The 144,179-nt window shown below is 41.3% G+C and overlaps 1 protein-coding gene and 1 long non-coding RNA gene across 5 annotated transcripts; both read right to left on the bottom strand.

Annotated features, from left to right (window-relative positions):
- Positions 1-35,226: 35,226 nt before the first annotated feature.
- On the bottom strand, positions 35,227-47,438 carry LOC309575213. Its single transcript, XR_014226596.1, has 3 exons — positions 44,373-47,438; positions 38,306-38,413; positions 35,227-35,908 (listed from the first exon to the last, which is right to left on the bottom strand). It is a non-coding gene; the product is annotated as an uncharacterized lncRNA (long non-coding RNA).
- Positions 47,439-50,340: 2,902 nt separating this feature from the next.
- LOC309574844 (uncharacterized protein) lies at positions 50,341-119,221 on the bottom strand. Of its 4 annotated transcripts, XM_082284774.1 has the most exons (9): positions 119,127-119,221; positions 114,648-114,716; positions 113,996-114,188; positions 109,831-109,911; positions 105,489-105,676; positions 87,216-87,583; positions 84,819-84,948; positions 61,429-61,577; positions 50,341-50,466 (listed from the first exon to the last, which is right to left on the bottom strand). In XM_082284774.1, exons 6-9 carry the CDS (start codon positions 87,276-87,278, stop codon positions 50,434-50,436), a joined length of 375 nt encoding a protein of 124 aa, XP_082140900.1. In that variant the 5' UTR covers positions 87,279-87,583; positions 105,489-105,676; positions 109,831-109,911; positions 113,996-114,188; positions 114,648-114,716; positions 119,127-119,221; the 3' UTR covers positions 50,341-50,433. The 4 variants fall into 4 exon arrangements, with proteins under 4 accessions (XP_082140900.1, XP_082140898.1, XP_082140899.1 ...); XM_082284772.1 differs by lacking the exon at positions 87,216-87,583; XM_082284773.1 differs by lacking the exons at positions 87,216-87,583; positions 119,127-119,221 and adding an exon at positions 118,762-118,835.
- Between the last annotated feature and the right edge of the window lie 24,958 nt (positions 119,222-144,179).

The raw sequence follows: 144,179 nt of genomic DNA, 5'->3' as shown, positions 1-144,179 counted from the left end.
GATGGCAAGTAAATTCTGGTTTAATATAAAAGCCAATTCAACTATTAATCATGATTGCAAATAATTCCTAATGTGGCATGATATCATTTAATTTCCAGAAACCAGAGGAAGTGACAGCATGCATTTTCTTCAACTCACGTAATGATATCACGCAAAGAAGTCCTTTCTAACCATTTCTGTGCACAGGTCATAAATTACCAATCAGACACATAGATCCCCCTTTAATATTTTAAAGTCTCATTTTTGTGTGTTCTTTTCTCTTGTTCATGCTTTGTCTTAACAAATACGCTTGGCCATAATGAAAATAAACTTGCTGAAGTCTCTGTGGCCTGAGACAAGCTATAACACATTTCTGCACCACGGGGTGGGCTCATGGGATACCTACTGAGAAAATGCATCCCCTCTGCGCATGCCCAGACTATTAAAATGAATTGACATGTTAATGCTGACAGGAAAAGAGCACAAGAGAGCTTGCTAAATTACTGCTCAGTCAGGCACTAGGAATTCCTGAGTGGCTAACTCCTGAGCAAAACCTGCAGCAAGGAGACAAGGAGAAGAAAAAAAAAAAGAGAGGAAGAAAGGAGAAGGGGGGAAAAAAGAAGGGGAGAAAAATAAAGTGAGAGAAAAAAAGAAACTTTATTGTCAAATGCAACAAAACAAACAAACACTAAGGGTTTGTCATGTTAGTAATGCACCTACTCATAAATCATATGGATTTTAATCATACCTGCCACCTCAGCCTGCTTCTCCCCTGAGAAATTGTTTTCTTTTTGCTCCCTCCTTCACTCGCTTTCAATTATCTGGAAGCTGTTTCTCCTGTTTATTTATTTATCTAAAGTTCACATACAGTATGCATGCACAAATTTCCTCTGGGGGCCTGAGCCCAGGCAGATCATACAGGGATGCGGTGGAGCGTGGCAGCTAAACATCTCAGATGAATGTACTCAGCCTCCGAAAACCTGCTTTGGACCACGGTGACAAGAGGAGGGGAGGACAGAAAGTAATTAGTGTGTGTACAATGATGGATTATGGCTTAATATTCAGGCATTTCACCTTTGCACTGTTATAGGTAGGCCCACAGATGACAAACGAAGTCTGCATTCTTGCCAGTGAGGGAAAAAATAGAAGGAAAGGGGGGAAAGAAAAGCCCCACGGGATTGTCACTCCTTTAGCCATGTCCTCTGTTCAGTGAATAAATTGCCTTGGTTTTTTTAGTTACCTTTCAGACCTTTTACAGTTTGGAAAATGCCAGATATATGCACATATGCATCCATGAGAAACCTGAGGGGCAGCTGCTCAGTGAATTTCTGACAAGCTGGCACAATATTGTTTTTATGTCTCACAGCTTCTATATGTAACTTTAGTACTACAGAGCAACTCTTTCAAATTTTAAGGAGAGAGTGAACTGCCAGTGACCTTTTCTCAGCTCTGGGAGGTGAGTGTACAGCACAGATCCATCATGAGAGGAAGAGCTTATAGACAACTTTAGGAAAAAGAAAAAAAAAAAAAAACCCACATCATTTTGCAACCCAGGTTGAAGGAAAAATAGATGAGGAGAGTTCAATAAGGAGTTACAACTACAGGTTAAATAGAGTTTTAACTCCAAAAAAGAGTTTAGAGTCTAACTGAAGCTCTGTATGTGTATTAGGACTATGGCAGCTTTTTCAGGAATGTTTGAAACTATAGTTGCTATGCAAGGTATTGCTCAATTAAAGGAACATCTAGACAGCTCTCCTATTTGGAACACTTACAGAAATTAAATGGATCACATGCAGTTTGACATTTTGCAAAATAAAAGAATAATTGGGGCACCTTATTGTTTTCGCCTTTTTAAGAGAAGAATCAAGCTCACACCATGAAGCTCAGCTGGAACCAGGATCTGGAATCTGGGTCTAGATTTCTTCCCCCCACTGCTTTCTCAGAAAACCACTGATGCTCCAGTAAACTCTTGCAACACCTCACACTTCCCACTGGATATTTACTAAACCTCTAGCCTGATATTTTGAAGTAGTCAGAGCTTATTTAGTCAAATTCCTATGAGGGGAGGCAGTTCCCTGCAATGTCATATTCTGCAGCTCAGTATTTCCCTCTGAAGGCCATGACCTGGTTATGGGACAAGTCCTGTGCTTCATGTCCTTTGAAGAAAGACTTTTTGGAGGAATTCAGCTACCTGCCAAGGTGAGGTGTGGGGTGAGAGTGGGTTTCTCAGAGCCCCCACCCTCCACTGCAATGCCAAGGAGCTCACAGACTTTCACACATTTTTTGTTCCTGTGCAAACTCTGAGAAAAACTGAAAACCTTGAGATCAAGGGGTTTCTGGTGTCCTGTGGTACTTCAGCCCTCTCACATTAATCAAGTTCATGCTGTGGTCAGAGCAGATTGTTCACCAACTGGGGAGCCACAAACACTTATGTATGTGCCATCTTTTAAACATTTCAACAGCCCCGTTAAATGTTGTCACATAAGATAAAAATTAACCGTGAAGACACACTTTTTCTCACATTCACTACAGCTGAGCCTGAAACCAAATCCCAGATGTTCCCAACAAAAGCCATCCTGAATCACTACTTTCCAGAAAAGTGTTTTAAAGAAATCCGAGGAGGTGTCCCTTGTCCTGATTTCATGGACACTGCCAGAGGCTGCAGTGGCATTGAGGGACCTTCAGTCCAACCCACCCACATTTAGTCCAACTCAGGACAGCCACTGTCATATGTCTATACAAGAAAAGACTTTGGGGTAACCTAATTGTGGCCTTCCAGTACCTGAAAGGGACCTACAGGAAAGATGGACACTGTTTACAAGGGCCTGGAATGATAGGACAGGGAGGAAAAAAATCAAACTGAAAGAGAGAAGGTTTAGATTAGAGATAGGAAGGAATTCTTCCCTGTGAGGGTGGGGAGGCCCTGGCACAGGTTTGCAGAGAAGCTGTGGCTGCCCAGGATCCCTGGAAGTGTCCAAGGCCAGGTTGGACGGGGCTTGGAGCAAAATGGAATAGTGGGAGGTGTCCCTGTCCAGTGGTGGGGGTGGAACTGGATGAGCAAAGAGTCTGTTTTCCTCTGTCTCTCTGAATCACCTGAGCCAGAACATATCACAGGTGGTTTCCTGTGATCACAACTTGGCTTTGAAATGCCACAAGCACTTTCTGCCTGTGGCTTCTCCCACCTGAAGATCAAAGCCCTGAATGTGCACAGTTCACCCAGAAATGCCATCTTCCATAAATGACACATTGCACATTTGGTACAACCTTCATTTCATTGTGCATTTTCGGTTGCAATCTCAGATATCAAAGAAAGCCAAACTGACAAAAGCCAGCTTGTAAACCCAGCCAAGTGGAGTTTTCCATGGTTCACAGAAATCACCCATAATCGACTTTATTTAAATCTCTGAGTGCATAAAAGGCTGCAGGTTGTCAGAGTGAGACAGAAACATAGCACCATGGAACTGCTTAAGTTGGAAAAGATCTTTAAGATCACTGAGTCCATCCATTCCCCAGCACTGCCAAGGCCACCACTAAACTATGTCCCCAAGTGCCACATCAACACAGCTTTTAGATCCCTCCTGGAATGGGACTCCACCACTGCCCTGGGCAGCCTATTCCAGTGTTTGACCACCTTTACACTAAAGAAGTTTTCCCTAATATCCACCTAAACCTCCCTTGGCACAACTTGAGGACATTTCCTCTTCTGTTCCCATCAGTTGCAGTGAATCCTCCGGGTCTGGTGTCCCCCTGCAGGGATGGAGAGTAGGTCTGAAGGATTTATTTCAGCACAGTAATCACCCACAAACGAACACCCAGAATTAATTGGGACTTAGCTCCACAGATGTTTCTTCAATCTCTTTTTTTATTTTGCTATAAGCTCTTCTAGCAGCTCCCAACATCACCATTTTTGACTGTTTTGTCTTCACGAATCTATAAGGGGTTGTAAGTTATCAGTCACTCAGTCAACCAAATTTTTGCAAAAGAAGCATCTCTAGCAACTAGTCCAGGTATCACCAGCAATAAAATTATGCAGCATGGGACATTTATGAGTTACATGGATTTAGATACAGTAAGAGGACATCACCCTCAATTTTGTGTTACTCCAATGTCAGGAATTAATGCCAGAGTTTTGACAGACCCTAAATTAAAACAAACAACTGACAAAACAGACAAACAAAAAATCAAACAAAATCCCCAAGCTCTTTAGTTTGTTACAGTTTCTCCTAAGCTTGCAGCAATGTGAGTGTTCCTTATGGCTGGGGGGAAAAATTAATAGTTACCATGGAAATTGCCACAAATCTTTTTCTTTCAGCCTCTTTCAAGGTACAGAGCATGTTTATAAAGACACACACAGAATCCACTTTTCATTAAAGAACTTAGGCAGCAACATAACTACATTTTCCCAAGTTTTACAACGTATTTCACAATAATTTGCTCTGCTCTCGTTCTCATTACAGAGGCAATATTAGAATGATAATGACTTACATGCTCTGTCATAGTTTACTACTCTGACCTTTTCAGTATTCTGCCTTTTGAAAGCTTGACAGGGCCACCTCTCCTGCTCAGTTTAACATGGCAGAGAGCTGGGACCAAGGAAAGAAGGGGATAACAGCAATAGACACTCCGACAAATTTTCTTAAGCTTTAAATAACCTTACTGTAACTCATCATTTCTGGGGTGTATTTGAACAGATTTCCTGTCTTTCTCCCAGCACATTGTGTCCCTGGAATTGCACTGGTCATCCAGAGCAGTGACTTACCCGGAATAAGTGCATTGGGGAGTGATAGGTCTACACCCACACTTTACTACTTGAATATCAGTTTGGCCTTTTGAATTATTCATCAGCACAGGAACAAAGTCAGATTTTGGTCCCAGATGACCAGATGTCTCTTTTCTCAGCATGTAGAACTTTTTTGTTGTTTCTTTGAAATGTGTATTGCAGACCCCAGGCCTGTCCCCTTAGACACATGCAGTACTTATTTTGTAGGACAGCAGACGTTTTTCAGCTGAATTTCCTGCTGCCAATTCCCATATAAATCATCAGGAATGTGAAGGGAGCTCCACAGGGCCAGTGCACAACCTGCTGCACAAGTATGGGGTCACAGGTAGACTTGCTTGCATCGAGTGTGTTCCTCCCACCCCTTCATTTCTGAGAGCATAAAGAGTCAGAGAAAGGTCCAAAGAGAGTCATTGCCAACTCTCCTTTCCCTTGTGTACCTTTTTTAATGATACAAAGCCATATCCTTCTTGAAATGAGGGCACAAATGAGTGGGAGCCTCTTAAACCAGTGGAAAGCTTGTGAAGGAGGGAACGGTTGCAGGAACCAAAGAATCACAGAATCGTTTAGGTTGGAAAAGACCTCCAGGATCATCGAGTCCAACCTTAGACCAAACATCACCCTGACAACTAGTCTAGACCACTTAGGTTTCTGGAACACCTCCAGGGGTTCCACCAGCTCTCTGGGTAGCTCCTTCTGATGCTTAATATCCTTTTGAGTGCAGAAATTCTTCCTGATGTCCAACCACGATGTGCACACTGGGACAGGGTTCCTTGTCTCTTGGGATGGTCACTCCCCATCCCAACCTTTTGATGTGCAGCACTGAGGAGCAGCCACACTGACACTAACCTCTGGTTTTTGAGATTCAAAGGGAGCTCTCAGCCTCCTGCTGCTCAACCTGACCTCCCTCAAACACTCCCCTGATGCTGCTCCCTGCCTTCCTACAGCTGAGGTGGGGATCAAGTAACTTTCACATCTCCATCTTACATCTGTCCTCTCCAATATTACTTACAGGTGTTTTGAGAAGACCCACACACACTTCAGGCTGCCTTTTTTTCCCTTTTCCACCGCTCTGAAGTAGGCTGCCCTGTACATTAGATCTGCAATGTTATGCTCCTCGAGTACACCACTTCAATAAAAACCAGGTGTTCTTCCGCTTTCCTGCGGGGTCCTATCCCACTGCCAGGCATGTGCTCTGCAGAACACCCTGACGTGGTGATGGAAGAGTTAATGATCTCCCAGCCTACTGCTTGAGGATTATTTAGCACACCAGGTGCTTGCTGCACTCTCACTGGCGAGGAGAGCATGGGAACAGAGATGAATCAGGGCTGCAGCTGTGTGAGAGAGGAGCCTGGGAGCTGGTGAGACAATCGGGATCTCCCTGGGACCTTCTGCTCTTTACACAAACACAGAGCATGTGCTGAGCCAACCCCAGTGGGCCCCAGCCATCCCAGCACCTGCCTTCGGAGAGTCTCACCTTCCTGGGGAGCACCAGACCCTCAAAGTCCTCAGATTTGTGCAGATGCTCATTACTACCTTTCACCTGTTGCTTGTAAAGCTGCTCTGCTCAAGTACAAAGACTTTCTGGGGCTGTAGGGAATTATAAATTTTGGTTTGACTTTCAGTTCCTCTTATCTTCGCAAGAGTTAGACTTCAAGACACCTAAAAGCTCTTATTGCTCTTCTCGAGTCCTCTTCTCCACGTGCAGCTTCCTCTTTCAGAGAATGGTTTGACTGGAGTTTTTTGGTGGGTTTTGTGTTGGTTTTCTTTTCCTCAAGGATACATAATTTGATACCATAAGTAACTCATATTTTGATTTTTCATTTTACACAAGAGTACAAAATCAGGGGACAACCTGTCACACACAGGAATGCAAGGGAGACCCTCACATGGCACCAGGAAGACTAACTGGAATTGCAAAAGTCACGGGACCAGGTGTATCTGTCTTGGGTACCAACCTCAGGCACAAGAAGCTCAACAGAGAAATGAATCTCAGAACTGTCCCAGGCCAGCGGGACTTCCCATTATCTTTTAATCAGTGGAAAGCTATCCTCAGATCCAGTCCTGTATGGTTTGATCTGTGTAATTCATAATGTAAACAGCAAATAAATCTGTAGGGTTTCAGCCAGCTGGTCAAAGAAAAGAGATTTTTGATAATGAAAGTATTAAAGGAAAACCAATATGGCAAACACATTGTACCACTCCCAGGGAAGGAAGGTTTTGATCCATCTGAGCATCTTTCCTGTGCTTAACTGTATCAGAAAAATCCATAATGATAAACTCTCTATCTCTATAAAAGTTTTGCTCTGCATGAGATAATGGTGTTTTCTCTGGTACATCACCTCTCTGATCCCATGGTGCTAAATGTGATACACACAGTGAAGGCAATGCAGATCGCCATTGCATGAGTGGTCTCGTTATAGACATCTCCATCTACAGCTCCCCTGCCCTGGAGGTAAGAAAAATTATTTCATGTCAATGCATCGGGTGGGAAGGAAGCTACAAGACTTGGAATCATGGACTAGTTTGGGTTTAAAGAAGGGACCTTAAAGCTCATTTCATTCCAATCCCCCCCTGTCATGAGCAGGGTCCCTTCCACTATCCCAGGTTGCTTCAAGCCCCATCCAACCTGGCCTTGGACACTTCCAGGGATGGGACATCATACTTATCTCCTCTCTTTTCTTTTTCTTGCCTGACATATGAAACAAAGAAAAATTAATAATAAAATAAAAAACAAACAAACAAAAAAAAAACCAAAACCCACTCCACTCCAGAGGCAGAAAGAGCAGAAAAGAGAGTGATTGCACAAGTCCCTTGGGATCTGCACTCCATGCAAAGGGCTGTATATACTCATCCCAAGTGCAGCTAAATGACATTTTACATACCCTTCTTTTCCGTATTTGATACCCCAGAACGGAGTCACCCCACTGCCCCCACCTGCTGTGACATCAGCTGGTTTCCCCATCCTGCAGAAGTGAGGGAGGTCCTCCCTGCAGCTACAGCTGGCACTGAAGGAAGCATTCATGGTACATCCTAAGGTAATCCCTGAGTGACTCTTACTACCATGTATCCCATATCCAACTCTTTTTCCTTCTCTGTTCTCTGCTTCATGAGTTTCTTTTCACTTTCCTCAGTGTTTACTGTACTTTGAATAGTTCTGTGGCTACCATCCATAGGAGAACCATGGGAACTGGCAGGCAATGAATGACTGGCATGCAAAAGGGGTTTTTTGGGTTTTTTCTTTCCCCTTCTTCTTCTACTTCTCCTTCTTGAAAACAACCTTGGCGAGCCATCAGATGAAAAAAATCTATTCTTCTGCCAGCTCCTGCCCGGTGCCAGTGTCAGGCTATTTAAAGCTCTCTGAGAAGTGGTTTGGGGGAAGGTAGCACCAAAGCAGCATAGCGAGCTGCATCTTTTCCCTCCATGTAAAAAAACCCCAAAAAACAAAAAAACCAAACCAGAGGTTGCTGAGCTCTCTTTGCTACCAGGCTTGACTTAAGTTAAACATCCAAGCCCCTGACATAAATGTACTCTGTAGGAATCTGTAATAAGGTACTGCAGTTAAAACTAGCAACTGCATTTTCGATGCGAGAGCATAATCCCCATTGTTACTGGGGAGTCTGGATCTTGCCACAACAGAGGGGTTTTTGTTATATTACATGCCTACCAACCAAGTCCTTTTCTTTTATAGCTCCCTACGGTAGGGAAGGGAAAAAGAGTGGATTTAAGTTTCCAGGGAGCTGTCGGCCTTTGTAATAAGGTACATGGCTCACTGCTAGTTCACAAAGGGGGTTAGCACCAGAACCGTGGTGAACCATTCATCCTGCCAGCGAGCTCAGGTGAACGCGGTGCTCGCAGCCAAACAGGAACGCTCAGCCCCATTCACCCGGTGGCTGTGTAATGTACCACAAGCTGAAAGCTGTTCATCGAGCCAGCGGGAAATTCAGGCGTTTAGCAAGCGCTGGAACCGGAGCTGCTGTGATGGATGGTAATATCCAGACCTCTGGAGCTGCACGGCGAGGCCGGGCCAGGAGTGAGCGGGAGGCTGCCACAGCTCTGGAGATCGGCGAGAGCGGCTGGAAGTCACGGGAGGATGGGATGAGGTGTTCTTCCTCTCCTCCTCCCTGGGAAACTGCAAGCAAAAAGAGATGAATTTGATTTATTTCCCATTGTCAGCTTCGGGGAAAAGAGCAAAACTAAGAGCAGAATACACAAACAAAACAAAAGCCTTAACTCTAGGGGGGAAAAAAAGCCTATTCCCAGGGGAGAAATGTGATACTCCCCAGCTTGCCCACTATCAGTACTCTGAGACCCGCTCCCAGCTGCTCTGCATTCTTGGGTTTCATCACTCAAATCTGAATTACAGAAGAGCGTTAACACTGCCCGTGCTGCTCCTGCTGTTCCCCTGGTGCTGCCCCTCAGAGCAGTGCTCAGCCACCACCAGAGCGATGCAGCCGGGACAGGTCAGAGGCCCCCACGGCAGCAGGAGACAAAGAGTCACAGACACCTGGTGGGGCTACCAGGAGAAGTCCAAAACCCAGGGGTCCCAGAGCAAACAAAACAAAATCTAATTTCTAGCAGGATGAAATTATGTCTAAAATTTGCCATATAAGAAGTTACAGCGTTTATCCCTTTGAGCAGTTGGGTGCAGGTGGAGAGCAAATCCACCAGCAGCCCTCTGATCCACCCCAGGAGCTCCGAAGCAATGGGGAGGAGAAATTGTCCCATAAACTGTGGTTAATCAAAACCTTTTATCTTGAGATCATAGAATGGTTTGGGTTGGAAGTGAGCTTAAAGACCATCTCTTTCCAAACCCCCTCCCCATGGGCAGGGATACCTTCCACTAGACCAGGTTTCTCAAAGCTATTTCCAACCTGGCCTTGTTTGGTCACATCCCTCCAGTCACTCTTGACACTTCTGCTTCTTTTGAGAGTCCTTCAAAAATATAAAGATCATAAAAAAAAATAAAGGTTTCTACATATTAGTTTACAGAAAACATGGCACCCTTCCCTGTATTTCCATGACATTTATTATGTGATGAAATCAAATAGCAGGTTAGTTGAGGAAACTGAGGCACTGTTGGATAAAGAGGCTTGCCAAAGAGAAAGGACAAATCACTGTCTACCCATAGAGGGAATTTGGTAGGAGATGACAATCCTCATTTCCACTTTAATGCACTTTACCCCAGCTACACACTGCCCAAAGCCACCGTGGTGCTCAGTACTGTGAGTGCAGCGTGAGCTCTGAGTGCCAGAGCAAGTCCTGTTGATAAAAGGACAACAAACTGCTAAAGCTCTGCCTGAACTTTCTCCCCACCTGCTGCTCTTAAGCCTTTCCCTGAGGACTGGGAAAAGCATCCCTGAAGCTTCAGCGTTCCCTCTTCAGTGATTTGGCATGGCCACCTCCGTCTTCCTGGAGATCCGGTGACGGCTGAGAGGGCCAGGGATCACCCTGACTGCTCATCCCCACTTGACCTTCCTGCCTCTGCTATCACAGCTGTCCATCGTTGCCAGCTCATGACAGCACTTCATGAAAAGGGGACAGCAAGGAAATCAGACAGTGACCCAGAGCTGGCAGGGAGTGGGGGGAGCACAGCTCCCTCTCCAGCCCTGAGCCTTGGCGGTGGAGTGGGATTTGCATAATAATTAACTCCGGTATTCTTGGACAACTCACTTTCTGTGCAACAACTGCAGATGATTCCCCCGTACACCCTTAAAAATCTGTCTAGCTAACAGATCCAAAAATCCAACACCTGTGTGTCAGCACGAACAGCTGTACACTTGCCACCGCTCCTCTTGCTGCAGAGGATGCCACATGCCAGTTGCTTTACTTAGAGCGTGTGGGGAGGCCAATCCATTAGAGAGAGAACACAGCATAATTAAGAAGCAACATGCTTTCTTGTTCCTGCTGCCCTAATTTTTTTTTTTTTTTTAGTTTTTTTTTCCTCCCCCTACTTACTTTGTTTAAACAACTCCATCCACTTTACTCGGCTGATCTTCAGGCCGGCAGGGGTAGTGAACTTGGGAGGCAGGGTCTGTTTTCCCAAGTTCTCACAGCACTCATCAGCTGGCGTGTCAGGGTAGAGAAGCTTCCAGTTGAACTAGTTGTTTTTTTTTCCCCTTTCCCTGAGAAATATCCTCAATAAGAAAGATCTTCTTGGAATAAATAACGGGAGATACAAAGAGTGCAGAATCTAAACACGCGCATTCCGCACGCTGTACGACGGCAACAAATGATTACATCCACCCCGAAACATCCACAGACAGTCGTGTTTGTTTTCATTGCATTCCAGATATCAGTTGCAGTCACTCTCTATATATTTCTTTCTCTCTCTTGCTTTGTGTGTGTGTGCGTCTGTGTTCCCTTTATACACGAAACATTTTGCTAAACTAAGCTTTATCTTCAAAACCTGTGCTCTGTGCGATGCACACTGTGTATAAAAATGAGAGCTAAAAAGGGGGTTTTAAATCCATTTGGAGCCATAACGTGAATTTATCTTCACATGAATAATTTGCACCACTATTCCTAATTTGGCAAGCAGAGAGTGCAGCATAGCTTCACAAGCCATAGTACCTTTGTGCTCTTAATCCTCATGGGGCTACCTATACTTGTCTTTCTGTACATTGGATCACTGCTAGTGGAGGTCTGAAAAGCATCTCCAGCAATCTTTAATTCATGTGATTAAAAATTCAAAAGAAGCCCTTGTACCAGCTGTTAAACTATGTTAGTAAGCTGTAATTCAGAGTTCAAATCCCAGCAAATTGAAGGTTAGGTTAACAGGATCATTCAGTGGAACTGCATTATATCGTAGCAACTGGAACAGTAGGTGGACTGTTTTATACATGCTCATTTGCAGAAGATAAACTAAGGATGAGCAAACTCAGAGAGAGCACTGCAAACCTTGCCTTGGATTTATTTTCCCCCCTTCTCTTTCTGTGACATGAATTTTTTTAGAGCCTGGCAGATGAAACCAACTGTGGGTTTTGTTTAATCTTTGCACAGATAGAAGCAGAATAAAATCAGCATGAAGTGTTTTGTTTAAGATTATCTGGAATCTGAGCAATGCGTTTTTCATCTCTGAGATTAATTAGTTTAAATATTACAAAGGTGAAATGAGTTTGATGGTCTTAAGTCTACTGTTCATTGTCCTTCACCAAATACAGAGAAAGTATATGAGAAAAGAAATCCACCTTATTTAACACAGTTTGATATGATTATTCTTTGCTCAGACTGGTCCCAAGGTAAACTTGCAGAAAGTCTGGAAGAATAAACCTTAAGTGCAAGTAAGACTGAAAGTCTTATGCATGATTACAATTATTATTTATTATTAACACCACAATAGTCATTAGTCTTCAGCTGAGACTGAAATGCTATTGTGGAGAGTGTTGCATAAAAAATTATTTGCTCTACAGTGCTTACAGGCTCTGCAGCTTTACAGAGCTTGCAGGGAGAAGGTGAGAAACAGGATGTAATATCATCTTTAGTTTGCAGATGGGGAATTATGGCACAAAGTGTCTTTCCCAAAACCACACAGGAAGTGTGCAGAGCTAGAAGCTGAATCCTGATCTCCTGGAGGCTTTAACCAAAATACCATCCTTCCTGTCTATTGAAAGAATCACATATTATATAATAGGCTGTAAAGCAGACCTTTAAGGAGCCCAGACTCCCAAACTAGATGTGGTCCTGTGCCTGTGGTATCCAGCAAAACAATTAGCCCATTTAAAATATCCTCATAAAGTCTTGAACTCCATGATCTTAGAGGTGTATTTCAACCTTAGCAATTCTATGACTCACTCTTGTGTTTCTGGTGTTAATGTGGGTTTTGTACAATAGAGAGGAAACTGGAAAAGGAGACAAACCAGTAAGAAAGGCTAGGAAGGGTTGATAACTTGCTCAGGATGGCAGGAGGGAGAGGGGCAGCATCCTTTTGTGGTTACAGGGTGATACTGGGGGACAAAGCTTCCCAATAAAAGCAGTCTGGAAAACTAAGCTTTCAAATTCAGAAGAAAAGATGCTAAAAGAGAAAAAGTGCTGAGGATAAGAGCGTTAGGGGTTCTGGTAGAGGAAAAGGTGAGCTGAAGAAACAGATGAAGAGAAGCTTGGTAGGAAGAAAAGACAGGAGTTTTAGGACTACAGCCCTCCTGTCAAAGCATAGGAATTTTTGCATAAGTTGCAAAGGAATAAAAATTAAAAAAAATATGTTAGCAATTTTTCCTTCTTGCTGTTGGCAAAATACCACCTAGTGAAAGCCCCAACAAACTTTGTTGTCCGTCCAGGGATGTACTGACAGGTTGGAAAAAAGAAGACACCTGCTTATGCATCTTTTGGCTGCGACTCTTACGAACTTTGATCGAGCAGTTCCTTTAAATTTCCCACCTGAGACAGCATTTCTCCTGAAATAACTAGAAGTCCTGGCCATTCTTCCCAATAAAGGTCTTCAAATAAATTTATAAAAACCAAACCAAACCAAACAAACAATTAAAAACTGCTTGTGACCAGCACGATTGCCTGCATGTGGATGATGTGTGGTTGGTTCCTGCCATGAAAACCCTCCAGTGGCAAATCCCTCCCACTGTGGGTCAGATGTCATGTCTATACACATGGCACTCCCCAAACAGTTCTAATGCTACATCAAATACAGTGTTTAAAAATAACTTTGTCTAACCAAGGACTGAGTAAAACTTGTGAAGGACTTGGCCTCATAATTTAGAGTCATCATCATCAACAGGCTTTCACTTGGATAGCACCTTTCATTCAAAGATCTCGGAGCACTTAATTTAATTAAGCCTTTCAACAATGCCATAATGCAGCCAAATGTTATAATAACTGCTTGTAGAGGTTTGAATCTGAGACAAAGAGAGGTTAAACGAGTCTCCCAGTGTCCCAGAACGAATTAATAACATCGCCAAGAAGAGGCTGCAAAGCCTCCCTGCAATCCATGCTGCTTGCCTCCTTTCCCACCCTGATGCACAGACAAGAGTGGGTTTCTTTGCCCACTGGGCTGTGCTGAGGGTGCCTCTGGATTTGCCTCTGCTTCCCGGGGAGCCTGGGAGCAGTCTGTGTGAGAAACAAGCAGTGATTGTTTAGCAGGGTTAGCTGCACCCTGAAAGGGAAGGTTGGTAATGGAAATGTCCTCCCCCGAGAAACAAGATGAGAAAAGGTCTCCCAGTGCTTTCCTTCTCACCACCACTTCCTCTGGGTTACCTTGGGAAGTGGGATTGTTTGCTGTTTTCCCATGGCTGAGAGCTGTGAGATCTTTTATGGTGCTTTAGTGGTCTCTTATAATCTGAGTCCAAAAAGCTTTGTCTGGGAGAGTACAGTCACCTTAGCCCCGTGTGGGGAATTGCCTCAGCCCTGAGGGAGGAACATCCTGTCCTTTTACCGGCAGAAAACACTGCACTCTGACTTTTTCTAGGAGGTCCCTTGCATTCAAACACTGTCTCGTCCTGATTCCCTTAGCCTGGGAGATCTGAGGAGCATACAGGCTGCAGTGGTATGGCTCCAGGCCATACAGCACACACTAAGCATTACCATATGTCACAGAGGCAGCTAGACAAAATCTTCCCTGCAATGCGAAGAGGAGTGCTGGATCCATGCACAACTCCACTAGTTAAGACCAAACAGCAAAAGGTTTTGTAAAACAAAATCGGTTTGGTTTACTGCTGAGCGTCAGCAGCTGCTTTCAAATTTACAAATGCATTTACTTTCTACAGAACATAAATGAAAAGCAATTGATTTCCGAGCTGCCTGCCAAGACCTGAGATGGGGATTTGCTTTTTCCCAGGCATTGCTGCAGGTTTTCAATCACCACAACCCACAGGTGGAGTGACCACTGGAGCACTGGGACATGCAGCTCCCACCCTTCTGGTGAAGGAGAGCTGGATCCCATGGATATGAATTGCACCAATCTCTGCAGGATTTGCCCTTTATTACACCCAGCATTTCCCTGGCATGGAGGGCGTTCAAGATTAAATATTTGGCCCTTTGATTCTGGAACAAGGCAAGGGGCACTGCAGAAGGTGCATCATGCACAGGGAACGTGGGGTCTCATCAGAAAGGCCACATCCCATATTCTCCCAACTCTACAATCTCATGAACACAAATATTTAACGCCCATCCCAGCCCCATATTTATAAAAGGCCATCTGTTATCTGCTTCCCGTGGCTCCAGATAAAGTAATCTCCATGGCAGGACTGATGCCACTCACTACTGACATGATACCTCCAATCTGAGGGTAAGATAGTTATTTGGACTAATTTCCTGGTGGTAAAGCCCTGTGTAATTGAGCAGTGTTGAAAACAAGTGGGGTTAGGCAGAATTACAAACAAGGCCTGCGCTGATGATGGTACCCATTTCACCAGGCCATCTAACCAAAGCCCAAGCTCCAGGAATAATATGATGCTTCAAAACATCGACTTTGTCTTTTAAAAACAAGCCCCTGGTCCTTATTATTGAGAAGTTCAAAATGTGTTTACTGCTGAAAAATCAAAAGACAAAGAACAATTCCAATTGTATTTTTGAAATCTAATTATTTGAAGCATGATCTTGGAATGTTGGGAGCTGAATGCAACAGTGTAAATTACACACAAATTCCTACAAAAAGGAAATGATGTGGGTTTAAATGACAGTATAATGGCTTAAGCTTATTTGTATTAATTAAGCACATCAAAATAATATGTGACTCTTAATACATAAAACAACATTAAAACATAATAGCTGTTTTCTCTTAAAGGTTAAATGGTCTTGGTTCTTTGCATGTGCAAATGAGTGTCATTGTCATTAATTGCCGTCTTCTTGCTTGCTCACATTTCTTGGAAATGCAAGGCTGGGCACTTTTAACATGCAAATTTAGCTTTAAACTCTTTGCCGTGAAAGACCTTCATCTCACTAAGACCCACACAGGTAAAGCAGAGCCTGCAGATGAGCCCTCAGCACTTTGCAGCACCTTGCTCAGCTCACAGGCTCCATGGAATATCTGCAGATATTTTCCTCCTGCGACTGTTCACAGTCCTTATAGCACATAACGAAATTCGCATCTTAAATTTATCTTAATGAGCTGAAATCCACGGCCCTAATTGGTGTACACATGGTGTGGTTTCAGCTATGAGATAAACAATTTACTCCAGTATCAAGGAAACATCGGTTAAGATTTTACGAGGCTCCCAAACATGTTTGATAAACCCACCCTTCTGTTTGTTGCAACAGCCACGGTAAAATAAACTCCCAGCACATCCCGTGGTGGCCAGGCTGAGCTCTTTGTCTCAGCCCTGCTCCCACCCACCGCCCACCAGCCCCACCTCTTCGCACCCAGCTCGGCCAAAACACCGCCCGGCCTTCTACAGGTGTTACATTTTTTGCTCCCCCCAGTGACCAGTTCCACTGCGATTGGACTAAAAGAATATCTCCAAAAGCAATGTGCTGGCATGGCTGAGAACATACATATAAGGCCACTGAGGTCCACACAGCAAGGATTGCACAATAACCCATTAAAATAAACATTTGCAACCGCAGATAGCTGGACTGAAATCCCTGCTCTGATACAAATAACATCTGGACAACTTTTGTATGCATCTTCCAGCATAAAACACCCTTGAGAAAAAATAGAAGGCAAGCTAAAAGACAAAGGACCACTAAAGATTTTATTATGCTATGGGTGTGGTGCCATAAATTTGAGGGGATTCAGGCAAGAGTTGCCAAGCTTGAATTTAAACAGCATGTTGTTTTTAAAAGTTGTAACATTAGTGACGAACAAGTCAGTATTCTTACATAATTAATCCAGTGTGAAATAGAGTGACTGGAAGACATCCAGTGGTTTAAAAATAACTCAATCATCTTTAAGATCCACAATACTATAGGATTTAACATTAAGGCACAGGAAGTGAAGGCATCTTGGTACAGAGCATGCTGTTTTAATTCCACTAAAGCTTTGTGAATTCAGCTTAACTGAGCTCACTGTACAACAGCCCTGTGTCGTGCAAAGCCGGGGAGGTTCCCCTCGAGTGGATCCCAGGTTTAATCACCAGGAGGGAAGCCTCCACCAGAGACAATTGTCTCTAGCTGGAGATGCCATTAAAGAGACAAAAATAGGAGTGCTTTTTTTGCAAAATAGTAACCCTTAACTGGGAAGACTGGGAGAAAAGACAAAGATATGCGGGGAAGGTAATGAGCGTCTTCAGAAGACGTATAATCATGGGTTGGAGTTGAATGGACTTTAACATCCAGGGTTATTCCTTAGTGGTGTTTCCAGCTGGCAATAAACACAAGGGAGTGCAAACCGGAGACACAGCATGAGTGAGGCTCAGTGTAATGATAAAGAAAAACAGCCAAACAAAACCCTCATTCAACCTGAAGTCGCCACTCACATTTGTAAACCGAAGGCCTGATTCTTTGAGTTATTCCCACGAGAATCTCCAGCAAAGCCACCTGTAAAAGTAAGATATGTTATAGTCACTGTTCCTGCAGGCTGGATAAATTCTAGTAAAAGGTTCCCTGGCCAGGAACTAGATTATTTTTAACGTCTCTTCCAATTCAAACTGATCTGTGCCCTTTTGTGTCCAAAACTGGCCCTTCTTGGAGAAGCACTTGACACACTCTGCTCACTCTGAAACCACAGGAGGCACCAAACACTTGTCCCAAGTGAATTTCCATATCTGAAGCATCACAGGCCTGCCCAAAACCCCAAGTCTGCACAAGGATATCATGTTTCCTGCAGCACAGAAGTTGGTGGGGGGCCAGAAGAAGCTAAACCCTTTACTTGAAATCAGTCTCCGGAAAGCTGCTGGGCTGGATGAAGTAAGATCCAACCAATTTTGAACCACGTTTGATGAGTGATGGTGCTGAGCCAGATTTTGTGCCAACTCTCCTATATCTGAGTCTAGTTACAAACACAGAACCTGTGTCACCTGGGACCACAAGCCTGGTACAAGCACCATGTCGTTCTTCCAGGTCTGGCCGGACACCTTGATGACATTTCATTATCCACTGCATCATCCCACTGTGAAAACCTACCAGAACCAGGATTGTTCCAAAGAATATGTGAATTCCCAAAAAAGGAAAATAAAGACTAAATCGATAGATAGAAGGTGACTCCTCCTCAGAAAAGCATTCCCACTTTGCCTGGCTTGACATAGAGGATGAGAGCAAATACATCAAAATTGTAATCTTGAATGATCAAAATAAATCACATACAATTGATTTTGACTAATGTAAAACTAACTGAATACATTTCTGGAAACAGTAGTTATGAATTAATAATAGTGATTAAGATGAATTAAACACACAGACTAAATTCTGCCCTACAACATGCTGACTTCCATGGAAACTGTGCGTGCACTTAGGGGCTGAGTCTAGCAAGTTAATTCTGAATTATTTTTGTCTGTTGATTCAAAGTAGTTTGTTAAAAAGAGTTTATGTGACTAAATAACACGCTGTACCTATCAATGTTTATTGAGCTTTGAATATCATTTGCTCAAATTAACAGTGTATTTGCTTAACTATGCAAAAAGTGGCCTCATGAAACTCATTATTGCAGGACTGCAGCAAGTATTAACTAAATAAAGGTTCAACAAGTGTGACTCCAAACAGTATCTTTATTTCAGTGGATAAGGTCAGATTCCAAGAATCATTAATCCTGTCTCCTGTTTTGCACCTTGTTCCCATTTAGCTGTCATGAAAAGTCCACTCCACAAATTCTCCCTCCACTCTTGTAGTTATTGTCCCAAATCTGACTGAGAAACATCATGACAACTAAAATTTTCTATTTTTGTTATATGTATCTCCTTCTATAAGCCTTCCCTTCTCAAAAATAGATGTATTTATATGTAAACACATATTTTTATATGTATTTCTGCGTGTATATACATGTGAATTTTCTCGTATGTATTTGTCTGTCTCCATAACAGATTAATTTGTTATGACAAACTTGTTCTTGGGCTAGAAACTGTGTGAAATTTAGAGAAATTGAGTAAATTGAAATGCACCGTGTGGCATTTCCTGTGAGGATTTACAGAGACACGTTTAGGGAAGAGGAAAGATCGTCTCAAGCAAGCTCAAGCCCATTGAGTGGAAAAATGGTGTTTAAGACTGGGCATGAGAACAGAAAGAGGGAAAAACTATGGATGTTGAAGTAAATACAAAATAAGCTGCGTTGCCATATGGGTTTCTGGAAGGTAGCATGTGTCAGGTTAACCTGGTATCAGTTCAGATTAATTCTGATGAGAACATCTGCACAGAGGGACTTGTAGGTGAGCAGAGGAGAGCCTGTGTTATCAGAGGAGGTTAAAGGAGCTGGGCATACTCAGCCCAGTAAATCAAAGGTGGAGATGCAATTTCTGTCTATAGATAGACCAGTGGGGTTAAAAGAAGTGGGGAAAAGATTTGTAATTAACCAAATATGAATGGATATCATCTGGCAGTTAATGAACTTTGGGAGAAGCCTGATAAAGGGACCCACAGTGTGAACTCTCCCACAGCTGGCCCACAAGAACATGGGGATGAGGGATGGAAGAAAACAGCAGCCCCAGAGGCTGCTGAAGATGGAGCTTGACCAATCTACACATGGGATTATGAGATGTGAGAGTGACCCAGTGCTCAGAGGATCCCTGCTGATCCCATCTTACTAACTTTTTTAAAATTTAAAGTATGGATCCATGAATTTTTAACATTTACAAAAAAATGCCAAAGTGACAACATTTACCAAGAGTGATGAAATCAAAATTTTCCCATCAAAATATTCCCCCCAAAACAGGGAAGGCTTTGGGGGGATCTAATTGTGACCTGCCAGTACTTGAAGGAAGCCTGCAAGAAAGATGGGGGGAGACTATTTAAGAGTGACAGGACAAGGGGGGGTGGCTTCAAACTGACAGGGAGTAGGTTTAGACTGGATATTGGGAAGGAATTCTTCCCTGTGGGGGTGGGGAGGCCCTGGCACAGGGTGCCCAGAGAAGCTGTGGCTGCCCCTGGATCCCTGGAAGTGTCCAAGGCTGGGCTGGATGGGGCTTGGAGCAACCTGGGGCAGGGGGAGGTGTCCCTGTCCATGGCAGGGAGTTGTAATGAGACAATCTTTAAGGTCCCTTCCAACCCAAACCATTCTATGGTTCTATGATCGCTATAAAATATTTTCTTTTCAGTAGAAAATTCTCTCTTGTATTTGTTTCTAGAGGCTCAAGACAGAAACCAGGATGTCTAGAAGGGATGTAGACATTTATGCTTCATTGCCACTCATTGGCCTTCTTCAGAGAGCTCAGGACATTCTTGGGTCAGGGTCAGTCTTTGTGTTTCTGGTGATTTAGCAGCACTTGATCTCACCTCTCACTAAATCCTGATGACAAACAATGTTGTGTCTCTCTGCTGGATGCTAACAGGAAAACGGGCTGTTTCCTCATCCGAAGGGATGTCCCAGTCCTCCTTTTTGCCACTGACTGGACAAGAACAAGGTCTGGCTCGTGGCAAGGACATTTGGAATTATTTCTTAGAGACTCTAATGGCTCTTCTCTGTATGATCTGAAACAACAGGTTGGGCAAATGTTGCTCCATACTCATAGCTGCTCTTACCTTCGGGCAGCTGGGTGCAGCAGATGCTCTGATTAGTAGACCATATCAGAACTTTTCTGTCAAAATTACTTTTCTAATAGAAAATATCCTCTCCATGAAAAAGAAAACAGTAGTTGGCTTGAAGAGTTTTCTCCCTGTATCGCTAAAATACAGCTTTCTTTTTAACTGGTTAAATTTTTTAAATCAATTTCAGTTTTATCGGCAACTTAAATTGTGAATTTCTAAAAATAAGATATTTTTGGAAATCCTTTCATATGAAAAATGTTGTGGTTTTCAATTTTCATCCAAGAGTTGGATTAATTTCTTTTCTAAAAACAGAAAATATGTAATGGGAAGGGATTTCCACTTTCTAGCCAGCCACGGCTTTTAGTGGTATTATTATAATTAGCTATTTTCATTCCTTTTATGTAGAACCATTCATAAATACCCTAAATTGTAGCAAGAAGTACACACAAGTAATTTTTTAAGGAACAGGGCAATGAAAAGCAGAATCCTATTTTTTTAACAGAAAAAAATAGTAAATTAAAACTTTAGTTTGAGATCAGAACTTGTACACAAGTGAAATTACTGGACAGGGAAGAATATATTAAAAGTAAAGCTTTACAGTGAAATAATGAGCCTGAAAATAACTAAATGCATTTAAATGTTCCCAGTGGTCCCAAATTTGAAAGTTGCTAACATGTAGCAAAAAGTAAGTTAAACTTGGCCTTTGCCCATCAAGATGGTGAGGGTTCTCCCATGCAATTCCTAGATGGATACAAACTGTATCTGACACAGCAGCTTGCTGCTAATTGAGGCTAATGACAAATTAAACAAATTAGAGGCCAATGACAAATTAGAGAGGAACATCCAACATAAAATAATCTGTAATTTTCAAGATTCTGATTTTCGAGACTCTTGGAAACAAAAAAGGATTTGCAACAGCTGTGACCTGGTGCTTGCAAGTAAACCCTCATTTCGTCCCTGTGCCACGGGCAGGGACACCTCCCACTATCCCAGGTTGTTCCAAGCTCCATCCAACCTGGCCTTGGACACTTCCAAGGATGGTGCAGCCCCAGCTTCTCTGAGCAACCTGTGCCAGGGCCTCACTTTTGAGTTAAACTTTTTAGTTAACTTTTGAGTTAAAAATTTCCTCCAAACATCAAACCTAAATCTCCCCTCTTTTAGTTTAAAACTCTTCCCCCTTGTCCTGTCACTATATGCCCTTGTAAAAATTTCTGGAGTAATGAGAGAAGGGGAAAAGTAAAAATGAAAATAGTCCCCAGGATAGAGAGGAAAAAAATTTCCTGGGTACTATATTGCCTTCAACATTTGCAGTGGGAAGACACATGAGTCACCCTGTAGCATCCCCATATACATATTTAATGTTCCGCCCCTAACCTTTGCTGAAATCGGAATGAAGGAAAAAGTTTCAGTCCAACCGTTAATGGGAAAAGTGATTATTTGCCTTTAGAGAAGATACCCACTGAAAAATGATGACATTATGTGCTCTTTACAGGGATGCTGCAGCTTTTATAGATGCTCTTGGTACAATTCATTTCTGGGAACTACATGTGAGAAGGTTTTACCACCATCATTACACAGAAGTGCTATGGCCGGGCTGGGAACCCTGCAGCATCTTTGGGGTTGCATCCCCTAAATGCAGCTGAAGAACAACTGAAGTTAAGCTAAAGGTTTGGTGGTGAGAAGAAATAATAAGATTGCTTCCACCTGGCCTAAAGCGAAAATCTGAGAGCTCTGGGCACCAAAGGTACACGAAGGGAAACAAACTTGGCCTGAGAACTGGGCCCTGGGGTTTGCAGATCAAACCAGCCACTGACACTGCATCAAAAATGTCAGCAGTGTGACACACCTACTGCTCCTGCATGTGCAATCCAATGCTTTGTTTCTCTGAAATAATACAAACACCCTATGTTTGTGAATTATCTAAATCCAGGCTTAAAATTGCATATATGGCTTATATTTAAAACTGCCCAAGAAAGCCATGTAGCTTTCTAAAATGACAACATTTAAAAAAAAACATAACTTGTTCATTAGTTGCTCATATTTAATAACCAGAATAGGGCTTTTTTTCCCTACTTCAACACTGACATTTTTTACACTCTCATTTTTCACTAATACCAAAGTCTAGACTTGCTCAATGCAGCTGAGATGAAATATTTCATGTGATATCTGCTTTTTGGCAGCCATTGGATTTGTGTACCCATCAAAACTTCATCTTCTGAGAAGAGAAAGAATTAAGAAAAAGTCATTTACCCAGTTAATTCTGTAACTATCGATTTCAGTGTAAACCCCTTCCTCTTTATAAGATTAATTTAGTTCTTCCCATGCCCCACAGAAAGATCTTGTGCCCAAAGAAAAGCTGCTATGAAAGGGATACAAATGAATCTACTTAGATAATTGTAATTCCAGTCAGACACTGGCACCACGTAGTTCATGTTTTATCATAAGAGACCAATTTCTAAGATTTAACCATCAGTCTAAACAGAACAAGACAAAATTTCTCCCCCAGTACTGTAAAGAAGGCAGGGTCGACTCCAGTCAACGAGGTTGTACCTGGGACTTGCAAGGTCTTTGAATAAGAGGGAGTTTTTGCACTGTGAGAGTAAAAAAACATCTGTGTCAGTCTAATGGTGTTAGGGTTCAACATGTATTTTTCTATAAGGTGAGGATCTCTTGCCCCTGTGGTCCATCGGTGATGGGTTTGGAAGGGTAACCAAGCCAGCAGCCATGAAACGCTGAGCGCTGCATTACAAACGTCTGCCCTACATTTGAGAAGTAACATCAAACAAGAACCTCACCAGTTTCATGTATTTTTGTAGTGGAATCACAGCAGAAGAATATTCCCCTCCTCTTTTTTCTAATCAAAGACTGATTAATTAATTCTTATTATCTCCATCTCTGTCACAAAGATAGCATGGTGACACTGCCACAAAGCTGTTGTAATTTGCCTCAGGCATGGCTGTAATTTGGTGGTGGTTGAAGTGATCCCTTTTTTTGTGGGTCTTATCACCCCCTGTCCACAAAAAACACTCCCAGACAAGAGCTGCATGCACCGGTAGGGCGGAAATTGGAGGTAAAACCAATATGAGCCTCACTCTGCACAACTTTCAAGTGAGAAGAGCTCAAGAGAACAACTCACAGCCTCAGATATTCCCACAATTGCACCAAAAGCAGCATCTGACCAAGTCAGGAAAGAAACCAGCTCGAAAAAGAAAAAAGCCCTTTTCCCCAGAAATATGTATTCAGGGAGAACTCTGCAGCTGCTGCTATTGGGACAGAGAGAAGAGTGAATAAACTCTCTCTCCCAGCAGACTGCAGAGCAGCTCCCGCTGGAAGGGACCACATGAGGAAACAGTGCTCACCACAGCCCCATCAGGGTGAGCTGGGACAACACCACGACTGTGGGAGGACCAGGACGACTCATTACTGGCAGTATGAGCTGAAAGCATCCATAGACAATTGAAACCACATGGCATGAATCCCCCTCCAACCCCAAGGTTAGTGCCGATCCAGCTTTCAACTCAGCGAGCTACATAAACCAGACGAGGTGCAGCGAACAATGGCTCATGCGGGTGTCCCAGTTTCCACCAACAATGTCAGCCACACTGGTGGTGACTCAATTTGTTTCCATCATATGCTCTTTAGAGTCGCCTCTGGCAGCTTTATTTTTCATTCTCCCTTTCCAAGTGAACGTTATCCAACAGCAGCGGGATGAGTTGGCACTTGGGAAAACGCATACGAAACTCCGTATTCAGATCATACCTCACGATTCCAGGTTTGAGGGTTGCTCCTCCTCCTCCTGACCCTTCTGGCCCAGTTTTGGCATCTAGCTCAGAGCATGACATCTTACCAAACCACTGTTGTGTAAAGCAAAAGAAATCAGCAATACCCATATAAAACATTAACAAAGAAATGGGTAAAAATGGATATTTATCCTCTGTATACATGTACCTGCCTTTTGTATAGAGCTGTACTACATCATCTTTAGTGTAGAAGCAGCAAAGTATTCCGAGGAAATAAATATATATCTGACCTCAGTGAAAAAATTTTCTTTCTCCGTGTAACATACCATAACTTGAAGTTTGCTCTCCCAGCATTATTTGTTTAATAGAAATATTTTCTGTACCACCTTGTTCTGGCAGAAAGTCAGAATTTGCATTTATATGAGGTAGTTTATCAAATATAACATACAGAAGTCTGTTAAGTACACATTGCATTTTGTTTGTGAGAAAATCTGTTTGTATTTAATGTGGTTTTTAAATTAACCTTAATGAAAGCTTCTGAAAATTGTTGTTCTAAGCATTTGAAATATGCAACAAGAACTAGTGGAAGACATAAACATGTTTTCCATTATATGTTATCAGATAGTCCAAAATTACTACAAAAAGAATGTGGGACTATGTTAAATTAGAAAGATAAGCAAGCATTTAGTTAAAAGGCAAAGGTCTTTAGAAGAGTAAAGCATCTGACGGTTAACCCCAACATCTTATGATCTCCTACCAAGAGTAGGACAGCACTCGCAGAATACAGTAGGGTGTTTTAACCGCATCCATGGCTAAGAAGGAACAAAAAAAAGTCATGTTTCACAGAAATCCCGTGGTGGGTGTTTGTTCAGTCACTCTTTAGAGAGTGGTAGCATGGCCATGGCCATTTTTAAAGATCTTACTCAACCAATATCAAATATGTTTTGCCCTCAGTATTTATTATCTTTTGAAAAGAACCAAACATATGAACTTTACAAATGGCCTTATAAAAGAAATAAAAATGTATAATCCCTTCAATTATCAAAACAGCATTTTTTATTGTCCTCTGCTGTCTGCTGATTTAATTTTGTCCTTTGATGGGCTGCTTTCTGTTGATAGTCACAAGGGTAGCTTCATGAAGGACATAATGTAGGGAGAAAACATCCCATTGGTATCATGGCTTCCTTCCCATCTTTTCCTCATATATCCAATTAAATATATTATAAAGAATAAAAGGGTAGTGTGGAAAAATTGCCAAACAAGGACAGACATCAACAAGACATTTAACATATCATGTGAGGAGTGAGGCAAGAGGTACCTAAGTAGCTCGTGGATGAGTTGTTACAATAATCATTCAGAAAACAGCAATAAAACCATCACTGGTAATGATCAAGTAAGGGAAGGAAAATCTGACTAACGACATTGTCTTACTATTCTGGTAACCCTTTGCATAGAGTGAACTCAGTCAAATCAGATTTTAATCAGAGCGATATTTTTCTGGAAACTCTTCCTTCCCAACACATTCTGGCACTTAACCAGTGCTTGAATAACATTCCCACAGCAAGTCCCAAGTCAAGCTTCGTTTTCATAATCAACTTCTCTGGAAAACAGGGAAATCGAGGGGCTTTTCTCAGAACACCATTACCTTCTCTGAGATACAGAAAAAAGGGGTAACACCCAACTAGCAGCCACTATTTTCAAGATGAAAATTTCTAAACTCTAGGTGCTGGAATTATGTTTGAATCTGTCCAACATAAGGGCCACCTCCACTGAGCATCAGAAGCTGCTCTTTGACTTCCTTTCACTTATATTTTCTCACTAAAACATTGGAAAATGGGATCATTTTCCATTTCATTTTGGAGCATAGTATGGGCAGGTGAATCCAGCTGTCATCTAGGTCGTGCAATACTGGAAATCCTGTTTTGGATCACGTCCTCAGTATCTTGTTTAAAGGGAATAATTTCCTATAACTGAGTTACAGATTGCTGTGCTCATATGGTGGTCACAGAACTAGAGCTCTGCTTTGCATTAAAAGTGGAATTTTTAATAGCCAGGGAGGAAAAAGGAGAAAGAACTGAGAAGTTGCAGTATGAACATTTTGCAGTACAGACCAACCCTAAATACCACGCAGGCCCATTGCTTGTCGTGTCCAGGGCTTTGGGGGTTCTTTTCAGTTATATCAGACAAAGGGTGGGTTGGAAAGTTTGGGAGAGCCAGCCTCCCAAAGTCCTCCACCCTTTGGCTTTCCTGAGTTTTCCTGGAGGTTGTTAGCCAGACTTTTACAGCCATGAGAGGCAATAGAAGCTCTTGGATCTTTCAAGTTCCATGTTAAGAGGACAGAAACCCTAAAAGCTCCCACATTTCTTGCTTTTTGGCTTCCTAACTGAGCCTGGAGGGTTTAAAGGGCTTGACTGAGTTTCTCATGTTTGCAAGCTCCACACCGTAGTTGGGATGGGGGATGAACAGAGCTGTTGTGGGAATGCTGAGAAGCCAGACTGGGTGAGGAGAAGACCTCAGAACAATAGCAAAGGGCTTGGGGACATCTTCCGCAAATAAGAAAGCTCTTGGTGTACACCACAGCCACGTTTAGGAAAGTTTTCTGAGCCTTTCCTAAATAGCTAAAGGAGATTCTTTTTAGGCTTTTTTTTTTTTTTTTTTTTTAATTTTATTTTGAGAGCTGGAATGAACAGAATTTGCATAGTCTTCGGACGCTGTGGGGGAACCAAGCTTTTGTGGACAGGCCAAAAGATAATTAAGGCAATTATATACTGCAAAGGAATATGTTGTGCTATTCCTAAAGGAAGACTTTTGGCCAGATAGAACTGATGACAAATATTTATTTTCTTCTTTTGGCATTAATAGTCTTAGTAGGCAGTATTAGGAACACTTATCAGTATTCATATATGGTATTAAGGGTGGCATTTTTATTATGCTTAATGCAGAGTTCTTTCACATGTTAATACAACACCCATTTGTTTTAAGAAGATATTAAATATCTAATGGCAAAGTGTTGAAAATAGGATGAGATTTTGGGCAACTTCGGGAAGACCGGGGGTTGCATCTCTAAAGCCAAACCATGTGAGTTTAATACAATGGGGAAAATTACCTGGGAAAAACACTGGAACTGCAGCGTGATGGCCCGTGGCACAGAAAGGATACAGAGATCTTTGAGCAGGAAGCTATTTGGCAGCCTTTCTGCCTTAGCTGGCGGAGAGCAGCCAGGAGCTGATTTAGTCAGTGGGTAGGAGAGGCAGCTCCCAGTGAAGAGTTGAGAAAGCGAAGGCGGTCCCAGTGAACTATCAAGAAATAGCGATCCGGAGTTATTATGTAACATTAGGGTCAGAACTGGAGATAAGAGGCTGATGCATCACAGCATTAGCAAACAGCCAGTGTTAATATGTTTGCATAGATAAGGCAGATTTGGCGTGGTACACGGGCATAAAAATGAGGAGCCAACACGAGCTGAAACGGAGCTCAGAGCACCACTGCCAAGAGATGTAATTCTTGTCTTCATCTCCTTTGAATATCAAGGTTTATTTAGTTTACAAACATATGGGTTTTCAAAGCTATTACAACTGTGACATCGATTTAGAAGCTACAGACATGCAAGAGGTTAAGATTAGAGCTGGCCAGGAATTTTCTTACAAAACAGAATTTTGCTTTTTAGCCAGGATTAGTTAAGACAACTGAGCCTTACAACATCATCCTGCCAGGTGAAAAAATGACTCACTTGACAAGCACAGTGCTGCTGGGATGAGTCCTTTTAAACTGTGTATTTACATAAACATTTATGGGGTGTTATGATTATTAAGAAAAGATGTGATAGGGAGAATTGCACCTTTCAGTTGCTCAGGCAAGGGGAGGATAGTTTGGGAGCCACTACCTTCCTTTGATTTATTAAAGTGGTGAGGAAACTCTTGCTTCTCTGTACAGCAGGGTGGGTTATGCCTTCATGCCATGCCCTATACCCACTATAACCTGAGGTTTATTAAAAGGGTATCAAAACAGAAGAACAAGTATTTTATATCTGAACTTAATTAAAATTGACATCTAGAAAACAAACAAACAAAAAATAGTAAACAAAGAAAAGCTTGTTTCATAAAAAAATTCTTTACTGGAATAAATGCCCAAATATTAACATAAGAGAATCATAGAATCATTTAGTCTGGAAAAGACCTCCAAGACCCTCAAGCCCAACCTTAATACTACTACTACTAATGATAATGATAATGAACAACACATCTGTCTTTTTAGCACACTAAAGCCCCTGCTACAAAAAGAGAAAAGCAGCAGAATCCTGTGCCAAATCACCACCACATTCTCAATCAAAGAATTTTGAACTTCAGCTCAATTTGCTCAGACGCTGGGGATTATTTGGGCAGAACCTGAGATTACAAATCAAAGAGCACAGAGCAGCACATGTATATGTTCCAGTTATGAAAGCTGCTTAATGATTAAAGTCATCTATGCTAAAAAAAAAAAAAGAAGAAAAAAAAGCAAAACTGATGTTGAGATCTGAAAGTATGTCTGTGGATTGACGGGGCAGAGGTTAAATCCAGATGAGGGTCACTCAAGCCTGGTGTTAGGCTAAATGAGTACAGCATTAATGCTGAAAAATCCTGGCGCTGAGCTCACCACCTGTCTGCTGCAGAAATCCGAGGTTCAGCTCCAACTTGAGGGTTACTTGCATTTACGACACTTATGTGCTGCTAACCAGGGAGGAGGAAGTAGATAAATCTGGCTGTTGTTTCAATTGCTGCTACCATCCTTAAATTACTTTTGTCTGCTGCCTTTTTAAAAGGCACCACTTCTCACTGCAAGTGCAACAGGATGCTTGTACTGTGGAAATATGACAGAGAGCAGTTTCAGTGTAGCAGGGCTTGAAATGGTGAATCCTGTCAGGAAAACAGAGCACAACCTTTCTACTTTTGGGTTTGGTTTTTTTTTTCCTTATACATTTTTCCTTTACATTCTTATTTGCAATTTTCTGCAGGAGAGGTCTGAAAAAGCTAAAGGAGAACTGCAATTTTTCGATCCTGGCAGTGATGACAATGCAAACATTTAGGTCCTGATGTCAACAAGAAAAATGTCTTACTGACTCAGAACTGAGCTTTGTGTAACATCAAAGGGTTAAAATAACCAACACTTAAAGGAAAGAAGCATAGATCACTTACAAGACGTGTTCTATTATTTGCTGAAAACTTGTAGGGCGGATGTAAGCTTGTTATCATTCACCAAAAGATAAAATTTGCTGCAGAAGGTACACACTTTGCAAATGTAGAGCAGCTAATCTCAGACCACTAATAGATTTAACCTTGTATATTCACAGATATTTAAAAGTGTTATGGTTTGAAGGTCAACTCCACTGTCTCCGAGTACAAGGAAAGCAAAGAAAGGAATGAAAATTAGAAAGAATTAATTCTTCAAAAAGTTTTTACAAATCAAAACCCTGCAGTTTCACACTGAGAACAAAAGAAGCATATTAAACACCAAAGTTTATCAAGACAAATTAGGTCCCAGTTTCAAATTTTCTTTAATCTTTTGCATCTGAACGTTTTTTTGCCTCATGCTGTTTTCCCTAGTTAAATGTTAAAATGAATTCTAGCCAATACCATTGACTTCCTCCCTTAAAAATATTGAGACACATAATAAAAAATTAATTACTTCCCCTAATTTCCGTGTGATTCTTTAAAAAGATGTAAAATTCATTTAAAGTAAGTGGCGACTTTGTCTTTGAAGATCACGACAATTAACATGGATCAAAGCTTAGGTTCTGTAACGATGATAGCTTATTAGCATAATGAAATTAACTTAGAGACAAGAATCTTTAATAGGTACAACAAAAACGCTTTAATAATACTTGAAGAAAATTATGTATTTGCTAGAAGTACAACAGTTTCAGACTTTCTATCCAATTAATAAGTTGTTAATTAACTCCTTTTCCAAACAATGTGCACTTTAAGTTAACATCTGCCCATTGGATAACACTTTCCAATGGTATTTTTTTTTTTAATATACTGTAGAACTGCAACACTGTTTTACTGGGAATTCCTTGTAGGACTATTCTTATACTAGGGAAACAGGACCCAAATATAGTAATATGCTTTCTACAGCCAACCAATTAAAAAAAAAAAAAAAAAAGAGAAGGCTTATTTCAAAGATGGGGAGGAGGAATGGGTAATTCCTTAATTCTGGCTGCATTGTTTGTGTGTAGTCTCAGATTTCTTTGCATTTTCAATAGAAATTATTTTCTGCAGTTTCTATTCCCCTGCAAAATGGCTCTCCGCTGATTAGTGCCTTATATAGACCTGATTTGGGAGCAATTTTCATATATTTTTAAAATATCTATTTATAGTTCCATGGTACAAGATTTTACAGTCTTGTTTTATAAGACCATAAATCAATAACTATTGGTTTTGAAGATACGGAGAGGGAAGGTTGGTCACAAAAAGTTAAAATAGAACCTTATATATAAAACCAGTGTTTTCAAAGACTTTGCTTCGTAGTGCAGAATAATAAGGGCTTTCAGCACTTGAATTTTTAATTAAAATGACACACTTTTGTTTTAGGGGCTTCTGCCTATAGAGTGGTGTGGGGATCAAAAATTTCACAGAGCATTTTGCAAGTGGATTTGGAGAACACACGTGACTCTGCACTGCACGGGCTGCTTAGGCCAATGATGGAACAATTAAAGAGGCCTTATTTGAAACAAATGAGTTATTATATTCTGTTGGGTCAAGGATTCATGTTTTAATAAATCCCTAATTACAGTAACTTTTCATTTAATCTGGCAAATTCTAAGCAAGCTAAGAATTTATGAGAGTTGGAATCAGCAATAAAAAATGCCTGTCTGCCATTCTGCTCAGGGCCACACAGGTTGAACTCATTTTGAGGAGCTTGGAAGGCAGGAATGTATCTCCTGAACAGGGCACTGGGACATGGTTACACCTATGTATGTATAAAATAGTATTATGCATGTCTAAAATAATATTGTGCATGTATAAAACAATATTGTAGGTGTATAAAATACACTGTATATTAAACCATGCTTAAAATTGTATACAGAATTATTATGTTATAGTCATTATTAATAATAACCTGGAAAGTCTTCAATCCTTGTTTATTCAGAAATAAAAAAGAAATAACAAGAATCAACCAAATCCCCAGCGCAGCTCAATGCAATGAGAGCATTTTTGAGGTGGGTTATTTTTTTTGCCTTGGCAAACTTTTCTACCACGACCTGTGACTACACAAAGCTTCTTGTGCACCATCCAGCCAAAACTCTTCCAGTCACTACTGGCTGAGCTCAGGATTTCTATTTCTGATCATGTGTGGTGCTGGCCAGGCTCCTCTCAGCTCCTGGTATGTGGCTGTCAGACTACAGGCACCTTTGAAAAAAAAGCAAAATTGAGTCGTAATGAACGTTTCCATGTGAAATTTTTAGATTTTGAATTTTAGCATTAGGATTTGCTGGTCCAACACCACCTTGAGTGCAACTCCCCCAGCCAAAGGCAAACATTGCCTCCCGTAGAACAACACCCTTATGAGAATTAACTAATGAATACCCAGCAAACAAACATAGCACAGGTTTTACCATTCACTGTAACACCTCCTTCTTTGACAACAAGGTGCCACCAATAACTCACATGGAAACTGCATGACAATGGAGAGAAATCGAGGAAACTGCTGTTTTCTGCACACAAACAGGCAGCCCCTCTACCTTTTCAAAGTTTATGGTCTCTTTACTGACCATAAATATGTAAAGTCCTGTGAATTACATCTGTAGCTGGCTGAAATTCCTTTTTGTTGTTGTTTCATTTTGAAAGTTGCTGGGGTGGGTTTGGTTGGTTGGGGGTCTTTTTATTGCAAATCGGAATTGGTCATTTTTCAGAATTTCTCCTAAGTTATCAAAGGCTGAAAATCCTTGTTTAGAAAAAAAATAGAGCAAGAACTCTATTTGTGTGACATCAAAGGGTTAAAAAACCCAACACTTAAAGGAAAAAGGCAGAGATCACTTAGGACACATATTCTATTATTCGTTGAGAACCTGTAGGGTGGATGTAAGTTTATTATCATTCACTCCTCCCTGGGGCCTGAGCTGCCCAGGAGCAATGGGGACAGCACAAAGGATATTGGTTGTGCCTCCATTTACTCAACAGCTTCCAGGTCTACCTTGTTCCCTGGATCTGGGGCAATTCTGCCACCAAAATTGCTGCAGGGATTAGTAATATGAAAAGCAGAAGGTTCTTCTCAGAGGAGACTGACCCAGTCCTGGCAGAATTTGGGGCCATGCCCTAGGGATGTCCTCGTTAGCACCCAGCTGAGCTCTCCACAAACTGAGCTCACCCACTTCCAGCAGAATCTTTCTGAAAACAAAGACACTTCCTTTAAACTCCTGGCTTTTGGCACACCACGGTTTTTTGAGGTAAAACATTTCCAAATTGTAAATCCATCAGATATCTCCCCAGTTCCAAGTTCCTTGGTATCCAAGAAATATGATACAACCTTGGCTGGGAAGTGCAGTCGAAAGAACATCATCACCTATTGCCTTTCCTGCATACTTCCATGGCATACCTATTTTTCCGTGGATTACTCCCAAACTAAGAAAAGTCTCTCTCCTTGCCTCACAAAATCCAGTGTTTAAGCTGTACAAGACACTGAGTGCAGGCCAGAAACATTACAGGTTCTTCTAAATAAGACATTATTATTCTTTACAGGAGGAAAAAAGAGATCAGGCTCATCTCTAAGCTAAGAAATGCACTTACTGTTCCAAATTTTGAGTCAATATTGAGAGTTAGTTTATACATAACTCTCTAGCGGAGATTGATACAATGCCAGAAGATACTAAATTCTCATTTGTAGTGAATGACCACCACACAGAATTGCCAGCTGTGAGTTTCCTTTATGATAACAAAGAGCCTGCCAGGAAAACCCTCGGTACAAAAATGGTGCTGATAAATACATCGATTTAAAGATAACCAGTACAGCACTTCCATTGTTCACACATGGTTTCATTTTTTGGTCAGCAGAACATATTTCCCTTGCCCAGCTTCTCCTTCCAACAAGGTATTTCAGCCTTTTTCCTGCTTTGGAAACAGAAAACTCTATGACTAAATCATGAATACATGATTTAGGTTGGCCTGGCTGGACACACACAAGAGCAGGATTTGGCTGTTGAGAAATGGTGAAGTAGCAGGTTTTTGAAATTATATAATAGCATTCTTCACCCATCCTATTCCAAATTATCTGCCTAGACTTAAAAAAGAAAGGTCTACTTTTTATTGATTATTCCCTTTGAAATATCACCTTTGCCAATCAATGTGGTGTTGTTAGTCCCAGCTTTCTGGGATTTCTTGCAGTTGTGCCCTGGATTTGGGATTCTCTTGATGGCCCTGTTCTTTCAGTGGTGCTGTTCCTGTCTGCTTTCAGAATAATTTCTCTTTCACACTTCATTTGCATGTTTTTCTCACTGCATGGGAAAAAAACCCAAACAAGCACAAGTTTCCTTGTCTCCAGCTTCACAACTGAGCAAAACATATATTCCCTTTCCTTCCCATTCCCCCTACCCTGCTGTAGAGTTGGAAATGTTGCTTCAGACATTCATATGCAGCATTGTGGAAAACCATGAGCAAAAATCCTGGCTGTGAATTGGGAAAGTCTGAGCAGGGGCCCTTTGGATAATGACCTGAAGGCACATTGCTCTAAAAGGACAGAATCTACCCAGGCTTCAGGTAAAGCCGTAATTTCATCTTTTTCAATTCATATTGGTTTAAAGAAGCTTTAAGTTTTACTTGCAGATTTGGATAAGTACCTACTAAATTCCACCTTTTTAAACAGGAATTTTTCTTCAGTACTTTTGCCTTCATTGACAAGGGCTTCTTAAATCTCAAGTGCCCCATGACAGACAAACTGACTCAAAGGAAGAGCTCCGTGGTGGAGTCAGCCCAATTACGATGATTTTACTCACCACTTGCAATTTAACTCTTTCTTCCTGTAAATGTTGCATCACACACTGAAGACTTCAAGGCAGAAATCACTTTAGAAAAGTTACATCACCTGTTTAAGAAAAACAAACAACCTAGAACCTAAGTTATGATGGAGGTGTTCCTGCCTATACCCACAATTGTGCTGTTACCTGCCCCTCCTCTTCCCCTCATGAAGTTGTAGAGCAGGATGAGCCTCCCCTCAGTCTCCTCTCCAGCTGAGCAGATCAAGTGACCTCTTGTGTCTTCCCCTTCTTCTTTCACCGTTTTTGTAGCCCAAATTTGACAGGTTGGGGTTTCAGGGTCCTGCCCAGCAATTTTCATTTGCTACTTGTATTGTACCAGCAAGAAAAGGCAGCAAGAGCCCGCTCCAGGCGCAGCCCTCGCTTCTGAGTTACATCCCAGCCACAACCCACAGCATTGCCCTGCTCCTCTTGGCCCTCATTACTGAGCTCTCAGCATTCTCACCCCTCTTGTCGCCTCTTTAATAAGAAATAAAGTTGTTTGTTTATTTTATACCTATTTAACTTGTCATTTAAGATTTGCAGAATGCCATCAATCTCTGCCTCAGCACGTTGACCTCACTTTAATTGGTGGGGCTCTAAATTCTGCACAGATGTTATTACTGTGAATTTAACTTTATATAGCAAGAAATTCGGGGCTGCCATATGCTGTCTTTTATGAGCTTGCAGTTTGCAATGAATATCCATGACTAATGCTTGTGACCCAGGTAAGCCTGTGATTAGGGAAGGTAAAAAGTTTACCCAACTTTATTGCAGCACTTTCAGTAATTTCACCAACAACTAATGAACACATCTCCCCTGCCTCTGCGTTGGTACAAAAATTGCTTGGCTCTTCTTAATATATCTGTCAACATCTAGAGCCATTCTGGGACTCTCATGAGTCAGCCAAAATTTTCTACATTCATAGATTGCGTATCGGAGGGGATAAGATGATTTCCTCTGATATCCAGCATAAATCAGACATTTTTTATGTTTTTCTAGTGGTTTCTAGTTGTGCTTGGGGGGGTTGGCTTTTTTTTGTTGAATAAACTGAAGCAAAACTTTCTGAAGGATAGTAGGATTTAGCCAGGTGCTAAATCCAGAATTCAAATACATCTATTAAGTCTAGACAGAGGTAGAAAAAACAGAGATACACGGAAAATTGGGAAAAACTTTATGAACTGTGATCTATTGTAAACATCTCAAATTTCTTTCCACCCAAAACAATAGCTTCAGTTTAGTTGAAGCTCCAAGAAAACCTGTTCACTGTTAGTGAACTTATTGGTCTAAAGGCCAGGGAGAAGAAAACATTATTTCAGCTGAAGGGAAAACTGGAGAGAAAAAAAGTAGGAAAAAGAAAAAGCCAGTGGGTTTGAATTAGTCATACATATATTTGCAATGCAAAGTAGGAGAAAGTCTTCAATCAACAGAGAACTGAGGTTGTGGTGCCTCCTCACTGCAGGAATGGAGTCAGGAAAGCAAACTTATCCCAAGATAGAACTCTCCAGGCTTTCAAAAGTGATTATGTGGAGTGCAGCAGCAGGTAGAGGCACCTGTACATCAGAAGTCCTTGCCCAGTCTTATTTCCATGTCTCAGCCTTACTCCTGCTAAACACTTCGCCCAACGATCAGCAAACAATAATAAATTCCTGCTCACTGTCAATAACATTTATCACAACCAGAAGCATAGAAAAAAATCCTAAAAATATGAAGAAATCTGAAGCACTACAAAGTTGAAGTTGCTGGTTAATAAGTAGAAATATGTTTGCAGCAGGTCCTGTGTTCCCAGCAGCTCTGTTCACATCTATGGAGTCAGGTCACGAAACAGGAATTGGAGCGGTGCTCTCATGAGTCACTCTGCTTGGAAACCTTTACATATTAAAAAAAAAAAAAAAAAAAAAAATCCACAATCAAAAAAAGCCCCCATGTGTTAAAAGTATCTCAGCCAAGCATGTTATTTCTCTTAAACATACAACAAAACACAACTGTCTTCAAGGTAAATATCCTCTGTTTTATTACCTTAGGTCACCTTTCAGTGCTGTAATCATGCCATTAGGATTGCAGTTCCTGGCTCCAAAAGAAATAACCACCTAACTATAAAATTCTGGTTTCCCAGTCTATTTTGGGGGGACAACCAGAGTTCAGTGGGTCTGAGCCCCCACCACTGAAACCGATGGCAGTAGGTTCAAGTCTCCTGCTGCATGGTGTATCCCAAGGAGAATATTTTTTTTTCTCAGCTGCAGTTTCTAACAGATGTTCAGGCAGCTCATGTCATTCTTCTGAACTAAATTAGAGAGCTGTGTCAGGAAAAAAGTGTGGACAGTCTGTGTCACCCACAGATGCACCAGCAACATTCCAGCTGGTACCACCAGGGGCTTCTGTGTTTCTGGTGTTTTCTTTTGTAGCCTAAAAAAACTTTGAAATGGGGAAAAGAGGAAGTTTCTTCATTTGCCTTATAGGTGGAAATGAATTTGAAGAGTAAATCATTAAAATCAGTCTTCTACAGGTCTGCATGGGGTCACCAGAGTGACTCCAAGGATCTTAGCTTTTCCTCTGAGACTTTTTACCTTTCTGTGCAATATCCTCCAGGATAAGAGCCCAAACCCTTTGGTTCCAGCCTATTACAGCTAGAACAGGCTGAGAGTGTGGGAATTCCATATTTCATATTTCATAACATATTGTAATGCGTTATGTTTTATTGTCACTACCTCTGGAGCCAGGAAAGTTGCATCTGTCATGAGTAACTTCTGCAAAAAATAGGATAGTGGAGACCAAAGAATAACAAAAAAGATTTCACACTAAGAGGCCCCTCCCTGCAACAACAGCATTCATCAATAATGATAATATCAAGTGGCAGCAAGACACAAGTGTCCTTAAACTACCTTTGTGCATCTCTACACTGTTTTCTTGTCCCATCCTGCAGACAAGGTTTGGATCCTGCCCTCCCAGGTGGTCCAGATGTGTGCAAAAGCTGCATCAACAAGTGTTAGGTAACACGTCCATAGAACAAATCAGCTCAGCACAACCCCAAGAGATGCTCAAAGCTACTTTTAATCCTGGACACGTCAGCTGCTGCTGGGCTTGACAGGCCTGACTTACCATGGATGTGCAGAGTAGGACTCCAGTGGCCCTTAAATAATGAATTTATTCTTTTTTAAGAACAAGATTGCAGGTATACTTCAATCCCCTTTCAAGGTGACTTTTTAGCACTCTGCTGTGTATCTGCTGTGTTTCCTGAGGTCAAATCAGTGGCAGCTTTAATTGCACTTACAAGGAATGCTGCTAAAATGGGCACAGAGTCCTAAACTCAATGTTTTCTTCATTATTTTGCAACTTTGGGAGCCTGCCAACATCGTTGCGAGATTTGGCATGCACTTACCTGGAAAGAATGAGGCTTAATATTTCATTTCAGCTTTGCAAGGTTTCCTCCTCCCGCCAAAAAAAGAGCAAGCAGAAGAATCAGAAACACAGACAAAGGGCAAGGCTGGTCCCTCTGATGTGGGTATAGGCTCTACAAGGTTCTGGAGGGCTCTCCTGGAAATCAAGAGCAGCTCCACCACAAGTGGCTGCACCTTTAGCAGCTGCTCCACCACTCTGCAAATTTGTGTTCATGGGGAATATTCTTACCTCCTCCTTCCTAAGGCTGGATTGGTAGGTCACAGCATCATTAAGGCTGGAAAAGACCTCTAAGATCATCAAGTCCAAAAATTAAGAGGTGAGAGGTTTATCACGCTTGGAGGTGTGAACTGCAAAAGCCAAGCTGAGAGCCTCACCTGCAGCCTTAAAGCTGTGTTTAACTCCTGCTTTAGACCTTTAATATAGAAAATAATCCTCATGCAGCTGTAACTTGGTACTTGGAACGCACAGACTACCTCGTGTTGACAATTTTAATGTAAAATGCTTTGACAGCCTCAAAAAGGAGTGGAAATAAAAGTTACCACAAGAGCTGCTGCCCACCAATACCTTGGCAAGTTAAGGCCAGGTTGGACAGGTTTTGGAGCAACTTGGTTTAGGGGAAGATGTCCCAGCCATGGCAGGCAGGCTGGAACAAGGTGAGCTTTAAGGTTCCTTCCAGCCCAAATCATTCTGCGATTTTGTGAAATCAAGCTTCTGCTTTCCTGGGTTGCTTCAACAAGGATTCAACTCACCCACGTAAAGTGAAGGTTTCCCTTTTGCTGGTTTAAAACAGGGCTTCCACAGGGCTGAGACCCCTCTGGAAATCATGACATTGGAGCTGGGTTTCTCATGGGCCAGGATGGTACTTACGCAGTGAAGGTGCTGCCTGGAACCAGGGTAGTTCCTGAGGATCCTGCCTGGGGTGAGCATCAGGAAAGGGAGACCCACTGCAGTGCCTCCTCCGTTGGGATGCTTCAGCTGTTGAACAGAAGTGTTTTCCTGGTTAGATTCCTGGAGCTGTGCTTCCCCCACCCACAGTGTCCAACTTCCTCCATGCACACTGCAAAGACTCCTTGACTCCTGACTCAAGCTAAAATAATCTAGCAGGCCTACAATTTAAGCACAGCTATGTCAAAACCCTTCTGTGGATCCAGTCTTCCCTCTGCAGCTGCCTCACTGGAAGGATTCAGCTACTTGGGAAATGAAGCACTGTTCACTGGGAATGAGGATGTCAGATACAGCTTCCAAAGGAGCGATGCCTCGGTATATTTTGGTTTCATATTCTTATGTCAATGACACTGGTAGGAAATGGGAAAAGGTAAAAGCTCTGTGAGGCGTGCAAAATGAGCATGGACAAGGAATGGGAGTGTGACAGTAGGGGCCGGCACGGCTGTCACCGGGACCAGCAGAAAACATCCCCTAAGGGCCTGAAGCCCTTCCAGCACTCCCTACTCGAAGAGCTAAATTTTGCTGTTTGCCTCAGCGGCATAAATCGGCAGCATTCTGACTGAATCCCATAAAAGTAAATCAGTGTAAGTGAGGCCAGACCGCGGCCCCACAATCCTGCAGGAGCAACGCCGGGAAAAAGGGCCGGCGATCGCAGCGAGCGGCGGCTCCCGCCACGCTGGTGGCAGAACACGGAGTCAGCCAGGGAGCAGCTGGGAGGCAGCCAGATGGGCAATGAAAGGGGCACAGCCAGCGCCTCAAAAAAATAGGTTTTTAATTGTAGGAAATTTTGCAAGACATAAAATTGAATTATTTTCCTTTTTGCTCCAGCAGCAGAAATGTAAATGCTGCCGTTTGCACAGAGAGGGGTTTTTTAAGTTGTTGTTGAGAGGCTGCGCTTAAAAAGGGGCTGGTATTAATCATCTCTACGTCAGGCAAGTTTAAAGGGGCACATGAGGCAGTTCCTTGGAGGAGCTGATGGACAGGAGTCTATTTTGCTGGCTGGTGTTTTTTTCAGAGAGGGTATCAAATGGGTCCACGTGGCATGAACAGAACATAGCTCCAGATGGGAGAGCAGTTCCCATCTCTTGCAGAGTAAATCTGCTGTTTGAGACTATATTCTATGACTGAAATTTTATACATATGACTTTGTTGGAGCTGGGATCTCTTCCTTTGAAAATGTGCTACAATAATAATTGCATTTACCAGTTGCCAGTCCTTCTCGCGAAACGTGGGGGCTTTTTTTTTCTGTTCGGATTGTGAAATTAATTGTCTCTAGCTAATATAATTAAAAACAAACACTTCGGATTTCAGCAGAGGGAAATGGGAAGGGAGAAAGAGGAAAAAAAAAAAAGAAAAAAAGCAAACTGCAGCCCTGATTTTCTATTGACAACAAGAAAGCTCTGCCATCCCTGAACTGTTTAATTATTGAAATGAACTGTAACAGTACACTGGATTGTTGCCGAGGTCACCGAGTAGTACTGGATGTCAAGAGGAAAGCAGCAGCTCCAAGAGCCCTGCAACGCCCCAGGCTCCGGGTGAAATCCCACACACTTTTTCTCAAGCATTCAGGCTCTGATAGGTAGCCTGATAGCACGGCCGATTTGCTGGTATTACAGAGGTCCGACGGTGCTTGCTTGTTTTAAGACGAGCCAAACTATGCTCTGGTGACCACCGTGACGCTGTGATTCCCATGCCCTATCGCATTCCTCTTTCTCAGATCCCAGGCATTTTTTTTTTCCCCTACGTGCAGTCCAGGATGTAGACAAATGAATTCCAAGTGACCTATGTGGGGGTGGACTCTTTGGAAACAAACAACAAAAATAAGATATCTCCTGTCCTCACTTTTTCATTTGCTCGTTCCCTGGATACAGTTTATTCGTGGCAATGAAATACACATTGTGTCTCTGGAGTTAGATCCAGCAGCAACATCTTTACCACCCCCTAACCTTGGTGCTTTTTTTTTCTCCTTTTTTTTTTTTCTTTTCTTTTCCTGATTTCCTATTTAAGCCTTTACAAAAGACATCTTGTTTAACATTATCTGCTCCTTTGGAAGCCAGGCTGCCCTTTAAAGCCTATCATATCAAGGCTTGCTATTGATTTAAACAATGTTTTTTTACTGGAAAAAGTTTAGGAAACTGGAAGTTTTGTAAAAAATTCTTGTCCATATCTGCACTGGTAAGAGGGTCTGCTGGACAAATAATCACTGTTTGCAGGGAAAGGGAAAAACTTCTTTAGAATCTTTCATAGTGAAGAAAATCCTATAGATACAAAAACTGCTAAAAAGAAATAAAACTGCAGTTGAGGAACAGACAATAAACATTTCAGATTGCTTTATGGCACACTATTACAGGCAACTATCTTGCTTAAGTAGGCATAACATTTTTCACAGTATATATTTAAGGTTTTTTTATGGGGTGGATTAACAGCAGGGAAACATAGCTCTTAAAGGGAGGGGAGAAATAATTTGTGCCACTCCAGTGGCCTGATAGGTCACAAAAATCTTATAAAAATGGCCAGAGAAATGCACTGCATGGTCAGGCAGGAACAGCCTCCAGCCTACCCTGACGCTCGTGTTGTGGACTGCACACAGAGCCCACGAACAACAGAACCTGGGAGTGAGCCCTGGGGTCAGTTCTGGCCCTGCAGGCACTGGGGAGGCTGCACTGGTTTCCAAGAGTGTTGCTGGGACACCTGTGGAAGATGCAGCTCTGCAGTCTGGTGAGAGCAGCACTGGAAAGAGGTTTCTGCTGGGAGACACCGCTCCTCTCCCACCACTGGCACTCTTGGAGCATCCATGAGCCCACTGGCAGCAGCCCCTTGTTCCTGCTGTCAGAGTCAGCCTGCCTTCCTCACCACAGGCCAGCTATCAGGCTGTTTGGGCCACCACAGCCCCCCCATGGACCTCAGCCGTGCTGCAGAGTGGCTCTCAAGGACAGCAAGCTATGCAGCGACATCCCCTTCCAGGCTGCCAACTGCTGCTAGCTTGAAACAATGAAACAAAGAATAATGGGAAAAGAACAGCACTGTGCTGGATTCCCTTTGGCTTCATTAAAATTAGTGACGTCCTTCAGTTCTGGGTGCTCCAGAGCTCTCCTGGCTGTGCACAAAGCAGAGCCCAGAGGGGCAGGATCCTGCCTGGCAGAGGGTTCTCTGCCCCTGACTCCATGGGCTGATGCGGTGGGTTTGCCAGTTCACAGAATCCCAGAAAGGTTTGGGATTGAAAGAAACCTTAAAATCCATCCTATTCCATCCCCTGCCATGGGCAGGGACACCTCCCACTGTCCCAGGGTGCTCCAAGCCCTGTCCAACCTGGCCTTGGGCACTGCCAGGGATCCAGGGGCAGCCACAGCTGCTCTGGGCACCCTATGCCAGGGCCTGCCCACCCTCATAGGCAATAATTCCTTTCTAACATCTAATCTAACCCTGCTCCCTGTCAGTTTAAAACCAAATCCCCCTGGTCCTATCACTCCATGCCCATGTGAAAAGTCATTCTCCAAATATTTAGCTAATTTTTTAGCAGTCCAAAGGAAATGAGAGGAAACTGATTTTTGTTGTTCCCCATGGAGTAACAACTTGCCCTGTTCCCCAGTTTACTTTTACCTCCTTGGAAACAAACACTTTTTACTCCAGATGCTCCCACCAGTGGCTGAGTCCTCATGGGACCTCCTTCACCATCCTGGAATATGCAGAGTTGCCACAGAGGCAGAGGAGCTGATCTCTTTGTAAATTATGTGCACTGAACTAAGCAATTTAACAGTTCATTCCCCCAGGTAGCCACTGACCACTGTATGTCTATCTACTTAATCTGGCAATTAATCTCTGGGAGGCTGGTAGTCATTTTAGATTAACTTTTTAATCATAAAAATTAGTAAGCAACTTCCTTCTGGTTAATTTTTCTTTTTATTTGTTAGTTTTTCCACATATTTCCGGTGGTCATCTCATCTACTAAATTCGTTCATCCTTTTCAATGCATCACTTTGGGAATCAGAGGTGGGGGGAGGAGGGAGAGTTGCTAAGAAATTGGAAAACATTTTACATTTTTTAAGTAGGTAAGATTAAACGTTTGTGCCATAGTTTACAATTATAATAAAATAAATCTAGAAACTATTTCATGTATGAGAGCATGTGCATTAGAAAACATATTTCTGTAACAGATAACCATCTTCTGAACAGTAGAATGCTGGTAATTTGTCAGTTTTTCTTTTAATTAAAACTGTGAATATAGTTCATGCTCTGTTTGATTCAGTGTCAACATTTTGGATGGGGGCTAAAACTGATTTCCTCTTAAATCTCTGCATTTCTCAGGACAACTGATGAAGTGTGCCTTAACATTAAGCTCATGAACCCATGAGGTTTGCCTCTTTCAAGATCAGTAAATCAAGAGATATTAGAGCAACAGCCCTGATAAGACTCAAGACTTCTAACACTTCTGTAAATGCTCTCTTTACCAAAACTGCATCCATTTTTCCTCTCAGACAACCTGTTTTAATTCATTGCATCATTACCAAGCTGGTCCACTGTAAAATGAATTAAAATTACGCTAGTTAGGAATTCAATTCTGAATATTTTTCTCAGTGCAAGCCATGAAACTTTTACACTATTTAATTTTTTTTTTTCTTAACAACAGAAATATCTGCCTGGTGTTTCTCTAAATAATTTTAAAAAATATTTTCTTTTTTGAATTTTCAGTCCTCCTTTCTGGAAATATGGAAACTTGCATGGTCTGTGTTGGAAGGGACCTTAAAGCTCATCCAGTTCCACCCCCTGCCATGGGCAGGGTCAACTTCCACTATCCCAGGGTGTTCCAAGCCCCATCCAACCTGGCCTTGGACATTTCCAGGGATCCAGGGGCAGCCACAGCTTCTCTGGGCACCCTGTGCCAGGCCTCCCCACCCTCACAGACAAGGATTTTTTCCATATATGCAACCTAAATTTCTCCTCTTTCAGTTTGAACCCAGCACTCCTTGTCCTGTCACTACATTCCTGATGCAAAGTCCCAGATCTGGGTGAGTTTGGAGCCCCAGACCTCATTTCTGTTACAGAGAGTGGAAACAACCACCACATTTCTTTAAAACACATCTCACCGTATTTAACTCCAAGCCCCTGCTCCTTCTACCATGCTTATTTTAATAAATACTCATGGCACGCAATAAAATTAAAACATCAGTGAACAAAACAGATCCACATGAATTTTTCCCCAGGGATTAGGAACAGAGAGGAAGCACATCTGGTACAGGAGAGTTGTGTTGCTAACTGTGCTCAACTGCCCCACTGATAGGTGAGTACAGCGATAATCTCATTTATCTGCAATGTACCTGAGTGCTTCTTGGACCAAAACCTGGGGAGGGCAAAGGCAAAGACTAAAAATTGAGAAAGCCCACTCAGAAAAGATGGCAACTTTCAGATGTAATCACCCTGGTAGTGAGGTACTTGATTCCCTGGGAATTACCTCAAGACAAACACGGTGAGAATTACGCTGGAGAGGATGTGAGGAAAAGCACACCATGAGAAAGAGGAGCAGATGCATCTTTTGAGCTCAGTATTCCTCATGCCTCTAACTTCACATGCCCTTTACACAGCCTTCTACTAATTTTTCTACACTGATAATCTATAGAACCTAATTACACAAAGTCTAAAAAAGCTCCTTCTACGAAAGGCATAATGCTGATATCTGAGTCACGAGCACAGTTAATGTAATCTAACACATATTGCGGGAACCTACTGCACACAGATATTACCAATTAGCACATGATTTTAACAATCAACATTCATGCAATTAATAGAACACTTCATATTCCTTCTAATTTTGAGCTCTGCATGAGCATATGTTATCATGACGGAATGTGGGATCATTTATTTATACTGGAAGCAAGGCACCACATAGAAATCAGAGATGCTGAAAGTTAGCCTGAAACTGAAACAGGCTCAGCTTTGCATTGAGGAAAGAATATTATTAGTATGACTTCTAAAAGTTGAACATTTACCTTACCTTCTTGTTGATCCTTGCTGTTGGTGAACTTCTGGAGAGGAAACTGCATCCTGATTACAGTTGGGGACTACAACAATCAGTTCATCAGCAAGCACTTCTCTCTAAAACTGAAAACTATGACTTAAACATCACTCAAAAAAAAGAGTAAACATATACTGCTTAGATATTTAAATATATATATTTTTTTCCAAAGATAACAATAGCTAAGCACCTTGTTTTCCATAACATATTTATTATTTTACTTTGTTGTGAACTGGGAAGAATTACTATACTTACAGGGCAGATGAAGGTTTGAGGCATACAGAGAATAAACCCAGATCCCCACAGCGTTTAGCCACACACTTACTTTGAATTCCATAGGATTTAGGGATTTGATACCTTTAGGATCCAGTCCTGTCTATTTTTCTGGCAGCAGAGGAAGCAGGGAGGCAAATACCTGTTTCCCAGAGTGGTTGCCAGCTTCCCTTACCTGTCTCTCTCTTCTTCCTCCGTGGAGCTGCTATCAGCAAGAAGCAACAAAACCTTACTTTAATTACTGAAGCCATAGATGTGTTACTGGCTCATTAAGGAGACAAGATGCTCAGTGAAGAAGGTGTTTTTTACACGTAGATTGGAAGGACTCACACTGCACTGCTGCAGTGGCTGGAGCTGCTGCATTCCCTGTCTGGCTCTGAGAAGGATAACGTCAAAACACTGGGACTGTGCGAGCCTTCACTCCAGAACATCCTCACATCTCCAGCTGCCTGGTTGCAGACATGTCCCACACATGGTTCCTGCCACTGAACACATTCCTGCAGGCCTTCCCAGCCAAACACACCCTTCAGGAGCTCCCCCTGGCAGCCTGAGTACACACATGTGCCATGCCAGCATCCCACCGTACCGACCGTCCCTTCAGTTTAAGAAGATCTCTCCTCTGATCCTGCTCTCCATATGCTTTGGAGAATGTGACAAGAGTTGCTGTCACCAGGGAGTCCCTTTCCACTTGCAGTGGAAGGTGGTGGCTGTCCCCTCTTTGCCTTTCCACTGGATTAGGAACAGCATTAGATTCCCTTGGGCTTCTGCTTTGGGAAGAGCTCTAAGCCCAGCACGAGGAGGCTGCAGGTGCAGGGAATTCTCTCCAGCAGCAGGTACCAAAGCACCTTAGACTGCAGATGTAGACTCTAAATCATTGTGTCTTTCCCTCTTTCAGGACGAGCTCCTGAGAGAATTTGGTTTACCACACATCTGACATGTACTTATGAACAGGAGAAAAGCAGCCATTCTCTGGGTATAGCTGTATTTCTAAAAAATGTCAGACGAGTATTTATGTCTCCCATTGCTGTCCCCCCCATCGAGGGAGCCTTCACAGAAACATCAACTTTTGGGCTGCTGCTGTTTTAAACAAGAACAGATTACAGCAATCTACAGGTTGTCAAAGAAAAGAGAGATTTCACCTGTGACTGCACCTCTCATGTTTATCTCAAGGGCTCTCCAACCCGGTATTGGTAAAAAAAAGTGGTGAACCCTCTGTGAAAGTCAGTGTCTGGTTGTGCAATATGCACTCTTGGAAAGAAGGATGCAGTTCAGTCAGTCCAGATTTCCATGACGACCAGGGGAGATGCACAATTATATAGACAAACAAGAGGGGGGAAAAAAGGAACCTCTCAAATTCAGTTTGCCCAAGGTAACTTCAGTGCAGATAATAGAGCAGCATGAGTGTCACTGACAGGGAGGCAAACTAAGCATAAAGGTTTCTACGCTGATTAAATACATTAGCAGTGGCCTTCCTGCCAAAAAGAAACCAAGAGATACTTTTTTCCACCAATGTCTTCAGTAAACTTCCATTTTTCTTAACCATTATTTCTATTGAAGGCTTTGCTGCACAAAGAATCCAGGGGGAACAGGAAATCACATAACGGTGCAGGTTGGGGAATTCTCTAAAAATACGTAACCATGGCACCCTTGTCATTACCAATCAAGTATTCTTGATAAAAAGTAAAGTAATTAGCCTTTGAGAGGAGCATAAAGCTAATTAAAAATGACAACTTAGTCATCTCAACAAACAACAGCACAGAACCAGTCCAGAGTTCTAACTATAGCAGCGACGTGATAACCTGACCTGCCACAACCACTTGCCTTCAACCCCTTAAAAGAAACCAGTTTGTGAGAGTGAAACTTTGATAACCTCTTCCTTTGTTGTAAAATTTAGATTTGTCTCATCTACCATCCAATATTTCTGTTTGTTCTCTGAGTTTCTGCATCTTTTTCTAAGACAGTTTTGCCCAACTATCAGAAATTTTTGTAACTGAAATGATGGAAAGTCGTGTAGTCTCCTAAAAGGAGATGACAAAATGTGAAGCATGAACATATGCATTGTCAAAAAAATTCACAAGTTGCAAATGAGTTTAGTCTCATAACAAAGTTGCTTGCTCAGAATTTATAAATAATAACCAGAAACAAAAAGAAACCACTGGTCTCTCACTGAGAGGGCAACTGGGGTTCTGTCCTCTCACAGGTGGTAATGACAAGGTTTTAATTAATTTCTATGGAGCAAGAATGAATCTTTCTTCTTTTCTTGCTCTGCAAAAACCCTTGAGAAGGACACATTATCAGAAAATTATTACAATTACCACCATTTTTCTTAGCAGGTGTGTTTACTCACACTGCAGGTACAGAAGGAAAAAAGTTGCTGTATTTTCGTGGAATCATGGAATGATTTGGTTTGGAAGGAACCATCAAGATCATCCAGTCCCACCCTCTACCAAGGTCAGGGACACCTCCCACTGTCCCAGGTTGCTCCAAGCTCCATCCAGCCTGGCCTTGGACACTTCCAGGGATCCAGGGGCAGCCACAGCTGCTCTGGGCACCCTGTGCCAGGGCCTCTCCACCCTCATACAGAGGATTTCTTCTCAGTATCCTATCTAACACTGCCTCCTGGCAGTGGGAAGCCATTCCCTGTGTCCTGTCCCTCCATCCCTTGTCCCAGGCTCCTCTCCAGCTCTCCTCGAGTGCCTTTAGGCCCTGGAAGGGGCTCTGAGGTTTCCTTTTTGAAATCACCAGATTCTACTAAATATTTCCTAACATAAACGTTTATATTTTATATATATATAATTAAATACATTAACTGCAGCCAGCAACCCATGGCACTACATTCCTTAGAGCTGAGAGCTCATTCTCTTTAAGAATTAGAGTTATGGAATCACAGGATCATTAAGGTTAGAAACAACCTCTGAGTTCATCAAGTCCAACCACTACTCTAACAAAGCTGAAGTGCCCTAACCTAAGGCGTGTGCACACAACAGAGTCTCCACAAAGTTGTGATGCAGCTCCTGAGCTCATACTCACAGATTTAAAAAGGATAAACCGGTACTGTGATGGGCCAAGCCCAAACATTGGCTCCTCAACAGGTCCTGCTGAGTGATGCTGGTACTTCATTACACTGACAGACTTTCCTCAAGCACGCAGGAAATAGAGATTTGATTCTCAAAATAAGGATTGACTGGAATAGCAAAAGAGGTAGAAGAGGTTATGGTTATGTTTTGAGTATCCCACATTAATATTTGACTATAGTTCCAGTTCCTGCTTGCTGGGAAGGTCAGAACAGTGACTTAGAGAAGGCCTGAGGCTGCTGAGACACGACGCAAAAGAAGCACCCCGTGAAACAGAATGATTGTAATGCAATGCAAGAAGTGAAAATTTAAGCTCCTTTGACTTACAGTATATATGAATATGTGAGAGGGTAAAATACTTACAGATGTGTATCTAGACCAAATAAAAAAGCCTTGTAGAGACAGGGAAATATGTATCTTGTGCTGCACCGCTTCCAGTCCTAGGAAAGCTTGAAGTAGGAATAAAATGTTCGCTTATATTCTGAATAAACGTTGGATGAAAAGAAATTCTGAGCAGCCGTGAACTAGATAAAGACCTTGATCCTGCTCTGTAATGCTTGGTAAGACACAGCTCAGGAAGGCCAGCTCTGGCTTAGGAAAGAGAGTCTCCCTAAGCCTCCTCTGCAGCCGATGGAGAGAGGGATCATCCATTCCCGGCTGGAGTAAGCCGGCATCATTCCACTCCAATCCATGGAAGCAGACCAACATATACAGGCTGAACATCTTAGGCTGGGATCCCAAATCTACAGATCTGCACCTCTTAATAATTATTTATATGCCAAACGTAACAACATTGGACAACCTTCCTGAGCCCTGATTTACAAGCTTTTCATTGAAAACATTTTCAGGGTCAAATTCTCCTCCAGTTGAATTCTGTGTTGCAAATTTGGTGCAATTTTGGTTATTCCAGTTTGCTTTTTCAATTCTTTGCAGTGTTTCCTCAAACATGTTTGTAAAGACTTGTGTCTAAAAGAGTTTTAAAGGCCCTAAAGGAAATGCAGTTTCTTTTCATACGCCTACAGGACAAGCAGGTGTTCTGGTCTCAGACTCTTACACGTTATAGGACATCAGGGAAGATAAGAGAAGTGCTGCTTTTCTCTTCCTTTTCTGCTTTCCCCAAGCAAAAAATAAAGTTTTACAGGGATGAGGTAGTTATCTACAACACCTGCAAGGAGCATGCATCTACTTGATCTTTTGACATGCCATTTTCTTGTGTAGGGATGGTGGAGATGAAAATGAGTTATTTTTCTAGTAAGGAAAGGAGAAAATGGTGAAATCTCCACTTACTTGTGTACCTCACTTTAGACCTACAGGCTCTAAACTTAATTCCAACTTTAACCTGGAGAAAGAAATGGAAAAAATTCTCTGTAAGGAACAAGACTGTGTTGGCAGCAGAGTGGATTCAGTGATCTAATAGCTCTTTTTCCAGCTCTGATTTCTTTGCTACTATTAATAAAAAGGGAAGAAAAATGATGGACCACTCCAAACAAATTGTTACCATAAACCAACAGCAAACATCAGAATTGGCCCTTTAAGAGTTGTGTGGAGAGAGGGAGAGGACTAATAACGTACCTTTCCGGGTCCTGGGCTATGTTTATCTCCCATATTTATTTAAAAGCAAATCAAAATACTTTTAAGCAAGTCGGCTGGTTCCAAAATTAGGAACAATTGAACAAAGAGGAATCTGCTAATTCCAGATGGAGTGCATATAGTCCCTTGGCACTTATTACTTACCAAATGTTTCAGAAAGCAAACACATGACCTAAAAGATTTCGTGAGTGTGGGGGTCCTCAAAAAGCTTTTAACAAGTCATGTCTTTCCAACTGTATTTACTTTACCCACACACAAAACTCCACTTCGCTTTCCTTTCGTTTTTTGGGGTTTTTTTAAGGCAGACAATGCTGCCTTTAAAGACTATTTATGGATGATTCAGTTATCCCACAAGGGCAGGAGCTCCAAAGGTGTCTCCTTTGAAAGGCTTCAGCTGTGGAGCATCTGCTGTCTGCGAGGGCCACCTTCCCTGGCAGGCGCAGGTGTTTTCTAAAGTGGGATCGTCCTGCCCAGCGCTGCAGGAAATGGGCACCCACAGATGGTTTCTAATCTCAAAGAGATGCAAGATATTTCACTGTTGTGGTTTTTTTTTTCTTTTAAATCTTGCTCCTTTGCACACCAAAGTTGTCCTCCAGCATCCTGCGAGGGAGTGCCAAGCCACCGTCATGACGCATCTCCAGGCAAATTAATTGAGATTTTTTTTTTTGTATGCATTTCATATTCGTTACTGAGGTGTTTAAAATTAATTTCATAGGAAAATGAGTCTAATGAATGCAACTTGGAATTTTTTAGGGAGTATTATATTCCGTTATTATAATTGTTTCTTCCCCTAATTAAATACTTCGGGGGAAGAATAAAGTAGAAATTCTTGATTTTTGAGGCAGTTAGATGAAAGTCAGTGATTTTTCAGCTGCTCTCCCACCCTAGGAGCACAGAGGTAGCAGTGATATTGCCATTTGTGCCTTTCCCAAGCCTCTGGAGACATCAGCACATAGATCCTTGTAGGCAAAAATCCCACCTGGGTGACGGCTTTGGGAGATCTTCACTTAAGCCTTTCAGTCTGAGAGGGTGAACAGGTTTCACTTCTGTTCTAGGGGGCAATTTTCATAACACAGACTACAAAACTTCAAGATTTCTGCTGTTCATAATTTTCTGCTGGAGGGATGAGCTCGGTCCTGCAAGAGGGGCAAAATCAAAGACAGAAGAAAAAAATATTTAATACACTTTTAATTCTCAATTGAGGTAATTTCTTTTTCTATTCTTGCTTTCAACATGTTTTTTCTATGCATTCTAACATGTGTTTTCTTAAAATCAATCCCATTTTTCTCAAAGGAAAAAGAATCTAAAGGCAGTGAGCTGTGACTAAGAGACTGAAAAGAGAAATAACTTTTCATGACAGTATAAACAGGTAAACGTAATTTAGTCTTGAGTTTTCAATGAGTTATACCTCTTCCCTTTAAGCTTTTTAATCTTTTACTTTTTTTCCCTCTAGCTCTTATTTTGATAACCTTACTTCCAGTTATGCTGCAACCCTTTCCTTTGGGCTTCTATGGTTGTCATTTTTCCATAGCCACCGACTCAGCTCAGAAAGAAACTGAGGGCAAACATTGCTATTTCAATTTGAGTATCTACAAGGCGAAATTTATCTGCTGACAAAGCCTCTCTTTGTTCAGTAACTCTTCTCTAACTGTGTGCAGTGTGATACTCCCTAAAGTTTTCCTACTGTCGGCATTTCCCTGCAAATCCTTAAGCTGCACCAGCAAACCCAGCCGAACACGTTATTTTACATTTTTAACTGAAATGCTTTTTGTTTTTATTTTAATGAATCCCCTAACTCCAAATTTAATTAAACTCATGTTTTTTAATTAATTACCAACAAATGCAAATAAGGCAAACTACACAAACATGTATTCACCGTTCCCTGATAGATACGTGGGTGGGTTATTTTAATCCTGAAGTGTCAGGATTTAAAAATCCGAAAGTCTTGAGGGTTACAACCCAAAAATTCTTTTCATTTTGGGCTTTATGAGAATATCTTAGCAGTGTATGACAGGGAGCTCGTCTGCTTAAAGGAGCAGAAAGCAAACTGCAGGTTCTTTAGCATTACCCGTGTTATTCTTGCTAATCAACGGTGACATTCAGCAGATTTAGGCCTGTGCATGCATTATTACATGCAAAAAGTAGAATACAATAATTTCATAGAATCCCAGTTATGTTCAACTTCCCTAAATGCTGACAAATGTGGATTCATGGAATGCTCTCTCTGGTTATTTAAGTGCAGCTAAACCAGAAATTCTAAATGAAACACGTAAGAGTTCAAGCATCAAACTCAAATGCTCTGAAGCCCAGGAACCTCAAATTTAAGGCATGCAATATAATCATGCTTAAAAATTAGAAACTCTCTCCTGTGAGGACAATACACAGTTGAATTACTTTTTTTAACTATGTAAATATTATTCTCAGGAGCAAATATTTCAAGATCTCATGAAATATTACTCTGAAGGGTTGCTTAGAAATTTCTTAGCTTCTCTGATCGCTTTTTTCAACCTAAACCCTGCAAAAGCAGCCTGTCCCTGATACATGGGATTATTTAAATCATTAAAGCAAGCAGGAATATTTGTTTCTGCTCCCTGCCTAAGCTTGACATGGATGAATTTGGCTGTGTCCACATGTCTAGTTCAGCTCAATCTCACAGTCCCAGGATGACCTGAATCCACACACTGAGATCTCAAGTTTGCTTAAAGCCTGAGCACAGTGCTTGAGCTCTGGCCCTCCTGGATCCCAGCCCAGAGTGCTGGCCCTCTACACCCTGGACACAAAACGAAGCCAGCACTGGAGTGCTCAGAAAGTTCCCTGGATGCTGTATTTTCCCATCAGTCAGCAGGTAAGAGCTGTTTTTCCTACTTGGCAAGGGTCTTTCTTATTTGCAGCAGCACTACACACCTATGGAAAACACATTCTACAAGTGTTTGCAAGCATTCTTGTTTCCACTTCTCTTTATAGTCCCTTTTAGACTACATTTGGAGTTTTATGCATCTGTATATTTATATATTTTATATATTTTCATAAACTTCGGGTTTTTTATACACATACACAACTCTCTGTGTACACATCCATAGAACCTCTTCTACTTCTCCCCATCCAAAAAAGCAGACAGATTTCTCCATTGTTTACCGTGGACTGGAAAGAAGAGATCAAAGGACTGACACTAAACCACCTATATCTCCATAAAGTGTTTTTCCGCCCCAAAAGATGCAAAATGTGAACACACAAATCTGTGGTGCCTCTTTTCCCACAAAAAGGACAAATCAACAATATAAAAGGGAAATTAACAGCTTTGAGACCTGCCCATATAGATAACTTCTGGGCTAGTGGGAGTTTTTCCAGCTCTCTGTCCCTCCACTTGCCCAGATGAAAAATGGGAACAAGCTGCCCCAAATGATCTTGTGCAAAAATTTAATTATGTTTAGCTTATCTAATTGATGTGTTTTGAGGAGCTTGGCTAAAAGATGTCATATGTGCAAGGCTATTTGTTGTGTTTAAAGATATTTGTGCTCCCATCCTTGGGAAAATTCCTCACGTTCCCTGTCCTGCTGCACTTAGAAATGATCCTATCTTGATTATGTTCCAGCTACCCAGTGTCAAAAATAATCAGGAATAGGCAAGATACAGCACAAGAGTGTTCTGCGGAAGGCTGTGAGTCCAGTGGCTCCTCCTTCCCCTCCTTGTCCAGTCTAAACACATGCAATCCTTTGGAAATAATAAATAAATAATTAAACCAGCAGGGCAATGTCCACTCGTCTCCTGAACAGTTCCTGTAACACGATAGTCCATAGGCAGCCATGCAAGATTTATCATCAGAATTTCAAGGCTTGAGAAAGTCCTTAAAATATCCCACATCCCCCCAGACAGCTCTTCCCAAAAATTGAGGAAATAAAGATATTCCCTCTTTTGCTTTTTCCCCGGTTTCCTTCCAGCCCACAGGTCGGTGAGAGGCTCAGGGACCATCAAAACCATCTTCGGCAAGAAGGGGTTTTCCTCCCTTAAGAAATATTGCAAACAGAAGATTCCCATGTTTGAAAGGTCAGAGGAAAAAAACATAATGCACTCATGAAGAGACAACCTCATTAATCCTGTTGTTCTTGGCCCAGTCAATAGAAGAAACATAAATGCTGTCAACACTGCGCTGCTAGATAAAGGATAAAAAGTGGGAATGAAATGTTTTACTGCAAGGACTGCTCTTATGGTTTGAGAACATTTCTGGAAATAACCTGAGCTGAGAAAATGTTCCCTAGGAGGAATACATTCTGTGGGAAACTGTGTGGAAGATAAAGTTTGGTCAGTGACCTTCTCACTATCCTCTAATCACACAGCACACACTGCTCCAAAGAGAAAAAAAGGGATACTGTGAAGCTAGGGACACTTTACCTTCCCCACATTACATGAATTGAAGTGGAAAACACAAGAGCATCATAAATCTCTATTTCATGCTTTCAGATACTGTAGTGAAGTAATAATCCACTGTAACTCACCAGGAAAAAAAAAATGTGACTTTTGGTTTAGGGCACTGCAATAACACCAACTGTGATACACCTTCAGTGAGCATAAAAACAAATGACTGGGAGTTGCTAAAAGGGGAACTTGCCTTTTCATCTGTGCAACATTAGAAATGGAGAAACAGCCTCACATTTCTCAACCAAAAGCAGGAATGACAGAGAGGGGGAAGGCGCCAGGCGAGACCTCTCCTGTGCAGGCAGCTCCCAGGGATGAGACAGAAAAGCTCAGTTTAAATACTCACATGTTAACGCAGCAGCATTCAGATACTGTATCTGCACAGGCAGTGAGAGTAAATATTGGCTTATGTGGTTACTCCTGGGAAGATTAGGGAGACATCAAATATGGATGTCCCCAGCACTCCACACACAGGGAGGGTATTGGAAAATTCCCACCTTTAGATATTTGTGGGGAATATCGCTTTCCCCCTTTTTTTTTATTTTTTATTTGTCCTTTGAAACCAGAATTACTGTAATTACTGTCTCTAAAAGGTGGTTATTTGAAGACTGGTGTTACACGCACGGAAATGTCAAAGCTTTTTTGGTTTCTGCAGCACGAATCTCGGGAATGCAGTGTGATCTTCCTGAAATGGCATTACTGGGGTAATGCCACAGCACAGAAGTTGGGTAAATATTTTCCTTGTGCTCATCAGTTGCTGGCTGTTGACAAATACACTACCTAGAGCAGTAATGCAGGGTAATGATGTCATTACTGGGGGATAAACATCGCAGCTGCCGTGCGTGCCTACAGTTCTTGCAAAAGAGAGCTGAGGAGGGCGAATTAGTTTGTGTACTCCACATCTTTCAAATATTTCACTAATCACCATAGAAATAATTGCAGGAGCAATTGGTGAGCTAATTCAGACACAGGCGAATCTGAAGTGCTCGAGTTCAAAATTACCCTTTTCTTTGAAGAATCCTTAAAGATAAAGAGAGTGGAGCGGACACAATGACATCTCTTTGTGTCTTCGTCCCTTGCTGGTTTCCAATGGGACATGAAACAGCGAGGGTGCAATAAGATAGTCTCTAATTTTCCTTCCATCCATCTGGAAGCAAGAGCTACCAGAAGTCTGACAAGACAGCCTGATCTCCAGCCAGATTTCTAGAAATGTTAAGAAGAGTTCCTTATTCAACAAGCACCTTCAAAACTACTTAACTACCAGAAAGAAAACCTCGGGTGTCTCATCAGCCACCACAATCACTCCTGGAAAAAGACCAAGAAGTGCCCTGCAGAATTCTCCTGCCACCAAACCAGTGTATGTATGTTTGTAACCAAACCTACATACATCAAATGATAGAGATGTATCATCCATACACAAGATAATGCTGTAACTACAGATCAGGAATAAAACCTTTTGGAAAACCTTCAAGAGGTAGGCAGAAAGGAGCAGCATTGTAAAAGATATTCTCTCGAGGCCTTCATTCAAAATAAACTTTTATATTTAAGTGTATTAATTTATGTATTAAGGAGATTCTTCCCTTTGCTTAGAGCTTTCCAAGTATAAACCAGGAACATCTCAGAGATTTGCAGAGGATGGAGGAGCATTTCCAGTGCTTTGGTCAGGTAGATACCAGCTGCAAAATGAGCTCAGGACCACACAGGACCTGCAGAGGCTTTGGGGGTGGTTTATGGCAATAGCAGAGAGTCACCAGCAGAATTTTCTCGCTCCATTTTGTGCAGTGTAACTTAATGGCATTATCGACATCTTCTGTGATATACATTCTGTGATCAGTGCAATTACTGCATGTCATCACCACTGTAAATTTACCCAGCCTGAAACCATTTTAAACTTAAACTGCATACTTAAGAACTACTATCCACCTCCTCTTTGTAAATTAGCTGTATGATTTATCTGTGGGAACCATTTCAAAAAGTATACATTCAGAAATACATATACCACATGATGTCTTTTCCATATGGCATCTCATAATTATTTTGCTGTGTGTGAACATGATGAAAACAGTTTCATAATTCTCTAAGGGTTAGGGTAAATTATTTCAATTAGACATATTTCAGAGCAAACATTACCTTAGGGTTTATTAATAATAGTACCTGAGAAGGAACAGCTGCCTTTTAAGCAGCGAGAGCTGTCAACTTCTCACTGCCCCCCTGTAGCACCCCTTTTGTGACTCTAAAAAAATGGTAGATTTTCTCATGCTTTACCTAAACAGAGAACTTGGCAGCAGAGACCTGGTTGTAATCCTCAGCAAGGGAGCTGGTGGGTGGATTTTTTTCTCTATAAACTCTTGTATAAACCACACCAGTCTCCTGGTATTTATTTTGTGTAATGTTGGAAATCATACACAGATCCAACAGGCCATGTAAAGGAGTTTTGTAACTTCCTGAAACCCTTTCAGGCAAAATCTTTTCTCCAACAGCAGTCCCAGGTTGTCGGGATAATATCATCATTTTTTAAAGGCAAGGTTCCTCAACTATTTGTAATAGGATAGCTTTGAAAAGACAAAATGCGAATCTAAATTAGATCAGCTAATTATTAGGAATTGCTATTGGAATTATTAAAAAGAAAATTAGCTCCATTGTCAGATCACATGGACTGCTTTTACAAGCACAGGGCTAACAGGCAGCTTGCCCTGTGGTTTTGTGTGCTGCGCTCCTCATTTAGCTGCTTTTTTATATTAATGCTGTAAAATGATGTGCATTGATCTTGAATGATCAACTGTGTGGGGATACACCTCTGCTCAGCTCAGCCCACCTGCTTCGATGCTCCACAAAAGTGCATCTCCTTCTTTGCAAGGAATACTTTAATTTAACTCACAAATCCCTAAGAATCCACGTAAACCCCGAAATCTGAAGGGGAAGTGTGCTGAGAGCCAGCCAAGGAACAGGCATGGAAAATCCCTGCCTCTCCTCACCCTCCACAGCATGCAGAGAGATGAGTGAATTGACCCTGAATGCACAGTCACTAAAGCTGGGTTGAAAAAAGGGACAGAGTTACGTCTGTTGGCTGATAAATAATGCAGGTACAATCTCACAGAGGGCTGGTGTGACTGAACACTTGGTACAACCTGTGGGCTGGAGGAAAATTGTGTGGAGCTGCAGCTCTCAGTCGAAGAGTAGGAGGAGAGGGCATCAGCCCTCCCCCCAGTCCTGCTTATCCCAGCCTCCTGCATGGAAGAGAGATGAAAGCACTCAATATGGCAAAAGCAGAAATGTAAACGGAAATACCTCTAGTAAGAGTTAAACTTACTGAGTTTTAAAATCAGTGTGTTGAGAAATCAATTCTCACCTTGGCTGGCAGCCTTTGATCCAGCAATGCTCGTGTGCCTATGGGGAGGGGGATTCTCAGACATTTAGTTTATCAATTCCACCACGAATATATACACAAATATAATAACAAAAAAATAGCACGAAAAGAGAGAAAGAGGATGTATTTACATGCAGAACTGTTGGTATTACACACAGAATCACAGAATGGTTTGGATTGGAAGGGACATTAAACACCATCCAGTCCCACCCCCTCCCACAGGTGAGGACACGCTCCACTAGACCAGGTTGCTCCAAGCCCAATCCAGCCTGGCCTTGAGCACATCCAGGGATGTGCAAACCCATGAAAGCCAATATCCAGGCTATCCAAAATGCTCAGTTATCACCTGGCCAAACATGACTCCTCTACGACACCATTATCATACTTTAATCTTTTCGTCTCAACCACAAGAGGAAAAAAAATTTCCAAACAGAAAAGAAAAATTGATAGGTAAAATAGCATTCAAGCTATAAAATATTTCTTTTTGATTCAGATCCTAGTATTTTTGCCTGGCTCAAGTTCAGGAAGCTCTATAACTTTGCTGAGTAATTTCCAAAGGCCCCTTGCTTGTGTCTTTGCTCAGGAGCACATTCAGCTTTGGAATTGCCACTTTAAATATGATAGAGGCCATTTGCTCCTCTGTCATCTCTGGTGCAGTGAAGTCTGTGGCTTTCTACAGAGATTTTTGCCTGCCCTTTCTCCAGCAGGTCCCAGCCCCACAAGGACCTTCCAGCCTGGGTGCTCCATACTCAAAGGTTCTGGGGCAGACTCTGTGTCCCGCTTCGGTGTGTAGAAACCCATAAGAAGTGAAGGAATGGGAACCCTAATCCTGAGATGTCTTTAATAAATTGAATAAACAAGCTTGTATCTAATGTTTGGACTTTGAAACTGTTATTTAATTTTGGGAAGACTATATTCCCAATCATGGAAACTTCTAATCTCTTTCTCCATGTCATCCAAGGTGGGGACTGACCTCTGACCTTTGCTTTCCTCTCCACTTAATTCCTTTATTTGTTCTCCTTCACTCACTCCATAACCAGAAAATCTGTGTTACAGTTCAAATGCTGCTATACTTTTCAAAATCCCACACTTTCCTGAGTTCAATGCTTTTTGGGCAGCTCTCTGGAAGCAATGAAGCTTTCACACTGGCCCTGTCTGCCAGACCTTTTCTTCCTTAACCATTTGCCAATTCATTGGCTTATTTCAATCCAATTTAATAGAGAGGTAGAAGCTCTGAAGATAATTAAATTCCTGTAACTTCTGCAAACATTGGCAGCTGGAGACAGGTAGGGGATTGAAAAGAGAGCCTCTGCCACAGCAAAAGCTGCAGTCATAGGTTTAGCTTGGATATTAGGAAAAATTTCTTCACCAAAAGGATTGTACAGGCCAGTGGTGGAGTCCCCATCCTCAGAGGGATTTAACAGCCATGTGGATGTGGCACCTGGGGACATGGCCTTGTGGTGGCAGGGCCAGGGAATGGTTGGGCTCAATCATCTTGGAGAGATCTTCCAACCTAAGCCTTTCTAGAAGGCTCTACAGGAGCACTTCTGCTGGCCTAGGCTCAGCCAAGAGACAAATGTGAGACACAGCACCTGGGGGGAAACTGAGGCACTATGGCAAAGGATGGCCATATTCAGATCCATCATATCAAAAATGAAGGATACAAATACTGAATCTGCAGTGGCAATGAGAGTTCAGGAATTCTGCATCTCAGGGTACAATGTTAACTTTGCTCCTCCTTTCCACAAGGGCTGATTCTCAAGTCTTTGTTTCACCTAATTTCTACAGAAGTGTAGAACTGATGTGTTACCTGATACCCAGGGAGGAGAATCTTATTCCAGATTCAGTATCTGTGCATAAAATGTTATCCTTAGCCTGTGGTTTTTGAATCTGAAAGCTAATGACAGCAGCACAGTGAATATTTATAGTTATTCATCTTTACAACCACTTCTGGCATACGACAGGGCTTGTGCTACTCTCATACCTGTTCACAACATCATTGCATGAGTGACTTGGGTATAACCTTGTGCTCAACAGTTGCACAATATCCTTTATTGGCAGTGGGTCTCAGCTGGGAGTCAGGAGACAGACTTCCATCTGTTAGCAAAAGGTTGTGGGACTGTGGAAACTTATCTTTTTTCTTTTTCCTTCTCTGTCCTTTTTTTCCCTCCCACACTTTGCCTTTTTCATTAGTTCGAGCTAAAAGTCCTTGAGCAGAAAGGCCTCTTTTTGCACCAGATATTTGTATGAGCTTATCACATTGGGAGCATTTCTTAGTTCAGGTCCAGATGGGCTATTGCAAAGAAGATAATAACAAGGCTAGCAAATACTGATGTTGTTATATCTGTATGACAACACCACCTTTGAAATGGGAACACTTGTCTGTATACGTTATGAGAAAACATTTTTACTTGCATATTTAGCTGTAACAGCCCCACTGAAGTGCAAACATAAGATCTTAAAAGTACCTCCATCAAAATTAATGGACAGCCTGACAGAGATCAAACTTGTTTTCTGCAAAGAGATTAATAATCTTGTGGCATTTGAGATTTTGCCATGCCTGTCTTGTTTCTGTTTCTCTTGCTCTGAGAGAAAGGCTGGACCTCGCCTGGATGTTGTCTACCACCCACGAGCCTGGCTCAAGACCCATCTATAAATTTCCTTTGCCTTTTGAAGACATGAAATTTTCCTTGACGAAGGTGATTATCAGGTATTAAAGGCTAATCTTATAATAAATTTGTGAATTAGTAAGCTTATTTCTTAACTAGTCAAAAGCAAATCCCTCTTGCTCATACCTTGTTACGCAGGCATCGCGTGCTACCGTATCGCTGGAATTTAATCATTTGTCAGCGTAAAAAAATCCCAAGCGGAGATATTTGCTCACTGAAATGAGCCAGGGTGGCCAGGTTACTCCCCATAATGTGGGGGTTTTGCCAGATTTTTTTTAAAATTGAATCCCAAAGGGCTTTTATTTTGTGTCAATTCATAAAATAAAGTTCTCTTTTATGAGACTGACTTTGCTCATGTGTTGTTAGCCCACTTAATTAAACTCTGAAATGCTTAATTCTTTCTGGGGCCCTAATTCTCTTCTATACAAACATTCCTGTGTGCCCTCAATGAGGGCAAGTCGGCGTAATTCGACACAAATTTCAAAGACCTCCCCAAAGCGTTTGTTTGTGTGTTGGGTGAAGGAGAGGGGAGGGAAAGAGTTGGATCCTGGCTTTGGAATTGCCCTGTTTAGAAGGTGAGAACCATCTGAAACACTTGGACCCACTTCTAATACCCCTGCAGTCTGGAAGCACAGCTTGACTCAGGTCCAGCTGTACCCAAAAGCAGGGATAAATTATGTATGTGAGGGGCTGCAACAGCCTTCACATTAAATATTGATCTGCTGGTGCTGTGCCACACTGCGAGGCCGAGCATCTCCAGATCCACCTGTCTGCTCCACGGTGATGGCCGCTCCCCCAGGAGCAGCTCCGGCGTGGCACACAAAGCCTCTCGTCTGAAATAGGTGGGTCCAGAGCAAATTTCCTGAGCGTAATTTATTCCACACCCTTGCTAGCATAACAAGTGTTCCTCAGCCTCTGTGGATATGTATTCGAGAGGGAGCTGTCTGTCTACATTTGATTTTACATTTCCTTCAGCTGTTTCAGAGATCCATAAGCAAAACCTGGCACCCGGGGACGTTCAAGAGGATGGTGAATTCATAAACAATAAATGGATTACAATCAGACATACCTTAACATTTTAATCTCTGGCAGATAGGGTTTGGATAAGTGCTTTTGGGTGACTCTGTGCAATAGATTTATTCACCTGTGTACATATTTTACTTGACCATATCTGAGCAGAAGGATTGCATGGGGGTGAGGAAACAAAAAGTCTCCTCCAAGGGCGTCCATGTGCACTCTCCCATTGCTGGCCTGGCAGGCAGAGCTACCTTTCAGCCAGATGGAGCACTGGAGCACAGGCAATACCCACAGGCACTGGGCACATCATCCAGCAAGACTAAGGAAAAACCTCTTACGCAGTTGCAGCACATTTTAACCTCAGACTCCTGCAGTGGGGGCCATGCACTGTAGTCTAGGAGACAGATCATGCCCTTGCAAGCCTTCCTTCCTGCATCTTTCCCACAGCCTCTGATATAAAATGGCCTTTTTTCAATCTGGAGGAATTTCTGAAGCCACAAACCACCTCTGACCTCTACGGGTGCTGCTGCCCCAAGAGATTGGCAAACTGCACCCAATATGACCCAGGTTTCAGGCATCAAAAAAAAGATCCTTCCTGAGCTCTCCCTCCCATCCTGCAGCAGCTCTCCTACCTCCAGACGCAGGTCCTCGAGGTACATCAGAAGACTGGAAGCAGATGTCTTCTCCAGCCCACTTGCTTGTCTCATCCACTTGTCAATGTGCTCCTTGTAAAGGTGCTGACGTTTGTTTGAGACATCAAAACTGTAAGACTGAATCAGACCTGTGAAGTATACAAATAACTGTGAGTGTTAAGTAATTTCCCCAACATGAAGTGACTGTAAGCAGTTTTCCCAGCTTTCCAGCATTACATCCAAATTTCTAAGTTATAGTGAGTCATCAAAACCATTTCCAATTATTTTATTAGATGTTCCAAACAAGAATCTGACCAGCTTGACCATGTAAGAAAGCCTGGAAGAGTTAAAGTTGGGAATTTAATAGCCCACTTCAGTTAAACATTTCCAGTTAAGTCACGTATTGAAGTTTTTCCACACCTGAGAACATAGAATCTCTTTGAAAATTACTTAGTAAAGGTTTAGTGTGGCATGCCCATTGACATGGTATTCCAACCAGATGGAAAACTCTTACAAGCTCAGCCTTTACTATATTTTCTGTTTTGTTTTATTTTTCCTAATTGCAACAAAGCCAAGAAGGCACAAAGTTGGAGAAAACAATGCAATAAAAAAATAAGAGAATCATTCCTTCTTATTATTTTCACAGGAAGATTTGGGTTTAACTCTTGGGAGGAGACTCAGCTCAAATGACATTTTCACACAACCAGTACATCCTCTCCTATCTGCTGCACTGAGCTGGGTTCAAAACAGCTGAATAGCAATAACTACCAGGCCAGTTGTGGATCTGACATTCAGAATTAAGCAGATGGCAAGCACAAAAATACAGTCTGGGTTAAATACTGACCACATTTGCCAGAAGCACAGACAGAGAAAGCCCAGCCACATCCAGATCATAGGCAGAGCACATCCAGATCTACCAAAACAGTAAGAGCAGAATTGAGTATAAATTATTCTGTGCTAATAGTACATGGACATCTGACAGTATTTTTCTTTTTATGCTCTTCCTTTTTTTTTTTTTTCCCTTTCAAAAGGATGGAATTTCACTCTGTACTGGACACTTTGGCCAAGAGCTTTTTCCCAAATGGATGCAATCCCCTTTCTGATGTGAGTGCCTAGCACCAGTCTCCTACCATTCCATCCAGACACGCTGCCCCTGCGGCGCTGCCGGGTAGGAGGTGATATTTAAAGCCATGCCAATGGAACACAACAGGGGATAGGCAGAGCACAAGCAACAGAAGGAGGATTTTGCAAGAGCTCGCTAGGTCACGTTAAACTCCTTCTCTGGCCACATCCAGTGTCCAGCCCGTATGTCTGAAGATCTTTGCTGGAAAGCCTTTGTTATTTATTCGGAAATTTACTGTGGCTGTGGCTTAACTCCGTGTTTTGGGGCTGTTCTTTAATTGATATCGTGCACTTCATCCTTCATAAACAACAGGCAAAGGAGGACAGGGAGGCAGGTGATCAATACCAGTGGATGACCCGGGCTCTGTAGGCATGTTACTTATACATCAAAAATTTCTACTGAAGAAGAGAAAGCACAAGCATAAGAGCTGTATTTATGAGGTTAAAAGACTCCTACCTTTGGCTAAGCATCACTAAAAGCCTCATAGAGAAACTTCTTTGTTTCTGGCACAAATAAATATTTATTATTGCACTGGGGAAAAAAGTACCCTCACAAAGCTTAACTATTTTAATAAAAAATTTAATATGTTTGTTTCTTCCAGACAGGAGATAAAAAGCTGTCAGAGAAATAATGGTTTAAATTACAGTGAGATGTTTCCTTGCCTAATCTTTCTCTTTCTTCTTTCCCAAAAATCTATGTAGCATGATCAGAAATTTTATTTTTAGTAAGAAATGTCAAGGAAACACTTTATGGTAAGTAGCTGCTCTCTATTAATTCTTTTGTTATTAAACGTGGGAACATTAATTACCATTAATCATTTTGGCTCTAGTATAGATTTCCCACAATAAATTCTTTAAACACATATACAAACCCTATAATCTAATCAAGTAATTTTCTTCTACCTACTTGGAAGGGAGAAAACAGCAAGACTGTTACTGTTATTTCTATTTTTTTAATTCTGAGGAGGAGGAGGAGAAACTGGCAACGGGACCTCTATAAGAACAGAGAAAAAACCCAATAACTATTCCTACAGACAGTGTATGTGCTACTCAATAATAATCACTCCTTATAAGAGGTAAAGTACCTTAAAAATGTATAGAAATTCAGTAAGGAATTGATTTAGGCAGCTCTAAGTCATCAGAGAAATATATTGCTCTGCAAAAGCAAAGATAATAATAAAACTTTTTTTCCTCAAGAAAATAAAAAGCAATACCCAAATTAATTCTGCAGCAATCAGCACGGTGCTTCCTAATGTAGCTGTAATACAGCCCAAATTTCCAGTGCTGACAATAAAAGCTCACATTTAGTGACATAAACATAAGTTTATTGAACTAAAGACTAAATGTAAAGTTACCAGTACTGGTTGCTGCTGTCAAGGTAGTCACAGGAGCTTGTGCTCTGTTGTTGTTCGCAGGGTAACACTGGGCTGCTGAACTCTTTATAAACCTGCCATCACCAGATTCCCTGATTTTCATACTGGCAGGTGCATTCTTTGAACCACAGCGGGTAATTCTGCACAATAACGTTGTCATTACTCCCCAGAAGCCCTAATTTGAATAAACATGATGAATGAATGCACTGCATTTCTCAGAACAAACAAGCTGCAAGCTCCATCTTAAGCACGAAACCACCGTGTGACTGATTAAGTATGGATGCTGCTTGCCAAATCTCACTTTCACTTTTAAACTTATAATTGTTCTCAGAATGAAGTTTCCATAATGAACAGTTGAAGCCATTTACCTCAAATATTGATTTACAACTGGTGGCCTTACATTAATATGTGTCTCAGCCACTTTGGGCCTTTACCACTAATCAAGGTCTGTGCAGGCAGAGGAGAATAACTCTGTGAGGATTCCCTTCACAGTGACATGATCCACAGCCTGCACTTCAAAGTCCAGAGTCATTCATCCAAAATCCAGCAGCTAAATAATGCCACCACATTCCAGCAGCTCCTCAAGTCCTCTCCTTTCACCTCGTGTTCAACTCTTGAGTCCATCCTTGTACAAGTTTAACAAACAGGTTTCAATCTGTCCACTTGTGCCTTTCCCCACTCCAGACAGCTCCCACTGTTTCTGCCTCGAAGCTTCAGCTTTTCTGCAGCTTCTAATCTCCTCCACAAATTTCCTTTTGTTCCCTAGGACTCTGGTGTCCTTTCAGTCTTCTTTCAAGGTGTTCTAGACACACAATTGTTTAACATAAAACTCAGCCTTCTAAGAAAAGATAGACAAACATTACCTCTTTTTTTTTTTTTCTCTTCCAGAAACTTCCTGAACTGACATAACACTTCACAGATGGGTCAATTCCTATATCATATCCTATTTCCTCTCCTAGATCTGGTGCCTTTACAGACTGCAAACCACTACTTCCAGCAAGCATCTCAAAAGTACTTTTACTTAAGTAACCTGCAGCAGAGGCAGCTGCTGAGCTGCTCCAGGGGTTCTAGACCATCTATGTGCGATGATGCATGGATGTTCCCACACTTTCCTTAATGAAATCCTCTGGAGGGGAAATAATGACGGTAATCCCAGGTTACATAAATTCCTTACTGATGGAAATATGTTGGAGAAGAACAGTTGCTCCAGTAGTTCCCAGAGATGCACAGAAGCTTTGTGGAGAACATCAACAGAGATGCAGCGTGCAACCCTTTTGGACATTGGAGTCCCCATCCCTGGAGGGATCTGACAGCTGTGTGGGTGTGGCACTGGTGACATGGCTTAGTGGTGGCCTTGGCAGTGCTGGGGGAATGGTTGGACTCGATGACCTTAGAGGGCTTTTCCAACCTCAGTATAACAATAAACCCCAAGATTTGCCAAAGCATTGCTGGGAAAACGTGACTTCCCATCTGCTCGGTAGAGAAATCACACCAAGGCCCCTCCAGTAACGCGCTAGAGTGTGGATCTAAAAAGGCAGGAATGTGAAAACCTCCTTTTCACCCCTTCCATCCACCAGCAGAGCTGAGGGTAACCTACTTTCCCCCAGGAGTCCCTGTGCTTTCAAGGAGCACAGGCACAATGACGCGGAGCACACAGCGCTACCTCGCATACATTATTTGATAACATTTTAGCACCCAAGTACCCGGCATCCCACGGCTTTCCCTCCTCCCAGGATGTCACAGAGTTATTGACATTGACAGAACCAGGTTAACAGAGACTAAAGGAGCACTACAAGTTCCTGCCCCTAGCGTGAGGGATTGAATGATTGCTTTTTTCCTTTCTGCCTTTTTTTTTCCCCTGGTGTAAAAGTTCTCAAGCTCTGGACAGCAACAGGTTGCAATGCAGGTTGTTGCTCACCATGCTGAAAATTTTGCACCCTGATCAGGTTGCCTGGACCTCTCTCAAAATGATTGAATAAAGAGGTAAATTCTGAGACAAAATTTCTTCAGCTGTATAAACCCCAGAATTTTTAGAAAAAATAATCTGAGATCACATGGTGTACCTCTGTGATAAGAAAAAAAAAAAAATCCAGATTTTGAAAAGAAATGCAGAGTTTTCTTAATTTGTCAATTTATGCCACAGATAGTGAAAACTAGCCGTGTCTCAATATTATTCAACCATATCCTGAAAAAAAAAGGACTGTGATATTTTCCAGTCCTGCATTTTTAGTAATTTTTAGTCATTTTATTCAAATCTGTTTCACTAGATTATGGTGATTTTCTAGGAAAAAAAGAAAATAAAAAAGAAAACAGAAGTGAAAAATCCAAACATTTTCAGCTTCTGCTGTAGAAGAGACAAAATGCCTGTGACTTAGAGAACCTGTCACGAGTCATAAGCGTAAATAGCACAGTTTTATATCTTCGGGAATAACTTCAAATACACAGAACAGCCCCCTAGTTTTAATCTTATTTTTTCCCTTAATAATTGACCTACATAAGCAACCAAATCCTTGGTACACTTCAGTAGCATAATTTAAATTTCTCTTATGTGTACTGTAGAGTTGTCGTTGAAGTCCCTAACCAATCGTTATGGAAGACTGAGGGCTGGAGTGATGCTTTGGTTGCTGCAGCATTTAGGGGAAAGAAAAAAAAAAAAGAAAGGAGCAAGAAAAAAAAAAAACCCTCTAGAAATGCACAACCTGGTGGAGGTTTCAATCCATTAGCAGCATCGAGCTTGCCAGTTCTGTACTGCAGCATTTGACAAGGCTCTGAGCCAGAGATTAAGGCACGTCTCCTGAGGAGGGAAAAGAACAGGAGCTTCCACACTTCATTAAGGATATGTTTTATTTGCAAACTGCCAACCCACAGAGTGGCACTGACTTTTGGGTCATGGAAAAGGTTGCAGTTGTGCACTTGAGCCGTGCCAAGCTGAGTTGGAGAATACTCTTAAAAAAAGCAAATCAAAGAAAAATGATAAGAAAAAAATAGGGAAATCCACGATTGCAAACCACCTAAAATAGGACTTGAAATGTAACTTGTGCTCCAGTCAGGATTTTCCTCCTCAAAAAAATCGTGCTAAAGCAGGACAAGAGCCCAAAACAACAGGGAACAGTTAACTACAAAATGCATATTCATGCTGTATTTTTTTTTATAATTTAAACATACATTCTCGGATTTATTTCACATTGATGGCTTTAAAGAATGTTAATATCCCTGTAGAATCGAGCCTTATCTCTATTTGATCCTTTGCCAAAGTCTGTACTAACATTCCACAACTGTACACATTTTTTTTGCTGAGCTATTGTTGGTTTTTTTTTCCTGGCTTTTTTTTCAAAATCCAAATAGAAGTATGTAGTTTATATAGTTTAGAGCATAAATCATAAATCACTCATCATAAAGGGCCAGTTCTTGGAGTTTTTGTTTGTTGTTTGCACTGGCAATTTCCCAATCATTTTCACAAGGAACAGCATTTGAATAAAGGCATGGTTGCCAGTAAAGGTAAATTTTCTCTATTCCAGGAAAAAGAGATTTAACAATAGTATTCTGGCTTAGGTTCCAGATTCTCTACACTGACATCAACAGGATAGTTTGCAATGAAAGGTGTTCAGTGGCTAAAGGTAAGAAAAAAGAATGCCCATCACTGGGAAGCTTGCCTAAGAGGTAAATTATACTGCTGGAATATCCATGACCTCTTTCCTTGGATTTGAAAAGTGCCAATAGTGATCACCAAGGAAGCTGTGAGTTGCTCTGCCTGTGCACCCACCTGGTACAGTTGTAAACACCACTACAGCCACTGCAAAAGCCAGCAGAGGAGAAGGTGTAGGTCTACCAAGATCGAAGCTTATGGCTCTGTCTCATTTTCAACGCCTAAAGAAACCAAAGCAATTAATTTTATTTTTAATCTGTAGCTGAAAGAAGACCAGATATGGACAGAAAATGCTTCTGCTCTGTGTCCTTCAATACTTAAGAAAATATGAATTTGATAACCTCTTGTTTCACAGAACAGCAGGAATTTTTAAAGTACTTCAAGCTCAATCACCTCAGCAGAATTTATCCTTTTTTCCCCTTTAAAATGCATGCTGATCTCAGGGTATTTTCATTTCACATGTCCGCACATGGGTTTGCCAACCACAGCTGGTCTCCCCCGATGAGCTTCCTGATCTTCCCCATTTCACCACCTTTAATGATATTTTCAGCTAGAACTGATACTTTCTGTGTAGCCCAAAATGACAGGATGTCATGGGAGCCAAAACTGGTGGCAACGGTAGCACCCTGGCTCAGCCCAGGCAAAGGCTTTGGGAAGCATCTTTAATAAGATCAATGGAATGTTTGCTTTTCCTCTCCTCCGTCAGTCATGCAGAGAAGGGAAAGTCAGCAGCTGCAAAGATATTGGTCCTTTTTGGTCTTCTCCATTCGGGATAACCAAATTTGTGACCTTTGAAGGAACAGTTAAACTATTTGTAAAGCTGAGATAAATACAATTATCAGCCAAAATAAAATGTTCTTCCAGAGAAGAATCATGACATCTCCTTGGTCTTAGGAGCTGAGAGAGAACCAGTGATTGGGAAAAATATCAAAAACTTACAAGAGAGAACTTTTGAACTGTTGGCCAATTTTGCTTTGCTCCTATAAATTTTCTTCACTTGCCATGTTGCTCTTGCATGAAAAGAAAAAAAAGGAGAAACAACTAACAACAAAAACACCAAGCCTATAACCATTAGTTAGCTCTGTGGTGAGGTGTTTGTCTGCCAGCCTGAGGTCAGGAGCAGAGCTGGGATCCCAAGACGGAGGCTTTGTATTATAACATTGTATTCTTGATGCGGTAGTTGAGAGTCAATTACTGTTTCCATTATAAACCCTGTTTTCCAAGGGTTTATACCTCAACAATTTTCATTTTCATCATGCTGAACTTGGCATACGAGCCTTATGGGTTCACAATTTTTAAACAGACCAAATGAGAGTGGCCCATTTTTAGATACAGAGTAGTCAGAAACTGTTTGTCAGTTGGTTTTCATTTTTATTTTTTGAATTTCACAAACTAAACTATAGTTTCACTTTTAAAACTACATTACTTCAGAGAATTAGTCTCTGTGGCTGGGTCTGATACCTCTCAGCACTTCTAAGAAAAGTTTAATTGCATTTTTTGTAAATAAAAAAGCCTGTTGACAAAATTCTCCCTTTAAGAGCTGATTTTCTTTGTGTAATTTCAGATGCTGAGGCTCCCAAGCAATATGTCCCTATGGAGGCTGGAGCACATCAAGCCACTTTTACAGCTCAGAGGTGGATTTTAGCTGAGTAACTTACCTCATTTTGGAAAACTGGGGGCAATGCATCAATTCAGAGGTCAACATCTCCAGTCATAATCTTTCCGGTGACTTCAGAAAGCTTTGGACCTGAGAGACCTGGAGGAATTGTCTCACTCTTTCCCCCACCAATGACTCACGGTTGACTGTGCAATGTGGGCCAGAGGGAAGTCTCTCTCCTGGGCCAGGTGAAACCCAGAACAGAGCCTACCCTTGATAAAGACCAAAATCCAGATGGCCACTGGCTTCTGAGCCCTCCATCTGGGGCTGCGTGTCACTCAGTAATTGCACACAGCAGATGCTAATTGCTTAAAAGCTCCTTCAGCTTAGAAAACTCTCTTTGCCAAGGCCACAACGAATATTTCTCTTTGACTTCAATTTCCATGCATTCCTTCCACCTGAATTTCCTGCATTTTTTTCTATTAATTGAAGATAGCTGGAATCACAGGGCGATGACACAAAAGTTTCACAATTTGGCTGTAGCACTGTTGGACTGACTCACACTCGGTTCATCCCTGTGAACGCCTGTTTCTGGAGAAAACGTTTGTTTCCTCTGAAGTACAAAGAACTCAAAGTTCATTTTTACTAGAAAGGTTTCTGGTATTTTTCCCCAACAGAACTGCTCTATAGTCTAAAAGCAGAGCAGAGTCTGCTCTCTAAGAGCCAGATCTCTACTTTTAAGGTGGCCAGTAAAACCTTCCACTTCTAAAATACAATTCCACTTAATTTGTTTTTACAAATCATTCTTAGAGTACACCGGTAAGATCTGCAAGTTGGATCATACTAATTTTCTTCGCTGGGAAAATGAATCACAGCAAAGTTGTGACTCACCCAGAACCGCACAGAGGATCAGGGTCAGAGACAGGAGGAGAACAAACATTCCAATTCCCACTACCGTGGATTGCTTTCCCAACACAGAAACTGAGAAGAAATCAATTAGATTCTAATCCAAACTTTGCTGTTGGTAATCGATTTCAGTAAGTTTGAGGACAAACCCCTATTTCTCACTCATTCTGGAGGAAGCCACCCGATTTTGTCACCTCTCCTTACATCCCCCATCACAGCAAGGTGAGGCATCAAAGCAGTAGACAACACCAAGCTTCATCACCAGTGCAGTTGACATCATATTGTCAGGTCAATACAATTTTTCCTACATGTAATTGACGGGATGTATTTCAGGGATGGAATGCAGAGTTTTGGGCTGCCATCTTCCCTTTCACCGTCCTGTACGATCGCCATGGGCTGTATGTGCAGAGTGCTTGCCCAGATCATGTTTTTCTGAACACCGACAAGAACAACTTTCTTGAAAGCTATCAAAGGCATCCTCATTATCCTTTATGGGCTGTGTAGAAAATGTCTCCACTATTAGACATTTAACTGGAGTGCAGCAGAATGATTTTGCTGGCCCCCTCCAGTTCTTTGGGTAAAAAGCTCTGTTCATAATCAGTTTCTGCTTTTTTTAATGACCCTCAAGAGTTCCCTTCTGGTACACTTCAGTTCCCTTTCTAGTGTCCCATTGATTTTACAGACTTTAGGAACTTGCTCTTAACCTTCTGCTTTTTCCCTGGATCACTGCTGAATGATTAGGCACTACACAGCCTTTTGTTACCCAGTACACTGAGAGTGATATCTGGAGAATTAAAACACCAGTTACAATAACATTTGCTGGGGAAAGAGACTGTTCTTCTCTCAGGGCTATTGACCCCATTTATGTACATGATTTTCTAAGAGGACAAGAATGACTTCAGACTCAGAGAAAAAATACAGGACGATCTGCTTGAGCACAAGATTGAAATCCACTCAAGAGCCTATGCTCATACTGTGAATTTTAGCAGCAGAAGTGGAAGCATTTTGTGTAGGGAAGGGTAGGCTAGAGCCTGGAATATGGTGGGCAGTGTGCAAGAATAAAATATAAGAGATTAAAGAAAAGGATTTTAAAGGATTTTCCAACTAAAGTGTTTCCAGTTATCTGATTTGATTCACATGGAGCCACAGCAGTGCCAAAAATGCATGCTTGTTGGGTTTTTTTTTGAAGTTGGAGAAGTCTGAGAATTACTTCTTAAAACATGCCAGGTAAATTCAAAGAGAAGGATGCTTGGTGCAAGGACATCCTCCTAACCACAGAATAGCAGTGCCACAGGCTGTGATTAAATGTGCTGTTCCTCCCAGAGACTCTGATCCTTCTCAGATGCTCTCATTCCACCCGAATCTCGGTGCAGGAATCATAGAATGGTTTGGGTTGGAAGGGACCTTAAAATCATCTGGTTCCAATCCCCCCCTCACCATGGGCAGTGACTTTACCATGCAATTTGAGGACTTTTTTCCTTTGCCATGTCCTCCTCAAGTACCACACCAAACTTTTTTCAAGGTAGATCAGTTCCTTGAAAAAGATAAAGGATCAAGCTCTGATATCATCCTGCGAACTTTTCCAATCCCCCCCGTATTTTCCCAGGAGGGTGAAGTTCAGGAAACTCCATTTACATCAACAGGTTTGAACCAGCGTGTGGAGCCAGCTGCAGCCCAATTACTGCCCGCCCTCGGCTGCTGCTGCCTGGCTGAAAGATGCTGGGAGGGGGGGAAAAAAACGCCCAAGCTTAAAACCAGAGAAAGAAATCACATCGTTGTTGTGGTTGTTGAGATGCCAGCTGAAAAGGAATCATTATAAAGAGGCTGATATTTTCGGGGGGGAGACAGAGGACTCACCCGAATGATCCCAGTTAAGGGCCTTAACAGAGAGGCGGCTTTAACGGCTCTTTGGAACTGGTGAGCCTCCCTGCTTGGCTGGGTTTGAATTGTGTGTTACTGCAGTAACATCTCACAAATAGGGACACCCCTCCTCTTAAAAACTGTTTGCTCCCGAAATAGCAACACAATTTAGCAATATTTTGTATCAAGACAATTACATTGTAGTATTATTGCAGTCTTAGTACCTCATTAAAACAAAAAAATGTTAAATCCTTGTTTTGTTGAACACAAGAGATGAATAGTAAATATTGATTTAGAATGAATGCAAACATTTCCCTAGGAGTGGATAATTACAGCCTTTCTATGCAAAACACTTATATTTGAAGAAGCACTTCACTTACTTTGCCATGTGGTATACATTCTTTAGTACATTTTAAATTATACGTTGTCCTGGACAGTGTCTGCTCTATAATTTCTTGTGTCTCTACACCAGAGTCAGTATGTAATTTTAAACTGCAAACTTTCTGCCAACGAGAAGGGGAGAACAAGCTTAACTCTTTCCCTTAGCTGGGCTCAGAAATCAATTCAGACTGCACACAGAGACCTACGACCAGCGAGCTCAGGGCTCGAGCAGCAAGGAAGGAGTTCGGAGTAGCTGGAATTTAAGAAAGATGCTGCTCCCAGCAGTCCTCGTTTTCACACGACATTTTCTGATTACGTCCGAGGCTCCATGTGTTCCAGTTTCCAGCCAGATCACAAGAAGTCCAAAAGTTTGAACAAAAAACTCGACTTCTAGAGAATTCACAAAGAAACTGAACATGTGAAAAAGAGCACTGAGGTTGAGCATATTCAAATGTATATCTGAAGGAAATGATTTATTCTACTTTTTTTGGCATTCAGATGGGCAGTTCCTTTGCAGACTGACATGGGAGAGACTCGGCTCTTTCCAAGGAGGGTCAGGCATCCCTATGGTGCTTCACGAACATAGAGGACAGAGTTTATACACCAAATCCTATAGCCTTTGTCAGCCATTTTAAACTGTGTACATCTATTAGGTTGAAAAACTTGAATATAAATTCGTAATCAGGCAATGTGGATGTGAACACAATATGCCCCTGTAGTAACTTGAGAGATTAATCCAAATGAGTTATGAATTTTGTTATCTTATATAACCACAAGCACCCTTGCTGCATTATTTTATGGGCCAAGTTTTTCAAACCTGGGACCTTGCACCTAAATTATTTTTTTTCATAAATATTTACGCCCTCATCTCCCCATCCCAAAACAGAAAAAAGCTTAAATAGATATTTAAACTCATCCTAGTTTAAGCAGCATTTAAGGATGCATTTAGAGCCCCTTGACACATCATGCAAGGATAGGGTTCTGTGTGTTGCTGGATGCAGAAACTTTAGGCCCCACAGAAGATTAGAGACCATGGTTAATTTGTTGCAGTAATGAGCAGAGCAATGGTACTCAAAGGAAGAGCAAACAGGCGTTGAATGTGATTCCAGACATTGACCACAAATTGCATCCACTAACCCAGCACTGGATAAAGCACAGCCCTGGCAGGAGGCTCTTACATGTGCCATACACTCTGATATCTCCAACTTTTTCTGTAAAACTTACAAAGCAGGCTGTAGCTACAGGACAAGAGGAAACAGCCTCAGGCTGTGCCAGGGGAGGTTAAGGTTGGATATTGGGAAGAATTCTTCACTGAAAGGGTGGTCAAACTGCCCAGGAGGTGGTGGAGTCACCATCCCTGGAGGTGTCCAAGGAATGACTGGACGTGGCACTCAGTGCTCTGGTTTAGTTGAAGAGATGGAGATCAGTCAAAGGTTAGATTCGGCGATCCTGGAGGTCTTTTCCAACCTTAATGATTTTATGTCTTATGATTCTACAGGTCTTAAATCCACACATGTACATTGGCACACACATGTTTGCTCACAAAGCGCATCCCAGTGTTAATCCTGCTGGATTTTTAGCCAGGGAATTCATTGAGTACTACTGCAAAAGAGTTAAATATAGGTTTAAGGAAATATTGTTATATTAGGGGAGAGGTGGAGGGAAGGGAAAGAAACTAGATAAATTTGAAATAAAATAGATTTTACTATTTCAAAATAATTCCCCGAACAGGGGAAAAGGGGAGAATGAATAATAATAATAAAAAAAAGCGTATCAAAATGAAGCAAGTTCTAACTGAAAGAGAAAAAGATTGCTGGGAAAAGCAATGAAGTGCTGATGCCCCTTATTTTCTCCAAGATCTTTCTCATGAGCCTCACACTTCACCCACCACCAAACCCTTTCCACGCCGTGGTTTTATCCGGCAGCTGATCATAAGGAGATACATTTCCCTAACGTGTGCTTCCTTAGGCACAGCTTTGTACTTCCCAAGAAGCTTAGCAGAGCATTAAGGCAAGAGACTTCAATCCTGTGGGCAAAGTTATGTGTCTGCAAGGAAAATATTCAACCTCCCCGCTTGGCACCTACCCCTGTGCTGTTTGGAGGCAGCCCCATCCCCACAGCAGCACCCAGCATAGTCCTGCTCAGAGTGACTGAAGAAATCTTCCACTGGAATTTACTGGCTTTAAAATTACTTCTTCCCTGTGCCCCCTATTTCAAGGATTTGCATAACCATAGGGGAAAAGACGACACGAGATAAAAATAAATGTGGCTGCTGCGGATCCAAAATCAAGGGGAAAGTGTCAGGGCAGTGTTTTGCTATGGGTTTTAGTGGAGACAAAATAACTGAAACTACTAGGAAAGATAACGTATGACTAAGAAAATTCCCTGAGCAATCAGGGGATGTGTTTTCAGCTTTTTTACATTCTAGTTTTATTTTCTCACAGCAATGAAATAGGATGAGATTGAGGTCCCATGACCAAGCTGGCGCAAACCACGCACCCTACCTGGATAATCACGGACTGTAAATCATCATTTTATAAGAATTTAACTTTTCAGCTTCCAACATAATCAAACGTAGTGGTGAGGGGGCCACTAATCATGACAAAAAATATACTTCAGTTTCTTTCTTGAAGTGCCAACTCCAATAAGTTCCCCGAGTGAAATTAAATGCATGCTCTTATTCCAAACCACAGTTTCCCCTTGGGATGGCCCGATCTCAAGTGGGGGCTGAAAGGCCAGTTGTACCACAGCCCAGGGTTACACCCATTTTTGCAGTTTTTTTTGACTACTGCATGTAGTATAAATTGTATCCCAGCCCACTCAGTGACTGTGCTTTCCAGCATTGGTAATAAAAAAAGATGTCTTCATAGTTTCCACATTCCAGCACTAACGAGTGGGCCAGTCCATATCTTCCCTCGGTTTCTCACAGTTTGGTGTTTGTTTGCTTTAAAGGCTTCTCTGCAAAGCTAAGGGCAGAATAGAAAGAAATATCTGGTGTGTGGCATAAGTGACGGTTGGCGCCGAGTCTGAGAACAGTAACAAAGAATCGTTTTAGAGTAGAAATTAAAGTGGAAAAGACCCATTAGTCCATGTGCTCCGTGTCCCTGCCAATGCAAGGGTGCTCCATGGAGTGATGGTTTTTCGCAGGCTCAGTGCTGAGCTCCCTGCTGCCGCCACCAACGCTGAAATCGCGACATTTGAGTGCAAAAGGCAACCCTCAACATCCCAAACCCTCAAAGAGGGTGTTCCACCTCCTGAAGCCTCCCGGAGACTGAGCATCTCCTCTCCAATGCCACAGGGGGCGAGGAGGACCCTGCCCCGGCCAGTCTTCCAGCAAAGGAGCCGGTCGTGGTGTCGACATGCCAGCTGCTGCCCTGCCAGCACACCGGCCAAAGCAAACATCACACCATGCAAATTTATAACAAAAAGTGGAGCAGAGGCCAAACACAATGCCCTCCTGGTGGGAGGAAGTGTGGAGACAAGACTTTTTCCTTTATTTTTCCCTTTCTTTTCTTTCTCCCCCTTCTTCTTGGAAGGAGGAGAAATGTTTCTTGGCTCCTCACTGTGAAATACAGCAGTGGCAAGGGAAAGGGAGCAAATCCAGGCACTGGCTTCTGCAGATATCGATCCCTGTGCACTCTGAAGCGGATTGTGACCTTTGTCAACCTCACCCCCAGCCAGAGAGTGAGGTCAGGGAAGACTGACTGAGATGGAAATAGCCATTTTAGTCACTTTTTAACCTTGCAGTCACTCACAGGGTGTGAAATCCTGGAGATCATACAGGTTCTGCAACACAAGGCAAGTGCTGCAGCACGGTGGGCAAATTGGAAGGAAAGGGTGGAGTTGGGTCAAGTTTTTCCATCCCAGTTCCCAGATCATCTCCAGAAAGCTGATGGCATAGAGGGGAGTTATCAAGGGTGAAGTCCTTTGCCTGTGGCATGAGTCAGATGCACAGGCAAAAGAGAACAGTGGAAGCACGAATGGGCTCACACTATTGCAAAAAAAAAAAAAAAAAAGAAAAAAAAAAAAAGAGTAATTTTATGCTTTAACAATACTGGCACTCAGGAAAGATGCAGTTCTTGAAAGCTGTCATGTGTCTGGGACTCCAGTATTCCCCTCCAGACACATCTATCCTCCATTCACAGGACTGATGGCCAACGCATTCAGGGCTAACTCGGCGCATTCCTGATCCCTGGGACCCTCTCTGCGTGTGCAGAAGAACTTCTCACAATGCAGGCAGTTGATCTGCACACACTGCAGGCTTTGTCCAGGACTTCTCCATGTCAGGCATCCAAACTGGAGCTGCTGAAGTCCGGAAACAACCCAGACAAATAGCGAAAACACTATTTCTCTGTATGCAGAATATTTATAAGCAGAATAAGGGCACTTCGATTATCCCAGCTGCGTAAGGAAACAACCTTAAAAGACCACAACGAGGGTGTAAGCACTCAGCAGACAGGCCAGCCAGAGAACAAGCCTCTGTATCAAATGATAATTGTGGCTAGGAGAAGCAAATCCGAATTTCCTAAGCACGGAGAAGGCTCGCAGGACTGGTGGAGATGGTACTTACCATACGAAAGTGTTAACAAGCAGTGAAAGAACTGAAGCGCATCTAATTAAAAATGCATACCGAGGCATAAAGACAGAGTATAAGAGTAAACAAATGGCAGAGACCAGATTTGTTTGCAATAAATGAAGAGGAAAACACCACACAATGCAAACTCATCCAGCACAGAGGATACGGAGGGAGGCGGGCAGGGAAAGGCACTGCTCTGCAAAAACCTCCGAAAGCAAAGTACAAGGCCAGGGAAAAACACGTGGCACACCGGAGCATGGGTGAGCAGGACAAAGGGGTGGAACTGGTCCCAAGACACCGTCCTTGGTAGGAACATTTGCCATTTCCAAACAGGTACCACACAGCAGTATGGTTAGACCAAAAGACGCTGCCAAGCAGAACTCCAGGTCAGCATACGAACAGGCCACCATGGGACACAAAACAAAACAAGGCCTTCTGGAAAAGAGTAAATTTTAATATTTCTGCTATAAAATATCTAGAGATAAGCAGGAGGATGCTGAGTTGGGGCACGAGGTTGGGGCTGTTCTGAGAGAACCACTTCTGGTTTACTGGCTGGATGCACAGAGCTTGTGGCTATTCACATGAGTGACACTACCCCATCTGCATTGGATTTTCAGAAATAAAAAGATCTTCTAACCTGAGAATTATTTGAGTTGGAAGGGACCTTAAAGCTCATCTGTTCCACTCCCTGCCATGGGCAGGGACACCTTCTACTACACCAGGTTGGTCCAAGTCCCATCCAACCTGGCCTTGGACACTTCCAGAGATGGGGCAGCCACAGCTTCTCTGGGCACCCTGTGCCAGGGCTGCACCACCCTCACAGGGAAGAAGTGCCATTAGAAGGGATCTTGTATCCAGGAAATACTGACACCCTCCACTGCTGGTGTGTTCATCATTCCTGATTTTGAACAACACTGGAAAACAAAGCCCAGACGCTCTGCCAAGACTTGCTATGTCACACCTTAACCACAAGGAAAACATGGGCTCTCCAGGGCCAGCAGGAACTCAGGCTCATTGGCAGCGGCTCATCCTGTCTTCCCTCACCCCAGTCACGAGGCCACCTTCTTTTCTTCAATAATTATCTTTCTTTTAGGTCCTGCAGCACTGAACAATGGTGATCACACCATTTCCCAGAAGCAGCGTTTGCTTGATTACTGCAGAGCACTGTCATCTGTTTGTTTTTTCAACACATGATAGGCCACTGCCTTCATCCCCTTGGGATTCCCAGCCAAGCGCAGTTCCCATCCAAATGGGGATAAAAGTTCAATTTTATTTCACGGTTTTGTCTTCCTTACAACAAATCTTTTCTGACAGTGTTTTCTGACTGCTAAACTGTTCCGTTTTGAGCGATTGATCTAAAACATCTGTCCTTGAGATTAAAAGCAACGTTGAAGGGATACTGCGATGCTATTCCAAAGGTGTGGAAGTTTTTGAACACCAAACTAGTAAGCAACAGGAGGAAACTTTTAGGAAAACTCATGCTCTTCAGCACTTGGATTTTGCGGCGTGCATCTTTCCCCAGAAAGTTTTGCCAACTGCCACATAATACAGGAAGTCGTGCTTCAAAATATTTAAGGTTGCATTTCTCACCATTTCCTTCTTATCTTTCATAAGACTCACATTTTAAAATGTCAGCCTACATATGGGAATGTTTAATCTCAAGGATGCTGATCCTTTGGGAAACTTTTTTAATCTTCTCCTAAAGTTGGGGGTTTTGTTGGCTTTTTTCTTCCCCCTTTGCTTCCCTCTTCTCTTAATGGTTTGCTTCTGTTTAGGCTGTACCTCGTTTCTTAGCTCCTTTTAAACCCCCCAGCCTCGAGCTGTTCTCCCCTTAAAGAGGACTTATATATACCTTTTGTAACACAATTGAAGGTGGGAATATTACATTCCCCTGATATTTTAGTTTTCCAAGAAATACACTGAAATGATAAAACAGCAAATTTAATTCAAAACATTTAAACTGTGAAAGTTTGTGTGCATCTGCAATGGGCCTGAATACCAATCCCAATGTTTGGCATTACATTTTTGTTTAAATTCCATTATTTCCGCTTGCCCATATTACTGCATTTATTTTTAGTGCCAGTGTTCCTTACTGCCAATTTAAATTCATTTAATGTTAGGCCCACAACAGTTTTTCAATACCTTTTTCTTATTTGGCTGTATAATTAACTTTCCAAAATATGATTTATTTTAGTTGAGTTAAGCTTTGGCAAGAAAGCAGGGGGCATGGGGGGTTCTTCAAGCACAAATTTACTACTGGCAACACTGCTATGAATGGCATGGAGACCAGCATCAGAAATCCATCTTATTCACAGAAAGGGCAAATCCACTGGGGATTAAGCATAGCCCTTCTCCGCCCTCCCCTTCCCTGTCCCCCTTGGCTACCCTCCATTTACCAGCTCAGACATGGAACTGAGACTTATTCCTTGATTCAGAAAAAGGAGCTATTAGAAGGCAACACCAGTTCCGAGTGTGCTGGACTCCATCCAGGCAAAATTTGTTCATTTCTTAATAATAACAACATCGCATCCTTCTAGGTCATTAATAAATAAAGGGTTTGGAGGGGCAATAAAAGGATTTTTCATTTTTCCTTTACTAAATGAAACTATTGCTATAAAGGCCCTACATAATTCGCAGTAACCTGTGGTATCATAATAAACTGTGTTCTTTGGCCCCAAGCTCATACAGTGCTTAAGAATATGTTTAACTGAGAGAGTGAGACTCCCATTTAGAAAAATAAAAAGAGATATTTCCCTGCCTTTCAGGAAGAACATATGTGCCAATATTTAGATATTTGGGCACCTGTACACCATGACTCTTGGAAACAACCACGGTGAGGTCAGTGGCAATCAAAAGTGCAAGATTCTGCATATGGTAGAAGATGTTTTATGCAAAGTTTTCTTCAGAAAGCTCCTAATCACATCAGAAATTGACTTGGGATATCTTCCCCCACAACACCAGTCACCAAAAAGAGCAGCCATCTTTGACAAGTGTTTTAGACTTTCTCCTTCAGGCTCAAGGACCTGTCTGTGTGGATGGGAGCAGACCTGGACACCGAACAAAAAGCCAGGATCACACAAAAAAACCCCATCAGCAGTTCCAAAAGCTATAATGAAATAAATTCTATTTGCTATGATGAAACTGAAAAATTATATAATGAGGAATATGTGTGTGTGTGCATATATATATATATGTAAAATATATCTGTATAGGCTGGGCATCAACAGACACCCATCCCACATACCAACACTGTCTCAAGGGTTGTCTCTTGAACAGATCCTTTTGGAATAGATTTTTTTCTGGGTATAGTTTTCTATATCTTCTGATAGCAACCTTTAAATGCCGTCTAGTTCAAACCCCATCCAGCAAACACGGACATCTTCAACTAGACCATATTGCTCAGGGCCCCATCCAACCTGACCAGGAACAGGGCAGTCACCTCTTCTCAGGACAACCTTCTTCACAGTTTTACCTCCTTTATTAAAAAACTTCTTCTTTATTTCCAAGCTAAATCAACCCTGCTTCAGTTTATCCCATGCCCTATCATGATAGACCCTGCTAAAAATTTGCCCCCATCTTTCTTATAGGGGAAAATATGCACAGTGGTGACCCTTTGGTGTCTGGCAGCCTGAGGATATGGTGGACATCATGTAGATCCTGGGGTGCCCGCTCTTCCTTCTGCTACCTCCTGTGATGGAGCACTAATGAATGCAATCACGTATGTTTTGGATTATTAATCAACATGCAAGAATGCAGTCCTGAACCTTCAGCAAAAGCCATCACACTCATAGTTTTCAGATATGGTATGACCCTGATGAGTCCTGCTCATCAGACCCTCCAGGAAGGGGTGAGGTGTCATGGTGACAGTGTGGCTGTGGAATGGGGTCAGCTGCAGCCCCTCCCAGCCTCACCTTTCCCGTGTGGAAAACAGGCTGTCACTCAGTGATGTCTCATGCCTTTTCCCCAGTCAGACTGAGAAATGGGGACACTGCACATCCTCTTACACCACTCAGCTGCAAAACTGGTGTGGGGCTTTGAATAATTAACAAGAACGACCAGTCATGGCTGCTTACAGGAGTCATCAAGAGAGATTAGCTGGAAGCAAGTACTGATGCTCTTAAACTTCTTATGTCTACAGCTGGCCTTGTTTTTTTCCCCTCTGTTTCATTTAGCACCAAATCCTCCAGGTGCTCACAGGGCAGACCTGTACCAGGGGCTGGGCCCTGCTGCCACCCCAGAGCTCAGTCCTGCTCAGGGGCTGCCCCACTGCAGATCCGCTCTCCACATTGGTGTAACTCCCCTGGCTCGATGATATCAAGTTCAAATTCCCTAGATTTTGTTTGTTGTGCCATAAAACGAACGTGGTAGCTGCAGTCCATCATGCTAAATCATTTTAGCACCTCCTTTACCCTACATAGACTTATGGTGCTGAGAGCACATTTGTATTTTTCTCCTGCTACTTTGGATTTATACAAAAAATGCCCCAATTTCCATTTATTTGTGACAGAATATTGCCTGTCTTCCTGTTTTATCTTTTCAGCTTAAGAAAAATAACATAGGACATGATCACCACTAACAAGACAGCACGTTCTATATAACTTCTCCCGCTGTGTTGTTTTATTTACCAGCTTTCAAATCCCTAACCTTCCTCTCTCCAACTTCCTTTTAAATGAAAGGATCCTCTTGTCTCTGTGAAGTTCTTATCATCTGCACTGGTTTGCGTGTTAAAGTTTCAGCATCCATTTAGTCAGTGATGGTTATTCTGCTTAACGACTCCTATACCCCTGTTAATACTCTTTTATCTGGCTCTAATATTTTAAGATCTTGTCTAATATTAATGCTAAATGCTAATATTAAAGATTTGCTACTAATATTTTAAGCTCTTGGTGGTAGTGTACTAATGTTTTGGGAGGTTCTTGGGAGTTCATTGTTTTGGAAGGATTGCTGGATAAATTTTAACAGCCTTTATGAGTACTGCATAGAAATCTGCGCAAAATAACTGGAATAGAGGGACAGGTTTTAGCAATTTATTTATGGAGTATCCTGCCAGCAATGAGCTCAGAATCAGGTTGAAAATGTATGTGTGTGTGTGGGCATGTGAGTATGTGTCTCTCTGCATCTCTTCAATAAACCAGAATAGAGAAAAAGAACCCCAGTGTAAGGCAGAGGTGGGGGACACCTGCAGCCTCTCCTCCATCGGGTTACAGCCAGTGCTGCCACTCCAGGTGATGCTACAGGGACGGGGAAGGAGGTGGCTGCTGTTCCACAGGAACCCCAGCCCTGAGTTACAATTCCTTCAGTATTGCTACATCACCAGTTTTTTCTATATACCTACAGACAGCCACGTTTATCTCTTGGCAATACAACATCCTAAAGATTTACGGAGGAGTAGGGAAAAAAAAAAATTAAAAGAAAAATGATTGAATTAAACCTCCCGTGTTTCAATATCAGTTTATTAACGTGAACCTCTGCCACATGCAAAGGGAGAACAAAATCCACTCTGCCTCTGAAGATCAACCTCCTCCACTAAAAATAAAATACAGTGCAGCGTTTATTTCACCACGGTTTAAGAGTTAATGAAAGATTTGCACCTGTACAGCTGTTGCAGACTGAAACGAGCTTGTGGAGCGAATGTGTTTTCTGGTTGAGACAGTTGTAAATGCCTTGAGTAAAAACACTGAGGACTGCTAATGGATAGGTTTATTTTAAAGCATGCCATCTGCTATCAATCATAGAGAAGTATAGGAAGCAAGTTTGGCTGTGCTCCCTCCTTGTGAGCCTGATAAAGATAGGGCTGTGGTACTCTGGAACATTTAGTACTCAAGAGAATAAAACATCAAACCTACTCAGCAGCTCCACTAACAATAATAAAAATGCCTCTGCCTAAAGGTGACATTCTGAATTTACGATTATTTGTGTCTATAAAGTGTATTCTTTGGCTCCTGACTCATTCTGACTGTCTCACTACAAGAACAATACATTAAGCCTGCCTGAAGTAAATGGAAATCCTATCCTTTTATTAAACCAGCAGCCAGCACCTGAGATGTTCTAATGCCCTGTAGGACCCAAAGAAGGTTTTCTGCTCTGAGTGTTAATTCTGTTGTTAGGATTAAAGTCGACTATGGAGAAAATGCTTATTTTATACACTCAGAACTAAGCCCTTCTCCAGGTAAATGTAGTTTTAAAGGAATAAGAATAAAAACAAGAAAACCCAAGGCAGATTATGAATATGCAAATATGCCAAAAAAGGCTACAAAAACTGCAATTTACGCCGATAGCTCATATTTTATGCTACTTAGCATTTAAGACAGGAAAAGCTTACGCTGTAAGAACCTGCCCAGGAAAACCATGCACAAAATTCCCAAAAGGTGTGTGCCAATCTTCTTTCCTAGTGCTGAACTTCACATCTGCTGAGATTCTCCAGAACTGAATTCAGGGATTTTTTTTATATAATTTTTTTCTCCCTTTTTTTCCCTACACTGCATTTTCCCCAGAAAAAGGCAGTTGGAAGATGCAGAGCTACTTCCCCGAGATACACGAGCATTTGGTTAACTTCAGAGGTATGAATCATTCCCCTGGCTAACACCACATCCCTCTTCTCTCACTCACACTCTGGTACCCCACTGATCAGGGGCTCTTGAGCCTGCCTGCTTAAAAATAATTAAATATATAACACTTCCTGGCAAATTCACCAGATATAAAAAACACTCAGCAATGAAGTACGCCGGATCCGATCACATTAGGCTCCTATCTCCTATCTGCAGCTTAACAAAATTCCCTTGCAAGCCTGCTGCAGATGGAAAACATTGCTGTGGAAGCTTGGGGACAACCCACCTGGTGATCAAGCTCATGAGCCTAATTAAAGTTAATAGAGAAATTAAAAGTGGGAAAAAAAATTAGAACAGCAGCATGGAAAGAAAAAAAAAATAGAGTAAGCACTAGGAATAGAAAAAACATAAAAAGCAATGGGAAAAGTGAACTTTCCTTTGAATTCTGCTCCGGAAAGTGATGGTGGTTTCTTTCAATACCCCCCACATCCTGAATTCTTTACACAGTGGGCCAGAGGTCCAAGCAGAAAAGCAGAAAACAGAGAACTTGTAAAGTTCACAATATTAAATCAAGGCTGATTTTGTGTTGTATTCACCATTTTGGTCCTCAAGAGCTTCACTGTCTCTAAAGTCCATGGTGAAATGACCACTGGTTTCAAAGGACGTCCTTAATCCCCTTGTCTGAGAAGCAAAATAACTGAGAAGTTTCTAGGGAAGGAAAAAACTAGCACATACTCAGACTGAGTAAGATGAAAGATTATGAAAAAGAATTAGGAGACTATAGAGACAGAGGAAAACCACAAAGATAGTTCTACGGGGAAGTGAATAAGCTCTGAGCATGTTGGGAGCGGTCTGCACAGTCACCTGGCTGCAGAAACACAGAAATACTGGAAACAGTGCAGGAATATAGGAGGGCAAAGCTCAAGTAAGAGGAAAAGATAGAAAACAGGCAGCTATCAAGACTTTCATGCTCAGCAACACCTGGAAATAACTCCCTGGACGTACTTCTCACCTCTAGGTGAGGATTTCCAAATAACTCCCTTTCAAGAGCAACACCCCAACTTATAAGGAAACAAACATCAATGACCGTCTCTCATTACTGAGATCTGTACCAAAATCAGTCTGTTCCATGCTCCAAGAAGAGGGACAGTAAATGTCACCAGGGCATGTCATAACACCGAGGTCACAGACCAGTCACAACCATTAAAACTCCCAGTAAAAACAGTTCACCAAAACTCCAGTGATCAAAAAATTGTAATAGCATTGAAACTTTCACAGAGATGTAGCTGTTTCTCAAAAAATGCCTTTGCCAGGATTTTAAGTCTGGGATGAGGGGTTTGGATAGCCAGAGGAAAGACAGAGGAAGCCAATCCAGACTCACCCATAGCCTGATGGTTACGCACCCAGGGATGGTGGGAGGTCCAGGTCCAAATCCCAAATCTGAAGACATTCCCAACGTTGCTGACAACATCCAGAAGGAAAGATGTGCTCCAGAGCCTAACTCCATGACACTTTGCAGGAAAAAAAGAAAAATTCCGAAGGTTTTATTTTCTCTTTCCTGAGAAATAGAAACAAGTTAAAAGGCTTGAAAATTTTTCATGGCACAGACCCTTTTCCATGGCCAGCTCTAACCCCACGCTGCCCAGAAGTTCACAGGCATGCTGCTCCTACCAGAGCTCATATGGTGAACTCCCCATCTTTTGCACAAAACTTAACAGGATCATTTTAGACTCATACAGAGCATTTTCCTGTGAAAGCTCGCAGGCTCGGAGCAGCTTGTCACCAGAGTTCAAGTCCCTGGCACACAGTTCATTGCAGCTCTAATGTAAAAGCACAATGATTGGGCCTGCGTTGCTAAGATTAGACATTAGTGGCCGTATCAAGAAGAGAAATACCTGCAGATTAGCAGAGCAATTTGCTGCTCTAAATCTGAACCTTCTAATCTCTTTTTTTTTTTAAAGTAGCAGCCCATGAGTATGGGAACAGAATTAAAACTGCATTTACTAAGTGATTTCTAAAATACTTCGGCATGTGTTTTAGAAAACTGACAAGTCATTAAAATATAGTTAATAAACATTATTCAGAACTCGTTGCTTTAGATTAACACTGCTTTAAAATCACAGAGATTGATTGGTTCAATGCACTGCTGCTAGAGGAACTCCGGCTGGTGTCCATGTCCTGTGGAAAGAAACATGATGGGCAACTTGGAGTCTACCTTGAGTTTGTATTTTCTAAGTGCAAAAATATTGCAAAAATACATGTAAAACACTATAAAACTTAGCATCCTAGCCAGTGAAGGCATGCACAGAGACTGGAATCACAGGTAAAAACCGTGGAAAGATTGAAGGGTGGCAACAAACTGAGATAGTTGGGGGTGTTCAGCCTGGAGAAGAAAAGCTTTTGGGAAGACCTTAGAGCCCCTTCAAATGCCTAAGGGGGCTCCAGAAGAGCTGGAGAGGTACTTGGGACAAGGGGGAATAGCTTTAAGCTGAAGAAAAGTAGATTTAGATTAGATTTTAGGAGGAAATTACTCCCTGTGAGGGTGGTGAGGCACCAGCACAGGTTGTCCAGAGAAGCTGTGGCTGCCCCATCCCAGGAAGTGTCCAAGGCCAGGTTGGATGGGGCTTGGAGGAGCCTGGGGTAGTGGAAGGTGTCCCTGGCGGGGAGGCTAGAATATGATGATCTTTAAGGTCACTTCCAACCCAAACCATTTTATGATTCTAAGAAAACTAAAATAAGAACAGAGGTAGCAGCACCATTTTTAGTGACCAATTCAAAGGAACCTGAAATCATGAGCCATTTTTGATCAAACGTAGGTGAGAGCCATCATGCACAGCTTTCACTGATGACAACTTTTTAAAATTTATTGTGTGACTGTCAAGAAATTTTCCCTTTTAGAAGCTCTGCCCTGAGCCAACTGGAGCTGACTGCTTTTCATATTTCATGCAACCGTGATCAGCTCAGATACTGTGTGGGAAACGAACTCGGGCACAGCTCTCAACTCTGGACCATTGCTGACGACCCAAAGCCATCAGGTGAGCTCCACCATCAGGTGGTCTCCCTGCTGCAGAGGATAGAAAGCAGGTTTTGATGCTGTTTGTTGATATTTTGAAGGAAGGGGAAGGATTTGGTGAGGGTATTGGTGTTTTGAGAAGGGGTTGATCAAACTCTCTTTCTAGTACAGCCCCTCACCCCGTTTTATTTTTTCTGTCCAAGTACTGCAGATCAAACTCTAACAGGAGAGAGCTGAAACTGAGAAGAGAGACAATGCATCTTAAAAATGAAAACATTACTATTCATAGTTGACTTAGTAATGCAGCTAAAAGGAAAAAAATCTTCCTTAGTCAAAATTGTGCCCATCTAAGTTAAGCTAAGATAAATATTTGCAAATGCTCTTAAGGACCATTTTTAATCACTTGCAGGATTTAGTGGGCAGCTTTCTTTTGTTTTGTTGGTTTGGGTTTTTTTTAATAATAAACTATTTCATATTCAGAAATGTCTGTAACCTAGTGAATGATTTTGATTTATGACATCTCTCAGACATCAGAAGTCTGGATTTGAAAGCTGAAACATGAGGGAGATCCAGATCCTCCAAATTATTTTACTTTTCAGTCTTTTAAGGTGACTTGGAGTTCAAAGTCTTTCACCCTTTCATACTGTTACTTATGCAGAAACAAGAATAACACCTCGCACCCAACTAAGATCATCTGAGTGATACCATCATGTTTATGCTTGAAGGTTCTCATGAGATGGATGCGATTAAACCTGTTTTACCTACCCTGATCCAGGGTGCTGTATTTTGGGGCCACAAAGCTCCATGAAAGTCCATAAACCTGCTCATTTCCTCCCTTCACCATTGTGGCCTGGGCAAGTTTGTTCCACAGGGCTGGGCAGAGCAAATAATGGAGTCAAGGAGTATCCTGGGTGGGAAAGGACCCACAAGGTTCATCGAGTCCAGCACCAAGAAGCTTTAGCAGAAGAAGAATCTGAGAGAGATGTTACACACATGAGGGTGCTGGGATTGGTCAAGGCCTCCCTGGAGCGAGGCAGCTGGGTGAAGGGTGACTCCTCCAGTGACACATCTCAACGCAGCAGGGACATTTTGAGGCTGTGAGAAGCTGCTCTGAGGAATGCAAGGAAGACAGCCTGTTTTAAAAGAAAAAAAAAAAAAAAAGAAAGGAGGAAAAAAAAGTCTTTAAAAAACTCAGAAGTGCAGCTCAAGGCCTTGTTTTCCTTAGCCCAGTGGTGAAGGAAAATTGTTGTCAGACGTACAAGTATTTAAACAGCCTATAACAGCAAGGAAGCAAATGACTACTTCTGCCAGTGACCGAGGAGAGCTCAGCTGCTCCCTGCAAGCCAGAGGGATTCACATCCAGCCCAGATCTGGGAACACTCTCTGGGGCAGACAACCCTCTCCTCAGCCTCCCTAGTGCCTGCCACATCAGTCCTGGACCAAACCTCAAAGCTCCTGGTCACATGAGTGTGTTCCCACTTGGATCTGTGCTGCCTGGTCCCACATGGAGGGTGGCAGAAGGACCCACTCGGCGTGGGGCTGAGTCACCGTCCTCCGTCGTCTCCTGCACCACTACTTCCAGCACTTCCAAACAAGCCAACAGTGCATAAATATGTGAAAATATTTCTCGCCCACTCCCAGCCATGTTGAAAAGAAACCTGTTGCGGTTAAATGACTCGGTCAGTTCTTTAGGGATTTTCCAAGGTTTCCTATAAAAAGAAATCTGTGGGAAATGAATGATTGCATAATCACTAACACATGCCAATTCATCTAAGTCTATTATCTTTTATGGCATTTTGTACTCTATTGTCCTTACTCTGGTGAATTTCTCTCTTACAATTCTTTTCCTTATTAAATTATTTACACATTTTGCTCTCTCTAACCCTTTTGCATCAGTGAGATACTTAGCATCTACATTAGGAAAGAAGGAAAAGACAAATGGTCCCTTCACCTTTTCTCGCATCATATTGTTCCCACCTTCACAGGAATATCTCAACAAAAATCTCCTTGAGAATGTGAAGGACCTGCTCAAGTGAGAAGCTGTATTAGCTGGGCCTTGATGCCACAAAAAATATGTTTTTTCCTAAGGGATATGCATTTTTACAGAGGTTTTCTAAGGTCCCTGACAGAAATGACCACTATTCATAGTTTTAAAATTACATAGTCCCTTGAAAATGCTGCAAGTTGCCTGCAGGTCATCATTTCTTAGAAACAAACCCCAAGTGTCTTGAAAGTCTTAATTACACTGCATTTCAATTGGATTTAGGCTGCTTAACCACAGATTTTAATAGGAATTTCAGATCTGTAAAAACCTTTTGATTTTTGACTTTGGGAACCTGACATTGCCTGAAAGCCATCCAGGCATTCACCTTTAGAATTAACATTTAATCATGTTTTGAGTGGGGTTCTTTCACTTTTGAGTGTTTTTTTTTTTTTTTTTTTTTTTTTTTTTTCTGTTTTGAACTCTTCCCAAGAGCAACAGGTTCATAAATGTATGAATCATGGCTAAGCACTCACCTTCCCAAAAGGTGTGGCCTCTGGCACCATTGCATTTATAAATAAACGAAAAGTGGAGAAGATCTGTGTGACTGAGGACCTACAACGCTTTTTTTCTAAAATCCCAGATATCGAGAGGAACTATCACTGGTGTCTGCTAACCACAGAGCTCAGACCAGGGAAGAGCCCAAATCAGCTGCAGTAATCTCTAGATTAAACTAAGAGGTAACTCCCTATAATCTTAATGTGAGAGAGGAGACTGCACAGCAAAAATGGGTTCCAGGGACATGTAGACAGAGAATAAATGAGCTATAGGTCCACTGAGAAAAGCTTCTAATTATAAATATGAGGTGGGACAGATATCCTTTGGTTATACCACTCATCTCTGTGTTGAAAAGTCCAGCTCTTCAGAGCAGATCTGCCTGAATTTTCTCCAGAAATGCAGCAGGAAAGCAGGAGGGTTGGGGAGAGACCTCGTGTCCCAGACATCTCAATTCTCCATCTCCCAGTGCAGGGCAGCTCCACCCTGGGAAAAAAACAGAACTGGAAGTTCCTACTGGATGTAAGATGGGAGGTTAATGGGGATCAGACCTGATGGTGCTGAAGACAAGGCAGAAGGGGAGCAATGAACAAATATTGAATAACAGTGCAAACAGGAAAAGGTTCTGTTGTTACACAACATCCTCCCGACCATGCAAACCCTCAGTGTTCCTGCAGCAACTCAAATACTGCAACAAAAAGGAACTGCAGCCCTGTCCTCACTTTTGCCATTCTTCAGATAAAAATGCCTGAGACTCCATTTCCCATTGAAGAAGGAAGCAACAGCCAGCAAATCCCCAATTTACTGGCAAGTTTTACCAACTCCAGCAAGCCATCAGGACCTACTCCTAACTTACCTCTAACTCCCAGCAAGCAAGAGCAGAAAAGCTCTATATCAAGAGTAGAAACACGTCAGACCAACAAAGTTCCTACAAACCAGATCAGCTTTTCCAGAAAAAGATTATTTCCATTGCTCACAGGAGCAGGTTTTCACAGACAGAAATACCCATTTGGTTCTCCTGTACTATTCCATTTATATTAGGTGTTTTTTTGACTATATGTCAATTTCTGAAACCAAATTGAATTTTCTTTTAATCAGAAATAATTTGCAAGACTATTTGGCAGCATTCATACCCCACAAGTGTTTTCTTGTTGTCAAGGGCTCCTGAGGATCTCCAGCACCTGTCATCCTCTGCCAGCATCAACCTTTCCATATGGGCGGGTCTCCAGAAAAGATTATGGGTAGCGTAAAGTCCACCCATCTTAAATCACCATTTCTCTGATATGCATCAGGGGTTCAGAGAGGAGAGTCCATTTGGTTTTGTTGCTCCTCCAGTGTCTGTATCCTTCTTGATTTTACCTTGAAAAGTAGATTTACTCATATTTCTATTGGTCTTGTAAGATCTGCTTTGGTTTTTTCTATTAGATAACTATTCAGTCCATTGGTAACGTTTTAAAGCACTTTATCAGCCTATATAATTTTATAATCATTTTGTTGTTTTCACTAAAAAAAAAAAACGCAACTAGTCGGACACCTAATGCTACTTAAGTGCAAATAGATTTTTTTGTGGTTGAATAATAACATCTGTTTTGTTTTTCCAGCCACAAAAGTGCGTTTTATCTGGCCTTCCTTTATTTGAACTTTTCACATCTGCTCAGGCCTGCTTCCCATAAACTAAATACCAGATCCTTTCACAATGTAGGAAATTTACCTGCACCAGTTGTTGTCCCAGCTCCAAATACTCCTTTATAGGAGCCAGATAAAAATGTCAAAAGACTAATAAATACGATCTTAGCACACTGTGTATTTATTAAACATTGCTATTTATTTTCTCCTTCCCAAATGGTTGGTACTCACAGACCTGATCCTGCAAAACTTATTTTAGTGAATGAACTAATTTACCTTTGTGGAATGAAGTATGTTGTGGGCTGGTGTCCCATGTTCCACACAAAAATTAGAGATAAACTTGTCACAACACTCTTTGTTGTCAGTTACAAATTCAATCAGAAATTATAGGGATGGTCAGATGCATTGTGCTTTCAGCAAATGAAAAGTTATGAGGGGAATTTCATAAGCCATTTTCAGGGTTATCTGCAAAGATTTGGTAGCGAATTTTGAATTCTGACTTATTCTGGTCTCTTCAGAGACAAGGAAAGTCAGGAAGGAAAGCAATGCTAATCAAAACCACTTTTTTTTTCCTTTTTCCTTTTTTTTTTTTAAGTAGATATTTAGTTTCTAATTGTAGTCCACATCCCAAAACTTAAATATGTTTAGTTAAAGGAAAAAAAAGTGAGGGGTGTGAAACTTCAACCGAAGCTAAACAGGACAAGAAGTTTTGCTACTGCCATCAGCAGATTGGGAAATATATCCTGGGTATCAGATAAATGTTAAGGATCAATCTTTGAACTCAAAGCTAAGACACGGGAGAATTCTGCTCTGCTGATGTGACCAGGAAGATATGCAAAAAAAGCAACCCCTCATCAACGTCTTCATAATATCTGCATCTATTCAGCGTTTCTTTCCACTGATGGAGAGATATGTCTGGAGAGCTCCTACGTCCCTGGGCCCCATGCAGCTGTGTCTGCAGCAAAACTGCAATATTAGGCCACTTTCCACAGACAGATAACTCAGCAAATGGCTCTGCAGAGCAGAGGAGAGAGCAGTGACTGCAAAGCTGAGAAGCCGGGTTTTCCTTCTCTCAGGGCACCAGGAGCATCTCTTCTCTTCAAAGTCTCCTACCTCTGTTGTAGGGAAGAGATACAGTTCCATTCTTTCATGTTGTTTTGAATCTTTAGCAAATCTTGGGCTCTGTGATTTGGCAACCTCATCAAATACAGCTTTATCAACCCAAAACACCCACCAGCACCAATGTCTTAAATAGACGTGAGATAGGAAAGTACAAGGAGGACCTCAGTGGCTTTGGGAAATGTTAGAGAGGAAAGGCAATATCCATGCACTGCCCTTGATTTACACCTTGATTTTTTCCATCTGCACAAAGGACTGAAACTGCGTCATGATGGAACAGTTGTGAGAACCACAAAGAACAAGTCAAAAATGGATTAAAAAGCACTTTATGGCTTGTTAAAGAAATCCCCCTGTTCCTCAGAAGCATTTTTAGCATCTTATTAGTGGTATTTGATCTGACTAACATATTGACTCGTCATTTGAATAGGAGATGAATCCTTTTTGATGGACCACAAAGGGAGTATAAATTCAAATGAGGCACTTCTCCAAATTTTTATTTAAGCATAACCCCAAAGAGCCCATAACATCTGTAAAGGTTTTTTCCGTGCCCCACAAAAGACTATCCTAATGATCTTTTAAATCATGCACTTTTTTCTTTAGAAGTAATCCTTGCATATATATTAACTCAAATAATGAGTTAAAAGTTCTCTTTTACCTGTTTTCTGGAATGCCATGCATTAATTTGATTTAGGAAAATACCCTAAGCCAATATAACATTTTTTTTAAACAATCTGTCATGGAACTGGTACTTTAGCATGAGTTGAATTCATCACCAGTCTCATACAAAGTAGTTCAGAACTTGACAAATGAAAAACACAAGATATATCAGAGAAATATGCAAAAAAGCCTCATGCCTTTCAATCAATCTCTGATCTGAAATTATTTTGATCTATCCAATCTATCCTGTTTAGGACAATTTCAGTGTGACCAAAACAGACGCTGCTATGGAGTTAGTAGGCAGACCCACAATTGGCTTCCCTTTGGCAAAAGACAGAATACTTGCTCCTAGTCATTTTTTGGAGCAATTTCATACCATCTAAGAATTTGCACTTAGGAATAAGTTGGAGACCTCCAGCTCATTTTGAAAACAGTAATTTATAGCTACACAGACATTATGATTTTACAGTGTTTTGATAGTTACGCCTTCACTATCCACATGGAACATTTAAAAACGGATCAGAAGCCATTAATCTTGGAAATATGAGGGATTTGTAGCCCAAAGAGGAGCTCAGAGCATTTGCAGTCTAAGTCTCTTTCTGCACTTAGGTGTATGGTGTTATTAAGGTATTTTATCCTCTTCTAGAACAGATCAAGAATTATACTGAGGCAACCCTATTGTGGTGAAAGTACTGGATAATAAATCAGGGATCTCAATACTTTATCACAGATACTCTTATTGACCTTGGACAAGTATTTAAGCTGGAAACCATTTTAGGCAGTTCCTGTCTCTTGTTACAATCTCCTACAGCACTCAGTCAATCGGATCCCCATATGCAATTTCATCCTTTAGGCACAACAATAATCACAGCCTCCCACTTCACTAAAAGTCTTTCACTTTAAAATTTAAATACCTTAGAGATAGGTCAAATCAAATCCTCGTATTTTCCCCACCTATGCCTTGAAATGTGGGGGAGATCCACTCAATCCAGATCTTTGCAGCAGGCTGTTAATTCCACCAGAGCCTGACCTCAGATGCTGGGTTCAGCTATTCCTAAACTCTGATAAACGTCTGGTCCAAATCCAAATCTGGATCCCAAGTTTGTGGTATGGGCCCATCTGTACTTGAAAGCAACATTTGAAAAAAAAGAAGAGGAAAGCTAAGATCATGAATATTTCTATTTGAATGCTGCATACATCAGATTTATGAACTTAAGCAGTTACTTTTTTCTTTGTAAAATCAAAACTACCACAGGATTTCCCGTCCATATATACCATATGCCTTTTCCAACTTTGTTTAAAATTCTTAGCGTCCCAATGTGCTGAAGCTTCTGAGCACTACTGAGGTGTTGGGAAGGTTTTTTTTTTTTTGCAAGCTTTATCAACTTTGCAAACTACACTATAGTCAAGCACTAATTTTTGTACAGGAAAAATAAATTTTATCTCTTTATTTCTGCAATGCAGTAATGACTGGTGAAAGGAACATACTCAACGGAGCCCTTGGGTAACAGCCTGAAATAAGATTAATTCTCCTAGATGACAAGAGTGTTTATTTCAGTGTAACTGACTGTATACATTGGGTCAAGACATGCAAAACCAAGTCCTGCCAGCACACGCCTTGCAGGATCTTCTGAGTGCAATCTTCATTTAGAGCCCAGTCAGATGCATGACAAGTGAGACACCAACAACACTAAAGGAAACGTATAAATGTTTGCAAATTTGTTTTATGGATTAATGACCCTACACATAAGAATTGACATTTCCAGGACAAATCACTTCTTTATCCTACTGGTATTTCAGCAGTTTTTGCTTACGCCAAAGCAGAGGCAAATTTTTCCTTCTTCAGATCAAACGAGATCTAAAATCTGGGAAGGTTTAACAGTAAAATAAAAACAATGGGGATGTAAATGTTAACCATCTGCATTTGTCGCTGCTATTTCTTATGATGTGATATCTCCATCAATGGCATTATAGTTTTACTTTTGTTATCTCTCATAACTTCTCAATCTATTATGGTTAATCATTGATAAACAAACACTTTGACTTATAAAGTGGCAATCATCTCGTCTAAATTTAACTGTGTAAAAGTCAAACACCTACTCCAAGCTACTCGTGAAGGCTCCTTCTATAGATAGTGGTGACAGATTGGCATTTTCAGAGAGAGACTTATCCTACCTGTCTTACACACTTGTTTTAAGATGGGATTAATCACTCTGTGGAAGTACTTTCTTCTTTTTCTTTCCTTGGACTGACTTCAGTAAAAAGCAGCACACAAGTTTTGTTAACAAAAAAAAAAAAAAAAAAAAAAGGGAAAAAACCCTCCAAGATATTATTTCAGGCCTTGCACTTGAATCCACAAAGCTATTTAGCCTCAAAAAGCACAGTTTCTCCAGGATGCAGAAAGCTTCCCCCTAAAGGCAGATGGGAAGAAGGAAGGTGGAGAGAGAAAGGAGCACAGCTTTTATAATAAAGTTTATCACCTGCCCCGACTCTCTGCCTTTAGGGCTGGTGAGAAGCAATGCCAAGGAGAGCCAAGACACAAGGGAATATCAGACTTATTTTACTCTGTATTGTTTTACCCAAAGAAACCATGGGGATTGTCATGTCAACCCCTCTGGATGGAATTCCAGCGACAGAAAGGTTTTCCAGGCTTTGGCAAGAGAAAAGGGCTGGCCAACAGCTATTCTGCTTCAGCAGAAGCAAAGCAAAACCAGCAAAACCCTTTTTCACATGAGATCAGCTCCAGCTCAACACAGGGAAGGACCACACACCAACCATGGCTTCAGGACATGAGCCTTAGGAGGCAATTCAACGGAAACTTCTAATACCCTTCAAATCATTCAAATGAAAAGATGCTGATGCTGAAGAGGGGAGAAACATTCTTCCTGGCGTCTCTCCATTTGAAATTCTGCTACAGTGACAGTATCTGGATTAGACTCCAGGACAGTATTTCTGAAACAGCAGGAACCCTGCTTACTGCATCAGTTTTAAATTATAAGCCTTCCAAAGATGTCAACACCACTTTCCTGGAGACTTTCTTGAAATTAAAACACTGAGCTTTTCCCCTGAGCCTTCACAGAGTCCTATGGATCCATTGCCCAGTGTCACAATTTGTATCGTGATTTGCCTACTTTGGGTCACTGCTACTTCTTCATTTCTGCTCTATAGTCAGCCTCACTCTTTGATGTTACTCAGTCACTATTTCCTTTCCCTTTACTTTTATCTCTGTCCTGGCATTCTTCCTTTAAGCATCCTCTCTACCAGATGGTCTCCATCTCTCCTTCAGAAGTGCCCAAAATATTCCTACTGCCTCCTCTTGATCTTCCCCCAGCAGCAAACCTCTTCATCCTACAGAGCTCAAATACCAATGGATTTCTCCTCCTTGCTGCTCTGCTTCTTTCTTGCACTTTGAAAAGGAATTCACTGGAAGCAGCTAACCTCCAATCCTCATTATGCACGATGCACTCATTTATAAGAGTTTACCCAGGAGAAAAATTCAGACGGGATATAGGCTGCTACAATTGCATTTTTTCAAGTGGAAACACATCTGATGTCTGCGTGCCGAACCGGAGCTCTAGTTTTTAAAACAGGAGCTCCAAATTTTGCATTTGGAAATCCATATGGATCCTTTAATCTGAAGGTCAAAACAGCTTTCATGAAAGATACTGAAAACAATGATACTTTATATTCACCAGCATAATTATATAAAGATGATTCAATATTGTAGTATCATCAGAGGATTCAGAAAAGTCTCTGTATTATGTATTTTTAAGATGGGGTTTAGATGGTGTAAGATGATGCTTCAGAAGTTTACAGAGAGGGAAAAAAAAAATCTTGTCACAATTTATATCTTCCTAATAGGTCACTGAAACTCTGAGGATAACAATCGCTTTTACTTGCAGTTGGCAGTACACTGTAATCAAGAATAAAGCTCCAGATATTTTTGTGGAAGTACAAGCACTTACTAAATGCAGCAGCATAATAATGTATTATATATTATACAAATACAGCGAGGTGGGATTTGTGTTTGTCTCTTTGCAAGAGAAGAAAGAACTCTGAAATGACCTTCTGTTCATAAGTTTCTTTGAAAAAGGCTTGGCCTGAAACCACTTCACTACTATTGATATAGTCTGTTTCTGTACATAAATCTTAAATGTAAGCACGGCTTCAAAAAATAACTAAGCAATCACAAAGCTTTACTTTTCAGATTCAATTGCCTTCAAATCCTTTACTGAAGTCCCCTTGGCACTGTCACTTCAAAATCAGGATAATGCTGTATAGTGTTTCTCAGTTTCAGTAAAACAAAAGCCTTATTGAATAAATATGTGTGAAAACGCTGCAAACAAAACCATCTCAGCAGCCACCACCTGACCGTGCTGTGATGACCCTCCCTGGTGACCTGCGTGGGCTCGGCTCTAGACTTCTTGGCATATCCCAGCACTGCTCAATTCCACCGTCTTTGTCCCTAAAACTGTAGCAAAATACACATTTTCCTCGCAGAAACCTAAGAGCAGGCTTTAGACATCAAGGAACAGCAAGGTGACCTAGGATTTCCATATGCAGGAAGCTGCTGATCAAATGGTATCTCCTTTTTTTAATCTGCTTCTTGGATCGTGAGTAGAGAGGAAACCTTGTGGTTCTGCTAATCCCTTAACTCTGGGGTTTGTAAGGAGAGCTTACAACGTTACCCCGTCTTGGTAGCGCAAAGGCAGAGTAAAATATCCAGTATTTACTATCTCATGCCTCGTTCTGCTCTAAAAAAGGATGACTCAGGAATGTTTTTCTTTTTTCTACACATCATCTTCTGCATATCCTACGTTTCCCTGTAGTTAAAATATTAGCTTGGGCCCATAGATCCCATTATTGCAGCAAGACAGCAGCACATGTCAATGTCCCCACGATCAGGTTGTGGGGCTGTGAGCTCATGTATCCAAATCCCTGAAACCAGAGTCACCCAGCAATTAATTCCTGACTTCTGGGCCCTCACTGTTGGCAGGAGGCACACAAGTAATGCTGCTTCACAGTTGACTGCACCAAACAGCCACAAATCAAGACAAGACCCACTGAATTAGATTTCATTGTCCTTTCAGAAAGGTTCTCTTATTAATTTTACTGCTATTTGTATTTCAGTTTGGTATCAAAGTTCCTCAATAGTCTTTGGAAGCACAAAGAAAATGTGGTTTTGCTAGCAGGTGAGGTAACCGGGATTTTTTTCTCTTGTGGAAGGTTCATTTCAACATCTTTGCACTAAAAAGCAAGAATTATTGTAAATTCTATTTCTGACTCATTAATTCTAGTAAAAAAAAAATTATAAAACAATTATTGAAAAGCAACTTCTTAAGCTGCAGAACAAGAAACAACAAACAAGCTGTTTGTAACAAATATGGAGAACTGTGAACCTGTAGAGTCCAAAGTACCAAAAGCGAGAGGGACACCAAGTATTCAGAAAATATCCTGGTTCCCTCTGAAGACAAGAAATATCCAGCAGGAATGTCAGTACAAGTTGGTAGCTGGGTTGAGGTACTGCAATTTTATCTCACCTGAACACGAGGTGGTCCCAGCTCTGCCCGACCCCCTGGCAGTCCTGTGTCTGTGAAGCCAATGCTGGTTTTCCCCTCAATCCTTCTATTTCTAAACCTCTCATTTCCACAACCCCAGCCAGCAATGAGCAGTGCTCAAATCAGGTGTGCAGAGCCCAGGGAAGTGGCCTTGACATGGGCCAGGGTGAGGAGGGCAGCCTTCACTTAATAGTGAGACAGCTACAAAAACCTGATGCTTCACACTTTACACTGTGATGTGAAGCAGATGTCCAAGTCCTCGCTGTTAGAAAGGACAGATTTAAAAAAAACCAAAAACCAAAAAACAAACAGTGGATAAATGCTACAAATTGAGGTAGGGTCAGCTCTGCAATGTAGGACATTAGGCTAGAAAGAGTCAGAAATAATTTTCTTGCAGATTAGAAGCAGATAAATGAGAGAGAGAAAGAAGGAAAGCATGCAGTACAGAAAGGAAGATAAGAAAGAAGCTGTTCATCTTATGTATGGGAACCAACTGCTGCATATGTATTTCCTATGCAGTTTTAGTAACTATCCCCAAGATGTTAATCTGAAACACTTTGCAGGAAGTGGACCATCTATTTAATTTAAAATGTTGCTTGGAACACTGCAGGATTTTCAGATAATTCAGTTAAAGCACTGGACACTCAATCTGCACAGCAAAAAGGCTACGGCCAGGATTTTGAATTTCGCACATAGATGTAGATGTCTTACTTTGGAAGAAATGCACTTAAGCATTCAAGTTCAGTCATTTATGCTTGCACTGAAGCATTTTTTCTAAGATAGCTGTTTACTGACAACATCAAGTATAAATTACACATGCATGACTGAGGACATACAGTCATCCACCACAGTTAGTGAGGGTGGGCACACACTAAGCCCAAAAATAGAGGGTATTTCCAATGGAATTAATAGAAAAATAAACAACCTGTAAACTAAGGTGAATGCTTGTTCATAAATTAACACAGAATAGCCCAGTGGGAAATGTAACGTGCAGTTTTCACACATGGCAGAAGTTTGCTGGTGGTTGTGCCCATTAAAGGTGAAGGCTGTGTTACCAACAAGCACGTTTTCATCTGGCCTTAGACTCAGAAATAACAGTAAAAATCAAACACAAACAGTTATTTTCTTCCTTTTGGGATTTGGCACATGTGCTATAACAGACATAGATGGAAACTTCTAAAATAAATTAAAGAATGTACTTGTCAGTTTATTAATCAAAGTTTACCTGCTTCACATTACACGGAGACAAATTAAACAAGCTACCACGGTACTCAGAAAACATCTGCTAACAAAGTCAGAAGTAATGATAAACAAACTTGAGTTCCCTTTGTGGTTGATTTCCATCCAGCTGCATTTAATTATAAAAGAGCTATCAAAGAAAGCTCCCCATTAGCAGCTAATTCAGAATGACTTCAGAAGAAAATCCCAGAGCCTCCAGTGATATCTCTCCAACAACTTTCTCATCTCTGCAAGTGATTGAGAAGAGCTGAATTAGACCAGTTTAGTGATCAGTCCTCCCACTAACTGCCAGAGTAGAATGAAGATGATATATCTTTTCAGTACCTGTGATTGCCTGTTTTCAAAGTAGGACCTATAAGATGTAGCAGACTCTTCCTTGCAAGTAATCTCTGCCAAAAGCCTCGGTGCCAGCCAGAAATACAGAGATAACCCTGAAAATTGCTGTATGCATTTTCTAAAGCAGAGCAGCTGCTGATACCATGCAGAAAGGGAGAAAATTTGTCACTACAAGTTTTTTAATACAGTTTCTTTGACTTGGGTATTTTTCACAAAGAAATTGAAGATGTGGGCATTTATAAATATCTAATTCTGGTTTACAGCAATCAGGACTTTTTTGGTTGATGTAGCTAGAGATGCATATAGTCCCACACTCATGCTCTGAACCAGATGGCAACAACCTTATTATAGTTTTTATTATTTTTAAAAATAATTATAAATTAATAAAGTTGTTAAAATAGAGCAGCCACTCTTAAAAAAAAAATTAAAAATAATGAAAAAAGCAAATACATCAGGGTTCCCCTATAACTCCTTAAATTGAGAAATTTTGGTAATTTCATAGATGGACAACCGAAGTCAAGTTAAAAAAGTGAAAGATTTTCAGTGTACCCAGATCTACTAGGAATTTTTATAAAATTCCATAAGGACCAACTATAATCACACACCCCAAAAGAGCTCTGTGTACAAGCAACTTGTAGCATATCACTATCAGAAGGTTTGGACAACAAGAAGACAAGTTTAATAAACCTTTGAAAGACTTTTCCTTTTTTTTGTTTTTTTCCTGCCTTGTTCTTTTCCTACAAGACAGTAATGGGTGATTCTTCCCTGAAAGCTCACTGCTGCCTGGCCAGCAAGCAAATATGAAATCAAAAGCCCCGTGTGCCAGATCTGCACAGCTGTATTTGTGCTCCCGCGGCTCCCAGAGGAGCGCACACCACATGTCGGTTCCCTGACTTGGGGTGGGTTGGTGAGGTGTAAGTTAAAAGGGCAGCTGTACACTCCGGGAAATTTTCCAGATTCATTTTCTACCAATTGCTTTAACAACGCCACAAGCCACGCTGAGGAGGTTGGGATGCTGGGTAGCACAGGTAGGAAATAGAAAAAATTTCCTACAGCTTCTTCCTGATCCAGTCCCCAGGCTCTCTTGAAAAATCTGTGGGCTCTTTATAGAGGGTTTTTTTTTTTTTTTCCCTGCAAGAATAAAGGGGTTGGCTCTGATTGCTGCTATTCTAAGAGGTTAAGGGAATATTATATATCCACATGGTAATCAACCAAGGTTTTGTGTAACTGTTGCTCTTGATGTGGTTCTTCCAGACTCTTCCAGAAAAGAGTTTATTGATGTACCTGGCCTAGAAGTTGGAGAGCCAAAGGAAGAAAATGATAACACAGTTTAACAAACCCTTTGTTTACGTAAACATCCATCCACAATCTGTGTCTGGTGGGGTGAACATATGGCTTTAATTTTACCCTTGGCACATGGATCAAACAGTGTTGCCAATATCTATTGTTCTCCTCATAACAATATGCCTGGTGGTTTCAACATATCCTCTCCATTAGCTGGCTTCAGATCAAGCATTGCTGTGTATGTGCTTGTGTCTCCATAAAACTGGAATATGGATCTCTTTTTTGCCTTCTTTGTACCAAATGTGTAAGAAGGAACACAGTTGAGAATGGTGGTCAACTGTTCCCGTGAGTCATGAGAACAGCTCGCTTCGGAACGCGTGGCGGAGCAGGCACTGGGTGGGAAGGAAGGGTTGCATTGGATCTGAAAAACCATGGCCATGTAGCTCAGGCTTTTCAAAAACCAGAGGAAGTGGTGAGTCACAGATCCTTATCCCATTTGATCTGGCCTTTAGCAAACCTTTCTGGATTTGGTCCATGTCTGATCCAAATGAGCCCTGCTCTGGAGCATGGACACACCACAGGTGGTTAGGAGAAGGGTGATTGGGGTTGTTTTTCCTTGTTGATTTTCCCTCTCCTTATTTTTTCGGTTTTATTTCCTTCCCACTTCTAGAGAAGGCCACAATAATGCTTTTTTTCTTTTAGAAATTTCCAGGTTCTACAGAGGAAGCACAGCAGATGAGATTGGGATCTGGGGAAGAAACCTCCAGTGGACTCCCCGAGCCAGGGTAGCTTGTCATCTCCATGCTAATCTTCTCAGCTCCTGCCTGGGCCTCTGGAGCACCAGTTCTGCTTTCTTACGCTTCCAGCAGCAATCAAACTTGACATTTCTCCTCTATATTGTGCTGCATTTCAGCCTGTACTTCCAAATGTTTGATCCAAAATCCATTTCAGTCAGTGGAAGGAATTCATTGCCTGGAACATACTTTGGATCTGGCACCTTCTTTCCACCTGATCACTAATTCCTGTTTTATATTCGATAAATCAGTGAAAAAACAGAGCTTTCTGATTTCTCTGGTGCCATTTCCACAACGATGGAGAAAATCTCACTGAAGAAACGTTATCACTGGTAAAAACAGCAATTTTATCTGGGCCATTCAGGAAATTTACTGTGTTTAGTGGTTTCTTTCATTCATGACATCTTGTTTTCTAAGACTGAAACATGATGTTGGAGAGGAAGTGGCTGGGAAGGGTTGATGGTGCCTCAACCATTTGTCCTACCTGGAGCAGAAGCTGCTGCCTTGGGAGGCAGTGCCCTGACACCCTTGGTTGCTCTGGGGCCCTGCATGTAGCATAAAAAGATGAGTGAAATCTTGTGGGAGCACTGCAAGGAGGAAGCTCTGGGAGATAACACAGTGGTGATCAGCACCACCAAAAATAGGGCTCTGCAGGCCTTTTTTTTCCCATGCTCTCATGACACTCCTCCTCACTGGAAGTAGTAACTCTGAAAAGCCTCGGGGTTTATTCAGTGTTTCTGTTTTCTTCCTACTGCACTGTTTCTCACTTGCCTGTTTCCCCCCAATTTTGATGTTTTACCTTCTGAATATGCTGAATCCAAGCCCAGTGCTTTGAATGATTTCACTGACCCTGCCGTTCTGCATGCCAGCACAGATACATATCTTTTAGGTTTACTTTTATCTATGCTAATTTCACTTCCCCCTCACATTTGCAAGCAGAGAGCAACTGCACGGCTTCCTGTGCATCCCAGGCTACAATTTAAGGAGTTTAAGAAGAGTTAGGCTTGCTGCTGCTTGTGCTCTCATATATATTCAAGCACAGCTTTCGGTCTCCTCGCTACACATGTGCTTCAGCCTGTTCTCGACTGTCACAGTGATAACATTTCTATACGAACTCATTCATTAAGACTATCAGACTGTAATTATCTCTGCTGTGCAGAACGAATGTAGGTTTCCTCCTGTAATGGCATGGCAAGAGAAGGAGAAGAGGGGGTAGAAGAGCCCTCCTTTCATTTTTAGAATGACTGTTTTGCTCTGAAAGCCATGGCAGTTCTGCCATTACTGGAAAGCCTAAAAGTAACATCCAAGTCCTAACGCTTAGTGGCTGAACCCATCAAGAAGCAGAATCCTTCCCTGAATGAATCAGGCAGTCTCTATAATTTTGATATATATTTTTGTGTCAAACAAAATCTGGGGAGTTCTTTCCCCTAAAAACACGTGTGGGAGGTGGGGACACTAGGAGTTAGCAGGAGAACAGAGTCCTGTATTATTCAAGCCTTATGTGGCAAAAACTCCAGTGCATTAACTTTGAAATTGTCTAATACCACAGATTTATTTATTATAGAATTAATTACCTTGCTTGAAGTAATTAATTACCTTACTTGAAGTGGCACTCATTGACACATGATATTTTGTCTAATTCTCTACTGTGCATAAAAATGCAATATATTGTAATATAAATTGTAGCTGTTATTGCTTTAAACACCAATTAATCAAGGGGTTTGACAAATGTAACAATAGACTGATTACTTTTTTCGTCAGTATTTTATGTTAAGACTTGGTCAATTTTACTATCAGTTAGATTTCATTCTGAAATAGCAAGTTATCATAACAAAAGTACTCTTGTCCTAATCCATGCAGTTTAAAAAATGTTTAATCCACCCTGGTCATTGCCACATTAGGCATAGAACAGAATTTAGGTTTAAATGCAGTGAAAATCGAGAGCACAGCTCAACACAAACACATGGGTCAAGCATCAGAGTTACTACAGGGTTATGTTTGACTTGGTTCTCCTATCTGTGTCCTGTGTACCCTCAGCAGTTGCTGGAGCTCTATTTGGGATAGACTTGAGGTGTGGAAAGAGATTTCTAACCAGACATCCCTGGTGAACTCCAAAAAGTCCTGCTGGTGAGGGAGTTAAAGCAGTATTAAGCCAAACTGAAGCAAATGTTGGCATATAATTAACACAGCATTGTCAAAGAGAGCTCATGGTTTAATTTTAGTGGGGAAAATATGGTATCTCAGATACCATGATATGGGTGTTTGTTCACAGCCACTGTACCTGTCAACTATTATTATCCTGATGCTGCCGTGTTCCCTGAACTGTTCTGATATTTTAACAAGAAGAGAATTTTCTCTGATGTGCCATCTGTAAGGCACAGTTTACCAAAGGAAAACTTTATCTCAAATTTTTAATAATTTTCTGTCAATTCCAATAAAATCAGATATATTTTTATAATACTTACAAAATAATAGCAAATGTGACTCACCACATGTGCCACTATTTCATATGATATTCTTCTTCTCCCACTGATTTTCTTTCCAGCACAAAATGCAATTTAAATGTCAACTTGAACTAAAAGTTACATTCCTGGGGAGATTATTGGTATCTTGTACAATCTCAAATAATTCTACTTCTTTCTACTACTTTACCTGTTTTCTTCTATTTCAGTATCTCATTGTTCAGGTTCTAAAATTAATAAATGGTGGAAGGAATGAAATAATGCACAGTTTGTTTACATATAAATGACAGGACGAATCATAGAATTATGGAATGTTTTGGGTTGGAAGGGACATCAAAGCTCATCCAGTTCTTCCCCCTGCCATGGGCAGGGACACCTTCTACTATTCCAGGTTGCTCAAAGCCCCATCCAACCTGGCCTTGGACACTTCCAGGGATCTAGGGGCAGCCACAGCTTCTCTGGAAAATTTGTTCCAGGGTCTCACAACCTAATTTCTTCATAATATCTAATCTAAATGGACAAAAGATATTGCAAATCAAGTGTATAGGCAGGACAGAGAATGTTCACACAGGAGCTGCAGGTCTGCTTTGTTCTGTCCAGAGATCCTGTGTTTGGGAAATTCATTCAGGACTTTGAGAATGTTTAAATTATTATATTTTGGATTTACCTGAGACTTTCAGGTTCCACAAGGAAAGCTGTCATCCATAAGCAAAGATATTTGCATTCTCCATGAGGTTTTCCATTGGGGAAGTACCACAGCCTGAGTTTTCCCTTCTGGGACATGGCACAGCAGACTTCTCCAGCTCAAGCTCACTGTCACATAGTCAGGAAACAGCGATGGCAACCAACTACTCCACCTTAATGCCAGAGTTCAAATCCCTTCCCTCACTGCTGAATTTATACACATTTTTCACTTCCATAAAAACATCTTAATTCATAATGCCGGAGAGTTGCCACGATCTTTCTTTCCTAGTGATTGCTTTTCTTCTGAAATGCCTAGGAAGACTGCTGAATGTCATCCTCGACTCCCTATAGTGTTGCACAACAGGCATGGGAAAGATGGAAAAAAAGTTTTGCTGACATCAGTTAGACGTCAACAAGTTTAGTGCTGAGGTTTAGCCCTAATCTCTGTGTCTTAGTTTCTTAATTCCAACACTCTTACTGCTCCCCAGTTTGTGAGAATACAGAATAAACTGGCAAAAGCAGCTCCTCCATTTTTTGAGTCACAGAAATAACTTGGACTGTTCCACTTCAGGAGAAATAAGGATTATGATGTCAAACAAACTGAGGACTCACTGCTGCCTGACTTAAAAAAGATAGAGATGGTTTAGTCTAAATGAAAATTAGAGGTTCAATATGTCAAAGACACCAAAGGCACCATGAAAGGTAGGAAGCAGGCTCTGGTTCAAAATGAACTCTAAACTCACCTGGAATTGCCATGGGAAACAGTTGCTGGAAAAACCATCTGGAAAAATTCCTCCAAGAGGAGAGTTGTTGGTCAACCTGCTTGGGCCCTTCATCCAGTCTGAATACAGAGTTTTCTTACAGGCACGAAAGGTTCAGCTGTGCCACAGATTTCCAGGGTCTTGATGGTATCTGCAGCAATGGACGAGACCTGCATCAAGAAATGTTCACCAGGAGATTTTTACAATGATTTTCTAGTGAGATTATTGAAAACTGGGGTTAGAGGCAAGTTCTATATACTCACACTGACTTCAAGGGCCAGTTGCACATCTGAAAAACCACTCTTTCTTTTTCTGGAAATCTGTGCGTCACCCACCATTCTCACCTAACTTTTGCAGCAAACAGGTGAGGACCTTGCTAGCTCCCAGCTTTGATTCTCGCCTGCAGTAAAACCCATCCTTTGCAGAGAATGGGATATGATCCTTCAGGAAAAAAACCCCAGGCTTTAGGATGCATTTTATTACTCACTTTCTGACTCTCAGTTTAATAAAGACAAATATATTTAAGGTGTCTGAGTTCTGCCAAGAGGGAAGGTCTCCTGCAGCCCCTGTATATTCTAGAGTTTTTTAGGGTTGCTCTGCTCCATGGACAAATGAAGAGCACCTCATACTGCTTGTATTTACCCCTCAGAGGTGTTGGAGGCTGTAATTAATTACTGTTTGTAGAACCCATTGAGATTGTTAGAGAAAGGCACTAGAGAGTGAGTGGTGTTATAAATTATTACACTTGAAAACGTTCAAACTCTTCAGCCTTCCACTGCTTGCCTTCACACAAACTTGAAGCATTTCCCTTTCTCCTCCTGGAATAAAATTTGCCCTCTTGACATGCACAAACCATTAGAGAGGCTGTGCTTACAAGCACCTAACAGTATTTTCTCAAGTTTATTTTGACATTGACTTTTAATCAACATGACGATGATTGAAAAAGCCAGTCCAATGTTTCACTAAAAAGGAATATTAAAAGTGCATTGATTGTGTCTGCAAAGATATGCAATTAAAAAGTATAAGTGCTGTTATTTAACACTTGACTTTACTTATTTTGAACTCTCATGGCCCTGTTGTGTACATGGTTAAATGTGCAATGCTGTGTGTTTCAAGTAACTTGGCTGTAAGCAATTTTATATTTTAATGAAAATAATTACAGTTTGAGTAATATGAAGTGTATCTGAAGTATAACCCCTGATGCTACTTCCCCAGAATTAGCTGTGATATAAATTATCATAATTTATTATGGTGACTCTGTGCTTTATGTGTTTATAGGGGATCCTGGCTAGCAATGATGATTCTTAACTAACAAAGGATTGCATTTCAAAAGCAATTTTTTCTTGGATCTCATCTGTAATTCTTCCCCAAAAGTGATATGATTTAACTGTGCTGCAGTATGTGCTATTGCAAAGATGGCATTATTGTGCTGTCATTTTGACAGCTTACTTTAATTTACACCATTTAATGGGTGAATACATTTTTTAAAAATCTGGTGTTATTCTTTCTTAATATACCATATGCCATCGATCCCACATGCACTTCTTTGCATAAGCACACCAAGTTACAGAGTGGTATAAAGCAACCTATGTGTCATGTACAACCTCTCCCTTGAGTGACACATCAGAAGCTCAGGTCCTCTCTGTTCTTCAAGGATTTCAGTGGATCCTGTGACATTTCTGAGCCTCGAGCTGAAATATGTTACATGATACGTGATGTCCCCACTGGCATCTGTCCACCTCAGAGATGGGCACTTTTCAGATACGCTGTACAAAAATAAATTTCTGAAAGCAATTTGCCTTGCTAAAAGCAGCAATATAGAAAGTGTAAAGACTGTTGTAATTACATTACTGCAAAGGCCAGTATCTGCAGCAGCTGGTTTCAATTCCTACCACTATTTTAAACTATTTGGTCAAACAAAATCTCTTCCAGCTCCTGACACATTTTGCCTGCTAATGGTAACTACTCATCAGCACGGGCAAAGGTTGGACAATCATTCCCTTTGTGTCCTTTTGGGGAGGGCAGCCTGATCATTCCTCTGGCTGAGGAATTTCAGGGTCACCTCCAAAGGAAGCAAAGAATGCAGGTGTTTGATCCAGGCCTGTCCACGCCTTTCCCATAAATGTACACCTCAGCTCAGCAAACATCAGCTCATTAGAGCTTTCCCATCCAGACTCCTTTACTTGAACAACCTTCCAAAAGGATTCAGATACTCAGTCTACCAAGGCCAGGTTGGACCGGGCTTGGAGCAGCCTGGTCGGGTGGAAGGTGTCTCTGCCCATGGCAGGGATTGGAACAAGGTGAGCTTTAAGTTCCCTTCCAACCCAAACCATTCTATAATTATGTGATTCTACCCATGTTACAAAGTGACCAGAGGATGCCACTGGGAGCAATCCCTCCTCCTCAGGAGGATCTGCCACCCTGGGTTCATGTAGCGTGTGAAAGCATGTCCACAGCTCCCAGGTCACACCCGGCTTTCCTCTGCCTTGCTTGGTCCTGCCCACAAAAAACCTTTTGTCAATTTGCTCAGCAGAGCCTGCAATCCTGGCCCAGGAATAATCTCTGAAGGCTTCAGAAAATGTGCTGTGGGACGTTATCTCAGTAGAGGAAAATTTCATTTGGGAAGCAGCCCAATTTAAGAAAACAATTTCATGACAGCGTGGAAAGCAAGCTGATGATACTCCAAGAACTTAACTTTATTTGGTAGACTTTTGTCCGCTTTCCAAGGACACCTAAGAGTTAAATAATTTAAGACTATAACAAAAACAACAAAAAAAAAGATATCTCAGTCATTCCATTTTCCTGTTACAAATATTATTTTTGGACAGAAATTCTGCAAACAAAAGTTCAAGATGAGCTAAAGATTTTAAGCAGGAGGTATCCAAGGCTGAAAAGGATTTTGTTGACATGAACTGAAGAAATAAAAGATACCTTTATACTTACTTAGCTCTTTGATGTTATACATGATACCCAGTGTGGCATTACAACCAACTGTACATGTCATAAAAATACACAGATTCCATGTGGAGTGAACCTGCAGAGAATTAATCCCTCTGCCAAGGTGTATCCTGAAACGTATTATGCCATCCTTGCTTCAAACTCCAGTTTACACATTCCCTGCAACTCGCATGACCAGAAATATTAAAACACTCCAGCAAAAACACGAAAAAGTTTAATTTTAAATTCCATCCCACTGAATGATGGGATTTGAAATGAGAAATCACATGAAATATTTAGAAAATGGTGTGCTTTTAATGAATGTTAGCTACTGTGGAAAAAAAATATGTAATTCACCTTTTTTTTTCCACATTAAATTAAGACAGTAGGGTTTGGGTCTGGAGCACAAGTCTGATGAGGAGTGGCTGAGGGAGCTGTTTAGGCTGCAGAAAAGGAGGCTCAGGGGAGACATCTATAACTCTCTACACTTCTGTGAAAGAAGATTTTGGTGAGGTGGGCTCAGTTTCTTCTCCAAGGTAGCAAGGGACAGGACAAAACAGCCTCAAATTGCACCAGGTGAGGTTTAGGTTAGATATTAGGAAAACGTTTTTCACAGGAATGGTTGACAAGTATTGGAACAGGATTTCCAGGGAAGTGTTGGAATCACCATCCTTGTAGTTTTCAAAAATAGTGTGGATATTGCCCTAGGGGACATGATTAATGGAAAACATGGTGGTAGTGCTGGACTGATGATTGGACTCAAGGATCTTAAAGGTCTTTTCCAGCCTTAATGATTCCACAATTTCAACTGTGTCTCACCTAAAAAAACTGCTGGGAATTTTATGTGCCCAGAAATGAGCTATTTGTACATAACAGAGCAGCAGATGCTGACAACTGACACACACTTCCTGCACCTACTGAAAACTACCAACATCTTAAATTATCTCCAGGTGCTGTGAAAAAGCTGCAGACCCCTGGACAGCCAGTCAGAAAATGAACACAAATGTGATTTCTTGGGGTTTTTACTCATTTGCTTGAGTGACCACTTCAGGTAGAAAAATATCAGAGTGAAACAGTAAATAAAATGCAGCCAGTATTATGCTTTAGGAAGGGACTTTCATTCATAACAGGTTTTTTTACTCATTTGCTGTTTGCAGAAGTCGTCTCTGAGGTAGGATTTGCATTGGGCTTTGCTGCAGGAGTAGAGAAGTTGCATATTTTAAATCTCTAGCAGAAATCCTACAGAGTAGAAGGGGCAATGAACACCAACTCCTTCCCCCTCCAGTGCGAAAGGAGCAATGAGAAACTTTACAAGTTGGACACACGGCCCCTTGACCCGTGTGATACTGGATAACCCTCTGCAGTGTCAAGCAATGGATCATCTTACCTGCTGCTGCAAACCAGACTTCCTTATGTGCTTGGAAAGGACACTTCCCATGTCTGAGACAGAATTCCTGTCCTGCTTCACCTATGGAAGAAAATCATAACAAAACTAAACCCACAAACAAACAAACCCCCACAAAAAACAAAACAAAACAAAACAGATAAACAACAAAAAAACCAAAACCAAACCAAAAAACAGAACAAAGAGAAACTTTATAGAAACTTGAATTCAACCCCCAACATATTTCCCAAACCAGCCTTGACAAAGTACATTTCTTGTTACATCCACCCCACTTTCAGGGTGGAAACAGAGCTCTGGAAAAATGCAGCAGAACTGAGAGGCCCTGATTGAAAGGAGAGTTTCTGGACACTGAGCAAAGCATTGCAGCAGATTGGTGCTGTATCATATTTGTTTCTGGTGGATTTAGTTGGTCAGCCCTCTTCCTCCTTCCATGCAACACATGATCTATAGCACACACATATGGTCACCAGCATAGAGGCAGCAAATGCCAGATCAGATAGAAAAAGACTAAACTTAAGAGGTTATAAATGTCTTTTCATAATAGTATATATTCAATACTGTCACTAAAGTAAGAGTCCAAAGACAATATGAACACTTTTCTCCTCTTTTATGTGATCTTAAGAAAATAATTTCAGTTCTACATAGTAATGACTTTGCTACATTGTTAAAAGGTGATTAAACAGGCAAAACAATTTTTATTTTGAATCTCTAAGGAGAACCATTGCCCTAGTGAAAATAAATCAAAAAGTTTTTTTTCTGCCATGAGGTCATAAAAAGGTGAAATATTTTCAGTGGGAAGGAGGACAGGGATGTTGTTGCTACGACACATCCCGAGTGTCACACTGAGGGGGAGATGGAGGCCTTGTGAAATCAGTTCTGTGTCACCTCTCCAGCTGTGTCCAGCCCCCTCTTTGCAGTTCTAAACACAAATCCAACTTTATGTATCTGCAAAAACCCTGCCACAGAAGCATTTTCTTCAAAGAGATGCTGAGATTTGTTTTATCAGATAATGCTGCAACCCTGTCTAACATGGCACATGAAGAAAGAGAAACTTCCCTAAAAACATTCCAACCTCCTCTTTGTGCCACCCACACGTGCAGTCATGACTGAAAGACAGAGTGAATCTCACGCACTGCAGAGCCTCTCTGCCCTTCGTGCTGGAGCCTGGGCAGGAATCACCCTGGGAGCCACAGCCAGGCTACCAAAGGCAGAGCAGGACTTCCCTGAGACCTCCCTTCCCTCCTCAGCACAGAGCTTGGCACTCCCAGCACTCTTTGGGGGTTCATCACAGTAAAAACCTGGCCACAAGACCCAGAATCAAAGGCACCGAGCTACAAACCCTGCTGGAAGTCTGGCACTTTGCTGAATTGTCGAAATACTTCTGGTCAAAATATGGCCATAATCACTAAAATATGCAAATGCCTTTCATAATCAGCAGTATTTGCTCACGTGAATAATTTTATTGACTTTGGTCACAGGAAATGCTAATTTTGTGTGACACTGGGAAGGACTTCTAAGACCTAGAAGACAACAATGGCATAAATATTGCAAAGACAGAGCTATCTAAGACTGTATCACTACAGCTTCAGTGGATGCAAAGCAGAGGCAGTGCTAGTTCTGCAAATACTTCTGCATCACCTCATCAGTGTGTGGGAGCAAGACGTTGACTTGTATCCCCTGGAATATACATAGAAGCAAAGAGATGGTAGACAGAAACATGGAGATTTTATTGTAGGTGATCTTTAAGGTCCTTCCCAACTCAAAATTTTCTATGATAGGAACATATTTGTGAAGCACAAAACAGTGACTCACTGCCTGAGAAAGGATAGACAAAATCATTGCTTTATGGGTGTTGTTTTTGTTCAGTCTCAAAAAACAGTTGCACAGTTGAGATACTCAACATCTGAGTTCCAAAAGGAGTGCTCCTCATTAAGGGATCAGCTCTATAATAAATCAGCTAATGGACCAGGGTGCACCATCAGCTGATGGCAGGTATACTTCAAGACAAACCTCTGCTCCAGCACATTTATAAAGCTTTTTCAAACAGGGTCCTGGGTCAGACCAGACGTAGCAGTCTTACAATATTTTCTTTAAGTATTGCCCAGCCTTGGAAATACAGCTGAACGTCTTGGATTCTTCTCATAAAGTGAAAAGGGCCATGTGTCTTGTAAAGACAAGCCCCAAGGGAACTGAGGTAAAGTATTTTTGTAGCCTTAACACAAATTTTCCTTGTGTTTATGACTTCATTATTTTAGTGGGTGTGTTGTTTCAGTGGGTTTTTCAGCTACTTATTTTCTATCTTCTTTATGGTTCTCTTTTTTTTTCTGTCTACTTTAAATAAGGAAAATGGACTCAACAGATGATGCAGAGGTCTTTACAGCAGAGCTACCGTTTTTCGTTCCTGTTTCCTGAACCTCGAAGAATCATGTGCTTAAGATGCTCAAAGAATATTTTTGTAACACAATATTAAAGTTACTGTTGATGTCTGGTCAGTGTAAAAATATTCCCATATGAGAAGAGGTGAAAATTTTAGGCATCTATCTTCTGTTAAGTGTAGTGAAAGAGTTAAGACAAAATGAATTAAGGGAACACAACTGACAGCAGAAAAATTGTTTCTGATTAGCAGGAAAACCCAGGATTAGGATGTGGTTACTCTGTAATTGCAAAATCTGATCTTCAGTAATATCTGGTGGGGTTTTAGGGAAAAATGCAGCAAAAGGACTGAAAACTAATACTAAGCTCATTTAAGATGAATTAATCCAAAATACTGGTCTCCATACCTACGAGGTTCCTATGAGGTTCCCCCTACATTGGGAGAGCCCTACCTCTGTAAAAAGCTGTTGGGATTGGTAGGACAGATGTGGTGTAGCACATCTGTCTGGCCTGGGCAGAGTGGCTATCACAAAAGTACCTTTTTTCTTGGTGCAGCTTCAGCCAAAATGCACAGAGACAGCAGCTATTGATCAAGCAGAGCTAAACCAATGACCCGTCCAAATTGCTGGTTTATTAATTATCACTTCTACTTTACCTAATGTCAACTCACTTGCCATATCTGCTTTACTGGTAGCTTGTTTGCCCAATTAGCAGTAATTTGCATTTTAACTGAGCCTGTAAGTTCTCTGTAAAGTCTGTGCTTGGGGACTCCAGTGATCACCAAGTTGCTGGTCAAAGTTTTGATAAGAAGTAATGCTTGAGTAAATCCTACAAGCCAACACCCTAAGGCAAAGTAATTTCATGGTAGGGATGGCTGAGTAAAATAATAGCAAGCATGGAGCTTTTCTCAAATCCAGAGCCAAATCTCTTACAAGACATGAAGTTCTCATTTTTCTTTTTTTTTTTAATTTGTCATAGACTTTTGTCTTGAAAAAAAAAAATACAAACCAAAATATCAAGGCAAAAGTCTATTCTTGGATTTATGGCATGAGAAAATCCAGGAAGGAAAGGAGACCTCAGGAGAAAAGCCCATTTTCACATTTTTACACAGCTTTCTAAGCGTATATCGTGGCAGAAAAAGGTACATATAGCTAAAAAAACCAAAATGAACCGAAACATGTGGAGTCACTTTCCCTACCAAGTCAAAAGAGTTGGTACAGTGCATTAAAACCTGGCAGAGTCCTGACATTCCACTCCATGATGTGCAGGCTCAATCTTCAGCAAGAGCCTGTGAACACCGAGTTGTCCAGTGCTCAGCTCTTCCAGCTGAAGGTGTCTCGAACACTCTGTTAATTTCGTTCAAATATATTCAAAATACAGTGGAGAGATAAAAGTACGTACTACAGGCATAGGAAATGTTCAAGGCAACAGGCAGAAGTGAGTTCAAAGGAGAGCAGATAAGTTCCTGTAGTTAACGTTTTCCTGTTTCAAACAAACAAAAATTGCAAGAAAAGTATAAATGTAATAGATTTAATACATAAAAGAGTTTGGTAGGAAACACCAATGCATGATTGACTCAGCTGAACACAGACTAGAGTGAGGAATACTGCCTTATGGATTATCTTAAGGGGAAACCAATGTCCCTTCTTCCCCACTCAAAAAAAGGCAACATAATTGAATTTCACACAGACACGATTGGACTTAACATCAACCAAATAAAGATGCACAAAGCAGGTCATAAGAATGAATTAAGAATGTAAAGTCTATCACTCACCTCTCCCCTGTAGCTTAATTTCTCCTTTTGTTTCCTTCTGGTTTTAGTGTTTCAGAGAACACTTGAATTTTAAATTCTCCTCTTATACACAAGACTATCCATTGCTCTCGATCTGTGTCATATTTCTGCTGAAGGACCTCAGCCTTCATGAAGCAACCCAATTCTGCTTGCAGGCCCTTTTGATTAGGCACTCCTTGTTGAGTGAGATCCAACCAGTGGAAAAAAAGAAGGATATGTAAAAAGACATTTGTCACTAACAAAATCAAAACAGCAGCCAAAGGTGCCTACTCTGCAAGTGCTGTGTACTGTGGTTGGACAATTTGAATCCCATGGAAACCACCCTTGGGTTTGGACAGGAGAGCTCGACACTGGCTATAAATTGTTTGTACTGATGATCAGGATCTGGCCATTGAGCTGGACAGATTTGCTCACCCCTTCCTTTACCAAGAGATTTTCTGAGCCTCTTTTTGTACGTGGTGTAGGGCTCAGGGACCTGCTGCAATAGGGTCATGTGGGACAGAAGCCTCATAGAAGTGGATATCGGTGCCCTATTCACACATTCATCTAATTTTCCTAGAAAAGCACCAATGATGGAAGCTGCTGCTCATTGTACTCTAACAATCTATCCAAGGGTTAAAATATTGATCCTTACCTACAATATAATGTAGCTTGACATGTTTCATCAAGCATGTTGCTCTCACTTCACTTCCAGACCACTTCTCTGAAAAGTAAAAGAAGTAAAAAAACCTGCTAAGATTGCTACTAACATGTAAAATATATTTAAATAAACCAAAATAGCAGGGAGAAAAAACTTTATCGTAGCACAATAGAAAATTAAAGACCCAACTTTAAACAAATCATGCCATTTGCTTTTGCGGCAGCAAAAAGAGTTTATTATTTCACTATTTCATCTCACCTTGTGTCATTAAAATATAGGACATAAGTAGTAAAACACAAAGTAAATATGCACATATCTTTACACCATGTAGGGCAGCTATAAATCTTACTCTTTGATAACAGCTGTACTATAACAATCATTTGAGTAGTGCAGCTGCCACAACAATATCAAATTTTATAGTTAAAAAGCAGTCAAAACTTTAATGGTACAGTGGAGGTAGATATATATTGTGCTATAAATAAACATTATCTAATGAAGAAATGAAACATGTTTATTTTTCCTTGACATATCGTTCAAAATCATATATCTTTGCTGTTGCAAGCTGCTATAATAGCAGCCATTATACTTCAGCATGTATAACAACAAGGTCTGTAGTTGGGCTAATTGTGCTGGATTTAAATGAGGGATGGGAGAACTTCAGACAGTGTGGCCTTGCAAGCAAGGCTTTCATTTCAATAGAGCAATATCTTAAAATGTTATCAGAGCTAACATGTGCTGGCAGAGGTTCTGAAGCAGTTGGGAATGCAGTGAGAAACGAGTGGGTTTTCCCCTTAGACGATGACTTCTGCTGTGTTGGTGTGACAGGGTGTAATCGATCTGGAGAGTAGGGGACCATGAGAACTGATGTGCTGGTTCACTCACTGCCACATTACTCAAATATGAAAAACCTCTGAAAGGATTGAGGAAAGGACATGTCTAGTGCAGACAGGCTCATCTCTCTCCCAAGGTAATAATGTGCCTAAAATGCAGTTTCCATGAATTTACCGAGGTTTCTGCTGTGCTCACATTCAGCCTAGGGATGCGCTGATGGCACCTATGGCAATATTCACCTGCCTCCTGCACAAAGACTGAATGAGGGCATGGGAACGATTTTAAGCATGCTAGAAACATCTAACATTGAAGAGTTTTGAGAACACAGCTCATCGTGCTACATAAGGTAAGGCCACAAAACACTGTCTAACATTCAGGTGTGTGTTTCTGCAGGAATTTTCTCTTGAGTCCAGAGTGAACTTCTGAAAGACATCTCCCAGTCCCTGCTATCCATCCCACTGCAAAGAGCTGTCTGGAAACCACTCTCTGGGTGCCCTTGGAATGGCACTAAAATGCTGGTGCACACCAAGGGCAAACCCAAAGCAGTCCATCAGTACCAGGGAGTCAGTCCATGGGACCACACCAGCCTCAGTCCAATGCTAGCCCCAAAAAACAAACATGGTGGATTTGAGGCCCTCAGCATCAGCTCCATCTGCACTGCTCAGTAGGATCATTAAGGTTGGGAAAGACCTCTAAGGTCATTGAGTTCAACCATTAACCCAGCTCTGCAGGTCTACCACAAACAAAGATGTAGCCTCAGACTACCAAACAAAAGAGCAAAGTCCACAACTACAGTATGTCACAAGATGAGAAAGAGAGCTGGGAGTGACAAAAAAAAAATATCCTAGATTCCTGCAGTATCAGGGAAATTGGCAAGTAAAATTCATTAATTCCATTCCCCTAAAAATCTTCCTTAGGAAGCTCTGATTCCCCTCTTCACATCATAAAATTTTCCCTGCCAGAAGGGAGATTACCATCTTGCCTGGAGTTTGCCTCCTGTTCAGTGTGGGTTTCTCTGAAGGTGACACATGGACACCCTGGTGGGAATGGCTGCGACCCAGGGGAGCAGATCCGTTGGAGAGCAAATCCCTGACAAACAGCTTATTACAGTTAAACTTTGTGCGTGCCCACCATTAGAGATCCTCAGGGTGCTTTTGCTTGCCATCAGCAGAGCATTTATCCAAAAAACCCCATGAGATGCTATAAAATAAACCCAACAGCTGTTAGCAGAAGATGACAAATCCTAGATACCTTTTTGTCACATTGCAACCTATACAATTTACTCCGTGTTTACAAACAAATTGCTGCAGAAAAATATTTAGTCCTGGCATTTAGAGAAGCTCTAGAAATTACTCACTCCCCTGGAATTCTGCATGACAAATTAAGACTACACTTCTACTCCTAATAAATGTAGCTAGAGCAAAATTTCATAAACATTCTTGAGATTTCTTCTGTAACAGCTTTATTTTGGCTCCCCACTTTTCCTGCTTAAACAAATGGTAAGGTTGGCTGATATTGTCAAAATACAGCACTTCTCATGAACCAGGAGTCATTTATTAATGTAATTTATTGAGCTGGCATTGTAAAACATAAAATGATATTTTTACTGTGGGACTCGCACACACTAAACAAACAAACAAAAAACAGCAAAAAAGAAACCCCTCATTGCCCCCAAGCTAAGAATATTTTCTTTTAAAAGTCAAATTACTGCAACTGTGGATCTGTAAGTAAGATTATGTGCTTCCAGAACTGGCCTTTCAGAGGCCAACAGGGTAAGTGTTAATGAACCGTGCAATGTTGGGTAAGAACAGAACAGATGTTTGTACAGCCATCAGGTAGACCTTTGTTTATATAAATGCACCACAGTAGATAGTACCTAATACCTTTCTCATGGCTTAAAATAACCTTCCCACTAAAAATACAAACAGGCTTTTCCCCAGTTGTGAACATGCTTAAAATCTAATTAATGCATAGGTGACTGCAAACCCACCAAACTGTCCAGGCAGGGTCGGACCTGTCACCCAGTGTCACATCTTTCATGACACAGTCTTAATCTCCTCCTTTGTCCTTATATTACACTTTTTGCTCTAAAGGTTTCTGCACTAAAAAAGTGGGGAGGTGAAGCCCTAGTTCAATGCAATTTATTTTTATATTGCCTCTCATACAAAGTCTTTAATAACTCTTTATAGAGAGAGATAAAATAATCATATAACACTTGCCGGAATTCAGTGCAGTGACTTTTACACTCAGGGTAAAAGCTATGTACCAGGAAAGCAAAATTAAGAAAATTTAGAAACAGAGAGAGGATTAATAAGTACATATGGTTTCTGCACTGTGGGAGAAGAGGGAAGCACATCCCAGTTCTGGTGCATTCATAGCCCTTCCTTTAGAATTTGGAGGGTCACAACATAAAGGGGTTGTTGGAGAGGGTGAGAAGGGCATTGCTTAAAGGAGCCCCCTCAGCTGTGTTGGGCACAGAAACATCAGTCAGTTGTTTTCCTTCGTATGGAAAACCCAATTTCCATTCAGAAAACAAGAAAACTTCAACCTATCCTGAGAAAGGAATGGAAAAATGCACCAAGTCACCCACACTCATCATCTGACAAACATAACTCAGGAGTACCCCAAAACCAGGGAGGGAAAGACTTTTGCAAAAGACAACCAGAAAAAGCAAAAAATACTTATGGCAACACTGTTATTATATTTCATTTAAATTATCTATAAACAGTGTCTAAAAGCATGACCTTATAATAAGTAATACAATTATTCATAAGGATAACCCTGGGACCAGGTACATACCATGCCCTAGCAGAATGACACATGCAGGAGTCATTGAACAGATTTTGTTTACCCTGCTATACCCATCAGATCAAGGAAATAAACACCAAAAAAACTGCCTATTGGTCTCCCAAAGTAACTCTAGCCCATATCTAAACCAAACCTGAATATCAGCGTGCTCACCCAGTTTATGCCAGTACAAACCTCAAGAAGCACAGGAGAAAAATGCTCCCAAAACCCCACTGATAATTAAAGCAAGAGTGTTATAAATTCTGTAATACAGTCTTAAACTCTCATTGCAAAAGTTTACTGCATCTTTGAGGTCCATCGATTCAGAAGCCCACACATAAAGAAGTCTGGTAAAAGAGCATCTAAGAAAATATTTGGGCAACAGCTAATATTTCTTCCCACCTGTCTTCATGGCCACACCACTCAACACAAGCCACATCTCTATAACACACAGTAAGAAAACACAATATGTAGTAACTCATTTTCTGACCTTTTAATATTTCTGCCATTGATTGTCAGAAGTGAGGACGGCTCTCTATCCTAAGGTGATGGATTATTTAATTAACTATTGACCTTTTCAGTATCAGATGTTGACAATGAATGTGCTCCTGTGTAAGCTGCCTCCTCTGGATGCTGTTCAGTTCTTCAACGCACATGGATTTGTCTCACATTTTGGTTTTAAGCATAACATTTCTGTGATTTTCATCTAAAAACAAGTCAAAGTCTTGTATTTAGCGATGAATATTTTTATGATCTACTGCTTTGAGTTTTCTTTTGAACTGCATTTCTAGCGGAATTTATATGAATATTAACAGAATTGAGTCTTTCATATATAAAATAATTTCTATTGCTTACCTATGACTTAGGTTCCTGGCATGCTTTCAGGACAACTTCTGCACCAAGAGGCAAAGAAGCCAACTCAGAAAGGAGAAATTGTTCATCATCTGTGCACACGGGTCAAGAGACGTCCCAGACTGAAAATTGTAGGAGTCATTTGATATTACACTTTGCCTTTCGGCCCAGCAAAGACTCCAGCCAGGAACATGACATTTACGCCGAGCACCTTTAAAAAGAAAGCATTTCACTACTTTCCCACAAGGCATGCAACGTGAAGCCTTGTTTACACACAGACAAACTGACTTAAGACTTTTTCTCCCCCAAAATAAAGAGAAAGGATCCAGATCCTCATCCTGGAGACCTGGGATCCCAGTGTTCTGTTCTCAGCAATTACATATTCAGCTACAATCTTTTTATAAGCAAACAAGGTATTTTCCTCCAAGTGCTTGTTGTTGGAACCGAACACTGAACAAATGATCCGTGCCTCCAGGTTGTCAGAGAGATTTACATGTGACTACACAGCAGTTTGGGTATTCCACTGTGATTTCTCTCCAGGACTGAGAGAGCTGATTAATCTAACATATTCCTGGTAGAAACCATCCAACATTTCTCCAGGAAAAAAGTTCGTAGCCTGGCACACCTTTGCAATAAATATTCTCTTCTGATTTCATCTGTTCACTTAGAAAATGCATATTTGCCAAACTGGGTACCAGAGAGAAGTTGGGGGGGGCTTCTTTTTTTTTTTTTTTTGCTAAACAGATGAGAATATTTTTCAAGATGTTCCATTTCCTTAATTATTTTGGTAAGTATATAACCATAAAATCACTTCATAGGAATAATTCCACAATGTATATAACAAATAACAATTAACAAATTTCTAGATCTGTTTACAACAAATCAGGTTCTCCTTTTTTTTAAATCATATTTTTTTCTGTGAAATCAGCAGCACACACAGCAGTAAATATTCCTGCGGCTGATGGATCTGGTAAGTGGTTTTAATCAAGAGCTTTCCTTTTGCATCAATCAGCTTTCCCCGCAACCCAGGAGAAACCCCTACATATGTCATCGATACACTCAGATAGCAGAGCTATAAGTCTGATTTTTTGTGATGTTAATACAATATTATGATAGATATCTATTAGTGGGGAGAGTGGAGCAGCAGACAGACTCCAGCTCCTCTGACAGCGGCTGCTCTTTCTTTGTCAGTGTCAATCCGCGCCGGAGTCGCGGGGAATGAGCGAATGTGACAGGAGAGGACCGCTCCAATTATGGATGAAGGGATACTATCTACTCCCACTGGTTGATGTGATTTATTCGACGGTCCCTCTGCATTTACAGAGCAGCAGATTGTAGCTGCTTATGAAGTGACAAATAGTGCTCAATGACATTGACTGACTTGTCTGATCAATTTAGCTCGTCTGAAAAGTAGCCGTGAATTGCTGTCCTTGTTGAATGACGGCAGGAACAGTCCCGGCTCAACTTTAGCGACATGAAATCTCAAATGCCATTAGAAAAACTATTAAAGAGGACTCCTTTTAATCAAATAACACGACAGTTCCATACAAAGAATGAAAAATAGAAACCTTTCCCACAGCTTTGCTTTGAAATGCACCTCACTTAAAAAATGTTTTGCCTTCGAGACCGTGTCAGGAGAACATTTTTATTATTTTATAAGTTCCTGAATATTTGATATAATTTGGTGGAGGAGCAATGTATCTGACAGAGGGGAAACGAGTGAAATTTTCTTGCAAGAACCAATACAGAAACTTTTCATGTTTTCTAGAAAAGTTGCCAACTGTCCTGATTTTATTGAGCCTCAAGCCATTAGATTAATTTTAAATTTCAGAGCTCCTGGAATCTGGTGATGATGTAATCTAGCATTTATATTAAAATCAAGAAGAAAAGTAAAAAAAGGAAATTCCTAGACTTATGATTTTAGTGAACACAGTACAACCAAAATCCAAAATAAAATTGGAAGGCAACTTAAAAATGCTGAAGGGTTTTTGTGGATTTTGAGGAGTAACCTTAGGACTACTGGAGCCTGGCAGGACTTTTTCCCACTCGGGTTTGACAGCACAGGAATTTCTTAGAAGTCTGGCTCATTTTGATAGAACTGTTAATACCCTCCTATTGAAAACTGTCAAACTCTCAGTGGCTGGAAGCCCTCCTGGCAGAGGGAGAGGTTACATGGGAAGAGGTGGCAGAGCCAGGCTCTTGGGTGCCACAGAACTCCCACTGCTTTCCTGAGCCTTGGCACAGCCCTTCTACTAACGCTGGAATTACATGATAAGGTGTCATTTGGCATAAGCAAAGGCCTCACAATAATTCCTTTAAACAAACACTGAATTAAAAACCATTGAGAAACCGTTAACAATTGTATTTTATCTAGCATTAGATTAGTATTTTTTTAAAGTCATAATGTCACGTCACACTTTATAAATAACCCTTATGATATTTCTTATATGAAGCAGGCACAGGAGTTGCCTGTGAATGGTAATTCCATGTGTAAATATATACAAACTTGTGAGGGAGTCTACACACACATATCAATATATATATGGTCACAGCACAAATAAATCAATGTCTGCATGTGGGGGGTGTGTGTGCGCTGTTCATTATATATTACAATATTAAACTGTTATCCATGCACAAGTATATTTATGTATATATTTCAATTTATTAGAGCTAGGCAAGCCTTTACAGACTTAATAAAGAGCACCAGCACTATAAGCCAAGAACTATTTTTCCCTTTCCCTGTATTATTCAAATTTATTAAACAATATTTCACATTTGTTTGACACAATGTCAAACTCGGGACTCCTAAAGAACTGCTGCAGCTTTGGAACTGTTATGCTTTCTTGGACTTTAATCATTTTTGGCAAGGCTCCATTTCCTGTCAGAAAGTGAAACAGCTTAGGAATGTCATTTTCACGAAAGAAAACAGAGAGAATCCGAGAGGAAGTTCTCCTCCACTCCAGAGCCCCTAAGATACTCAAACACACTCGCAGGAGGGCTGGAATACATCAAACATTAGCAGAGGGAAAAGGACACACTTTTCCCACATTAAAATACATGGATAAAGTTGAACTTTTGCTAAAAATAGTTCCCATGACTAATCCTATTAAGTTTTTAAAAAATTGGGCTGTATCTCCCTTGAAGTCAAATTGTTTTTTAACTTTAGAATGACATTAGAAAAAGACTCTAAAGTGCCTTTGCTTAAGTCAAAGTCCCTGGAAGATTATTTTTTTCTTATCTGCTTTTTTAAAGCGAAATATGAAAAATGAGGACAGGAGCATGGATGACTCTTCTAAAAGGGCAATTTACCTATTGAAGAGGAGAGGAGGATCAGTCTCTCCCAGATCATCGCTGGTGATTTACTGTCTAAAAGAGAGGCTCCCTACAGAGGGAAGAGGTTCAAGGGAGCAGACACAGACTAACACTTCCCTGGGCCAGCTCAATGCCTCCAGAAGCTGAGCACAGCCAAAGGGGCAGGGATAGAAGAAGCCCTGTAACACTTTTGGGCAAGAATCACCTCTTTTTTTTGATCAGAAGGCTGGTTACGTAAAAACCACCTTGACTGCCTGTTGTGGTGGGGAAACAAGTAATGGCCAGATGGATTTTGAGAACACAACCCACACCCCAGCAGGAAAAACACTGCACCAGGAAAGTTAGCAGTTCCCACCACATTGTGGCCACGTTGGCAGTAAATAGAACTAAGGACTTCTGACAACCACCAGATCCCTGTACAATTTATGAATCCTATTTGAAGCTCATCTGAGTGCTTTTCTAGCAGACCAAAAACTTCCCAAGGTTTACACCATCCTTGTTTGTCCTAACATCCCAGACAGAAATCCCAAGCTATGGTAATACCACGGTTGTTTCAATGGGAAAGCAGAAGGGAGTTGGCTGCAGAGGAGGGTGAGAATCCACTCCTAAAGGAAAAACCATTTGCAACAGGATACTGAGATAAAAAGGATGTTTATCTCATTCAAGGAATTTGACCTAAATCCAAACCACACTCATACACAATAAGGAAAGGCAGGTAGGTTTATCTATTGCATTTTCCTTAGAATTGAGTTAAATACCAAGTGGTGGGATTTAAGGAGCCTTGCAAATTTCTTAGCCCTGATTGTTTTGGTTGTGATTTGTGTTTAAACCTGTGTGTTACAAACCCCAGTGGGGCACAGGCTGCCCTGGGGCCCAGATCAGTGAGGCCAAGCTGGAAGGACATCCCAGAACTGTGATCCACAGCATACAAACATAGGAAGAGAGCACCCAGCCGGCAAAACTGAGCAGAGTATGATGTGTTCAACGAAAAGATGAAATCCTAAAGGGAAAAAAATGCGACCTATATGTGTGTTTTGAAAAGCATGCGTACTTCTAGCTCAGTCACAAGAAAGATCAGTAGTTGGTATTAATGAAATGAGAAGGATGTTGGAGAAGGAAAGATAAAGTGAAAATAAATTAAGAACTCCCTTAGCAATAAACTTAAACTTTCTGTGAGTTGCTATTTGGGTTTTTTTTTTCCTATGGATAGATGAACACAGAACATAAGGGGATGAGGAATGGAGAGGTCACAGGAGTTGTCTGCTTCCATAAACCTTCACATCTCCCTGTTTAAATTCATCCTCCATCTACCTGCAGCACTGAATAGGGAGTGAATGTAACAGCATAAACATCCCTCAGGTTTGTACAGGTAGAGGCACACAGGCATTCCGTTAGGGAAGGGAAAGAGAAAAGCAAGTTGTGGTGGGAAAACCACCCCCCTTGCACGTGCTTTTTCTCTCCATCTCTCAGGCAGCCGGGTCAGGTACAATGGGGTGGTCCCAGCATGTCCCTCACACACCAGGGGACTGTAAAAACTCTCAGCATCAGCCTACATCTGCTTGCCTTGAAGTCATCCCCCCCACCCACACTTCCATAGCAGCTGAGTGAGGTCAATCCCCAAACACTTGTGAACACGTCGCTCCTTCCCACCCCCCTGAAGCCACTCTGGCAGCACTGTTTTCTTTTCTGCCCCCAGCTAAGCTTTCGTGGTACTCTCTGATGTTCCTGCAAGGAATGACTCATTCCCCCAGCCCAAACCTGTCCAATAGGTACCTTTGCTCTTCCTATTTTCCCATTGCACCACTGCCAGATTTCCTGACAGCATCTTTTTCCTCGGACCAGCCTCACTGCTGAATCGCTAATTCCAACCCAGCACATGGCATTTATTTGTTGTCAAAGTATAGCTTGGTGTTTGCACTTACAATAGTGTCTTGTAGCAGGTTAGTCACTGAGGAACATTTCCAGTCATTTATTTCCCAGCACAGGCTACAGGTTTCCATGGCTATACTCCACAGGAGGAAAAAGAAAAAAAAAAAAGAAAGAAAAAAATTCCAATTTCATGTGTAGATTAAATACTTCAAAGTCTCATACACTCAAGCCATCACTAACACATGCAATAATATAAACTGGAATGAATTTCCAGGATGTAGTAGGCTGAAACTCGCTTTCAGAGTGGCAGGGTTGAAGTGCACTTTGACACCAGCCCTCCCCATCCCCTCTCCCCACACCAACTAACTCCTCCTTACCTCACCTTCTTCTCGTGATTGGCCCAGTCTCACAGCAGCTGGCAATCACCAATTAACACCAGAGCCTGTGAATTTGTCCAAGCTACAGCTCCATCTGCACTTCTGGCCCATCACTGTAGTATCAGTTTATACTGCAAACCCATGAAACTCATTACATGTTCCTCCAAAAATCTCTCCATTCCTCAGCACCCAATCCTTATTCAAACTCATCATTACCCTCATTATATCCTGTTTACTTCCCTGCATGTTAAGGCAAATATAAAATAACTTAAGTTGGGAAAGCCCTCTAAGATCATCAAGTTGGACCGTTAGCCCATCGCTGCCAAGCCCACCACTAACCCATGTCCCCAGGTGCCACATCTACAAGCCTTAAATCCCTCCAGTAATGGGAACTTAAACAGACTCTATGAAGGGTTATGTGATAAATCACTGTTAAAAGTTTTGCTTGTATTGTTGGAGGAGTCTTCCCTTTATGCTGGGGGGAAAGAATCTGGAGAGCGAAATCTGTATCTGGAGCTACACTATTTTTCTGTACGGTTAAATACATGTAAGGACTTACTTAACTTCCTGAATTGAATAAAGATTAAAAAAAGAGAAAAGAATAGAAAAATCCATAATTAACCGCACTGTTAATTAGCTGTTAAACAATGATCACCATGCCCATTCTTCTTGATAAACTGTGCCACTTAAATCCCAGCCTTTTCCCACTCCCGTTGCTATAGGTGCCTCTCAAACAGCAGTTCACACATTACACTTGGCCCTCCTCCCTTCTGTCCCAGCCTGGTACCTCCTCCAGGGTGTCACACGCAGCCATCCATTTATCTTCCCTTTTTATCAGCTTGCTGAGCCATTCAAAGATGGGCAGAACTTCTTGAGGCCTCCCCCCTTTTTCTTCCTCCCCCCAACATTTCCATTTATATCTAGATTTTTCCAAGCCCAACACAACCTAATGGGCAGGAGAAGGCCTAAGCCCAGATTGTTTAACAATGCCTTGAGGGGCTTATTCACCAAAGTTCGGCACTCTGACGAACAGCTTGCTGCAGCTCTAATGGTAAGGCATATAAAATGCATCATACATTAAATTTAATGTTGCCTCATTAGTCTTAATTAGATTCCTACATTACGCCAGGATTATAGTTTCTCCGTGTTTATGTTTACTCCTAAAATGAAGTCTACACTAGACAACAGTTTGGTGTACTTTCTAACCTTTGAATAAATATGCCCTGAATGGATACCTATGGATATTCTTAACCTTGAAGAAGCAGAAATTAGGTGTTGTTGCAAATGCCCTTGAGACAGAGAGACTGCTTAGACTCAAATACAAAGGAATAAATTTAAAGGAAAAAAAATATAGCGTGCAAACATTAGAAATTACCTTCTCTTTTAAAGAGTACACAGAGGAGGGAAAGGAAGGGACTGTTTGCTTCAAACAAGTGGTGGCTTTTCTGTTTCTATGAATGCTTTGATTGCTCTCATACTAATTAATTTTTTCTTCTAGATTAGTTTTTTTGCAGTTTATTTTCTTTCAGTTGTAAAATCTGCTTCCAAGTGATTCCACTAATTCCTCTTTGGAACCTGGTTGGTTGGAATCCTGCTTGGTTGAGCAGAGCTCATCCCACGATTAGTCATAATGACCTGCACCAGGACCACGCATATCAGAGGTGAACAGTTTTTTAAAATGGAGCATCCCACTTTTCTTCCTGCAAGTAATTGAACAAGCAATTTTAAATTTCAAAAAGTTTGGAAAAAATAACTTTTTTTTGGTAATGTCAAACAGAAGCTTGATTGTTATAAGCATAGAAAAGGTGAAAGCTGGTTTGCCAAATGTTGCCATTCTCAATATTTTGGCTCAGATCTTGCCATGAAATAGTTCAGCCTCTTGAAGCTCTTTCTCACCCAGCAGAGAGTGCAATTCAAACAAGTCCATCTATTTCTTTCTGACTGATTTGTCCAAGCACCCACAGTAGTATAGGAGCAAAGAGGAGTCAATTAGAATTATTACCAGTTAGTGTTCCACTGATATTTTTAATATTATTTCCTTTCATGTCCCATACCATTAATTTGATAAAATTTAATAAAATTTCATTTGAATTTGCACGTGTCCTGGTTTACTTGTTAATTAGAATTTGAAGAATATTGTTGAAAAGACAGTGCAAATTTGTATGTTTCATTTGCTTAAGGGTTTAAGAGAAATTATTTTGTCCTGTTTGGATTTACCCTTTTTAGAAATCTTTGCACAAAAGCGAGCATTTGAGGTTTCTTAATATTTCATTAGCCCTACCAGGTACACAAAAGTAACATTATTTCCTCTGAGAAAAAACAAGCTTACTTAGGCTTTGAAAAATCCTCTCCTTGGCTCAGGAAATGGGGAAAATGCTTAGGAAAATTTTCAAGAGTTATCTGGCTTTAAAAGTAGATCAAAGTCTAAATATTTGTTTCACAGACAGTACTGAAACAATTATTTAAATGACGAAGAGTGGAGTGCACATGTACTGACTTTGTTCAAAATAGAATTTAAACTTTTCATCCATCTACACTACAGTAGCACGTTTCCTTAGGAATGACATCTTGGGAAAGGCCTGTACAACACAAAAAGGAAAAGGTTTACATTTTCTAAAATCCCCTAATCCTGCCTTTTCACAGTCTCTCCATAAATTGTTACCTTTTCCCTGAGGGAATAAAAAGCTCAGTGGTTTCTTCAGTTCCTGGGGCAAACTGCAGCTACAGAGCAGCTTAAATCCCAAACAAACCAACCAAAACCCCAGAAACACAGAAAACTTCCATTCTTCATCATGAATTCAAAGAATAACAAAATCTATCAGTAAATATGGATGAGGGCCATATCAATGGGCTACGGATGGATTCACAGGAGGAAGGAGGACTGGATGTACTAAGGACATATCTTTAGCAGCTAATATCACATATAATTGCAGCACAGTGCTGAGCATCTGAAAGAAATTTGAGAGTAGAGGGGTGAAAAAAGCAGTTACTGGATGATGATCTGTTATTTAGAAACTGATGCCCAGGAACACGCACTCACTTTTATCTTAAAACCGCACAAAGTGTTTCAGAATGGGCAAGACTTAACAAAATTGTTTCTTTTGCCAAAAGGCCCAAGAAAAGTCAACTCTGTCTCTTGCGTGGGTTGGCTGTGAAGCAGGATGCAGCCAGGCAGGATACATCCACCTCCCTCCACCCTGCTTCATTCAACCTCCAGCAAAAAATAATAGATGTTGTAGGAAGGCTTTGACTTTTTGTCTTTTTACTGCCTTGCTGCTGTGGCCTGCTGGCAACAAGGAGAGCCAGCCATGCTGGGCTTCACTGGGAAAGGCTCCCAGCATGGCTGGAGCTGGATCCATGGAGAAGGGGAGCGTGTGAACCCCAGGCACCCCATGCTGCAGACCAGACCTCCAGATGTTGGAAGAGCAGCGTCTCCCGCTCGGCAAACGATGGAGGAGGCGACGAGGGTGGTGATCCTGCCGTCGGGAACTGCTCTGCTCTGCAGAGCTGGCAGGAGATGAGAGGTACGTTGTGCTCTGCAAAGAGCTGCAGCAACTTCCTCCAGAGCAACAGGGAGCTGAGCAAAGGGCGGCTGCACTGTAAATCACAGCTCCAAGGCTTCCACAGGTGAGGCACAGCTGGGCAGGGCTCTGCACACCGGGACGGAGCAGGCAGGATCTGGTCCAACCCATTGCTGTGCTGGTTGAATCCAGACTTTTCATTTTGCTGGCGCTGATCTATCGCCTTCCGGTTGGATTTCTTTTGAGACATAAAGAAAGCTCTGGGACAACACCCAGAAGTGGATTAATTAATTTATTCTGCCTTCCCAAACAAGGTTCGAGCGTTTCCGGGATCAGCCGCGCTCCTCGCACGCACATGAGCTGTTCTGGCAGGGGCGCCTCAGCCCAATTTGGTTTGAGTGACAAAAGTTAATTTTATTGATGCACAGCCTTCTGTGATGCTAGGTAGGAGGTCCGACGATGCAAATCAAACTGCTTCTCCCAAAATATCCCAGTGATTGATAATGAGGCAGTGATGCAGATTTTTGACACTTTTGATCCTACCACAAGCAAATGCTAAATTTAGACCCGAGAATTTAAAAAGCTAATGCCACGTTGCTTTAAAAGCGATCAGTGGAAGATATACATAGCTTAACAAAGTCCAGTGTTATTCAATGAAGATTTATTTTTTTCAATGCCAAAACAAAGCTGTAACAAGCAAGATTTCAACAATAAGAGGGAAAAATTAACTTGAAACAAACCTAGGTATAGAAACCTGTCAAATATGCTCTTCAAGTTTAATTTCATTTCTTGTGGAAAGGTTATACATTGCATTTTGATTTCACTACTGTATATCTACATACATATATGTGTCAACTATTCTGCAAGGTGTATAAGGAACATATCCAGAAGCATTTGAACAAGGAAGATGACTGACATTTACAAGAAAAGCCTTTATTATATGTCTATATTTTGTTTCATTAATCATGCATGTTCATTAACCAATCATGGTAATTTATTATGCATTGTTTGAAGACATGTTGCATTACAATGGTGTCATTGTCACTTTGATCATCTAAAGATCTCACAGGATGACATTTCCAACCAGAGGACCTGGCTCCTCTCTACGTGCTGCATGAATATGTACTAGAGACTCAGAAGTGTTAAAAAAAAAGGAAAAAAATCAACAACAAACCTGCAGTGCAACAGTGTTTGCAAGATACAGAAATTAATTATGTAGCTCAAAGATAACAACCCACAAATTAGGTACAAATATTCAGGTGAAGTGATTTGCACATGATTTAATAGTGGATAAGCACCAAAAGGAGATGCTATTCATTTTGTCATGTAGTATTTGATCATTAAGTGTTTTGCTAGGTTGTATCATGCTCGATCTACACAACAATCTGAAAAACACACTCTTTACAAAACAACCTAAAACTGTTCTCAAAAATCTGGGCTTTCATCACGACCGGCTCTTGCATTTAAATAGTGAGAAACTAAATATATGTTTATCAAAAGATAGTTAGAGGCACCACTACCATAATGCAGCGCTTCCTTTCTCCTTCGTCTAAGGTCACTGCAAGAAATGTTGTGAACCTGAGCATTAGATAGAGTCTGATTTTATGGAACCAAGGTTTACAACTTCTTCACTGCTCATTTCTGCCTTCTATTGCACCTTTCATAAACCTTCTGATTAATATCAAACAGTGAACAACTCTGACAAGCAGGATTACTAATCCAACATAACTGTTTATAGTGTGAATGAAAAAAGGGCTCCATTTCCAGCCACTGCACTTAATAATAAATTCCTGTTGTACTTAAATGTTGAAGGGATTACATAACTGTCAGAGTTCCTTTAAATGTTAAGGGTAGTAATCATATTAAAGACATACTATACAGAAGCAAAAGCAAATGTCAGTTTAGCTATTATTACCATATTTGCATGGAGTTTGGAAATATAGGGCCAGATTCCTAAACACGTCACGTTTGGGCTGGTTGAGGCTGAGCAAAGAGGAAAAGGAGCTGCAAACCAACCCTGCCAGTCGTGCTGCAATCCTGTGCCATATAAGGGTCAGAAAAAGGAGCTTCACGTGCCCTAGCAGAGCCACGGGGCTGTTCTGGATTCCACCAGCTGAAACAGGACCACCAGGACAATTGTGCCAGAGAGACGGAGAGGAATGCCACGCATTCCTCCTCCCTCGCTCCCTCTTCCGCTGCGCATACTTCGCGCAAGGAAGCTGCTGGATTGGCTCAATACCATCCCAGGACAATTCTGAAGCACCCACTTAAGACATGCTTATGACAACTGTGACCCTCTTGGGTATCCCTAAGACAGCAAGAGCCAGGAATCTGGTGCAAACAAAATCAAATATGCAGATGCTCTCCGTGTGGTCTTTAGATACTGATCCTCTGACCTCTGCTATTGGCTTAAACATATTAAACACCCTGGAGTCAATTAGTGTCTTAGTAACAAGCAACACTATGAATTGTCCAGAGAAAATTAAGGTAGATAGATTAATTTAACTACTGAAAAATGAAATTTAAAAAAAACCCAAAAGCACAGCAACAAAACCCCCAGCATACAGACCTCCAAACCCAATGAAGACCTAGATCTCAGATTGCACTCTATATTTACCTCCTTCCCTGCATTGGAATCATTTGCAGGATTAAAACCTGAGCCTGGCGCCTCCCCACACTACGATTATTGGCAAAGAAACAATTCTTTGACTGTCTTCCAGTACTCTTTTAAAGGACTGGGGTTATTCACGCAGAGCCACACCCCACATCCAGCAAGACAAGAGGAATGCTTGCCTGTGGAAGTTATGTGCACGCAATGAAACCCTTGTTCCCAAGTTAGAAATGGGACCCCATTATTAGCATTCCTGATATTCATAGCACTGCTGGCGTTCCACAGCACCCAGCAGGGCTCAGCCAGTAGCCTCAAGGAAAAAAATGTCAAACCTTAAGTTTTGTATCATCATGAAATCAGTTAATTTCAGAACTACTCACCTGCAGTGAACTGCTGCAGTGTTTGCTTTGAGAGAGAGGATTCCAGTCATAGTCTCACCCAAAAGATGAATGCCAGTGATGCCAGTTGGTGCTGATGTCCTGGAAGAGCATCAGTGCTGAAATCCTTCCTCCAGTGCTCCCTGAATGGTGTTCCTTGGAGGTGCCCCACTGACACACTGCCTCACCAGCAAGCTTTGCCTTATAATAAATAGAATGATGAAAAGGCAAAGAGGAGCAATGCAATTAATTCACTTCACATTAAGGTCCAGGGATAGCTACGACACATTTGATACCTAAACATTAAGTATTGTCTGGTAAGCTACTCAGTGGTGGGTGGAAAGCAGTCTCCCATGGCTAAAGAATCCCTGAGATGTTGAACATTTTCCTCTACAAACTCAGAAATTCAAAACATTTGCCAATAATACACGTGTAAGAATAGAGATGGTCTCTTGATAGGGTCTAGAGAAGGTCAAATTGCTTTCAAACATTGTCTCCTTTTTTAGGATAGATATCACTATGGCAGTGATAAATATTTTGTGAAAAATCTAAATAAGGCAGGCTGGATGTTGCATACTTACAACGGGTGTCACTAAAGAAGTTTTTTTTGAATTCCCCTAAGTGAAATTTCTAGGAAGGATTTTGGCAACTTTGTTAGTGTGGAAATCACCACGGGAAGCGCATTGGCCCCAAGGCGTTCGACGACCTACGATGTGTTCCCTGTCACCACGTCTGGCCCCTCTTCATATCAGCCTCTTCCTTTACAGGAATTTTGAGGTGGCAGAGGAATTGGTCATGCTCCTGTTTCTCAGCATTCTTTTCCAAAAAAAACTATCAAAACAAACCGCTTTTTTAAAATTCTTTTTCGGTTAGTGACTCCTTTTTTTAATCTCTGGTTTGATGTTTGTCCACAAATGCAGAAGGAGACCTTGTGGCTCAGCAGATGGTCACCTTACATGTTTTCCTGAGGGTTGGAAAGGTTCAAGGAGGGAACCTCACACTCCTTCTCTGGATCCTGAGGTCCCCCTGGCCCGTTGACATCTACCATCTAATGCCTGATGACAGGGCAATGGAGACTGCATGTTTCAGCTGCATTTCTAACACTATCAAAGCCCCTTTTCCTTGTAACTGAACTGTTCTAATTATGCACATTTCCCTTTGCTGTACTCCTCAAGGTCTTGTCTCACCAAATGATGTAACTCTTGATTACAGCTCTTGTATTGAGCTTGTACAACGAGGCTGAAATACTCCCGAACACCTTGATGACAAGTACATGGATTTGCCTGGCAAAACAATAACCACGCTAAAGCTCTTTTAACATCCTGGTTCCTTTGCTGAAAGCATCTGCCTATACTGTCAATTCATCCTGTGCCTCTTGGGTGCCTGACTTCAGCATAAGCATGCAAGTCCTATAAATGAATACATGCCGCTGGGGGTAGCACTTACAGTAGAAGAGGATCGTCTCATGAGTGATAAGGGTGACAGAAGTGCAAAGCAGAGCTGAGTGGATCTGGCACTCACATTGCGAACAACACAGCATCCGTACGGGAAGATTTTCCCACAGAATGACATGCAATAATTTATTCTAAGCCCTTCCAACTTGTGTGTGGTTGTTTTTTTTTTTTTTGATTTGGGATTTTTTTTTCTTCCCCTCTTCTGTGAAGTTTCTATCTTCTGCAGCTCTTCTCTAAATAACTATTTTAGATGCCACTGCTGAAATGAAATGCATCATTTGAAGTAAAACTAACCCGTCTGACCAAGTAAATAATTACTAGTCAACACTATCCCCGTATAACTACATTCTACAAAAGAGCATCACTGAAAAAGAAGGGTGGGTTTTTATACTAAAATGGTCTACTATACAATGGTCTAAGGTAACAGTTTTAAAAAGACCCCATTTATAACCAGAGGTTGTAAGCATACAAGTAAAATAAAAATATGCCTCACAAAGTTTTAAGCAGGAAATGCTGTTTTTCAATGACAACCCTGCACCGAGCATTTCAACTTCCTAAAGGTCAGAGCATGAAGGACTTCCAGATCCCCCAGTGCTGTGCAGCACAGAGGAGCAGAAAAGCTCTCATCCTGAGCCAGACGGGTTTCCCAACACATCCACTGTAATGTCTCCAACACCAGCCACCACCAGATGTTTCAGCAGATGCCAGAGCGGATGAAATAAAGGTGGCTGTGGGATACTCCTTGTCTTCTAGAGGAGATCAAACATATGACCTGGAACCAGATAGGTACAGGCACTGTGCCATCACCACTGAGAGCCATAAATCGCAGTGGGACATCCTCCCGTATGTTGCTGCCCTGACCAAAACCTCTGCTGGAATAGGTAAAATCCACTAATCCCAGGGTTTGAAGTCATAGTGGAAAAGTCTGAAGACTCCCTGGACATCTACAGACATCCCTTCTGTCTTTCCTCCAACTTTTCTTATCTCCCCTTCCCACCTAAATCCTCCCCCTGTTGCTGCTTAGCTGCATTGTTCAGCAATTTGGTAAAAATAGCTATAAACTAAAAAAACCCCACACATTGCTACACTTACCTGATACATAAAGTCCACAGACTAAAATTTACATATTTTACAAAGATGTGTAGTAGATTTTAAAAAACTTCCAGTCCATTTAAATACAGACATTCAAGCAAAGGCAACAAAAACCTTATACTTTTTCCCTGGAAACTTTGCTAAGCCTAAAGCCTTTGCTCACATGTCCATGAGACATGATCCTCTTGCCTCTTGCTGCCTGTTCTCCAGCTGTTGGCGGTTAGTGCAAAAGAAACAGGGAGTCCAATCCTGCTCTTCAAAACCTTTTTGCTTCATTCTCAGGCATCTTCTGCCTTCAGCAGCCTGGGCAGAGACTGGTTCTTAAACATGCTCCTTTAGACTAAAACTCCCTCCCAAAAAAGCACTGAAAGGAGGTAAGCACTCAGAATTAGTCAGTTCACTTAGTCTTGATTTTCCTAGGCAGCAACCTCAAAATATAAGCACAGCCTTCAAAACACAAGCTTGGAATGTCAACTAAAGGTCACCATTTTATTATTTTTAAACAAGCTAAGTAAGAGCCTTAAAAATTCCAAATGGAAAAGAAAGGGTAATGATGTAGCAGTTTGAACCATTTAACAAGTTTAAAATACGAAAATCCTTTAGAAGAAGGAAATCCATGTGGTGAATGACCAGCTCTCACCTTGGTGTAAAGCAGTGGGAAAGGGGAGGAAGAACTTTTTAGAAAAGTACTACAATATCTGCAATAATTGGTGGGTTTGAAAGGTGAGATTATCAGAGATGAGTCCACAACAGAGATCTGCTGTGGATTTAGCAGACAGATTCTCCGCGTGGTAAATCTCACAGCACACAGCTACAGCACCATAAAAATCACACACAAACTTATATATATACAGCAGATTTTTTAAAAATTACCATAATTAACAAATAGGAGGAAACACAACAAAACTGGTTTGAGAAAGAGCCTGTGAGGTGCTGAGCAGGTCTGTTCCATCAGATATCTGTGATGCTCCCAGGGCATTGCTGCAGGAGCATGTGAATCATTGCTCTGAGCATACAGAGACTGTCTTAACAGATTTCCGTAATACATACGTGATTTAAAAACACACTTTCATTTAAAAGTTCAGTTTTTGTAAGCACATCAAAGCTTTGAAAATGTAGATTTATTGCTTTTGATAGCGCATATTAATAATATTGATATAATTACCACTATTCATATTTGAAGACTCACGAATACAAATTTTTCAAAGATTACTTGAAATTCAAAATGGGGAGTAAAGAGATCCATAATTTAGTGGGTAGAAGTGGGAGTCAAGTTTTCTGGAGCCTAATTTTCCCAGTGTTTAAATATTGCAGAGAATCAATGCAAAGCTCTGAAATGAACTTTGGAAAAACTGTTCATTCCCTTTACTACACTTATCCAATACATAAACTCAATAGGCTAAAATTCATCTACTTTACAAAGATTTGGTGCAGCTTAATAGAGTGCTTTGAGATCTTGTGATGAAAGAGTGAACCCAAGTACAAAGCAATATAATAAAGATAGCACCATTAATTAGAATTATTAAAATTCATACACTAAAATCTATAATCTAAGCAGTAGGGACCAAGTTATTCATGGGTGTTTAAAATAAGGAAGAACATTAAGAATACTAATTTGGACAATTGAACCCGGCATACCAAAACTGTCCCTTTTGTTCTGTTTAGCCTTGGGGGAACAGATAAGTTCATACAGAAAAGAAGAATAAGCTGCTGTGTCTATTGTCTTTGATTTGGTTTTTAAGATGGTCAGTTAGTACTTAACGGCAAGTGCTAAAGAAAACTATTCAATTTCTGGAGCAACCAGTGATGTGATGGGGTAAAAATGGCTTTTTTTTCATTTAAAAGGAGAACAACACTCTCGCTGTCACAGGAGGTGGCTGATGAGGAGATGAGGCCGAGCAAGGAGATGTTTGGATGGGGCTCTGAGCATCCTGGTCTAGTGGAAGATAACAGGGGCTGGAATGAGATGATCTTTAACCCAAATCATTCTGTGAATATATAGGTGCCAGTGAGAGGCACAGTCCATGCACAAGCCAGCTCCTGGTGCCTCAGTTTTCAGACTTCCACCCTCCTTGCCAATGCCTTCAAGAGAAAAAACACTGGGAGCCTCCACATGCAGTTTGCCTAAGCCACACCTTGTCTGGAGAGATGAAGAGCTGCTGTGAGTGTGCTCCTCTATGTCCCATCCTGCCATCTCCATCCAGACAAACCTTGCTCTAGCAGACAAACTTACACATGCAAAGCTCTGCTTGGAGGCAGCAGGGTTGTCCAGCAACACAGGTGTCCAAAATAAGCTACAACAATGGCCACATCAGATCTGCTGCCAGCCTGGGGACTGTGACTAACTTGCGCATACATTTGCATAAGTTATATAAAAATGAATGTATAAAGTTATATTTATCTGTACTTGTATCTTCTTTGATATGAGTGGATGTTGCTTGTCCACCCACAGTAAAAACTTACAATTTTGTAGGCTTATAAATACAGAGAGCAAGAGAGCAAATTACAACAGATTTCTCCTAGGTTACACTTCAGATGTTCTTCAGAGGAGTGGAGTTGTGGACAGCAGTGAGGGCTTGTAGCACATCAACAAATTGGCCACCATTGTGGCACCATTTCCAGTGCTCATGTTCCCATGAATAATGGAATTAGGGTGATAAATAACTTCAGTCCTTCACCTTCATTCCCCACTGTATCCAAGGTCCTTGCACCAACCCCATGAGTTACAGTTCTCTGCCTACACTCCCTCTTGCTCTATCCCATCCCAAACTGGACACAAATGTGGGAAACCATGGTCTGAGCCAAATCCCACTGGAAGTTGGTGGGAGTTTTCTTGTTGACTTCAAAGGGAGCTGGAGCAGGTCCTCACTGCATAGCAAGAAAGATGTTCATCGAGATTTATAAACATTTTGTTCATCTTTTTACTGCCTAACTTCATAATCTCAGTTTCCTGGACTGATGCCATGGATTGCTGTTCTGTAGCTGATTTACAATAAACAGAAGAAAAACTCAGCAAACATATATTTTACTGCCAGTAACACACACTTCAAATTCCTTCTGTATTTTCAATGAAAAAAAAAAATTACTAAAAAGATCTAGAGAAAGTACAGTATCTGCCTTAATCCCTAATTGAAGAAGAGTAGATTGTTATGGAGACACAAATTATATTGTACATAATGAATTTCATCAGAATACAAATATAACAATATTGCTTTTTTGCCTTTCAACTAGGGAACATCCTATTTTAAACTTGGGAATCATTTAGCTTTCAGATTTCTGAAAGTATTTGCAAGGAGACTTGGAATTTCAAAGTAATTGCAAGGGTATGTGAAGCTCAAATCCAGCTTAATGACAAAGGGGGAGAGAAACCAAGAAATCTTAATTAGCGTAACCAGCAATAACTAGATTCAGTTTCTGGGTGAACAGTGTCAGATTAGTACAAGGAAACAAAACACTCATTTAGGAAATATCAAGGTTTTGTGGGAAGGAAGAAAAAATAGTTTGGGAGATCTTAAGTTCAAGTTGCCATTACTCCTCTGAAACATCAGTGCTCAAATTGTCCAAGATAACAAAATGACTGAACTTTCCTCATTGAGATTAGTTTGATTTATCATTAAATTTTTGCTTCAAAAGTTGCACCGTGGATACACCTAATGTATTTAGTCTTAAGAAGAGAATTAGGAAGGAAAAGTCCCACTAAAATATGATTAATCCCTACCTATGTACAGATTTACAAACAATTCTCCAGGGAACATAAACTCCTGGGTAGCTGCCTCAGCATACAGAGATATATTTGTAGTTGTTGTTATTCCATGCCCATGCTCTGATCTCTGTAAACACAGGATTAATGAGTTTTCTTGAAACTTTCATTGTGTATCCAACTGAACAAGAACATCTTCTTTGGGTAACACAATATAAATTACCTAATTAAGACACATGATCTGTGTAATAAACCCACATATATAAAACATGTGCAGCAAAGAGTTTTTCAGTCCAAATGTGTCAATGGATTTTTTTTTTTTTTTCCAATTCAAGGGAAGAAAAGTATGCCACATGTAGACTAACAGTCTCCCAAATTTCCTTTTTCTTTTTTCTTTCAATTACGAGAGCATTGTCGTTACACAAGTCTAAAAGCAGAGCTCCTCATGCTGGGAGATTTGTGATTTATTTTCAGATTTTAACCGAAAAATGCATGATATGTTCCACTTTAAGAGCTGATACATATCTATGATGTTTTAAACGTGTACAGTAGCACTATAGATCATTCTATATCATCATTACGATTATTGCTGAATAAAAAATTAGCATGATATAGACTAAGTATAGCACATAGAATGCCAACAGCTCGAAGCTCCAAAGTAAGAATGTGATCCTTGTGTACATAAAATGGAGAATAATACAGCAGCAGTGCTGCTGTCTCCTCAGTGTACAGCACCAGGGACACTATTTGAAAACAAACAAAAAAACCCCCACAAAACTAAACCAAAAAACACTCAGTTCTGCATAGAACACAATAAACTGTCTGGCAAAACCACTGGAATTAACTCGGGGGGGAAAAAAAAAGTCAAAAAACTACCATTTTTAAGAAACATTACAGATTTAAACTCCACCTGTTTCATTTACAAAAGAGAAGGATTTTGATAAAAGTTAAATTTGCTGAAGCATAAGTAGTAAGAATCAAATTCTGAAGGTCAGAGGAGTAAAGAAATGTAAGAGAGAAATATTTTTTTATACTGAAAAAAATCTACCATAGAACAACATATTAAAATTTGTTTTTTTCCAAGGAAGAATATATCTCAAGCTGAGTCTTTGGGAACTACTTAAGCTGAAGCATAAATTGGAAATATCATGGTGATATTAATGAACAAAGCTCTATGGCCTATAGATCAAGGGGTCAGACCAGTCCCTTCTGACCTTTAAATATAAGAGCAGCATTTTATTTAGGGCTTCTACTCCTTGTGTTCTCTTAGTCCTGAGAATTCCCAGTCACAATTAAACTCTGCATCATGCAAGATCCCGAGCAAACAGACACATTTCATGAGCTGTCCCCAAGAGTCTACAGCCTTTAAGCTCAGTTTTACAACTTGCAGTGGATGAAGTTCCACACAAACGGGATCATTTTCCCTAATTCAGTGATAACACAATACTGACTTTTATTAAAATGGTATTTCTTTCATTTTGCCATCACAATATTTGGGAGTTCGACTGCATTCCTAGCTAAGTGGCCTATTCTGTTTTACTCATATATTGCCATTTAAAATTCCCAAGTTCATTAACTTTAAACTCCTGGTTCCAGCTATTTGAGATGACAAGGCAGAAGGCAGGCAAGGGCCCTGTGATAGAACATGACATGTACATGTTCCTGGAGAATACACTGGAGGCTCCTCTCTTTAATCTGACCTCTCCAACACAGAAATGCTCATTACATTGGCCAGACAGATTATTTTCATGTTTTAAGGCCTCAAAAGTTTCCAAGCTATCCAGGAAAATATTTACTAATGATCATTTTGGCATATCTGAGCTAATGGGGTGTCCCAGCTTCAGTTATAGGATCACAGAATGGTTTGGGGTGGAAGTGACTTGAAAGATTATCTCGTTAGAGCACCCTGCCATGGGAAGGGTCACCTTCCACTCTCCCAGGTTGCTCCAAGGCCTGTTGAACCTGGCCTTGGATACTTCCAGGGGTGGAGCAGCCACAGCTTCTCTGGGCAGCCAGTGCCAGGGCTTCACCACCCTTACAGGGAAGAATTTCTTCCTACTCTCTAATCTAAACCTGCTCTCTGTCAGTGTATAGCCATTCCCTGTGTCCTGTCCCTCCAGGCCTTGTCCCCAGTCCCTCTCCAGCTCTCCTGGAGCCCCCTCAGGCCCTGCAAGGGGCTCTGAGCTCTCCCTGGCTCCTTCCCTTCTCCAGGTGAGCACGCCCAGCTCTCCCAGCCTGGCTCCAGAGCAGAGGGGCTCCAGCCTTGGAGCAGCTCCACGGTGTCCTCTGGACTCTCTCCAGGAGCTCCGCATCCTCTCACATTGGGGACCCCATAGCTGGATTCAGTCCCCATCTGTTGGAACAGCCACACTTTCTGCTGTCCCTTGGAGGTCTCGTGCTGATGAACGTGCTTCTGGCTACTGGCCAGAAGCTGCACACACCACGTTTAAGCAGCACAGTTCGTGTCCCCGGAATTGTTGTATTTCTGCTCACCACAATAGTTACTAAAAGCTTGTGCTCCAGACTGGTGGGATTCAGCTTCAATTTTTAGCACACTATTTTCACTGCATCCTACACCCAGCCACAGCTTATCTATCATTTGATTCTGACAGATACATATTTTATATTTTGACAAGCTGCCCACTTGACTGCTTTCCTGTGACATCATCTTATCTCTGAATGTACCAACCTGTTAATAACTTCATTTTCTGGTTGAATTTTTCCAAATTAAATTAAGCAGGCGAAACATGTTAAGCTCACCAAGTCCTCTTAACACTTCTGCTGAAGGGCATCCTCTGATAGCTTGATTTTGAAAAGGGCAGCACACAACCTGTTCAGACAGGGATCTGGTCCAAAATATCAGGTTTCTGGAAGGTATAAGATTTCTCCCTCAGCTAAGAAATGTAAAAAGGACAAAACACACAACTTAAAAACAAAAATTAAACTTTTACCATCTGATAACTGATATTCTAAAAATTATGTCATTATTTAATGGTAGTTGAAGAAAACTCTTATGAGATAAAAAGAAGCAATAAAATCTAACAAACTAATTTTCAGGTTTTCTGTTGTAGATAGAAAGATGGAAGTTAAGTATTGTTCAGTGGTAGCATGAAATAATTTTCTCTCTATCTTGTGACAATAAAAATCAGCAGAAACTTTTCCTTCATGTTAATTAAAACAATTTTAGGGAAAAAAATCTTCTTCCTGAATATACTATATAGTAGTAATTAAATATGGGCACTTTCATACTTATCTTATTCCATAATTAGCTTTTCTGTGGAAGCAATACTGCACTGGACAAGAAATCACAAGACAGCGACAAAATTTAATTGGATAACACGGACACAAAATCAGAAAACCAGGCTATTTTCCCAGCTGTGGAGCTCAGAACATTCCTTCCCATTCTGTGCCTCAGTCTGCTGCCATTTAAATTGAAAATGCTGCACCAAGAGAAAGAAAATCAATATGAAAACATAGCACAAGTTATTTTTTTCCCAGTTGTGTTACAATGCGAAACAGGGCACTCTTGGTTCCTAAAGGTTTTCAGTGCACTTGGGTTGTTTCAGAAACAAAGTTTGGCATTCACAGAGCCACAATCACAATTCCTGACCCACTTGGCTACTGCTAGTAAAGGAGGAGTCCAGAGGAGCAGAGCCACTCCATGCCCAGAGGTGAATCAGCATCTCTGGCCATCATCCCATCCTGGGGACAGTCCCAGTCATGGACCTCTTCACTCCAGACACACCCTGCCTCAGAGAAAGGGTTTTGGCACATACCCACACAAAGCCACCAGGACCATGACAAGGAGAAAGCACAAGAGCCCAACAGGTTCAGCACCAGAAAGGAGCCCAAGGTCTCCAATCCCTTCATTTTCACTGTGTACCTACAGCCTGCTCTGCACTGAGGGGAGGGATGATGAGCTGAGAGAAAGGCTGCTAATATTCCCCTGGACTTACACCTTTGAAAGCCTGCTCAGAGACCTGAACTGTGCAAAATAAATTACCTCTACAGTGGGACTTCATTAGCGTTTACAGATTGCATGGCTTGACATACCTGAAACTTTCCACTTAGGGCTAAAATCCTCACTCCAGAAAATCCAAGGGGAGTGTAACTTTTGGCTTTAACAGGGTGTCAGACTCCAACAGGGGGTTCTGAGAACACAGTGGATCTCATTGGGCTTTTTACCAGCAACCTTTAAAGATACTAAGTGTGAGCAATGCCACCCACCACTGGAGAAAGTGGCAAGAATGTGACAGAACCTGCCAGAGCTCCCCAAGCTCAGGATGTCCCTACCCCACTTTTCTCCACTATGAACTTCTAAACCAACTTGATATTTATTGGAAAACACATTAAGACTCAAAAACCTGAGTTGTAATACATACTTTTTCTTACCAACACTAAAACAAATTTCTGACTGCGCTTACACCAGCCTGATCCCATCCACCATGGTCCTGTAACAACCCAGTTTAAAATCATTGAGGGTTTTGCCTAGAAAGGAAGTTCAGACCTGAGGCAGAAGAAAGCTAGGATCAGAGACCAGCTACAGAAAAGACTTTTAGGCAGTGATCTACTACTGGGTAGCCACGTGCAGCATCCAAAATATGTTTGTTTTATTGAGGAGTGGAAAAACCAATCTGTAGCTTCAAATTGTTTAAAACAGATTTAATTAGAACTAATACAAATGCATCTTTCCTACATGGTTGATCTAATCAACAGTGGCAGGTTTAATTACAAGCCTATTTAAGGTGAACATATTGCATTACCGTGGAAAAGATGCATTATTTTACATTGTAGGTGTACCTCCTACTTCTCTATCTGTCACAAAAGCAATGCCTTTAATAGCTGCTAATGTAATGTCTCTTTTTCCAGGCTCCAGTTTTTGAAGTTTTTAAGCAGAATCCAATGGAATCCAACCCAAATCTAATAATTGCAATCTATTTTGTATTTTTTTCTTGCTATTTAGTTTTCACCACAAAGAAAATGACAGGTCTAATATGAGGCTCCTGAAATGTAGTTACATCTAATCTTCAGCGCTCCAGAGCACATAGAATAAATATATGATCAATGAAATGAAACATGACAAAATGCTTCATATTGATGTTATTTTTCTTTTCAAAACGTCTTTTATGGTTAATGCCCTCAGTCACTTTTTCCATACATTTTCTTTTTTTGTAATATATAGCTTTCCTAGTTCTGATTTCAAGTTCAGGGTGCCTGGGGAGAATTGGAAGATTTCTTCAAACCAAGACTGTTCCTTCAGCCTTTCACATGAGAAAATTGTTAGGCGCATTAAAGTATTCCTGACTATGTTGCATTCCTTTGTTCAGAGTGAGTTTTGGGAACACATCCTTTTCTCATTATATTTCCATAAAATATATTTGATCTATTCTATTCTTAGAATACCTCTGATGTGGTCTGTGAATGGAGCACAGTATAAAAATATTTCTTTTTTTTTTTTTTTTATACGAGACAAAATGTTTCCATTTCTTAGACACATAAAAAGTCACTGTATAGCACTCCACGAAAGTAAAACTTTACAGAGAGTGTTGGTGCAACTCAGCACAGACCTCAACAGCAATCCATCCTCACAGCATCCAGTTGTAACTTGGAGCCTTGTCAAATCCACAGTGACAGAGGGAGAAAGAGGGAGAGGAACAGAAAAAAAGAAAGAGAAATGGAGGAAGAACGAGACCTGGATAATACTACTGGGAAGCGAGTTTATATTTAGAAGCACAGAAAGATGTTAACCATGTGCCTGCCAGAAAAAAATAAATCTACTCTAATTGTGGTTGACAGTAAAATCACCTTTGGAAAAAGTCTTAAACTTTCAGAGCACAACCCAGGACATTCCCAAATGCAGGCAGATATTTGAAATGGTCCCACAGACAGAGCATTGCAGCAATTTTGGAGTTTTTCCCTCTTCACTTCCCTATCTGCTGATTGTTTTTTCCTTCAGGACCTTGAGAAACATGGAGTAGCAGCCACTGAGCTTTTCTGCAGCTCAAGCTTGGCTTGGCTGTTTATTGCTACACCCATAAAATTATGGTTTTGATCAATCCCTTCCAGGGCCCTTTCATTCTCTGAAGTTTTCCGTTCGGGCCAGGAGCGCTGCTCCAATCTGACATGCTGGAAACACGAGGACCGGGAACAGGTCTGGATTCAGCCCGGTCCAGCGGGGAGTGAGATGCCTCCGCCACACATGCCCCCGATTTTCCCTCCAGGAATGTCATCTGATGGGAGCTGGGAGCCTGCAGCAGCCCAGCTGCGCTGGGTACTGACCACAAATGACTTAATCCCCAGCATAAACAAGGCCTAACGTTCAAACTCATCTGCTGATTTCCTCGCAGCTTCCTACTCACAGTTCACGGGAGATGACTTCTCCTGGTTCCCACGACTGGGGAGTCAGGATCAAAGGCTTGAAGAAAAAAGAGTATAAGGCTTTTTCTGGGTTTATTTTTCTCTTTTTCTTCTTTTTTTTTTTTTTTCTTTAAACTCAGGTTGCAAAAGTCTTTGCTTCAGTCTGCTGAGGTGTTTTAAAAAAAAAAAAAGTATAAAATTTTAAGCAGTAACTGGCTCATGTAGGTACAGGCAGCAGTGACTTCATGGGGTGCAATTTGTGCCTCTCACTATCCTCAAAATTTCATATATTTATTGTTGGTGTTTAAGGGACGAACTGGAATTCCCTCTATTTGAGTAGCCATGGGAAATCTTCAAATGGCTGTGCCAGAAAGTAAATGAAGTAG

This window comes from Coloeus monedula, assembly GCF_965178545.1.
Source record: "Coloeus monedula genome assembly, chromosome: 7".
NCBI classification, from domain to species: Eukaryota; Metazoa; Chordata; class Aves; order Passeriformes; family Corvidae; genus Coloeus; species Coloeus monedula.
The sequence above is the reverse complement of the archived record's forward strand: the minus strand, read 5'-3'. Positions and strand labels throughout refer to the sequence as shown.

Coding starts and splice junctions, on each gene's coding strand:
- LOC309574844 (XM_082284772.1), bottom strand. CDS start 105,581: ATGAAGGGCCCAAGCAGGTTGACCAACAACTCTCCTCTTGGAGGAATT. Junction 84,949..105,488: donor GTTTCCCATGGCAATTCCAG/GTGAGTTTAGAG, acceptor TTTCCTGCAAAG/TGTCATGGAGTTAGGCTCTG. Junction 61,578..84,818: donor GCGTAACCATCAGGCTATGG/GTGAGTCTGGAT, acceptor TATACTTCACAG/GTCTGATTCAGTCTTACAGT.